General features: G+C 38.7%; 1 protein-coding gene across 2 annotated transcripts; it reads left to right on the top strand.

Annotated features, from left to right (window-relative positions):
• The first annotated feature begins 22,750 nt into the window (after positions 1–22,750).
• On the top strand, positions 22,751–123,272 carry MME (membrane metalloendopeptidase). Of its 2 annotated transcripts, none has more exons than XM_062212719.1 (23): positions 22,751–22,954; positions 27,748–27,917; positions 28,655–28,690; positions 58,379–58,540; positions 60,197–60,277; positions 60,374–60,469; positions 60,587–60,705; positions 66,535–66,600; positions 79,967–80,101; positions 82,053–82,154; positions 84,285–84,421; positions 84,531–84,624; positions 85,731–85,859; positions 86,571–86,669; positions 89,344–89,424; positions 90,695–90,798; positions 100,179–100,237; positions 106,836–106,955; positions 108,708–108,841; positions 108,928–108,993; positions 112,459–112,554; positions 112,871–112,947; positions 121,997–123,272. In XM_062212719.1, the coding sequence occupies exons 2-23, from the start codon at positions 27,758–27,760 to the stop codon at positions 122,094–122,096; spliced, it is 2,253 nt and encodes a 750-aa protein (XP_062068703.1). In that variant the 5' UTR covers positions 22,751–22,954; positions 27,748–27,757; the 3' UTR covers positions 122,097–123,272. The 2 variants fall into 2 exon arrangements, with proteins under 2 accessions (XP_062068703.1, XP_062068713.1); XM_062212729.1 differs by lacking the exon at positions 22,751–22,954 and adding an exon at positions 23,564–23,719.
• Positions 123,273–144,179: the final 20,907 nt, after the last annotated feature.

Here is a 144,179-nt window from a genome sequence, read left to right as displayed (position 1 = left end):
AAAAGGAAATCAAAGGGATACAAATTGAAAAGGAGGAAATCAAATTATCCTTACTTGCAGATAACATGATCCTATATATGGGGAAGCCATAAGACTCCATTAGGAAACTATTAAAACTCAAGAGAGTTTGACAAAGTTGCAAGATATAAAATAACACACAAAAATCCATAGCCTTTGTATACAACAATGTCAAGGCTGAGAAAGAACTTACAAGATCAGTCTCATTCACAAGAGCTACAAAAACATTAAATTCCTTGGAATAAATTTAATCAAGGAAGTGCCAAATCTCCTCAATGAAAATTACAAAATATTAAGGAAAGAAATGGTACACACACACACACACACCAGAAAAATCTTCCATATTCTTGGATTGGAATAATTAATATCATCAAATGTTCATACTGGCCAAAACAATTTACAGATACATAATCAAATTATCAAGGACATTCTCAGATCGAGAAAAACATTCTAAAATTTGTATGGAAAACACAAGACCCTGAATAGCTAAAGCAATCTTAACCAATAAAAACAAAGCTGGAGGCAACACAATACCAGATTTCAAGACGTACTATATGGCCATTATAATCAAAACAGCTTGGCATTGGCACAAAACTAGGCATGTAGACCAACTGAACAGAAACGAGCCCCATAAACTAATCTGTGTATCTGCAACCAAGTAATCTTTGACAAATGAGCTAAAATCACTCCTTGGAGAATGGATAGTCTCTTCAAAAATGGTGTTGGTAAAGTTGAATTTCTGCATGCAGAATTATGAAACAAGTTATACACAAAAATCAACTCACAGTAGATTAAGCATCTAAATCTATGAGCTGATAAAATCAAATTATCAGAGAAACACATAATATAAACACTGAAAGACATTGGCATAGGCACATGTTCTTGGATAAGGCCCACCAGCATGAGAAATTAAAGCAAAAACAGACAAATGGGATTACATCAAATTGAGACTCTTCTGCATTGCAAAAGAAATACCCAGCAAAGTGAAGAGGCAACCAACAGAATGGGAGAAATTATTTGCAAACTGCAACTGATAAAAGACTAACATCCAGAATATATAAAGAGTTCAAGAAACTCAACAACAACAGAACAAATAATCCAATTAGAAAATGGGCAAAAGACATAAACCTGCCTTTTTCAAAGGATGAAATATAAATGGCCAACAGACATATAAAAATGCTCAGGATCACTAGGCATCAGGGAAATGTAAATTAAAAACCACAATGAGGTTTCACCTCACCAAATTAGAATGGCTATCATCCAAAAATAAGGAAATAATGCTGGCAAGGATGTGGAGAAAAAAGATACCCTAACACACTGTTAGTGGGGATGTAAACTAGTACAACAGTTATGGAAGACAGCATTGAGATTCCTCAGAAATCTGAAAATAGATCTACCATATGACTCAGATACCCCACTACTGGGAATATACTCAAAAGAATTGAAATAAGTATATGAAACATTTATCTGTGTCCCTATGCTTTTATCAGCTCAACTTACAATAGCTAAGATATGGAATCAACCCTGATGTCCACCAGCTAATGAATGGATAAAGAAAATGTGGTATTTATGTAAGATGGAATACAACTTAGCCACAAAAAATAATAAAATCTTATCTGTTGCAAGAAAAATGGATGCAACTGGAAACCATTATGCTGAGTGAAATAAGCCAGATCCAAAAAGAAAAACATCGTATATTTTCTCTAATTTGTGGTAGTTAATATATAAAGTACAAAAACCCTCAAAGTATATGAGCAAAATTGGAGGAAAAGTGAGTGAATATATTTAGCTATATGAGGCACATATTTATATATTTAAAAGCATCACACATTCATAAATTTGGAAAAGCATATTTGTAAATTTTCTGAAATTTCATTGGCCTGGTAAAGTAGAAAATTAAAATGTCTCCATGATGGTGACCCCTACCTCATCCTCCAATTTGAAGTCTATAACAATGAAAATTTGCCATCACATAACCTTATGTCATGAAGTTGAATCTCACTTAAAAGATTCTCAACTTAGTGGGTAAACAAAAATCATGTAGTATCAAATTACAATTGAAAACCCATCAGGAAAGTGCTAAATTGGAAACATGCAGGAGCCATCTCAGTAATTAAACTACACCCAATGTTTTGTTTCAGATTAGAATAGACAGCATCAGATTAACACATATGGCTCATGTTTAAGAATATTACTTTTTTAACTTTATGCTTTTTCTTAAAAAGTTTTTATTTATTTTTATTTATTTGAAAGTCAGAGAGAGTATGTGAGAGAGACTAGAGCAGAGAGATATCTTTCATCTATGAGTTCACTTCCCAAATGCCTGCAAGGGCCAGGACCAGGCCAGGCCAAAGCCAGGAGTCAGAAACTCCATCTTAGTCTCCCAAAAGGGTGGCAGGAACCTACGTCCTGGAGTCGTCATCTGCTGCCTTTCAGGGTGTGCATCAGCAGGAAGCAAGATTGGAAGCAGAGATGAGGCAACTCTGGGCACTCCAATATGGGATGCACGTGTCCAAACTGGTGGCTTAACTTGCTGCACCACAATGCCTATCCCTAGGGAACAGTTTTTAAATAAGCATATTTAACAATGGTACTAACTTTCTGGTTGGTGAAATATTCAGTGATGAAAAACACATGAAAAGATGGCCATTCAGTGGCAGAGACAGAGATTGAATGATAACACTGAACAAAGCTAAGGAAATAACTATTTGTATCTCATTTCTCCTGTTTATTCTGATGTGTATACTCAGTATACTGTGGAATCATGAGAAACATCACAGACTACATGTGAGTGTGCATGTGTGTATGTACAACTCAATATATAATATACAATTCAGTATACAATATTATATTGAACTACATATATTGCTAAATTTAAAGAACTCAAATGAGTTCCCATGTACTACTCATGCCTTTGAACATACTGTTACTTTCACTCAGACAATTTTTCCCTGAAATCCTCTGGATGAGCTTCGAGGTGTCTGTATCTGTATCCTAGGGTTACTATAACAAAGGACAACATATTGGTGTCTTAAAGAGCAAAAATATATTGTCTCATAGTTTTAAAGGCTAAAAGGCTAACATTAAATATTGACAGGAAAAAAAATGCAACAAATAATTTTCCTTGACTCTACTAGTCTTTGGGGTTTTTCAGCAATCTTTGGTTGTCCTTGGCTTGTAGGTGCAGCATTAAATCTGTTTGTCTCATTGCTTGGGCATTCTCCCCAAGTGCATATTTATATGTCATATCTCCTTATCTTTTCTTTTTAAAGATTTTATTTATTTATTTGGGAGGTAGAACTACAGTCAGTGAGAGGGAGAGACAGAGAGAAAGGTCTTCCTTCCATTGGTTCACTCCCCAAGTGGCCACAATAGCCAGAGCTGCACCAGTCTGAAGCCAGGAGCCAGGTGATTCTTCTGGGTCTCCCACATGGTTGTAGGGGCCCAAGCACTTTGGACCATCCTTTACTTCTTTCCCAAGCCATAGCAGAAAGCTGGATTGGAAGAGGAGCAGACGGGACTAGAACTGGTACCCATATGCGATGCAGGAGCTGCAGGCGGAGGATTAACCTACTGTACCACGGCACCAGTTCCATCTACTTATCTTTTAAGGGTATCAGTCTTGTAGGATAAGGTCCAATCTACTCCAGTATTCTCTTCTTGATTAACTACATTTTCAACAACGTTATTTCCATATAAGAACACATGACTAGGTTCCAAGAATGTCACGTAACTTGGGGCAACACTATTCTACTCAGTAGAGTATCCTTTGGTAGTTTCCTCAAAGATTGTCTTATTATTGAAGGGTGATGTTTATTTTGTTTTGTTTTTAAATGATACTTTGGACATTCTTCCACTGTGATGCTTATACATGGATATAACTATAGCTACTGTTCCTCTCTCCTCTCCTAGGCTGATACTCAAGGAGAGTGAATAAGGGGCCAGCATTGTGCTGTAGTGAGTAAAGGTGCAGTCTGTGATGCTGGCATCCCATCAGGGTTTCAGTTTGAGTCTCATCTAGCTTCCTGCTAATGTGCCTGAGAAAGTACTGGAAGATGGCCCAAGTGTTGGGGCCCCTATACTACATGAGAGACCCTGGAGAAACTTCTGACTCCTGGCTCCAGATAGGCCCAGCTCCAGCCATTGCGGCCATTTGAAGAATGAGCCAGTGGATGGAAGATACTCTCTCTCTATCTCTCTCTCTCTCTCCCACTCTCTCTTTGTAAATTCTGCCTTTCAAATAAATAAATAAATCTTTAAAAACAAAAGGAGAGAGAACATATTCATCATATTTGTGAACTGAAATGATTGGATAATTCTTCTCTTAGGTCCTGAAGACCCTAAAATTATAAGGATCAATTGAGATGAACTCCCCCAAATCTCAAACTAAGAAAACCTGGGAGGTACATAGTCAGACACAGCTTTCAAGAAAAGCTATAATTTCCCTTACCTCTTCTTGAAATCTATATAAATAAAGGAAAATTTTGTCTAGTTATCTATTAGCACATAGCAAAAAAAGTGGTATGATAGAGTCTCACTAAATTTCAAAGTTCAGGTTTAGATTGCATAACTTAAAATATGGGCAACATGACATAAGCAAAAGCCACTTTTTAGAGCCCAGGGAGATGTGTAAATAGACAGACAGTCAGTCATACTCCAGACAAGGCAAAGCTGAAGTGAGAAGGCAGTGAGTAATTAGGAGAAGCATTCCATCCACAATAAGACATTCTGGTCACAAGCAACAGTGGTTTGAAATATGAACTCAAATTTAGAGACGTGGATTGATGTTCCAATTTGTAGTTGCTGTGCAGTGGAACTGCTTCTTTTTTTTTTCATTTATTAAACTTTTATTTAATGAATATAAATTTCCAAAGTACGGCTTATGGATTACAATGGCTTCCCCCCTCCCATAACTTCCCTCCCGCCCGCAACCCTCCCCTTTCCTGCTCCCTCTCCCCTTCCATTCACATCAAGATTCATTTTCAATTCCCTTTATATACAGAAGATCAGTTTAGTATATATTAAGTAAAGATTTCAACAGTTTGCCCCCATATAGCAACACAAAGTGAAAAAAATACTGTTTAGAGTACTAGTTATAGCATTAAATAACAGTGTACAGCACATTAAAGACAGAGATCCTACATAATTTTTTTTAAAAATTAATTAATTTTCTATGCCATTTCCAATTTAACACCAGGTTTTTTTTCATTTCCAATTATCTTTATATACAGAAGATCGATTCAGTATATAATTAGTAAAGATTTCATCAGTTTGCACCCACACAGAAACACAAAGTGTAAAAATACTGTTTCAGAACTGCTTCTTATGTGAACAGTTACATGTCATATCTTTCCAGATGAATAAGGCAGGGATTTAATTTTTAAAGCAATTCATGAGTATTTAACTGGTTCACCTAACTACATGAAGAATTGTTGGACCAGGAAGGTATTCTACATTTTATAGCCATGAAACTGAAGCTCACAACTTAGATAAATATTCTGCAGTTCAAACTCAACTTTTAAAGAGCATTCAATGACAGGAAACGAATGTTTTACAATGCTCATTTTACAAAGAAGTATAAAAGATTATTATATAATTTTAAAATAATGTATATGAACTTAGAAGGCAATTAGAAAAGGGAAAGGAAATAATGGCAGACATGAATATGGATGATTACTGTCTTCTTTACATTTCCTGAAGTTTCCCATAAACAAATGATACGATTGCTCTGAATGATTCTAGGACTGGATTCTCTAAGTTTATTTGTTTACCATTTCTTGCCTATCCATCACCTCTCCCCCAAAAAAGTAGTGGAGGCATCTCTTTGTAAACTCTTGTTTTCCACAGAGTAGGTATGATTGTAGAACAACTGGGCTAAACATTCAATAATTTTCCCAAAATTCAGTCACTTGCATATTATCTTAATAACTTTTGGCAGATCTCAATGCCAACAGAGTTTTACTTATGTAATATCTAAAAAACTTATAGTATCTTGTAATGAAATTTTATATTATTATCGCTGGTTGGTTAATTGAAAAATTATGTCACTTACTATGAAAGTAAATACAAGGAAAAATATAATCAAAAAATCCTGGCTGGGTGCTCTTACCTGCTGAAGGCTCTGAACCTGAAGACTGCTTTCTTCTTTACTGATAAATGTATTCAACACTACTTACAGAGGTGTTACACAAACGTAATTTCAAAGCTGAGAATTTTCACTTGACATAACTCAATGAATCCAAAGAGAAGCCCAAATAGAATACCATTCTCACAGTGGGATTTATCCTTGTTTAATACTTTTGTGTACAACAACCACCATCTTACCTACCATGGCAGAACTCATTGCAGATTTTAGAATTCTCTTACTTGATATTAAAGAAGCACCATGTAATAAGTCAGAATATTGGGTTAGACTCATGTATTTTGTTTTTTAAATGTAGGTAACATTGATGAAAGCTGTGTTTTCCTTAGGCTTTGCAATAGATTCTCCTAGAAACTTTACTTTCAGCTATTATTACAACTTTTATTGGGGTGAAGACAAAGATAACTGAAAAATTTTCATCAAAAATCAAAATAGAGAGATTTTCACATATTTTACAAATGTATACACCAGGTTTAGCTTTTAAATTTATTTTTTCTTTTAAAATGCTTTTGAACATTTCAACAAACAAAATATACAAATAGCAAATAAGCACATGAAAATATGCTCAACTTTATTAGTTATTAAGGAAATGCAAATTAAAACCAAAATTAGACACTACTTCATACCCATTACAATGGCTAAAATTAAAGATTGATCACCCAAAGTGTTAATAAGGGTGCAGGGAAAATGGAACTCTAATTCACTACTAATAAAAAAAATGTTATCATCACTTGGAAAACGGTTGAAAGTTTGTCGGGAAGTTCAATATAATTCCCATATGATCCAGCATTTACATGCCTAATTTTGCAAAAGGAGAAGTGAAATTATATTCTCATAAAAAGACTGGAACCTGAATTTTCAATGCACTGTTTTTTTCCTTTGTAGCAGGTCTAAGTTACACAGTATACAAGCATTCACTAACAGATATACAGGTTTTAAAAACTGTGACTCACTCATAAAATGGAATACCATTCAGCAGCAAAAAGGCATAAACTATTGATATTACATGGATTAATATGAAAATAATTGCAATGAGTGGGGAAAGGCCAGGCAAGAAAAAGAGCATATATAAAAATTATAGGACTTTCTGTTCTCCAGAACCATGAGCCAAATAAACTATTTTGTATTAATTATCCAGTCTCTGATGTTCTGTTAGAATAACACAAAATGGACTAATGCAGCAGGAAAAGTATGTTGAACTGATTAGTGTAGGTTTGGAAGTTGTCTGCTATGAGATCAAACTGTAAGATGTGAGTAGACAAAAACAATCAAGGAAGAAAGGGTAGAAAGAAGGATAAAGAAAAGAGATGTTTACAAAGCAAATGGGGAGAAGGAGGTACAGTGTTATGGAAGCTGAGGAAACTCAAGCCCTAGAAACAATGGACCAGGCACCAGAGCTGTGGTGTAGGGCACTAAGTTACTGCCTGTGGCATGGGCATCCCATATGGGTGCTGGTTCCTGTCCCATCTGCTGCATTTCTGATCCAGCTCCCTGTTAATATGCCTGGGAAAGCAGCATCAGATGACCCACTGCTTGAGCCCCTGAACCCTGTGGAAGACCTAGATGGAGCTCCTGCTTCCTGCTTTCAACCTGGACCAGCCCTGCTGTTGTGGACATTTGGGGAGTGAACCAGTGGATGAAAGATCTCTCTCTGTCTCTCCCTCTCTGTAACTCTGCCTTGCAAATAAATAAATCTTTAAAAAAAATAGCTGGACTAAAGGTTAAGAAATGTCATGGGACTAAAAATCACAGGGAGTCTACCGCCATACCACCCTGAGTGCACCCAATCTCGTCTGATCTCGGAAGGTAAGCAGGGTTGGGCCTGGTTAGTACTCGGATGGGAAAAACCACAGGAGAATTGGAAGACTTTTTTCAGTAAGGAGTTGAAAGCATTGGCCACAGTGAGACAAGAACACTTAAGTTTGTCAAGGTCCAGGATAAGACAAAGGCCATGAGTCACTGATTTGGAGGCAAGATGAGCGTCCTTACAATTGCAGAGAACTGACCTGGGCATTTTTTCTGCAGCACCTTAAAATAATGTTAATCATTCCCTGCTAGAATGTGAAATTGTACCTTAGCCATTTATTGGTAATATTATAAGAAGTAGTACTTTATCAAAAAATGCCCTTTCTATTTTTATTAACATCTACTTTTTAATGGAAAAATTAATATGACCTTGAATCTCTTTAACAGAAACTCACCAAGGTTCAGAGGAGTAAGCAGCAATGCCATCAGAATGACTAGGAAGGCTCCATTGCCTTTAGCTATTTTAATACCCTGATACTCACTCATCAGGAATGTAACTGTACCTATCTCCTATCTTGTGGTGTCAGTCAATCCTAACAGAAAGACTTCACTGAGAACTGCCTCCCAGGCAGTACCTGAAGCAACAGGAAACAGGCATCACCAGTGGGAACAGAAAGAGATATTTTTCCCTTGGAAATGAAACTGCTGCCTTTACCAACATCCATCTGGTATTGTAGGTAGACCAAGGAACCAGCAACACTTCTCTAATGATACAGTCAGCTTGAAAGAGTCTACAATCAAGAAAGCTCATGCTATTTACTGTTTTGGAAGCAATCCTTCAGTCATATTCATTGTGAACTGGCCAGTCAAATGGGTCTTAATAGAACTTTAATTTCTCTGGTCTACCAAGTTTTAAAAAAAAGTTACAAATATTGGGGGCAGTTTTTGGCCTAGTGGTGAAAGCACCACTTGAGGTGCCCACAGTCCATCCTGCAGTACCTGAATTCCTGTTCCAGCTATACTCCAGATTCCACCTCCCTGCTGCTGCCTTCCTTGGGAGGCAGCAGGTGAAGGCTGAAGTGCTTAGGCCCCTCCCTGCCACCCACATGGGGGACTTAGGTTGAGTCCCTGGCTCTTGGCTTTTCCCTGGTCCAACCCAGCTATTGTGGGCAACCGGGGAGTGAACCAGCAGATGGGCACACATTCTGTCTCTGCATCTCAAATAAATATAAAACTTATAAAAACTTACAGAGTCCTAACAGGTATTGAAAAAGCCTTTGTGAGAGCCCATGAGAGTATAGCAGGCATGGAAAGCCAAGATATCATGGGAAAAAAAAAAAAAAGACCTAAATGAATGATCTCTGTGAGATCCCAGTGGAAAGAACGGGGCCATCAAAGAAGGAGGTACCCTTCTCCGAAGGGAGGAGAGAACTTCCACTTTGACTATGACCCTATCGGAATAAGATCAAAGTCAGCAAACTCTAAAGGCTTCCATAGCCCTGGCAACTCATGACTAGAGCCTAGGGAGATTACTGACGCCATGAACAGGAGTGTCAAATTGTTAAATCAGCAACAGGAGTCACTGTGTACTTACACCCCATGTGGGATCTGTCCCTAATGTGTCGTCTAAAGCGAAGTGATGCTATAACTAGTACTGAAACAGTATTTTTATACTTTGCGTTTCTGTGTGGGCACCAACTGATGAGGTCTTTACTAATTATATACTGAAGTGATCTTCTGTATATAAAGAGAATTGGAAATGAAAAAAAACAACCTGGTGTTAAATTGGAAATGGCATAGAAAATTAATTAATTTGAAAAAAAAATATGTAGGTTCTCTGTCTTTAATGTGCTGTACATTGCTATTTAATGCTATAATTAGTAATCCAATGGTAGTTTTTTCACTTTATGTTGCTATATGGGCAAAATGTTGAAATCTTTACCTAATATATACTAAACTGATCTTCTGTATACAAAGAGAATTGAAAATGAATCTTTACATGAATGGAAGGGGAAAGGGAGCGGGAAAGGGGAGGGTTGCGGGCGGGAGGGAAGTTATGGGAGGGGGGAAGCCATTGTAACCCATAAGCTGTACTTTGGAAATTTATATTCATTAAATAAAAGTTTAATAAAAAAAAAAGCCTTTGTGAAACAGCAACCCAAATCACTATACTTGAAAAGAATTTTTACATTAAAAAGCATCTTGCAGGCCGGCGCCATAGCTTAACAGGCTAATCCTCCGCCTTGCGGCGCCGGCACACAGGGTTCTAGTCCCGGTTGGGGCGCCGGATTCTATCCCGGTTGCCCCTCTTCCAGGCCAGCTCTCTGCTATGGCCAGGGAGTGCAGTGGAGGATGGCCCAAGTGCTTGGGCCCTGCACCCGTATGGGAGACCAGGAGAAGCACCTGGCTCCTGGCTTTGGATCGGCGAGATGTGCTGGCCGCAGCGGCCATTGGAGGGTGAACCAATGGCAAAAAGGAAGACCTTTCTCTCTGTCTCTCTCTCACTATCCACTCTGCCTGTCAAAAAAAAAAAAAAAAAAAAAAAGCATCTTGCAACAATGAAGATTAGACATTAAGATATTTTAAACATTATTATACTAAAAGCCATACATACATCTGCATGAGCAGTTCAGGTGGAATATAAAAGGAGATTCTTTTTGTCTAGACTTAAGGACTAGATAAATGGAATAATCTTAACTGAAAAGAATGCTTACTGCAAAAATGATGAGGAAGATTAAAAATGATGGGGTTAAAACAAGCTTAATCTACAGAAAGATTGTTATAGTATAAGCTTAAATAAATATAATAGTTGGAAATCTAGCTATTGTTATTTCACTAGGCACTTTTCTTGGAAACTTTATAGATCCAAGTGAACTTGGAAATCAATTACATGTAGAATATGATTATTTCAAAGTAAGATGCTAACTTGCTCAGTCAGGGGCTGCTTACAAGCCATGTTACTGTATCTTGTTTGCGCTTGTTTTGACTATTTGGAGTTAGCAACTCTGCCCAAGGTTGGACTCAGAAAGAACCAGAGATTTAAAGATTACCATAGGTGCCCAGACTGATTAACTGCCCCCTGAGAAGGATCTAGGGTGTTTGGGTTGTTCCTGTGGATGCTGTTGTATAGTATTTAATTCCTTGCTCTTTCCTCCGAAGCCAAGGCTACATATGTCCACAGGAAATGCATCAGAGAGGCCTCATGGGAGTGAGTCAGCTGCACATGTTCCATGGTATGTGCTGATGGAAACGCCAGAGGCTCAGAACAGGCCTCCCTTCAGGCCAGAATTGATTCCAGTCTTGTGAGCTGAGTGCCAAATGCCCACACAAGTTGTGCTATGCAACAGCCCATCCCCTCTCGTCTCCATATACATGGCCAAAAAGGAATTTTACTGTGCTGCCCGGAGGAAAGACAAAATCATCTCATCAATGTGTAGGGCTGTGTGTATCTCGTAACGGGGTTTAGTCATGTATTCATGGAGGGCAGAGGGCAGTCTGCCCCCACCGGGACATTTCTGCCCCACATATCAAAGCACTTGGGACAGTTTAGCCAGAAACAGGCTCAGTTCTGTGTTTTCAAATGTAATGTTCAGTCACTCAGTCACAGTCCATTGAAAACTGCTTGGTGAGTAACTGTTTTCAAAATAATCTTTGGGTGATTAATAGTTATTTTGTCTTCAGTAAAACTTGAGGCTCTAATACTTCTGAGACGTGTGTCCCATCATCACATTAATCATTGCACCAAGCATGTAACAAATATTTAGATACTTTATGGGGTTGTTAGAAGCAACAAATATTCCACTGTTATGTTCTGCATGTGGCAGAAATGCTACAATTTCAACAAGATGTCCAGCATCCTAGCCACAGCTCACCAGCACCACCACCACCACCAACAATGCTCCTTATCTCTGGGAAGTGAAACATTTATCCATTTGCCTGAAACCACAGGTGTCATTCTAGCCTCCTTCTTCTTTATCTTCAATATAAAAAAAGATCACTTACATCCTGTTGATTCCACCTCAAAACTCTCTCTTCTCCTCATTTTAGTTAACTTCTTTATTTTTTATTTTTTATTTTTTCACAGGCAGAGTGGACAGTGAGAGAGAGACAGAGAGAAAGGTCTTCCTTTGCCGTTGGTTCACCCTCCAATGGCCGCTGCAGCCGGCACACCACGCTGATCCGATGGGCAGGAGCCAGGTGCCTCTCCTGGTCTCCCATGGGGTGCAGGGCCCAAGGACTTGGGCATCCTCCACTGCACTCCCTGGCCACAGCAGAGAGCTGGCCTGGAAGAGGGGCAACCGGGACAGAATCCGGCGCCCCTACCAGGACTAGAACCCAGTGTGCTGGCACCACAAGGTGGAGGATTAGCCTGTTGAGGCGCGGCGCCAGCCCCTTCTTTATTGTTAGAACAATTCTCTTAAGAATGAGTGAACCCAGGACCAGGAGATTGGTGCTGTGGTTAGGGCACTGCTTGGGACTCCTGAATCCTTTATTGTAGTGCCTGGCTTGAGTCCTGGTTTCTGTGTTTCTGATCCAATTTCCTGCTATTGTGCCTGGGAGGTTTCAAATGATGGCCCAAGCACTCTAGTTATACCTGGCAGATCTGGATGAAGTGCCCAGCTCCTGGTTTCTGTCTGGTCTTGCTCTGGGTGTTGTGATCATTTGGGGAGAGAATCAACAAATGGAAGATTGTCTCTCTCACTCACTCTCGCTCTCGCTCTCTCTCTCTTGTTGCTTTTCAAATAAATAAATAAGCAAGTTTATTTAGAAAGTAATTACTGCACTAGTCCTGTCCCCCTCCATCTATCCTTCTGATTCCCATCAACACAGCAGGGGCAAGTGCTCCTGCTCTCCTCCCTCCCCATACCTCACTTCAGCAGTGGGGAACCATCAAAATTTCCACTATATTGTATACAATATTCAACACACAGAAAACATTCTGTGTGTTTCTGTTGTCAGAAAGATATCCTTATCATCTTTCATCAAGCAGAGTTCCATGTATTCCTCAAATCAAATAAGAAATATATTAGGGGATGAAGTTTTCTGATATACCCAATGATAAAAAGTTGCTCTAGGGCTGGCATTATGGCACAGTGGGTTAAGCTACTGTCTGCAGCACTGGCATCCCATATGGGCACCAGTTCAAGTCCTGGTTGCTCTATTCTTGATCCAGCTTCCTGCTAGTGAGCATGAGAAAGCAGCAGCTGATGGCCCAAGTGCTTGGGCTCCTGTACCCAGGTGGGAGACTGGAAAAAGCTCCTGACTTCTGGCTTCAGCCTGGCCCAGCTCTGACCATTGCCACCATTTGGGGAGTGAACCACTAGATGGAAGATCTCTCTCTGTCTCTCTTTCTCTTATTCTCTCTCTCTAATTCTTTCAAATAATTAAATAAATAAATCTTTTTTTAAAAAAGGTTACCTTAACCACTCCACTTGCAATTTATGTTTTTCCCATTATGCTCATACTGTTTTATAAAATTGTCTGTTTCAGAATTTGACAGCTTCTCAAAATAATGATGACCATGCAGGGGCTACAGGCATTGGCAGCGAAGGATAAAAATTCTGACTCATGAGAGAGATACATTAGGTGAATTAAGAAAAGATCTCTGAACCCAAGATAGACAGGCACCATGCCGCTGATGAGCAGGAAACAGATACAGAAGATGGAGTCTCACATTTCAGCACCCCCTTAAGAACAGCGGTCAGAAGTCTCTGAGGGGGGCTGATATGGGATAGCCAGGTTAAGACCATGAACTGGAAACCCTAAGTCCCCGCCCTATGTAATCCTATCCAGCCACCTGTTAACCAGAACCTCCCCCTTCTCATAAGTCTCTCTCATCTAGGACCTAGGGTGGGAGGTGCCATGTAGCCACACCTCTTTCAACCTTATAAAATAAAAGAGGCCAGCAACTGGGAGCGACCCTATTATTTTTTTTAAAGATTTATTTATTTATTTGAAAGTCAGAGTTACACAGAGAGAGAAGTATAGGAAAAGAGAGAGAGAGATAGGTCTTCCATCTGCTGGTTCACTCCCCAACTGGCCCCAATGGCTGGAGCTGTGCTGATCCGAAGCCTGGAGCCAGGAGCTTCTTCCAGGTCTCCCAAGCATGCAGGGGCCCAAGGACTTGGGCCATCTTCTACTGCTTTCCCAGGCCATAGCAGAGAGCTGGATCAGAAGTGGAGCAACTGGGACTTGAACTGGCTGCCCATACAGGATGCCGGCACTGCAGGCAGTGGCTTTACCTGCTAGGCCACAGTGCTGGCCCCAATCTTATTCTTATTTGGTCAAAGACCAGGAAGACAGGAGGCACTGAAGGTGTCCTCTGTCTACTTCCCTCCCAACTGCTTTTCCCCTCCCCTGGCCCATTCCACTCTTCAACTATGCCCATAGGTGTGTGTCTGCATTCTCACCTTTTAAATAAACTATCACTTTGTGCACCATAAAAAAAAGTTGTCCTAACATTTCAAATGATCTTTGCATATGACTCAGTTATGAAAATTACCACTGCAAGTACTTGTTTGCTTTTCTCTTATCCACTAAATTATGAATTTCTTGAGTACCTGATTATTACATCTTCTGTTTTCTTTCTACAGTATCTATAATATCATGCAAAAATGTACTGGCTTTTTACTCAACATTATTTTTGTGACAGTCATACAGTTGATTTGTTTAGCTGCAGTTGGTTATTTTGCTTTCTGCATAGTGTTCTATTTTATGAGTGTAATACACTATTTTATTCATTCTCCCATTAGTGAGCTTTTTTGATGTTCCTAGTTTTTAAAAAATTATGACAGACAATGCTGCTATGAAATTTTGCACATTTCTCCAGGTGCATGTGTGTAGGGTTTTTTTTCTCCAAATTTTATGTCTAAAATAGAACTGTTGAGGTGTGTTTCTTAAACATTTCTAGATAATGTAGATGATTCCTAAAATGGTTTGCTAAAGTACAGTCATTTTTGAAACTATATTGGCCTATCAAAACAAGTATTGGCCTATAAATTATAATACAAAAAAATGTATCTTTGTATGGTTTTAAACAAGGATAATTTGCATTATTATCACTTTATAAGAGGGAAATCTTTATAGTCTTGTAAATTAGCCTGGTCAGTGCAATGTCCACCAAAGGTACAATTCCAATAGAATCGAATCTGTAGAAACTGCTAGCCAGAGATCTGCAAAGGACAGCCAAATTCATTTGTGGTCAGTGGCTTGTTTTCCAGCATCAAACTAAGAATGTTTTTTCTTTTTTTTTTTTTTCAAGATTTATTTATTCATTTGAAAGGCAGAGTAAAAGAGAGAGAAAGAGAGAGGTCTTCTAACCACTGATTCACTTTTCAAATGGCCTCAATAGCCAGAGCTGAACCAGGAGCCTGGAGCTTTTAGAGTCTCCAATATGGGTGCTGGGGCCCAAGCACTGGGGCCATCTTCAGCTCCTCAGCTGTATGGGAAGTAGACTTGGACCAGTGCTGGGATGGAATGCCTGCCCTATGGGAGGCAGCTTAAACTGCTGTGCCACAGCCCTGGCCCTTCCTATGTTTTACATTTTTAAGAGGTTGTTAAAAAAAAAAGGACACACAAGGGAGACTTCTGTGGCCTTCCAAGCCCAGTGCATTTACTCTCTGGCCCTTTACAGAGTAAGTTTCTCTACCCTGGGCTAACCAAGACACAGGATTCTACTAAGACAACCAATAATCTGTTTTGCTCTTACAAGAACAACTTCTTTTTTATCCTGGGAGATTGCATAATGACTACCCTTACAAGTGGTGAAGTCAGGTAAGTAAAATTCGGTTTTATGTGGGGGTTTTAATTAGCACTTAACTATTAATGAAATTGTGCACTTTCTCTTCGTGGTCATTTTTATTTATTTTTCATTTTAATGCCTGTTCATGTCTTTTATCCACATTTTGAGACTGTTTTATTTATTTGTAGGTTTTTATGTATTCTGGAGACAAATAACTTTACACTTTTATTTGTTGGAATATATCTTTCCTTAGTATTTGGCTTATAGGTTGAATTTCCTTAGTGTTTTTTGGCAAACAGAAGTAGAATTTTATTTCTAATTTCTTCAATTAAATAAGAATTTAATTTGTGATATATCAATGTCATTATAGTTTGAATTGAGGCTTTGAAATGTTTCCCTGTCACAATGTTATAAAAATTCTTTTATATACTTTTCATACTTCTAACATTTTTAGCATCTTAAAAAATTTTGCTTGTGTCACATTTAAATTCCTTATTTGTGTAGATCTAAAAAGTAGATTTTTTTTTTCTTTCTGAAGATCTCAGTTCTATTTAAAAGATTTTCTCCTTTTCTTATTGATGTATAATGCCCACTTTGCATATTTAGGGCTAAGAAATCCTTACCCCAAAGGATAGGCCTTAGAAGTAGCATCAGGAGCAAAGTTTCTCTCTGACCTTCTCCTGTGATCCTATCTCTCTCCCCTCAATCTCCCTGGAGGCAAGCCAGAGAAACTAGAATTTCATTTCCCCAAGGCAGGTCATAGAAACTGGAACCCTTCTCTCAGCCAGCCATAAAGCCCAAAAAGATAACTCTTAGCTTTCCCTGCATTGTAAGAGCCAGCCATAAAGAAATTAAGACCCTCATTCCAGAGGGTCCAGCCCCATGGTGGGGGGTGGGAGAGAAGAAATGTTAACAACACTGGGGCCCAGAGGAAGCTAAGCAGACTGGCCTTGCTGGATTTCCCACTCAGTTTGTCACTATTAGATCACATTGTATTTTCCAGTCATATTTCTTCATAGCTGTTCATGCTTCATCAAACCCAAGAGAAAAATGGATAGTTTGTGAGCAATGGACCTAGTTATTCATAATTGTTCTGGAAAAAACTGTTAAGGTATTTAGGCATGGACTATGATCAGGAATCTCATTCTCAAAAGAAAGCATATTATAGCAAATTTGGACTTGAAATTCAGATGCATTTTTCCTTTTAAAACTTTATTATATTCAGATCTAGCCAGGAGTTCTAGTCCATCCTCTTTCAGGAAAACGAAAACAAGGAAGTAGAAAATCGCCCCCTGTGTTATTACTTGTCATTCTGTAAAAACAACACACATCATCACACATTTCCTTCTGGTACTTCATGTTCTCATTTAGAAAATAGGAGCACACTATCATGAAAATCTACGAATAGTTTGTTTGCTAAATGTATTTATGGTTTTGATTTACCTTTCTTTAGTGTTGTTAAGGTCCAAGAATGTGCTCTTTATAACGAAAAATTCTTAGAACTTTATTGAAGCCTCTTTAATAGTCTCACCTTTAACCTAGTAAGTGTTTATAAACACTTCATGGATGCTGGGGAAAAAAGTGTGTTTTTTTTTTTTTTCAATTCTTGAGTTAAACGGTCCATATATTTCCATTAGATAAACTTTTAATATTGTTATTCAGACCTATATTACTTCTGATTTACACACTTGATTCAGCAAAAATTAAACAAGGTGTATTAAAATCATCCATCAAAATTGTGGATTATCAATTTTCTCTTTTAGTTCTTGTATCATTTTTGGCAGTACATACTTAACAATTCATGCTATAAGATATGATCAAGTTTTAAATTATATTATCCTGTTGAATTGCTTACTCAATTTTGTTTAGCAAAACTTTAGTCTGGTTTGTCCTAATATATTGCTGTAGCAGCAATCCTTTAGTTATAGATTTGACATATATTTTCCATTGTTTTGCCTTCAACTATTTTATAGTACAATTTTAGATATGTCTCTTTTAGACAGAGATAGCTGGATTTTGCTTATTTGTTTGTTTTATTCCAATCTTTGTCTTCCAACTGAAGAATTTAGTTCAATTATGTTTATTGTGATTAGTTTATATTTTAACTTATTTCCATCATCTTAATTTATACTTCTCTTAGATCCTTTTCTAATATTTTATTTTTTTCTTTCCTTATCATTTAGATAGATTCTTGGTTAAATTTTTCTTTCTGCAAGATTTGACATTATGAAGTCTATTTTTATTCATTTAGTGGTTAAAATAGTAATTTGTATTTTTTAAAGATTTATTTATTTTAAAGGCAGATTTATAGAGAGGCAAAAGGAGAGAGAGAGAGAGAGAGAGAGAGAGAGAGAGAGAGAGAGAGAGGTCTTCCATCCACTGATTTACTCCCCAAATAGCTGGAATGGCTGGAATTGCGCTGATCCAAAGCCATGAGCCAGGAGCTTCTTCCAGGTCTCTCACATGGACACAAAGGCCCAAGCACTCAGCCCATTCTCTACTGCCTTCCCAGGCCATAGCAGAGAGCTGGATCAGAAGAGCAGCAGCTGAGGCTCTAATTGGTGCCCATACGGGATGCTGGTATTGCAGGTGGCAGTCTTACCTGCTACACCACAGTGCCGGCCCCAAGTAATTCTTACATTCATAATTAACTCAATCAAACGTAAAGTCTAAAATTAATCAGTATCTTTGGCTGCTTTTCCAACAAAGATAAGTAAGAACTTCAGAGTGGCTTTTTGTTTGTTTTTGAGACACCAAGAGAGAGCTCCCATCTAAAACCCAGGTATTCTGGTATGGTACATAGGCATCTCAAAAAACAGATTAATTATCAATTTAATTAACACTCTCCCAACATATATATTATAACCATCCTGTATTTCAGTTGGTCTTCTCCCCTCCCCCCCTCATGATTCCCTAGATCTACCTATATTGTTACAATATTCTTTCCTTAATATTCTTTGTTTCATATTAAACCTTCCATTGGTTGTTATTTTGTCTCATAAATTTATTATCATGAACTTTCTCTAGTGAGAGTCAGGTGGTAGAAATTCTCTTAATTTCTATTGATACAGTCTAGCTGAGACCACTAATTGGTAGCTGTCTAATTTAGGAATAGTCAGGCCACACAATTAGTATAAGTCCTAGCCCGTTATCTGATCATGAATTCTCACAGGAAGTTTTTGCTGTACACTGAATCCTCAGTCAAGGCTGAAAAAGGCAAATATATTTGTTTCTGTGTGTAACAGCACAAGGGAGATTCCCAGTGCTTTGGGTGATGCCAGTCTTCTAAGAGGAGAAAGGCTTTATTATTAACTAGCAAGGTGCAGAAGATATGACTCAAATTTACCTCCCCTACCAACCACTTGGGTTTGAGTGGGAGTTTTATGGACTGGGTAGGAGGAGCTGATATGCAGGACACCCCTTCACACCTGGTGAGGCAAGTTCTGATTGGAGGGGCTTGGAATCAATCAGACTAACAAAGGGTCATAGTGCAGATGGAGTTGGGAGGTAGGGGAGGGAATATGGGAGGGATTTTAGTTTTGGTGTTTGTTAGTTCAGGTTTTCATTGCAAAAGTTTCTTTTCAGTGGATTGAGCTTTATGTACGAATCTTTGATCTAACTTTTCACCTTCCTCTGGACTAAACTCTGTATAAGTGTGCTGGAACCTAGAATTCCTGTTAAGGCTTCAGATCTCTGAGGTTCCATGAAGCCTCCTGAGATCAATAGGTGTCATCTTTAGCACTCACATACTTTCTAGATTTGTGGCTGTTCTTGCTTTTGACTCCCAAGGCTTTCTTTCACTTTCTCACTAGTTCAAGGATACATTTAGAGGGCCTTTTTTTCTTTTGAAATGTTTCTTGATCCTTTTACTTATTTGAAAAGCAGTGTGAGAGAGACAGAGACAGAGATCTTTCATCTACTATTTTACTCCCCGAATGACAACAACAGCCAGGGATGGGCCATGCCTACACCAGGAGCCCAGAACTCCTAGTCTCCCACATGGGTGGCAGGGACCCAGGGATTTAATTTATCATCTGCTGTCTTCTTGGTCTAACAGCAGCAAGTGGGTTCAGTATTGGAGTAGCCAGGAATGGAATTGGCACTCAGACATGGGATGTGGTGCTGCAAGTGGGATCCACTACCCACACAATAACTGCTCCTAATGATCCTTTCAAAAACAGTTGAGCAAACATTTGCAAGTGTTCCATGCAGGGTCCTTTATTTCCATATTGCCAGAATCCAGGCATTCCACTGTTAGTAAGTAAAGTTTGGCCCCTGGGAGGACTACTTTCTCCCCTATTCCTGGATTGACCAAACTGAGTGACTCTGGACAACTTTAGCTTACTGATTTACTTACTCGATGTGTCTGGGGGTTCCTTACTAGATCCCATACAAGCGAAATTATCTCAAATCCGCATAACCTCCTACTAGAAAGAGATTTCACATTCTTGATAAAAACTCTTATGTTTCTAATGAACTTTCATGAGTATTTATGGGAAGGCAGTTACCCATCCATACTCTTGACTACCACTTGAAAGAGTATAAAAATAACTGTAACTAGGCTTTATTTGCTTTAGCTTTTTTAAAAAAATTTTTTATCTATTTCCTTTTTGAAAGAGGGATCTCTTATTTGCTAGTTCATGCCCCAGATGCTCACAACAGTCCAGACCAGGAACTCATTAGAGGTCTCCCATGTGAGTGACAGGGACCAAGTGAGCCGTTACCTGCTGATTCCCAGTGTGCACACTAGCAGGAAGCTGGAGTTGGGAATGGAGTCAGAACTCAAACCCAGGCACTCTGCTGATATGAGATGGGAGCAGACGTCCCAAGTAGCATCTTAACAAATGTGCCAAATGACTGCCTGTGATGAAGCCATTTTGTCTTTTGATGTGCATCCTAACTTCCCCACCAGTAATGAATTTTGGAATTGGCTTTCTGCAGATTTTTTTTTCTCCTGAAATGAAAATATGACATGTGTTCATAATGGAATACTGTGGAAAGTTTTCATTAATGACTTAAAAAAAATAAATTACATCTTCAAGTCAAAGTTCAGAGGCTCTATAAATAAACCAGATCACCCTATTTTCTATTCCTGAACTACAAGAGAATACTTACCTTCCAACAGAATTTCATCTGTTTAAAATTTTGTGCAAATTGGAGCCAGCATTGTGGCACATCTGGTTAAGCTGTGGCCTGCGATGCCAGCATCCCATATGAGCAACTGTTCGATTCCTGGATGTTGCACTTTTCATCCAGCTCCCTGCCAATGTGCCTGGAAAAGCAGCAGAAGACACACCAAATGTTTGAGCCCTCGATATCTATGTGGGAGACCTGGATGGAATTCCAGGCTCCTGGCTTCAGCCTGTGCCCACCAAGTCCTTGCAAGCATTTGAGGAGTGAACAAGCAGATAGAAGATCTCTCTTGTATCTTTTCCTCTCTCTCTGTAAGTCTGCCTTTCAAATACATAAAATAAGTATCTAAAAAGTTAAAAATAAAATAAAATTGAATGCAAGAACTTAACTTGAAAAATTTAAATATAAAGGTTAAGGCCAAGCACATGAACTTAATTTTCTTGCATTAATCAGGTATGCTTGCAAGTTTTCATACATATGGCTATATATGAAGAAACTGAGAACCGGCTAAATGCAAAAAAAATAAGAGAAAATATTTTATAACTCATCTTAATTCATTGTTGATGATGTCAAGTTAAAATAAAATTTTGATATTTTATCTGAAAAGTAATAGTGTTTAAGAAGTGTCAGAAGATCGAGATTTCTCACCCAATGGAGTTGAGTGAATCAGTTTATGCAAAAGTAACCAGGCTTCATGGTCAGTTCAGTGGAGTGCTTCCCCAGGGCGTTAGCTAAGCTCCATGCTCCTTTGGTGGGGATGTACACCCAGATTTTAGGGTTATTATGAGGACTAAGAGTCTATAATCTGCACACAGAAGGAGGAAAGTACAGAAATACAAGTAGTACTTTTCATGTCCATCCATCATTTTTCTTTATTAACTTAATTACCTAAAGATTGGTTAACTTTTTAAGACAGTCTCCATTTTATTTCATTTAACTTATTAGCATGTATAACCACTTCTGGCTTTTCAGTTTTGTCTTCTAGAACAAATGATGTAAAATTTGTTAGTGCCAAAGGACTCTTCTCAAGCAGTAAGTAATTCTGATGTTTAAAACAGATCATTGCAAGTTTGGAAAACCCGGTAGTGTTTCAGTATGAATCCCGCAGAGTATGTGTGTTTGCAATTATATATAATTCAAAGGAAGAAAGGGATCAATGGTAAAGCTCCTTATATAGTTGGCATTTTATAATTGAATTTAAAACCTTAGAAAGAAGAAAAGGGGTGGGGCGGGGCAGCAGGAGGCTGGGTTTCTCTGAGCACCTTGCCAGTTAATGCTGCTGACGCTTTCTTTTACAAACTGCCTTTGTGCAAAAAGTATTTCCTTGTTTCTTTTTGTATTTTAAACCCCCCTTAGAAGGAAGGAGTGTCTTAAGTGAAAATGTTGTGTTGCTTGGCGGGTTGATATTGACAAGGGTCCAGACAAGGCACAGATAATTTTGGTAGGTGTAGCAGACACACCTTAGCTTTTTGTTCCCTCTCCTTGTCGCTCCCCACTGCCAACACCCCAAGTCTCCACGGTTTCAAGATTCCCCAGAGTGGAGAGGTGGGAGCGGAGAGTTTCAGGACAGATCTTACTATCCTATTGCTCTGACCAAGAAAAGAGAAGGAGAGAAGTGGTTAAAGGAAGGAAGGAAAAGGTGAAGGAGGGAAGGAAAAGAAAATACAGCAAAAGTTAGAAGGGAATGAAAGAAGAAAATTAGAGCCGAGAAAGGGAGGAAGGAAGTGTGGATGCTGGGAGAGAAAGGAGCGAAGAGAGAGAGAAGCATTGTTGTCTGCGGTGCACTCACGAGAGGCAGAGCCCTCTTCAGCGCTGCAGAATCCCGAAGAGACCCAGTATTGTTTTCCTGAAAGCCCCGAAGCTCAGCAATCCCAAGAATGTTTGGCGAGGCCCTTTTGGAAATGGTGAGGTGGGGAAACTGGGGGCGTGGGGAGACTTTCTCGCCGCCCCCTCTCCCGGGGCCCCCTCACACGGTGTGGCAGCATTTGGGAGACCCAGCGGAAACCTTCAGGTCACCCGGGGAACTGCTCCTCTCCTCGGTCCTGCCGCGGCGAGGCAGAGGGTAGGAGCGCCGAGACGCGCGGGGCGCGGAGATGTGCAAGTGGCGAGGCTTGGCCGAGCGCAGGCGGGAGCAGCCGCCCAACTCCCGGCGCGGGATCTGCTGAGCGGCCACGGTGAGTCTCTCCGTGTGCGGGTCCCAGGGATGCCTGGGGTGCCGGGCCGCCCCCCTGTCCGGGCCGTGGCGGGCGCGGAACCTCCCCGGCGTCCGGCCTCGGCTGAACTCGGCGCCGCCGCCAGCCGCCCGGATCCCTCGGCGCTCCGGGCGCGCCGGGGGACCCACGGACCGACCCGCGCTCGGCGGGGCTCCCCAACCGCCCGCCCGCCCGCCGCCCGGCCCCGCGCGCTCATTGGTCCGGATGTGCCTGCTCTGCAGCCTCCAACTTCTCCCGAATCCCACTGGTGAGTCCCGGGAGAGCAAGCCGGCACCTGGGAGCTGGGGGAGAAGGGTCCGCAGGGCGCGAGCGCCCCGGGCGTCGGGAGCCGCTGGGACTGCCGGAGGGAGAGCAGCGCCGGGCCAGGGGAGCGGCTGCCGCCGGCGCGTGGAGCAGGGTCCTCGGTCCGGGTCCCGCGCGACCTGCGCGCCCGGGACCCGCGGCCGGAGGCGGAGGAGGCGTGCCCTGGGAAGGAGCTGCGGCTGGGACCTGAGGAGGGAGGGCGGGAGCGGGGGAGGGAAGGGGCAGAGAGGGTGACCTGGAGGAGGGCTCTGCGAGTGATGTCAGGTCGACTCTTCAGGTTTATTACCAGAGCTCCCTGCAGCCTGTGACTCGGGGAGTTATGTTTGGTTACCGAGATCAGCGCTACCTAACTGCGGCGGGGCTGATCTGGGGGCTGGGGATTTGCCATTCCGCTGTACAGACACTGGTTTTGTTAACAGCAAGGTTTGTGTGCATTTTGGTTTCTGTTGGATTGTCTTCTCGTTTTGTTAACTCACTTTTCTATTTTTACTTTTCTTAACCTGAAGATCTTTCCGTGATCCCACCTACTCATCTCGCTTTGCAACCTGGATTTCCTATTATATAATTAATGCTTCAATCACCCAAGGGTGGGTTGGCGCGGGGTGGGTGGGAGTGTTCTTTTGTAGGTGTAAGTTTTTTAAAGAAGGGCTCCTTAACCGGTCTCAATCTACTTGTATTCTTTGAAAAAAAAAAAATAATAAGTGGGTGGGGTGGGGGGAATAATTGCAACGGAACATCTCTCTTCAGCCTCTTGATGGACTCCATTCCTCTTCTCTATCTTCGGGCGATTCAAACGGCAATTTTACTCAACTGAAAACTAGTTCCAGACTTCCAACGTCAACATTGGCAGCTGCTGAACAGCAAATGGGCTATCCAGGCTGGTAGCGTGGCTCCCTTACTCTGTTGCCAGGTTCCAGCAGTTTAAAAAATGGTCTGATACCTTCTCGGACTGGAAGCTGTGTGTCTGGTCGTAGAGCTACACTACACATGGGAGCAATGTGGTTGGGACTTTGTGTCCCGATCTCCGTATTTCGGACACAGGAAACGCCTAGAAATTAATGTCTGGAGGAAAAAATAAAATGATTTCTCCTGAGAACCTACCTGCTCAGCTTCTGCAAACACAGTCAATGTGGAACCTGTTCCTCCTTCCTGTGCCTCAGTTTCCATAATGCAACCTGTAATTACACAGCACATCTTCAAGGACTTGAAATAACTTAATGCTGTCATGTGCTGGGAAGATGAAAATTGCTCAGAGTCATACTTCCCTTTAACCAATCAGTTATCTTCCACATTCCAGGATTTGGCTATCTGATAAAGTCATGCTTATGTTCAGCTGCTCTAAGAATTGCTGCTTAACAGTGCTTTGAAATTTAGCTTATCCTCTAGCAAAAGAATTTATTCTTTCGGTGATGCCGTCGAGCTGTAGTTAGCAGGATTCTTGCTGGGTTAGAGCTCCTAATTCTCTAATCTTGTCTTCCATGGCAGTGTCTACTGTTCAGTTTACACATTTTAACACATTTCCAGTTGAGATGAAGCAGTTTAACAATGTAGGCACGTTTTTGCACACTCTGCCTTAAATGGGACTACAAGTATCACTGTATAGCTTTTTGGATTTTTGTTTATTTGTTTACCTGTTCCCTCCTCCCTCCTCTTACTTGTGATTGGTGTGGTTGAGTTGGATGTGCAGGTAAGGGAGTGGGAGTCCGTAATATGTTCCCTGGATTCTGACTCCTGTTTTCTTAAGAGAAAATAATGAATCATTGACAATTACCTGGAAGTCACTGACAAAGTTGGTTATGAGGTTAAACATACATTGTTGCTACTTTTGTCCAGTGCTGTTGAAAAGTGCTGCTTAGGAGCAAAAGATTACTTTGAAGAATTTGCAAAGCATTTACAAGTGGGACTATGGAAGAAAGTTTTCAGATGATTCAAAGATGATGCATGTAAAAGGACTAAACAACATCAGACACTGCCTTAATTTCCATGTCACTATTTCTGCAGTGTTAGGTGCCAAGCACTAGAACCCATCTTCCCCGGCACCCCATTTTCAAGGATAAGGGGAGAAGCCATGGAAAAGTAACCAGGAAGGGAGAAACGCTTGCCTACTAATATTTACTGGATCTGCTGCACCAGAAACTGTGGCAGTGGTAAAGAGAACTTCTGATTTTTTTTTTTTTTTGACAGGCAGAGTGGACAGTGAGAGAGAGACAGACAGAGAAAGGTCTTCCTTTTTGCCATTGGTTCACCCTCCAATGGCCGCCGCGGCCAGCGCGCGGCGGCCAGCGTGCGGCGGCCAGTGCACTGCGCCGAAGGCAGGAGCCAGGTGCTTCTCCTAGTCTCCCATGGGGTGCAGGGCCCAAGCACTTGGGCCATCCTCCACTGCACTGCCGGGCCACAGCAGAGAGCTGGCCTGGAAGAGGGGCAACCGGGGCAGAATCCGGAGCCCCGACCGGGACTAGAACCCGGTGTACTGGCGCCACAAGGCGGAGGATTAGCCTATTGAGCCGCAGCGCCGGCCCGAGAACCTCTGATTTTACCATTGGCTGCCCTGATTCCCCTGCCAATTCTAAGAAGGAAATAATAATTATAATAAAGTTTATAGCAGTAAAACATTTCTCTAGATTATCTTTCAAAATCTTATTAGAACAGGAGGAGCGATCTTTAAGAAAGGGAAATAGGTGAGCAAATGTGATTAAATGTATTCATTCTTTAAGTCAGTCTTGAAATCTGGGAGACTAGGAAAATTAGTCTTTTTTATTGTTTACCTCTCTGTAGGGTGTTCAGGTATTAAATATACTTCCATCTTCTCTTTACCCAACCATCACCCCTATTAAAGTAGGGTTATAATCAAGGCAATTCCACAGCCTATCCCCACACCCCTCCTCTGCGGCTGTGAGACTCAGCTAACATGAGTTACATTTTAACATTCAGGTACATTACATTCCACTTTTATGAAGCAGGCATGGTTTTCATTGTGTGATAAAATATTTTTATTTGATAGTCTGTCCATGCTTTTAGCCTCCTGTAATCAAGTAAACAGCATAATTAAGACTTTGTATCTAGGACTTTAACATTCTGTAGCTGTGGTTTACTTATTAGTGGTTCATTAGAGATTAAATTCTTAGTTATCTCTGGATCTTACAGACCACACTTCCAAAGCAGAATCTTCTGCTCTCCTGTCTGCCTCAGTTTATACAAAACACATACTCAAGGAACTGTGTGTATTCAACAAAGACCTATTAGAGCGTTTCTAAGCAGTCCCTTCATCTAGGAACTAAATTTTATGATGAATTTGGATTGAGTTATTAACAACTAGTCTGTTCAGTTAAGATTTCCCCTTATATTGTCACTGACAACAAAATGCAATTGTTCATTCGAAGCTGTGGTGAATGACTGGTAAACTTATAGAGTCACTAGACCTCTAAAAGATACAATGGAATTTAATATTCAGGTTAGTATGCCCTTAATTTTCCCCCTGAATTTCTGCAATAAGGTATAAAATAGCTTTTACTGCATAATGATACTTTTTTTTTTCCAAACAGCAATCAAATGTGTTTTTTTTATAAATAATGTTCACTTGTATGAGCCTGGACAAGTTACTTGACTTCTGTGCTTTTAAGGTATACAATTGGAATAGAAATATCTACTTCATGAAGCTTAAAATAATTAGGTTGTGTAAGGCACAAAGACCTGGGATTGCCACTTGAGAAGTACTCAATAAATGTCAGCCATCATTAGAAGTATTAATATTATTCTTTTAAATATAAGTTGAATTATTTTAGTGCCTGACACCCTGACTTGCAAGGTAGAATTGTTTTTTAATCATTTTCTCCTCCTTCAGTTGCACAAGGAAACACTGACATGGTTAACATCTTTCATCTCAAGTTGTAAACCGCTGACCATTTTCTAAATGTTGTCTAGCCAGTTAATAGATAAACTCATGAACAAGGAATATTAATTCTGAACTGTAAAAATAAAAGTTGTTTATGTAAACTACTTCAAGTTGCTTGTTCCTTTTGATTTTTGTTTGTATTCATATTTCAAAGTATTGCTTAGTCAACACTTCAAGGTATTAGTCATTGATTTTTGAGCTTATAAAAGAAACCACTGGAGCAAGTTATAAAATTAACCATTGATGTGAGTCCACAGTTTAGAAAGGTGAGTTTAAGACTTCCCTAATGATGGTATAACGCTTTTTGCTTATGAACTGCTGAAGTAATCCTATGTGAGTGTTTAAACTGGCCAGGTCATCCACTTTTGTTGGAATCTTCAGTGATTCAAAAAAACAAAAGATTGTGACCAAGACTTGTCATATTCATCTGGTTCTAAATTATTTACTTGTAGAATCAAAATTTTGATTTGTCAACAAAATTCCTTTACTTTTGCTTTAAAATTGTGTATTTGTTTCTTCTTTTTGTCTGTTTGTTATTAGTATTTGTATTTTTTTGCAGATTTTAGGTGATGGGAAGATCAGAAAGTCAGATGGATATAACTGATATCAACACTCCAAAGCCAAAGAAGAAACAGCGATGGACTCCTCTGGAGATCAGTCTCTCAGTCCTTGTCCTGCTCCTCACTGTCATAGCTGTGACGATGATAGCACTCTATGCAACCTATGACGGTAAGTTCCTCTTGCACCTGAGCAGTCCTAAATACAGAAGAGAATGAAATATTCATCTTGGGCTCTTACCATCCAACTAACAGGTGTCCATGATGGTATAAATATTCCTTACTAAAATGGAACAGTAGTATGTCAAAACAGTTAGTTTGGAGTAAAGCAGAGTGTCTTTTATGTTGGAGCTGAGTTATTAATTGCCAAACATATTTAGGTCACTCCTGCTTACTTTATGAGGATTCTATTATGGGTATGTTTATGAAATTAAACTAAACACAATTTTATCACCCACTTCAGTAATAGTCATTAGTCAACTTTTGTTGTATCATTGAAATGATAAAGGGCTTCAAAGGAATTTAAGACGTCTAATTTGAGTCTTGAAAGTTTTTCCACAGTAAGAATTAGTAAAGATTGGCTTCTTATTGTATAGGGGAAAAAAAAAAAAACTACCAAACAAAACTGATTATTTCAATAATAGTCCTATGACTTGGTTGGTAGGATGATATAATAGCACATTTTTTCTTGATAATCAAAACTCTAAATTTAGGACTTGTATGTTATAACCCTATATATATATATTTTTCTTTTTTTACAACCACTGACTATGATATGTAACACTCAGCTTTTAGTTTGTTCTTTAAGGAATTGTTTCTTTAATTGGCAGTTTTTAAAAGAACAAAAAATAGGCAGAAATTACTAGACATGTACTTTAAATATTTATGCATATACCCTCCTTTTTCTAGATGGTATTTGCAAGTCATCAGACTGCATAAAATCAGGTAAGAAATCATTTTTACATTTAAAGTTTTACAGTTAAGTGTATAACTTTTTGAAAAAGATTTATTTATTTATTTGAAAGTAAGTGTTACACAGAGAGAGAAGGAGAGGCAGAGAGAGAGAGAGAGAGAGAGAGGTCCTCCATCTGCTGGTTCACTCCCCATTTGGCTGCAACAACTGGAGCTTCGCCGATCTGAAGCCAGGATCCAGGAGCCTCCTCCAGGTCTCCCATGCGGGTGCAGGGGCGCAAGGTGTTGGGCCAACTTTCACTACTTTCCCAGGCCACAGAAGAGAGCTGTATCGGAAATGGAGCAGCCGGGACCTGAACTGATGCCTCTATGGGATGCCAGCACTGCAGGTGGTGGCCTTACCCGCTATGCCACAGCGCCAGTCTCAAGTGTATAACATTTAAAAATCAAATGCTGGGGATGGCATTGTGGCATAACAGTTAAGGCTGCTGCCCGGGTTGCTGGCATCCCATTTGGGTGCCCTTTATGTCCCAGATGCTCCACTTCTGACCCAGCTTCCTGCTAATGTCCTGGGAAAAGCAGCAGCAAATGGCCCAAGTGGGAGACCCAGATAAAGCTTTTGGCTCCTGGCTTTGGCCTGACCCAGCCCTGGCCATTGCAGCCATTCGGGAAGTGAAGCAGCAAATGGAAGCTCAGTCTCTCTCACTCTGTAAATCCAACTTTCAAATAAAGGAATCTTTTTTTTTTAAAAGAAGTCAGATGCCATAGGCATATGGGTTTCTCTACAGTTGCATTGTTTTTACTCTTATTTATTATAAATCACTTACCTATGTGTCTAGTAGATGAAAATCAAATATATATCTAACTAGTAGATTAATTAACATGGATATGCTTAAAAGTTAGTGTTCAACCCTGGGATATGTGGTAGGGTGATAGAGATCTCTTTCTTTTTGTGGGGTGGGGAGTGGAACTTGCCATGTAATTGGAGAAAAAAACATGAACATAGAATAGTAAGCATTATTTTTAAAAAAAATATTTTTATTTACTTGTAAGGCACAGAGACAGGGAAACAGAGGGAAACAGAGAGAGAGCTTCCATTTGCCAGTTCACTCTTCAAGTGTCCACAAAAGACAGGACTGGGCCAAACTGAAGCCAGGAGCTAGTAGCTCAGCACAAGCCTACCACATGCTTGGCAGGTACCCAGGTACTTGAGCCATTACCTGTTGTATCCCAGTGTAGATTAACAAGACGATGGAAGTGGAGCTAGGAGTTGAACCCAGGTGCTTCAGTGTGAGTTGCAGGTGTCCCAAGAGGTGTCTCAATTGCCATGCCACACATTCTGCCAAGCATTAAATGTCTTGTAAATCATTAGAGGCATGAGAACCAAGAAAAGAGTCACCTGTAGTCATGTAAGGGTAGGTAAAGAAGTCAAGATTTGGGAAGGGCCTTGATGCAAGTGCTAAGAGTTGGAAGTGGAAATATAAAAGAAGGAATTCCAAACAAAGAGAAAGTACAGCAATAGATCATTTAATGGGAAACAATAAAAATGTTGGCTTGGTATATGGGGCACATTTTAGAGAACCTTGAAAAATCTATTTTTGCCCTTGGTGTTGTACTAAAGGACAAACAGACATGTTTGTGAACATAGGAGTGATCAGGTAAAAGTTGAAAGAGGATTCAGGGAGTGCTTGGCTGCCTGGTTGGATTAGGAAGTGATAAGTCTGGGAAGGCAAGCCACTGGGGGCTGCTGCTGTGCTCAGGATGGGAGTTAGGATCTGTGGGAGGGGGTGGATGCCCTATTGAGACATCCAGAGGCAGCACTGGATGTCTGGGTGGAACTGACTCCCTATATGAAGTGAAGGATAAGAATGAAATGAAAATAATGTCATGCTTTAAAACCCAGGGATGCAGGAGGCATGATGACAACCCACACACAGAGAAACTAGGGATGTATTTGGATGTTTTGTCTGAATCAGGAGTAACAGCCAAGTGACGGTAGATGGCAGACAGAAATGGGGCATCCGGGGCTAGAATTTAAATTTAAGGTCTGTCAGTTTAGGGGTGATAGTGGAAGCCATGGGGGTAGAAGCCATGAAGATATCTGAGTCCCAAGAAGAAGAGAAGAGGCACAAGGGCTGAATTTAAGATGACATCAATTTTTAGGGTAGAAGGAAAATAAAAGCCAGAGAAGGAAACAGAGAAGCCGTATGAGTTGCATCATGTAGACTGTGGTGAGAGAAAGACAAGAGCATTTGTACTTTCTTCAAAGAGGAGAAAGATGGTGACTGCATGAGCATCAGGGGAGGTGAATACAATATTTATAAACTTTAACAAGCGATTCTTCTTTTTTTTTAAAGATTTTTTTTTAAAGGTAGAGTTACATGGGCCAGTGCTGTAGCACAGTGGGTTAATGCCCTGGCCTGAAGCACTGGCATCCCATATGGGCACTGGTTCAAGACCCAGCTGCTGCTACCTCCCAATCCAGCTCTCTGCTATGGCCTGGGAAAGCAGTGGAAGATGGCCCAAGTCCTTGGGCCCCTGCACACACGTGGGGAGACTCGAAAGAAGCTCTTGGTTCTTGGCTCCTGTCTCCTGGCTTTGGATTGACGTAGCTCCGGCCATTGCAGCCAATTGGGGAGTGAACCATCGGATGGAAGACCTCTCTCTCTGTCTCTCCTCTCTCTGTGTAACTCTGACTTTCAAATAAATAAATAAATATTTAAAAAAAGAAAAAGGTAGAGTTACAGACAGGGTGGGAGAAAGGGAGAGAGGTAGGGAGAGAGAGAGGTCTTCCATCCATTGGTTCACTCTTCAAATGGCTGTAACAGCCAGAGCTAGGCCATGCTGAAGCCAGGAGCCTGGAACTTCATACAGGACTCCTATGAAGATGATGGGGGCCTAGCTCTAGGGCCCATCTTCTACTATTTTCCCAGGCACATTAGCAGGGAGCTGGGTTAGAAGTGGAGCAGCCGGGACTCCAACCTTGCAAACACAGTGCTAACTAGGGATTCCTAAGTCTCCTTTAGGTCTGTATAAAGTATTTTAAATAATTTCCACTATTTTCTATTGGTTGTTATTTTCTGGTTATTTCTGCTTATTCGCTTAACTTTGCAAAATAATGGTGGGAAAAGATCTTGGAATTCTAAGTTATAGTCTAATGTCTTGAATATGTGTCCTTTGCTTTTCTGTACTGTCTCTTGATGGGTATTTTGCTCTGGATTTCAAGAGCAATGACTGTTTACCCTGAGAAATGATGCAAGGAGTTTGAGGGAGACCTGATTTGTTTATCAGCCATTTGCTGCTTTACATAAATATGTTCACTTTCCTATTCAAGGTGTTAAGAGGAAGGGAGGGAAGGAGGGAAAGGGAGAGAGAAATAGGAAGGTGGGTTGGTGGAGGGAGAGGGACAGAGGGAGAAAAAAATCCAATCACTGGTTCATTCCTGAAATGCTTGCAACAGCTGGGGCTGGTCCAGGGTCTGAGTTGCAAGCAGGAACACTATTCAGATCTCTTGGGAGGGTGGCAGGAACCTCATCACTGGAGCCACCACCACTGCCTCACAGAGTCTTTACTGGTAGGAAATTGGAGTCAGGTTCTGGAGCTGGGAATGAGAACAGGCACTGTGCAGTGGAACCAGGGGGTCTTAACCTGTAGGCCAAATATGCCTACTCCCAGAGAAAGACCTTTACTTCCAAGGGAAGTGGCTGTACAGGTTCCTGAATCGGGAGATTGCAAGATATTATGTGCTCAAGTTACCATTTACTCTCTCCCCAAATCCTCCCACTCCTTTCTTTCTCTACCATGTCTATGCCTGTCCTGAGAAACTTCCACTTATGTATTGACCTCTAATGGTTAATTTCTCTATCCATAATACTTTTGGCTTGTCTTTTAAGTCTCTTTATCTATAGGTTCTCTCTTTCCTCCCTCACTTTTTTTTCTATAGTCTAATGGGTTCTTTGAGTAGGTTTGCATATTTTGCAAATTTCTGAAGGTAATTTTGGGCCAGAGATCTAGGCATCATCCTCTAGTAGTATATACCTCAAGGAGCAACATGATGCTCAGAATCTGGAATCTTAAATGTGACTTAATGTTCAGGGATATAGTTTTTACATAGTGTTTGGCAAATCTCAACTTACTAAAATATATTTAACCTGTGTTCTTTAATTGTGTCTTGGAAATCCTACCAAATGTAAAGCATCTTTCAAAACTATATCTTGGCAGAGAAATGTATATGATGGAAATAGCATAGGTGGTAAATCAGATTGCTGTATAGCTGTGTGTTTGTCTTCAATCTACTGTGTTGGTTCACAAGCTGTTAGAATATATTCATATTTGTAGTTACTGCTTTTCCTGGTGGAAAAAGGGAAGATTCTGTATACCCCCAAGAATACAACCTTCATGCCCTTACGCACACTCTTAGTCCTCCTTTCTGCCACAGAAAATACAGACATTTCTTTTAGGAAAACACTAGAGAATATCTTGGGCAGAAGTAAGTAATAAAGAAGAGTGAGAAGAATGAAATAGATGAAAATAAGAAAGATGCAAATAATGTTGTTGAAAAAAAAATATTCTACCAACAATTGTACAAATGTCTTTACAAGACTAGGAGAGTTCAAATTTAAGCACAGACTTTCTTGAGAATTGGAAAAGTAGGTATTGATACCCCAGGTGCTTACTTTAATGAAAGTTGATTCTAACTTGAATATTTCTCCCAGTGGAAGGGAATGTCACTGCAAGTGTACCTCTCTCTTTGATCCTTTGAAGTCAAGGAATAGAAGTGAAGTCGTTCTATGGCAAAAATAAAATATTGCAGAAGACTGTGGATCATCTTGAAATCTGTTTGGTGTCATCCATTTAAAATCTGAGCATCTATGATTTAAATGTTTATAATGCACATAAAATTATATTTACAATACACACTTTAAGTTAATTTGCCCATGTGGCAAATGTATTAATATGGGTTACTACACCAGAGCGGAAATAAGGCAAATACAACTTAGCAAATAAAAATTTGGATAGGGTTCAAATTCTATTAACTATACTGTTCATGACTTACTTGCCACATAACATTGACAGAAACTTGGAGTTTTGGAACTTGTATAGAATTTTATAGACTTCTTGATATAAGTCTAAATCCTGAAATTGGCTGCCATTGCACTGTAACCTTCCTACCTCCGAAGATTTCAAGAAATCTTATGTTTTACATCAGGGTTTCTTAGCTTCGCTGTTAATATCTTGGGCTGGGTAATTCTTTGCTGTGGGTGCTGTCCTATGCATACTTAGCATCACCTGTGGTCTCTGCCCACTAGGTTTCCAGTAGCAGCCCCTTGCATTTGTGACAACCAAACAGTGTCTGCATATAGGACCACCTGGGAGCAGTGGAATCCCCTGTGATTGGGGACCACTTGTTTCAGTGATTTCAGGTCATAGCCAGGGCCTTTCCTTTTGTGATAGGCAGAATAATGGCCTTCCAAATATGTCCATGTCCAATCCCAGTTCCTGTGAATGTGCCACCTTACATGGTAAAGGATTAAGTGAAGGTTCTGGAAATGAGGAGAATACTTTGAATTATTTGTGTGGCTTTGTGAAATCACAAGTGTGCTTATGACAGGAGGGGAGCAGGAGAATCAGAGTCAGAGGAGGAACTGGCTGTGTGCAGAAGTGTGGTTTTGCTTTGTGAACAACCCAACCCACTTTCAGAAAGAACTCACTTCGTGATACCAACATGAGTTCCTTGTGAGGGTGATGCCCCATGACCTAACCATCTTCCAATAGGTTGTCAACACTGCCATACTGGGGACCATGCCTCCAGCACACAGGCCTTTGAGAGACAAATCATATATCTAAACCGTGGCAGAAGACAGTGTGACAACAGAAGCAGAGCAAGCAGAGGTTTGAGTGATGTAGCCACCAAGGAACGTGTGCACCTAGAAGCTAGAGTGTAAAAGAACTGCTGTCCCCATTCAGAAGAAACGCAGCTCTGCTGACTCTGTATCTGTCTTTATTTGAAATGTAGAGAGAGACAGAAACAGACAGAGAGACACAGCCAGGGCTGAGCCAGGCTGATCTCAGGAGCCTAGAACTCAATCAAGTCACCCATGTGGGTGGCAGGACCCAAGCACTTGAACCACTGCCTGCTGTCTCGCAGGTTGCACGTTAGTAGGAAGCTGGGACAGAGTGGAGGAGCTGGAACTTGAAACAGGCACTCTGCTATGGGATGTGGGCATTCCAAGTTGCATCTTAACCGCCGGGTCAAATGGTTGTCCCTGCTGACTCTTTTTTGACTTCTGACCTATAGAACTGTAAGATAATAAACTTGTGCTGTTTTAAGCCACTCAATAATTACCTTAAGTAATTTGTAATAGCAGCTATGGGGAATTCTTACACCCTTCCATCATTCCTTTATTTTAAGTCTGTTAAAGAACATACATTCATACGCTTCCCATCAACATGACTGTTTTGTTACTAAATAGTCATACAACATACAGAGATAGGGAATGTTGAATAGATGCCGTGCTTCGAATGTGTCCTTTCCAAAATTCTGCTGTTGCCAATTAAAAGGTGGCGCCTTGAGGAAGTGATTGGGCCATGGGGCCCCGCCATTGTTAGTGGAATCAAGTGCCCTTATAAAGAGGTCTGCGTGGAGGAAATTGATTCTTTTGCCCTTCCATCTTCTGCCATTTGGGGACCTAACAAGAAAGCCCTCACTGGAGGCCAGCACCTTGGTCTTGGACCTCCTACTCCTAGGACTATGAGAAAAAGAATTTCTGTTTTGTGTTTTGTAAATTACCCAGTCTCAGATAATCTGTTATAGCAACACAAAATGAGAGGAAGTAAGGAATAACTGTGATACTAAATTGCAGGAGGATAATAATAGATTAATAGAATAAAAGCAGAATAGTAATAGTTTGTACTTACTAAGTGCTTATGTGTCCAGCACTGTTGTAAGAGGTTTACATGCATTAACACATCTAATACTGGTAATGATTCTGTGAGGTGGTGTCATTATACCTTCTTTTTACAGATGAACAGGTGTGGGCTGGGGATCTAACCCAGGCAGCCTAGCTTCAGAGCCTGTGTTTATGACCACTTCTTGGTGTTGCCTCAGAGGTGACTAGGGTCTGTCAAGAAGTTAACCCTTTATGTCTATATATATAGTTTATGAGAATGAGTTCCTTCTGGGTAGAAAGTAGAGCTAAGAGGTATAAGAAGACTTTCAGGGAATTGAAATAATTAAATCCACACTGAGAAGCAGAAGATTAAATGTCTCTTAGGCCCTAGAAACCAGCTACTTTACTAAGATCAGTCAACAACTTAATCAGTGATGTTAGCACATCAACATGCAACAGGGACTTGCAGGTTTAAACTTGTGAGTTTTAGCAGTGTAGTCCTGTATTATCCAGGGGATGGAGAAACCAGGTTAGGATACATGAGCAATATAGTTCCCAAAAGAGAAAAAGACCACCTTTGTAGTTGTGCAGGTTGTACACTGCACAAGTGTCTATGGCAGCCCTGAAAAACAGATATGTGGGTGCCGGCGCCGTGGCACAGTAGGTTAATCCTTCGCCTGAGGAACCAGCATCCCAGGTGGGTGCTAGTTCTAGCCCCAGCTGCTCCTCTTCCAATTCAGCTCTCTGCTATGGCCTGGGAAAGCAGTGGAGGATGGCCCAAGTCCTTGGGCCCCTGCACCCGCATGGGAGACCAGGAAGAAGCTCCTGGCTCCTGGCTTTGGATTGGCGCAGCTCCAGCCATTGTGGCCATTTGGAGAGTGAACCAGTGGAAGGAAGACCTTTCTCTCTGTCTCTCCCTCTCACTATCTGTGGCTCTACCTCCCAAATAAATAAATAAAATCTTTAAAAAAAAATAAAAAATATATGTGGAGAATTAAGATGTGAGTAAAATACTTCTCAGAACTTTTCTACTCCTTTGCTTTAATTCTTTACATACTAAGTAAACTTATGATGAGTACTGAATTATTAACATAAGGAAAGGAGGCATTCTGTTCACTGGAAAGATATTTTCAGTATGAGGAGCTAGTGTCTTCATGTTCTGATTTAGTTACCTCTTTTGCATGGTATGAGCAGTGATCCTTGAAATGAAATGAACTGTCTAAATGCCCGGTCATTTCTGCCAGTACCAGATCATGGTATTGCTTAAGTGAAGGGGTACCCGCTGGTCTTTCCTGGCAGCAATGGGGTATCTCTGACTGTAGGCCATCATGCCCCCTTCTTGCCTGTTAACAACCTAAAGCTTCCAGTGGCACAATTAGACAAATACAGGAAAGAATACACACTGACTTTTGGGGCTGCTGACCATTTAGGAACTTTTCAAAGTTGGAAATGAGGCTACCTCATTGTTTATTAGTTTTGAAATAAACCTCCAGGCAAGAAGAATGCAGCAGGTAACTTGGTGAAAAGACCGTTGCAGCCCACCTTTGCTAATTTAAATACGACATGTGAGTTTGCTTTGGGCAGCTTCTCCAACACAGTTCTCAAGATAGTTGTGTAGTATTACTTGCCTTAAAATGTCTCCAGCTAAAATTAATATCTGCCAATCAAATTCCTTCCATGAAAGGGAGTCGATTATGTGATAAGTAGATCCATATGTAATATGTTTTTCTTACCTTCTAGGAGAATTTGAAGCAGTAGTTCACCAGATATGTATATTTTTAATGCATGGTTAAGGAATGGAAAACATAGATAAGTTGAATTGAGTAGTTATAGGGGAAGAAAATTAGCAGGGCCTGGTAAACTTATAGGAAATTCAAAAGTTTGTTTTATAGCTGCAAAAATTACCTGTATGACAAGGGGGTGCTATAAGCTGTAGTGTAAGATTTAGCATTTTAGATTGAGAGATATGGAAAGATCACTCTGTAGGTGAAGTGTTTTTGCTTTGCCCTGCTCATCTGCAAGGTGCTTTTTACCAAGACTTTGATGTAATATGAAGCTCTGGTTGATAAAAGTAACAGATTATTTTAAGGAAATTGAAAAATACAAAACTAGAAGAAACATAAGCACTTAAATCCTGAAAGTCTTCATTCTTTAAGACTATTCAGAGTTTGAGGGGGGGGGTTGGTGGGGGCTTATTTTGATTCTATTTCTGAATTGACTGAAAAGTAGAATATATTCTCTTTGTTGGAAAAAAAAAAAAAAAAAAAAAAAAAAAAACCAGGGCCGGCACCGTGGCTCAACAGGCTAATCCTCTGCCTAGCGGCGCTGGCACACCAGGTTTTAGTCCCGGTGGGGGGGCCGGATTCTGTCCCAGGTGCCCCTCTTCCAGGCCAGCTCTCTGCTATGGCCCAGGAAGGCAGTGGAGGATGGCCCAAGTCCTTGGGCCCTGCACCCCATGGGGGACCAGGAGAAGCACCTGGCTCCTGGCTTCGGATCAGCGTGGTGCACCGGCGGCGGCCATTGGAGGGTGAACCAACGGCAAAGGAAGACCTTTCTCTCTGTCTCTCTCACTGTTCACTCTGCCTGTAAAAAAAAAAAAAAAAAAAAAAAAAACACTCCCTATTGCATTCCCACTGGAAGGGCTGCATAGTAGTCAAGTTTTTCTAGAGAAACAAAATCAATGGGCTAGCTGTCTACCTATCTTCTCTACCTATCAGTCTATATGCAAGAACTTATTATGGGAATCATTCATGTGATTGTGGAGGCTAAAGGTCTCAGCATCTGCTTTCTGCAGGCTGGAGACTCAGGAGAGCAGTGATGTGATTCTCAGACTCTGTCTGAAGTCTTAGCTAGGGGAACCCATCATGTAAATCTGATATTTTAAAGATGTAAGAACCTAGAATTCTGATGTCCAAGCTCAGGAGAAAAATGGATGCCCCAGCTTCGGAAAAAAGAATCTGTCCTGCCTCCTACTTTTTGTTCCATCTTTGCTCTCAGTAGATTGGATGATACCCACCCATCGTGTGGAGGGTGATATTTATTTCTCAGACCACTGCTTCAAATGCCAGTCTCTTCCAAAAATACCCTCAGAGATAAAGCAGACATAGGACTTTATGAGCTATCTGGATATTCCTTAACCCAATCAAATAGATACTTAAAATTAATCATCCCAAGTTGTAATAAAAAGTGAGACAGTACCAACTATTCATAAGGATGCGGAGAAACTGAGCCATCATACATTGCTGGTGGAAATGTAAATATCAATACAGCCTACCTAAAAATTTGAGAACCATTTTGGAAAACAATTTGGCAGTTTTTACATGAAGTTAAACCTACTTAGCACACAGCCAAGCAGTTCAACACCTAGTTATTACGGAAGAGAAATGAAAACAATTGTCCTCACAGAGAATTTTATGTGATTGTCCATTAAAGTATTATTCATAAAAGCCAAAACATAGAAGCATCCCAAAAGTCTAAGGAAAGGTGAATAAACAGAGTGCAGTATTGCTCTAAACTGGAATACTACCCAGCAATCAAAAGGAACAAACTAGATATATACAGAACTGTAGAGGTGTTCAAAAGTATCATGCCAAGTGAAATAATCCAGACACAAAAGACTACTTGTATAATTCCAGTTATCTGCAATTTCCAGAAAAGGCAAAATTTATAGAGGAAGAAAGCAGAGCAGTGGCTGCCTAGGGTTGGAGGTGAAACAGGGATTGGCAGCAAATGGGTATGAGGAAGATTTCTGGGGTGGTGCTGGTGTTCAAAAATCAGATTATAGTGATGGTTGTCACCACTGTGAAAGTTTACCAAAAACACTGGTTGCATTTTTGGGTATGCAAATTAGTATCTCCAAAGCAGTTTAAAACAAATAAAAAAGAACCCTCATCCTTTTTCTATGTGTCCTATGTCCATTTTTCAGTAATTATATTTTCATCTTATGTTTGCTCTTAAATATTTTTATTGAATTATATTTTCACAATTAAAATATTACATGTAGTTTTCAATATCTCCTAAATCTTTGCTTAATAAATTAACTTACACTTCTCAGTTTGAATGAGCTATTGTTATTTGATTATACAATCATGTTGAATGTAACAATGTTTCAGCCAGTGATGGACCACATATGCAATGGTGGTACAGTAAGATTCTGTCTCCCAGTGACATTGTAGTTTGTGTGATTTCTGTGATGTCACACAATGAGGAAATTTCCTCATGACATATTTCTCAGAAAAGATCCTTGTTGTTAAGTGATAAATGGTTTTATAAGAATTACGTGTTGAAAACCTGTGGAAATAGTAAATTAACTAAATTAACTATGAAATTAAAATTATTTCAAGATTAGTTATTGGAATTATTATTTGCATCCCTTGCTATTTTACTTGCAGAAGAAGCCAGAGACATGTGTCCAGGTGTAGTACCTGCCTGAATCTATGCCAGAGTCCTAGATGTACCGTAGGGCAGTTTCCAGGGGTAGACCTGCTTCTTCAAAAAGGTGTGGTTTTCATACAGATGTTGTGAGATGTTTCCCTTTTCACCTTGACCAGCAGAGTCAAGAGTCAAATTTACTTTCAATTTGTAAACGTAGCACTTCTTTGTATTAACTGGATTCATTAGTATGTTTCCAGTCACGATTTTCCTTTCTTGTCTAATGTGTATGAGTTTATTTTATATACCCATTACTGTAAGGTCACTTTGAATTCTTTTAGGAACACGGTAGGTTACTAATCAGATGAATTGCTTGTAGATAGACAAATCCCAGTAAGACATATATGCAGGAGAAGAACTGTTAAATTGTGAACTTTGTTTCAAAAAGGTGCAAGTGTTATGAATAATTAAGGCACAATCTTTTGAAAGCTTTTCCACTATGCCAAATTTTTAACTCAGAGAGTTATGATGTAAGTTTTGGCCACATTCTGTGTTATTGGTATGTGATCTTAATTAAGTCAGTTTAGCCCCCTGTATTTCATTTTCCTTATCTTCAAAATTGGAATTAAAAACATATCATTTTACAGGGAAACAGCAAAGAGTTATGACAGCCCATTTCATGTTACACATCCTTCTGGGAGTTGTACTGTAGGTAAAATGCACAGTTATATTTCATTTAACACTTCAGTTTACGAAAATTTCAGATGTACTCTCTAAAGCTTTTTCATGGGAATCAAAAAACAAACTATCTGTTTTTGAAGAGGAGGATATAACCAGACAGAAAATGAGCACATTAGAGAGAAAAAGTGAAAATATAGTATGTCTTAGATATTCCCAGATACAGGTGTGCCATCCTTTATTGACATTCTCTGTGGCTGTTGTGTTCTGTCTTAGCGTAGAGGGTGGCAGTTCACACTTTGAATCAGTTAAATGAGAACAATCAGAAATGAGCAACTTCATCTTTTTCTTGTAAAGCACAACTTACCACTGGCATACCTTGATGTGAAGACTTAACCCTTACAGACCCTTGATGTCAGCCCTTCCCTTGTCACTGATTAAACCTTAGGACTAAATAAGCCAGAGGCCTGCACCAAGAGGCGAATAACAAAATCTTTGCTATTCCTGTGCAGTCAGGGGACCGGCAGTAAAACTTTCTGCTACATACCTTGAGAGCAGAGTGGAAGAGGTTGAAGATTCAGATGGAAGATGGGAAAGATCTTGTCCATGGGAAACTGAGAGAAGACCGGTAGAGAAAAAAGAAGACAGGGTTACTCTTGGACAGGGGACTGCATCCTCTGCCTCTAAGACTGGGGGAAGGAGGCGGTGAGTGCAAGATAGGTTTGGAGGCTGGCAAGGATAGGAAACTGAGTGGATCATGATCCAGTTGCTTTGGTTTACTGTGAATTAAGAGGCAAAATCTGGTCCTGGGAATGAACTGGTAGCAAAAGAAAGCAAGGAGGAGAAGGAAGACTGGAACTGGCCAATAAGAGAAGTGAGCCATTGCACCAAGACCAAGGACCATGTTGACACTGAGGCCATACTTTGAAATTGCATTAAACTCAGCAATTGTAGGTTTTTAACAGCATCACTGATGATGTCTTCAGTACGTATTTATGGTCAGGCATTGTTTTGATACTGGGGATTCAAAAGGGAACAACATAAGACTCTTATAAGGAACTTACAGTAAAATAAGAGACAGATAATAGACAAATCAATACATACATAAAACACATTATTAAACATCCTAGCCTAGAGCTGGAAGGGAAAGGAAAGGCAGCTAGATCAACTCAAGTTAAGCTGTTTCTTAGGGTACAGAGGAATTAAATCCTTTGGTGAGCTGAGAGTTTCAGTGATGGTATCACAGGATATAGGGTGGATTGAAGATAAAAGAAAGGAAAAGTAAAAATAGAGTGAGCATGGAGTGAGGGTGCTCAGAGAATCTGAAAAAAGCAGGATAGAGAGAATAAAGAAATGAAAAACTTCCAAGAATTGAAAGGTCGGAGAGGAGGTTAGTTGAGCTGACACGTTCAGAAGTAAGAGTCTTCTGGGGTGATGTGAACATCAAGATGTTGCCATGAAAATTCATGTACCAATGTGGAGTGGAGGTGAAGGTTAAGACAGCTCAAAGGTCAAGAAATTCCTTTAATTTATTTTTTATTTATTTATTTTTTAAAGATTTATTTTATTTATTCGAAAAGCAGAGTAAAAGAGACAAAAGAGGAAAAAGAGATGGAGATCTTCTATCTGTCTATTATCTGTCTATTCCTGGTTCACTCCCCAGATGGCTATAATGGCTGGAGCTGGGCCAGGTTGAAATTAGGACCAGGAACTCCATCTGGGTCTCCCATGTGGGTGGCAGGAGTCCAAGTACTTGGGCCATCTTCTGTTGCATTTCCAAGAACATTAGCAGGGACCTGGATGGGAAGTGGAGCATCTGCAACTCAAGAAGATGCTCAGAGATGTGGGATGCCAGTGTTGCAAGCACAGGTTAACCTGCTACCCATCAACACCAGCCTCAGGTCAAGAAATTTTCATGCTAGAATGTAGTAGAAGTTGTCCACATTGTCCCTGATACTACCTGGGAAGATGGTAGAACTTGTGTGGAAGAGGAGAATGTGAAGTGGGTGTCAAAGCCTTTAAAAAAGAGATGCAGTTACTGGAAAATCAATAGATGACAGGGATGAAGCAGAGTTTTTGATTCATGAGCCATCATGCGTAATTGTCACTCAAAAGGGAGAATGTCAACCAGTAAGAGGAGATGCTGGAGAGAGCGGTGGCTCCCTGTCTGACATTGCTGTGGGATTCTATTGGATAGAATTAGAATCATTAATTAATTAACTTTATTGGTCTCTCCACAAGCTTAGATAAAAATTCAAACAGTTTTTACCTAAAATATTTTGTTAGAACATTTATCAGAGATACAATCGTCCTTCAAAATTCAAAACAAAGCAAGATTGTTGTATTTCAGAAGAAAACGTCTTCAGCTCAGAGTCTGACTACAGCACTCTTGTGAAGCTAATGACAAAGAGGGTGGGGCACAGCACAGACTAAATGATAGGGAAATCAAATTGAAGTCAATTAAGGGGTAACCAACAGCCAGCAGTGGATCTGTTTTTCTGTGCTTGATCCTTAATGGAAAATGAACAAGCCAAGTATTAAATGCTAGATGTGGGCCAGGCCCTATCTTTAAGTAATTGTTGTTGTTGTTAATCAAGGCTTTCCTGAACTTCAAATCAATTCTTGTTTAAAGAACTCCTAAGTCATTAAAAAGACTTAAAATAAGACATCCAGCAGTGACTTAAAAATACTTCTAAAAAAGAAAGATTTATTTATTTCTTTGGCTTAATTTTATGGTATAATGAAATTAGCTGAATGAAATTAGGATATTTCTGATAACTCTGTCAGTGAGGAAGCTAAAATAAATTCATTATCTCTAGATCATACGTATGAAGTAGTTTTGAAAAGTTCATGAAAATTGCATATTGTGAAAAAAACTGCATGAATTCCAATTTCTTTTTGCACCAAAATGAACAATTGTTAAATTTCATTTTCTGCAACTTTTTGAAATAGCCTTGTATTTGGTGATTTCTGATTTTGCTTACTTGGCAGTCAAGGAACAAAATTGTAACCATTGTATGTGTGAAATAGCAATAATTTAATCATAGTAGAATGGATTTAGTAAAGAAGATAATATACACATAGTAATTAACTCGTGTAAATTTCCAAAAAGCAATGTGCATAATATTCTATAGAAAGGACTTGAAAAATATTGAGAAAAAAACAAGCCTTGAAAGTCACCTTCAATAAACTCATAAATGTGCAAATATGAATCTTTTAAAGGAGAATAAAAGATAGTTGCAAAAAGTGTTACGCTATGTTGATGGTACATATCAACTATAGTAATAAAATGGATACAAAGAAAAGAAGTGAGAAGATTGGAAAGTTGACAAACTCTGGTCGACTTCCAAGTGGGGCCCTTGTGCAGCTCCAGCCCCATTCCAGGCCCGGTAGTCACTGGGGCCAAGGTCAGTGGCTCATTGGCCCCACTCCTGTTGATCTGCCTGTGACCTCTGCCTTGGCAGTCAGGTTTTTGCCTCGGTCCTCAGGGATCTCCTCTAATTCTGGAAGCTAAATTTCTGCATTTCTTTCCTGGGGTTGAAATCTAGCTTAGCTTCTAACCTTATAACTTTTTACCAGACCCTGAAGAACGAAAACTTCCTTGGGTCATCACATGTTTGCTGGTTTTAGCTCCTTCCTCACAGCTTCCTGTTGGTCCTCTCCCTTTCAGTAGTTTCTTTCTGCTGTTTTTCACCAGTAAATTCCCCCGATCCCTTGTATTCTCCCTAAAACAGAATTCCCTTTCACCAAGCTGGGCAGTCCACTTACACCTGAGCTGCGTTTGTGTAAGGGACACACATTTTAAGTGAAGGAAATGTTTCGTCACTCACTGGGAAAGAGGAGGCTTCATTCAGGATGTATGCCAACATAGCCAGCTCTGTACCACACCTGGTGATTTACAAAGCAGTAGAGATTAATCTTTTTTTAGCCATGTTTTATTCAGTAAGAGAAAAATCTAATTATGTGCGACAAGTTAAAAAAATATTATCGATACTACCTATCTGGCTTTAAATGAGCAATACAAATCACTTCTAAAAATTAATGAGTAACAAAAATAAACCATAATCAAAATATTTTTCAGATTCTGCTACTGCACCTGTGTGGGATTTAGTTTAAATAGCAGATGGTGATAACTAACTAAAGGAAGACTTAATTAATTGAGAATGAAGGATCATTTGGGAGTATCCGTAATAGGACAGTCATTATTCTAAGTGTTGGGGATTAAAGTCCCTGCCCTGGGTGGGTGTTTGTTTGTTTGAGTCCTGGTCTGTTACAGTTATCATTGCTTTTAAATTTGGGTTACCTTGAAGTTTACTTTGAGTTCTCAGAAATTGTTCATCCCATACTGATTTTTTTAGAAAGTTTTTATTTATTAAATATAAATTTCATAGGTACAGCTCTTGGATTATAGTGGTTCTTCCCCCCCCATACCCGCCCTCCCACCCCAACTCCCATCCCACCTCCTACTCTCTCTCCCATCCCATACTGATTTAATAATCCGTTTCCATGTTCATGGGTTGAGGCTCCACCCCCTCACCTCACTATGTGGTCACCCTTTGTATGCCCTGATGTGTGAACCTTGAAGGCAACTGGCAGCTTCATATCTGTAGTCCACGAGAACTCTGGTTTTGTGGAAAGAACTTACCCAAGCGTGGGCTTATGAAAGCTTATGTTGACTTGGCAGGGTATGTGTTAAAGAGATGATTTAGAACTCTGTGGTCAGCCACAATGACAGCTTGGAATGGAAGCAAAGCTATGCCCGTGAGGTGCCCACGATGAAGATTTCTAGGCCAGGGCTGACTGTTCTCTGCAATCTCAGTAGGAGTGAGGCCTCTTTTTCATAATCAGACCCATCCTCTGCACTGGGTAAACTGACAAAAGCCAGATCTCTGTTTCTACCATTCAGCTTTGGGAACTTAGCTTTTCAGGTTTGTCCCTTTCTTCAGAGGATGGCCTGGTTCTCCATGCTCACCGGGAACTATTTTCCATGCCAGTCCTCTTCCAGGTTCCTTTATTTGTCAAGGTTGTCACCCATTACCTGGTGCATAGCTCAATACTAGACTCCAATATTTGTTGAATGGCCTAAGGAATGAATGAAACAATGAATAAAATATTCTCTCCACTGCCTTTGCCTTAAAACTTCTCTTTTGCTCCCATTGTACCCAGTATGCTTCACCCAAAACTCACATACTTGTTATTAGTTTTCCAGTATCTAGTTTATGCTAACTAAACTAGGTTTTTAAATTCATTTTTAAAAATTATTTATTTTGAGAGGCAGAGAGAGAGACAGAGAGGGAGAAAGATAGGGGAGAGAGACAGAGCTCCCATTTGCTTGTTTACTCACAAATGCCTGCAAAAGCTGGAGTTGGGCCAGGGCTGGGTGAGGGCCAAAGCCAGGAGCCAGGAATTCAGTCCAGGTCTCCCACATGAGTTGCAGGAGCTCAATTACTTTAGCCATCACCACTGCCTCTCAGGTTCTGCATTAGCATGAGCAAGGGCTACATATTGAACCCAAGTACTCTGTTGTCTTCACTGCTAAGTGCTAACACCTAAAATGTAGGTGTTGACTGTTTGTGTCTTATTCATCATTCTATGTCCAGTAATTAACAAGGTGCATAGCACATAATAAGTTACCAGTAAGTATTGGTTGAGTAAATGAATATATTCTCAGGTTCCTTATCTTGACGTCACAACATCACTGTTGCCTTCACAAGGTGATCTGTCAGGGCACCTGAAAGAAAAATACAAAGGTAAAAACTGTCTTCACTCTGGCTTTGTCCTGCTTATGGAAGTCAGGTTTCTCAGTTCTGTATACCTCTGTCAAGGTTCCTAGACTTAGCCCCTTTCTGTCTGATCCATCAAAAATCTTTGCTAGTGGTAAAGTTGGTTGTTTTTTCCTCAGTTGTCTAATTCACCACCTCGCTAATTCTACCTTCCTAAGCTCAAAGTAGGTCAATGAGAAAACAGGTTCTTTATGAGTATCTCTTTTCCCTCTGTTTTCCCAGTGTGGGGAGAATTTTCAGCTGATTTCCTGCATGGGTAAGCATTTCTCGATCTCTAGGACCAAAGTCTGTACCAGTCTCGTCTGTTCTCGTAAGTTTGCTCTGCATTCCTCGCTTCTCATTTCTAGGCCTCTTTTAATTAAGTGTCTGAGCTCTTCTTCTCTTGGACACTATTGTTTATCTAAATGTTGTTCTTCAATCACCATCATCCTCTCAGACTCCTCTGTCCCTGGTCAGTTTGTTCCCAACATGCCAGTCAAATTCCCAGTCAGCCCACACTTACAGGTGTAAACTCATTTATGGAAGCATGCTGCACCTGACTGGCTTACACAGACAGGAGAAACTTCACTTGGCAGCTGAACACTGGGTAAGCTTGGGAGCTGAAAATGAGATCCACGTATAACAAAAGAACCCTTTATATCTAGATACAGTTACATTATAGGAATTTAGTTTTAAAAGAAACAATCTTAAGACGAAAACCTATATGCTCAGTGAGAGCAGAGATTATGTCTTTATTTACCGTGGTATATTAGGTTCTCAAAGTTTCTGATATACAAAGGTACACAAAAATTTCTGTCAAAATGATATGAAAAGTTTCAGAGTCTTTTAATACACCGTAGCAAGAAAATCTTTTGAAGAAGGCAGATGAAGAAGGGGGAAATAGAAGGAGTTTGGACAAAGGGTACCAACAGTCAGATAGAAGCAGCAGGTTCAAGAGTTCCATATAGCACAGTGAGGCAGCTATAGTTCACAGTGATAAGTTATACACTCTAAAGACCTAGAAGACGGGAGCTGATAGGCTCCAAACACAAAGAAAAGATAAGGAAATGGAAATGCAAAGTGTCTAATTTGATCAGTTTATACTATTTGCATGTGTTAAAATATTTCACAGTACCCCCATAAAAGGTACAAGTGTTGCATATTAATTAAAATAAATAGAAAGACAAATGATTTAACAAAATCCTCTGGATTGTCTACAATAGAAAACAATGGTGTTATTCCCCCTAACTATAAACATGAGAAGCCAAATGCTGTCTTGTGTCAACTAAATGCATAATCTATTAATAGGTACTACATTTAATAGTGCTCACCGTAGAAGAGCCTTTCTACAATTTGACTTCATTTTCAGCAGCATTCTGGAAGCACACTGACCTTACGTGTCCTCTTGCTGTTGACATTTTGCACCACTCCCTAACCAAAATTGATGTAAAGGCAGAATGCATTGAGTTACTCTCGGTAATTGCGTATTATTGAGGTCTGCTGGTCACTTTTGACCAATGACATTACACAAAATGACAAAGTGTTTAAACAGGAGGAACATGGGTGTGTAGTCTCACTGCTTCCTTTTCCACCACTATCCAGGGAGCTTGGGAGCTACCAAAAGGGTGTTGCTATGGGAACTCTTTAGCTGTTTCATGACTTTCTATAGCTTTAGTTTAAAAAGGAACATTATCATTGATTGACATGACAATCAAGAGCAAATCTGATAAATTATATGAGTATTGTATTGAAATTACAGTGGAATCCCTAACAGCTTTTTGCCAACAGGCTTTTAGGATTCCAAATGCAAATTGGACTTAATCAAGAAAAAGTATTTTTAGATTTAATGGCACTTTAATTTAATGTAACACAGTTACAGTGCTTTCATTTATTAACAGAATATGTTTTGGTTGTGAATTTTGGAGGAATCCCCACTGGAAAATTATTGCCAGGCCTCCTTTGGCTGTGAGCCATTCATTGAAATGGGCTCTGAGATAAGGCTGATGAATTTCACTAATTTGGGGAGTGCCAACTAAAGATTATTATTGTGGGTCCATTAGACTTGAGAATTCTAAAACCCAGCACCAAATGAGGTGAAAAAATCCATGTAACCACGTGCAGGTTATGGAACAATTAAAATCTTAATTGGATGTCAAGAAAAACAGTGGTTGCTAAATAACTTAATTTGGATTTCTCTTTCTCTGTAGAGCTTTGGGAAATCCTTTAATGTGATTTGGAGTTATGGCAGAAGATACTGTAGAAAAAAAATTACAGCTTAACATGTACCTAAGCCGAATCTCAATTCATGTTGGTGATCTTGGGCATGTAGCCACTTTGTCTAGATTTTCTTAAAATAGGGTCAATATGTTCTAGTCTATAGAGTAGTTGTAAATAAGGAAAACAAAACAAAGAGGCGATTTGACTTAGAAGTTAAAAGACCAGACTACTTGGGTCTGGTCTTTTCAAATTTTAGTTACTTGCTTTGGGATCATGTACACAAATTAATTACCTTCAATTCTACATCTGTAAAATGTAGACATGAATATAGTTGCAATATAGGGCTAAACGAAAACAAACAATAAAGCATTCAGAAAACCGCCCAACAAGAAGCAAGTGCTTGGTGACTGACATGTCAAACATTGGTTTAATTATTATTATCATCATTATTTCATTTAATTATCTTTGGCTGAACCCAAATAAAAATAATGTAGTTTGAATCTTATATATAAATCTGATAGTGAGTTTATCTAGAAGTCTGATAGCAGATTGATTCTGGATTTACTATTACAGGCTCATGCCTGTGTGTGTACATATATGTTTGTGTTGTTTCTATAATGTTGCTGCAGTTAGCATAAATTAGTCACATGTCTACAGGCAGTCTTTGACTTAATGACAGTTCACCTTAGAATTTTTCAGCTTTATGATGGTGCAAAAGCAGTACAAATCCAGTAAAGGCTACGCTTTGAATTTCGATCTTTTTCCGGGCTAGTGATAGGAAATACAATCCTCTCTCTCGGGGTGCTGGGCAGTGGCAGTGATCCAAAGCTCTCAGTCAGCCATGGAATCATGAGGGAGAAGCAAATGATAACTACACAGTGGTGTTCGATAGGTTAGGTACGTTAAGTGCATTCTCAATTTACAGTTATCTTCAGTTTACAGTGGGTTTCTTGGGACGTAACCCAATCATAGGTCTAGGAGTATCTGTGTATGGGATGCAGTTCTAAACTATTCCTCAGGCTAGAACACCAAAAATAGGTCTCCTTACTTGAGAGTGCAGCTGTACAGGGGAAATTCACTGTGCTCAGAAACTTCTCCTAGACCTACTTGTGTAAATCCACAGGAAGTTGCTGGACAGTTTGTGGCTGTTCTTGCTGAAAATCAGGCAAGTTCAGCACTTGACCTTGACTTACCTGGAACTTAGTCATTGTCAGGAAGTGTTTGAATTATTACAGTCAGCATCTGGTTTATCCCACTCCGTACCTTTCTTCAACGAAGACATCACAAAAGCAATTTGGGGACAGATAAATTTCTTTTAAAATTGAAGAGTGGTTGTGGAAGAATCTAGAATGTTTACAATGAAAGCCATTTGATTTTTATTAGTATTAGCATCTATGTGCTTGCTAATTTTCAGTCATTTTTCTCTTCAGGAATGGTCCCCCAGCTTCTAGTTTCCACACTGCTGCTATTTGAATGGAGTCCTTTGTGAACCGTTGTGATTACATTGCATTTTCCTTGTGTTCTTTCAAAATGTTCTGAGTTTGCCTTAATTTTGATTGGAGAGTGGTGAGAGGAGGGTGGCAGCGGGGGAATGAGGGCAGCAGGACATTCAGAATGTTGTCAAACTGACATTTTCAAATTGTCAAAAATGGTCTACTAATCTCAAGCTATTATGACCTGCTAATAAAGCACTTATCTCTGACAGAAGGTTGGGTCAGAAATGGGTGTCTGAAGGTTGTCACAGAAAAGTATTTGCTCTTGTGTGCCCCAGCATTCCTTTGACCTCTTCTGGACACTTCCCCAGCAATCATAAGTCGGACTAATTATGGAATGCTGTGTGTCAGGGTTCAGGAAGCTGAGCCTTAGGCCAATTTGAAGAGAATATGCTGAAAACAGTTTTGCTTAGGTACTATTCCCTAACCTTTACTTCCATGTAGACCAATAATAGTTAATTAAGGAGTTTTATGGAGTCAGGGGTGTATATTTGGTGCATATGTTGAAAATAGAAGCCTAGCCTATTCAGTTTTTCAAACAAAAGTAATTTATTTGACAGGCAGAGAGACCTAGAGATGGAGAGGTAGAGAGAGACAGAGAGAATGCTTCCATATGCTGGTTTACTCCTCAAATGCCTGCAACCACCAGGGCTTGACAGGCCAAAGCCAGGAGCCAGGAACTCAATCTGGGTACACCCCATGTTTGGCAGGGACCCAGGTACTTCAACCACACATAGTGCTTCCCAGGGTGTTTATTAATAGGAAGCTGGAACAGAAAACAGACTCAAACCCAGACACTCTGGCACAGGGTACAGACATCCCACTTGGCAGCTTAACCACTGTGGTACACTCCTGCCCCAGATGTCTAACCCATTTAAAATGTGGCTAACATATAATGAATGAGAGTTTTTCAAATTAGAATAGTAATTGAGAAAGTCATTATCTCTATTTCATTTCAACTTAAATTTTTGTTGCCTCTCTATTACATTTTCCTACCTGTTTCAAAAATCAACAAAGTGGTTAGTATGATTAATGCAAATTATTTGTGGATACCATATTTGCTAATTTGCATATCACTGAAGTTTATCTATCACCCTCAAATCACTACTCTCAGCTCTTTAACAGCCATTTGCAGACACACAAAGATTAGTGAAAATTTTTTGAGTTTTCTTACTTGCACATGCCTAGGTGAAGACAAACAAGGAGAATGCCCACAAGGGTCCTTTTTGCAGTCATTTTAGTGGCAAATTTTCTCATTTTTGCATTTGTTACTGCTGATTTCAGTGTTTAAAATGGCCCACAAGTACAGTGTTGAAGTGTTATGCTATGGTGTCTGGGTACAAGAAGGCTGTGATGTGCCTTCCACAGAGAGTATGGATATCAGATAAACTGTGTTCAGACATGAGTTATACTGTGACTGGTGTGAACTGAATGTTAATAAACCAATAATCTGAAGGGTTTTCAAAAAGTTCATAGAAAATGCTTGTTAGGAAACAGACTGCATAGGTTTCAAAAAAAATTGCACCAAAATAAACTCTTCTTTTACTTCCATTTTCTCACAGACTTTTTTGAAGTTCCCCTTGTATATCTTATATAATATCTTTAGACAAAAACACAAAGTAAGGTTATATATTGATCAGGTGTGGTGAAGCTTACAAGAACCTATGCTTGTATTTCTCCTAGGAGCAGTGATTGAATATTCACTAATTCTGTGTTGTTGGTGACCCTGTACAAAAATAACTCCCACGAATAACAAGAATCAACCATATTTGTTTTGTAATTCCTATGAATTATTCATATGGGAAAGCATCAATGACCTACTAAGTGGGTACCAACTTAAAATTGAATCTATAAAAAAGTACCGTAACATAAGATTTTATGTGAACTAGTTTATCCATTTGCTGCTTATGGAAATCATATTTATTTCAGGTTTCTTCCCTTTTATGATAAAATTCTCAGGAATACTTGAAAAATTTCCTTTAGAACATTCACATCACCCTATTTCTCTTGGTGAGGACTGGGTGCATAGTCTCCCCATTCTGTGCAGAGACAGAGGGAAAGGGCTCAGGCCCCCAGCATCAGGTCTTCTGTGCCTTCCAGGACATAGAGAAAGAAAAAGAAGAAAATTATAATAAAAGAAACACCTACAGGATGAGAAAACTAGTGGTTAGGGAATGCACATGCATCAACATTGAAATTTGTGTTGCATATAGTACCCCAACTTTAACCTTCGGTTAGCAAATGATTGCTATTGCTGGAAAGCATGGCATTTAGACAGGAAAGGGGAGATCTTGTGGCATGGGAGCCATTGGTATTCCAAGGCAGACCAAGGATCTCTTCTCAAGATAGAATTGTAGTGGGGGTCCAGTGTAACAAGAATCCTGGGTCTACTCATGTCTGGCAGACTGATGCAGGAGGGTGCCTCAAGTCTCCTCCGAGGAAGGTCCCTTGGCCATCAGGGAAGAGGTTCTGAATATTGTAGAACTATGGCCATTACAGTCTTTCCAAAATGAGGCATGTTGGTGCTTGTTCTTGGCAAAGGAAGGCATGAAGAAGGTAAAAATTAACAGAGCAGTTACCTTGGAGGTCCACGAGCCCTGCTGGAGACTCAAGTCAGTGAAGGATGACATTTTCCCTGGGTCATGCAGTTTCAAAACCCAGAGGTTACTAGACTGCAGAGTGGAATTTGGGCAGAAGGTCGCAGAGACTAAAGGCAGGAGAGCAGAGTGGAGGCCTGGGGGGAGCTGGGTTTGTTCAGGAGACACACATGAGGTCCCCTGCATCACTTTGCCAGACACTCCTAGGAAACTGAAGTCACTGGGAGAGAAAAAATGGATCACTATGATTGCAGCCTGTTTGCAAATTGAAATAGGAATTACTCCTTTGTAAGAAATGAGACATCTTTCCTTTCAGATTTTGTATATCCTTGCCCTCACCTGTGTTTCTCAATTGTCTAATCTGGTGCTTCCCCTGCCTGGACATTAGAAAGACTTTTAAAATGCAGAGACTCACTCCAGAGATTCTGATTATTTGATCAAGAGTGGATCCTGGGCGTCTGTGTGTTTAAGAGTTCTCAGATGATTTAGTTGTTTAGCCAAGGCTGAAAAGTAAATGTATTGCTAAGATCTTTCACGCTCCATAATTCAGTGTACTCTAAAGACATGTTAGGCAGTATGAGTGGCCTCCAACCACATTCTGGTCTGCTTACCCTGCTAAGAAGAATTCATATGCGAATAATCTATCTCCTGTTACTTTCTCCTGCCTTTGGCCCAGCAGGAACTGCTGGTGATAAGACTGACATTGTGGCAACAGAGCAGCCAGAAAGAAAGGAAGTGAAGAAGAGAGCAGGACAAGAGAAGGTAGAGGGTAACTGGGAAGGAATGGAAAAGTGGACAGTACTGTGCACTACTTCCCACATGCTCCCATCCTTCGGTATCCAAAGTATGGGGGGAAGAGTGTGAGCTCAGGGCCACACATATGAAAGTGCCAGTCTCAGGGATCCATCATTTACTAGCTGCTTAGTCTTGGGGGGAACTACTTAATCTTGTCCAACTAAAAACTGGGATTCCAAACAGGTCTGTCTGCCTTAACCCAAACATTTTTCCAGCTCATATAAGTATCTCCTAATTTATACCTGCACAATAGGCCTTCAGTAATGAATGCAGTAATTAATAACTTTGCAGATGGTAGCTGAGTTTGTTTTTAAATTTCTACAGTCAAATAAGTTGGGAGAATGTTACAAGGAGATTAGGGGAAATAATGGTGTGTCATTTATTATCAGCCTGGAACACTCAGAATTGTCATTTGTAGGAAATAAGCTCATTATTAACAGAAGATTACTTTTCTTGTCTTTATGTGACTATTTTCTTAAATTAAAAATCAGCTTTTTTTCCTTGTTGAAAACCAATGTGTATTCATCTCATATGGATTTCGGAAGAAAGATGGGCAAATAATACAAAATACAGCACACTCATAACCCCTCTACCCTGGTGGGACTGCTCTGGTGCCTTAGTGTCATCCTTGTGGGCTTGCTGCACTTTTATATATGAGGAGTCCTCAAAAAATTTATAGAGGATGCATATCATGAGAAACCATGCATAGATTTCAAAATTCTTTCCACTGAAATAAGCTTATCGTCCTTTAATTCCATTGTTTCATTAACTGTATGAGTACTCTCAGATTTTTAAAGATCAGAGTATAGTTTTTTTTTTTACTCTAAACATCTGGTCAACAACATTCCATGTCACTACATTTTCATCTTTACTACGTCATTTTTACGTCTGCTTATTAAGGAGATTTTGTTTGATTTTTAAACCACATTTGTTTACTCAGAAGATAGAGACCCACAGGTAAGGAAACATCTGAAGAGCCTAGGTGTGGCTGTGTGGAGAGGTTGAGTAATTCAAAACAAAGTACAAAACAGCAAAACAATTACAGCCTGTCTGACAGTTGTGCATCTGTTTCCTGTGGCCCTTCTACCCACAAGTCTACCCCTGACTTCAAAGACAAGTCAGCGCGGAGGAGGAGGAGGTCTGGGGGATGAGGTGCAAAAGGAGAGTCTAACCCATGATAAGAGATTAAAGGAAGGTTGATCAAAGACCTAGCAACAAAGTGCTAGCCCTTGACTTGCCTTGGACTGTCCACCAACATTTTCATCAGAATAGAGAACTCACTTTGAAGTGATTGGAAACACATATGCTCAATCAAACTGCTCTGGTAAAAGAGCAGTTTACCAAGTGGCACAGGAAGGAGTTAGCAGAGTTGCCTCTTTTGCTCTCTCTGTTGGGTATTCCTCACTAATTGAACCCTGTTTCTTTGGATCCTTGTGCAGGGGTAGGTAGTGTAGCTCTACTGGGTATCAGGTGAGGAAATTCAACTAAGCAGGGAGGGCTAATCTTTGTTCCTAGTGGAAGGTGTGGGAAGTATAGCTGCATTCACTCAGGACCTGCACCCATCCTTTACAGGTGTTTAAAGGCTCAGGTGGTTTTCTCAACAGCAATAAGACTTGCACATGACTCTTCTGGTTCACTCCACTTGTTCATTGCTTGTTTGCTACTCTACGGAGTAAAAGTTGATGGCTCTGTGGTGTCGTACCATAAACCAGCAGTTTCCCCTGAGAGGGGAAGATGAGAGAAGTGCCGCCCAAATGGCAGAAGCTTTTTACAACATCCAGTTAAAAATTTTTAAGTATTTTAAAAGCCAAAAGTTATGTAAAATGGCAAAAAGTGTGTTCCTATATTGTCTTTCATTAGCACTTCTCTCAGGGTCCATTTTTTATTTTTCTGCTTTACATGAAAATCCTGTGTTTAGGGTCTTTATTTTCAGTTCCCCCTATCATATCTTTATTTCCTTCAAAATTCAAGGGAATTACTGCTTTTTCTATACCTTTATGAGATCAGCTTCCTTTAAAAAAGATTAATTTATTTGAAAGAAGAGGTCACACAGAGAGACGGAGACACAGAGAGAGTGAGACCTACTTACTATCTGCTGGTTTATTCAAGACGTGGCCACAACAGCCAGGGCTGAACCAGGAGCCTGGAATGCCATCCAGCTCTCCCACATGGGTAGTGGAGGCCCAAGTACTTGGACCATCTTTGGCTGCTTTCTCAGGTGTGTTAGCAGGGAGCTGCATGGAAAGTGGAACAAGTGCCTTGAACCAGCATTCAAATGGGATGCCAGTGTGTCAGGCAGCCCGTGCCATGATGCCACCCATGGTTTCTTAATCTTCATCTGATTGTCTTGATTGAGGAGAGTGTTAGGTTCTGTGAGAACTGGAAAATGCATTCTCTACTCTAAATGGAGCTAGACTAGGTGAGGAAGTAAATCATTTGAATGCAAAAAGCTAATATGATGCTTACAAATCTCAGAGACTTCATTAGGACGATTTCACAAAGAAGGAGGCTTGAACTGGGCTTTGGAGATCTCTGAAATTTCAGAAGGTGAAAAAAATAACAAAAGATAGACTCGTAGATGTTGGGCTGGAGTAGCCTGGGGAAAGTTACAGGATTTGAAAAACTGCAAACTGTTTCACCGAAGTTCAGTGTATTCATTTGCCTGGGACAAATGGCCCAGGTGTGACTATCAAGGGAGGGTCTTCGTTAGATAGAGTAAAGTTAGAATATGCTAAGGAAGCTGAATTGTGACTGTACTGGAGACCTTGGAGTGGTAGATGCCATGCAGAAATGTTTTAGAATGTTTGTCTACCTGTGGAGCACAGGCTGGTCTCAGAGAGGGAGAGGCTTGGGGCCATAGCATAGTCTCAAAAACAGCCTGAGGGAGAATGGGAGCAGTGAGCCTGGAGAGAAAGGAACGCACTCTGGAGTTGTTGAAATGAGAATGGATCTGGCCTGTAGGGGCAGCAGTGGGGTGTGTGAAAGAAGAGAACTAAGAAGACTGGTAGATGACTCAGGGACAAGTAAACAAAAGTGGCCTCTGTGAGTAGGTGTTGGGTGATGGGAATACAAAGATATTAATGATATCAACAGAACAATTAGGGAGACAGAGTAGGTGTCCACAGTGAAAAGCCCAAAGCAGCATCCTCTAAACATTAATGGCTGAGTAAGGCGATGAGCTTTCAGGAATTCAGATAAAGAAATGCTTGCAGTGTCAAGTCACAGAAGCTTCAGGGAAGAGAAGGGAGATGAACTGAGCCTTGAACAGTGGGTACTATTTGGACAGAATGGAGGGAGGGGCAGTTAAGACAGGGGGTGGGGGTTCGTGGGCGGATGTGAGGAGCCAGAAGCAAAGGCAGAGGACTAGGAGTATACGCGGCGTGTTTGTGGCACATTAAGATGGATCATCTTTTTGGGAACAGAAGTGTTATGAAAATGGAGGGTAAGAAGGGAAGGTAGCAGCTTAGACTTAGTCTGGTAAAGATTTCATGACCAGGTTAAGGAGTTTGTAGTTTAACCTCGGAAACGTCCAGCCGTGGGCATTTTTGAACAAAGTTGTGGACTATGAACAAAAGTCTTTTGGGAAATTTAATCTGTGAAAAATGTGCAAAATGTATAAAATGAGGGTGACTTAGAATCAAAACAGGATAAAAATGGGAACAAGGTGACCCTGGCCATGGGAAGATAAGTATGGAAAAGAGGCCAAGTAAGTACCATTAAGTCCAATGTTGGGAGGTAGGATAAGGAAAGAGATTCAACCAAAGTTTCAAGTCTGGGAGGCTGTGATGACAACTGTGCTGTATACCAGAGCATAAAATCAAGGGAGGATTGGTTTTCAAGTAACCCCCATGGTTTAGCATTAAAGACCTGGGACTTGAGATGGCCAACAAGCAAACATGTGCAAGAAGTGGTTAGAAGTGGGGGCTTAAGGCTCATCTGGAAAGCCGATTTACCATCCAAGCTGGCACATTTGCAAATTCACACAGCTCAGCAATTGTTTGAAGTTTTTAATTAATTAATTCAGAAAATGAGGTATTTTCAAAAGCTTATTTGAAAACTTATACTCTCTTTATACAGATGAATTCTCAATTGCGTTTTCTGTTTTCATTGCCAAAGAGTTCAACTTGTAAGAAAGTTGAGAAAGAAAGTGGGAAGGACAGTAGCAGGTGTAGACATTGTGGGCATTGGGCCACTCTTGTTTTCAATGATAAGGATCCATATTTGACTCATCTTTTTAGCAGTTGTAGAATGTAGCAGAGTCAGTGTCTTGCACATTATAAAAACTAAGTGTTGTTTAATTTATATTTCCATTATAGTTCTCAAAGATAAATGAGTGGACATAAGAAAAACTAACAAGCTTACAGCCAATTTTATAAGACTCTACATAAACAAATGCAAATTGGAGGTCAAATTTTAGTTGCAAAAATTTGTGAGCAAGATCCACGGAGATCTTTACCAAAATGATAGAAATTCATATCAGGCCCCCATTCCCTGCAGTCTCAGAGGCACTCACAAGACACAGCACCTTGAGAACCAGAGTCAGCAACTAAAGTTATCAGTGAACAGTGACGTAATGTGAACCCCAGGCTCACCACGGCCAAGGCAAAGTAGACCTATATTTTTTTTCTTCTGAAGAACTAGCAAGAAATTCAATTTTTCGGGGGGTGGTGGTGGTGGTTGGGAAATAGGGTGAGAGGGTGCCAGACCACTTAAGAATAAAGTGAGCCAGCTATAGTAGAGGACTATGTATGGACAATATTCATTATTCCACGTGAATTGACTGTTGCATGTAAGGAAAATGAACGTTAGTCCCATTGATGTAATCACAGAGAAGGAGCAGTATGCCTCTTTTTTAACATTCTAAACTACATGAGAAATATACCATTCATTTTATCAAGTCTTTTTTCTGGTCTTTCAGCCGCTCGACTGATCCAGAACATGGATGCCACTGCTGAGCCCTGCACAGACTTTTTCAAGTATGCCTGTGGTGGTTGGCTGAAACGCAACGTCATCCCGGAGACCAGCTCTCGTTACAGTAACTTTGACATTTTAAGAGATGAGCTAGAAGTCATTTTGAAAGGTTAGTAGAGATTGTGTCTGTGTGTCAAAGATTTCTCTCTTAATAGATTCATTTTGTAAGATACAACTGTTAGCTTTGCAGGGGTTAGCCTTGCAGCTTTTTAATCCAAAAGATTAAAGTTGATCATTTCTTCAGGATTTGTGTGTACTACCACTGGGTCAAGCTGACAGTGCTAGACACAGAAATAGATATGTTGGCATCTTAGGGCTGGCCTTGTGGAGGAACCGGTAGTGCTACTGCCTGTAGTAAAGGCACCCCATATGGGCACCAGTTCAAGTCCCAGCTGCTCTTCTTCTGATCCAGCTCTCTGCTACAGCCTGGGAAAGCAGTAGAAGATGGCCCAAGTGCTTGGGTCCCTGCACACACATGGGAGACCTGGAAGAAGCTCCTGTCTCTTGGCTTTGATTGGCTCAACTTCAGCTGCTGCAGCCATTTGGGGAATGAACCAGAAGATGCAAGACTCTCTCTCTCTCTAACTCTGTCTCTCAAATAAATAAATAAATCTTTAAAAGAAGGATATGCTGGCATCTTGTAGCATCACCTTTTCATTTATAGGTAGGCAAACCATAAAACTTTATCATTCCTTGAGATAGCATTTTATGCCATTTTACAGAAGAAAAAATTTAAATGATTACCACTAAAAACTGCTTGGATGGTTTTCTTCCCTAACCATGTTAAAGCCATTATAAAATGTTACTGAGATTTGACTTCTCAGTATGTTTGTGTGTTTGTATCTGTACACACAGCTAAGACACTCTCCAGGCAAGTTTAGAAAGTATGGACAGGGCCGGCGCCGCGGCTCACTAGGCTAATCCTCCGCCTGTGGTGCTGGCACCCTGGGTTCTAGTCCCGATCGGAGTGCAGGATTCTGTCCCGGTTGCTTCTCTTCCAGTCCAGCTCTCTGCTGTGGCCCGGGAATGCAGTGGAAGATGGCCCAGGTCCTTGGGCCCTGCACCCGCATGGGAGACCAGGAGGAAGCACCTGGCTCCTGGCTTTGGATCGGCGCAGCACATCGGCCACAACGCGCTGGCCATAGCAGCCACTTGGGTGGTGAACCAATGGAAAAAGGAAGACCTTTCTGTCTGTCTGTCTCTCTCTCACTGTCCAACTTTGCCTGTCAAAAAAAAAAGTATGGACAAATCCCTTTTATCCTCCAGCCTCTATTCTTTCCTCTTCTAGAAGCTACTTTGTAGAAGAATAATTTTTTCACTTTCTTTTAGCATCCAAACAAGAACGGTTCATTCAGCTTGTTTAGAGAATGAACAGTTCAATCACACAAAGAATTATTTTTCCAGCTGTGAAAATGTCTATCCATATCCAAGTCTAAATGCTTCTGTATGATTATTTGTGTTTATCTCAATTTCAAGAAAAGTAACATCTTTTTTATTTCAATTACAAGACAAGTACACATCACTATTCACAAAAAGAGACCACCTACTCTAAAAGACTGCACTAACTTATCTAGGGACACTTACTCCTGATTCTGCAGTAGGAATGGTGATCTGGTGAAGAGTATGAGTTTTCCTATGAGTTTGGAATGAGGATGGAATGCACATACATACTGAAAAAAACAATTTTTTTATTGAACTTACATTGAAAATGTAAATTGCAAATGAGCAATTATGTTGATGCATTTTATGAAATGTCCTCTTTCAGATGTCCTTCAGGAGCCCAAAACCGAAGATATAGTAGCAGTGCAAAAAGCAAAAACACTGTACAGGTCTTGTGTAAATGAAAGTAAGTGCTCTTGAATTGATTTGTCAGGAGTGTGCATATATTGTGCCAGAACGTGTGTAGAGTTCATCTTAAATCCATTTTCATTGCTTTCCAAAGCTGCTATTGACAGTAGAGGTGGACAACCTCTACTCAAATTGTTACCAGATGTTTATGGGTGGCCAGTAGCAACACAAAACTGGGAGCAAACATATGGTAAGGCATTTTTCTTTATTTTTAAAAAAAACTGTCACAGAAAATCTATGTTACATTACAGTTTCATATTAATTAACTAAAACTCCTCAACATGCATTTCACGTTTTGTTGCTTTAGGTACTTCTTGGTCAGCTGAGAAATCTATTGCACAACTGAATTCTAAGTATGGGAAAAAAGTCCTGATTAATTTCTTTGTTGGCACTGATGATAAGAACTCTATGAACCATATAATTCATGTAAGTTTGTATGGCTGACAGCCAAAGTTGTCTTTAAATTGAAATAAACTTCCATACACTTTGTTGTTACTGAGATTTAAAAGTAATGTGAAAGATTAATGCATATTTTCATTGGTATTTCATGATCTAGGTGGTAATAAATTCTTGCCCTGTTCCTGTTACTTGGAGTTCCAATTTTCAAAATATTTTCTTTTAGACATTAACCTCACTTCTGCTACCCTTGTTTTAAATACTTCTCCCTTTATTAATTAAATGATTGGATGCATTCAATGGCCCTCCAACTCAGAGAAGGCACTCAATAACTTTATCTGTTTCTTGAAAGGAGCATGCTTTGGTTTCTGTAAGTAATTCAATTATGGAAAACAAAAATTTCTAAAGAATATCTATACCTTTTCTCAATGAAGGAAAATACAATGCAATTCTTTTTAAATGGCTTTGTTAATGTAAACCATTTATTTATGTGTCACCTGAAATGAGATTAATCAACATGTTTGGGATGAACTAAAATTTTATAGAGCTTTTCTTTGGTCTCTTGTAAAAGAAACTATATTCAGTGTTATAAGTCATAGAGCTAAATCTGTCTCTATAGTGTAAACCTTTAATTTCATTCTTCATATTTATTAAAATTGTGAAAGGAATAAAACCCATCTCCCTCCTATGGCAGATTCCCTTTCTCCCTTCCGAAAATCTCTCCTTGAACCCTCAAATGCCTACATCCTACATGATCACCTTGAGGGTAGCAAGATGGGGAAAGAAGCAGAGTCTTTTATGTAGACACTTTCTGGCTGTTTCCATCAGTCCTTTGCATTATATTTCTTTTGAATTGGCCTGGGTATTTCACAGCTACAAGTTTCTCACTAAAATGTTCCAGCTCGCCCCTGCATCCATCTTAATGTGCAGTGAATTAGAAGCCATCTCAAAAAGCTGAGAGGGTGCACAGGTAACTTACACATGGGTAAGGAAGGGGAGCCAGACACACTGAGCAGAACTGAACTTCCTCTCTCATACAGCAAGCTGCTGTCTAGGTCTTCTGATGCGTTTTGCAGAGTGACTTTTGGGGAAATAAGGCAGAGTCTTTTTCATGTTCCTAGGATAGAGGAGGTAAAGAAAAAATTCTGGCAAGATGTACACTAGCTAAAGAGCTAATGCAGAGATCCTATGATGGTGGAATAGGGAGCTTACTGCTCTAGTCTAGGGGAAGATACTTAAGAAAAAGTAGAGAGAGTACAATCTCAGGGAAGAGTTAGGGAGAAAAATACAGAGGAAACTCAATGAAAATTAGGACACTGTAGATCTATGTGGAGGGTGTGGGCATGCACAACTCAGGACCCCAGCAGCTGAGAGCCTCAGCACCAGCTTTGGAAAGTGAGGTGAGACCAGACTGCAGCAGGCAAGCCACTGATGATAAAGCTACAGGAAGAGCCTGGCATGAGTCTGGCTTGGAGCCCTGTGAGAACAGTGTATCTGCCAACATAGAGGGGAAAACAAGGGACACATTTCTCTCTCCCTGACCACCTGGCACCAGCGTCCTATAGCTAGACGAGAGAGAACGGGTACCATTATGGACATGTGTAACAACTGCACCAGCTTGTGTCTGTGTGCCCAGCAACCAGCCTAGAGGAGACACCTGAGTCTGGCTGGGAGAATTGACAGGGGACTGGGTGCTTCTGACTGTGGGAGTCTTATATGCTGGGACTGTGAAAATACTATGGCTATGTAGAAGGATACAGGGTGTGGTTGGTCTTTGAGCAATCCCTATGAGTGGCTCCACATGCTCTGGCTCCCTGATTCCCTGGTGAGGGTGATTGCTGTGAGATCCATGCTCACATCCAGGACAGCAGGGATCCTGGGTGTGGTTCTTGTGGCAGCATGGAGGAATACTGTACCCACTGGGGCTAATGACAAAGCACTGGTCTTGGAGGAGAGGAGGTGAGTGTGAGACTGCCAATGGGGCTGATTCAACTTCCTCTCTGATAAAAAAAAAAAGAATTTACCACACCCAACTTGGATGTCTCTTTGGACATTCCCTTTACCCTGGAGCACTGAACAGAGCTCCCTGGACACACTCAACACATGTCTCTAGGTATTCACTGAAAGAGCAGACACTCCACTATGCCACAGAGGTATGGTCCAAAGATAAATATCATTACAGAGGAAAAATAAAAACAGCAAGTATCTCCACAATGCCTAAAAATAAATGCAACAATTCAAGAAACAAGAATAAGGAAGACAACAACACTTCAATACTAGAATGTGAAAATGAAGAGATTGAAGAAATGCTAGAAATGGAATTAAAAAAAATTGATCATAGGATTACTCAGAAGTAATAAGAAGTAAATCCACAAATTAAAGAAAGCCAAACATGATCTGAATGAAAAATTTCCCCATTAAATTGAGATTTTAAAATGAAATCAAAATGAAATATTGGAAATGAATAATTCAATAGATCAAATAAGAAATATGGTGGAAATCCTTAACAAAAAATTCAGTGAAGGAGCCAGCATTGTGGCATAGCAGGTAAAGCCGCTGCCTGTGCTGCCAGTTTGAGTTCTGGCTGCTCCACTGCCAATCCAGCTCTCTGCTATGGCCTGGGAAAGCAGTAGAAGATGGCTCAAGTCCTCTGCACCCATGTGGAAGACCCAGAGGAAGCTCCTGGCTCCTGGCTTCAGATTCATGTAGCTCTGGCTGTTACGGCCATCTGCAGAGTGAACCATCGAATGGAAGACCTCTCTCTCTCTCTCTACCTCTGCCTCTGTAACATTGCCTTTCAAGTAAATAAATAAACCTTAAAAAAATAAAAGCTCGGTGAGGCAGAATATAGAATATCAGAGTCAGCAAATAAATTTGGAAATTTTACATTCAGAACAATAAAAAGAAAGAAGAAATTAGAAAACTGAAAAAAACGGTGTTGGATGTTTATAGGATACTATCAAACAACCCAACATAAAGGTCTTAGGAGTTCCTAAAAGCATGGAAAGAGAGAATGGATTAGAAGGCCTTTTTAGTGAAATAATTACAGCAAACTTCCCCAGTTTGGAGAAAGAAAGGGATGTCCAAATACAGGAAGCACATAGAAATTACAATAGACATGACCAAAAAAGATCTTCACCATGACATATTGTAGTCAAATTCTTCACAATAAAACATGAACAAGATTCTAAAATGTACACAAGAGAAATGCCAGGTTACTTTCAGAGAATCTCTAATTAGACTCACAGCTGACTTCTCATCAGAAATACTTCAAGCTATGAGAGAATGGCAAGATATATTATAAGTTTTAAGAGAAAAAAGCAGTTAACCCAGAACATTGTACCCTGCAAAGCTTTCATTTATGACTGGAGGTGAAATAAAGACCTTCCATAACAAATAGAAATTGAAAGAATTTGTCACCACTCATCCAACCTTACAAAAGATGCTTAAGGATGTGCTACACACAGAAACACAGAAACATGATCATCACTATGAAAGAAGAGGAAGACCAAAAATCTCCCAGTAAGTACAAAGCAAATCCAAAGTAACCAATAGGAATATTTGTGGAAAAATGGCAGGGTAAAGTTGTTACTTAACAGTAGTCACCTTGAATGTAAATGGCCTCAACTCTCCAGTTAAAAGACACAGACTGGCTGAATGGATTAAATCAAAACCCATCTATTTGCTGCCTACAAGAAACACATCTTACCAACAAAGATGCACACAGATTGAAAGTGGAATGATGGAAAAAGATATTCCATGCTAAGAGAAACCAAAAAAAGAGCTGATGTAGCCATCCTAATATCAGACAAAATAGACTTTAACACAAAAACTGTTAAAAGAGACAAAGAAGGGCACTATGCAATGATTAAGAGATCAATTCGGGCCAGCGCCGCGGCTCACTAGGCTAATCCTCCACCTTGCGGCTCCAGCACACCGGATTCTAGTCCCGGTCGGGGCGCCAGATTCTGTCCCGGTTGCCCCTCTTCTAGGCCAGCTCTCTGCTGTGGCCAGGGAGTGCAGTGGAGGATGGCCCAAGTCCTTGGGCCCTGCACCCCATGGGAGACCAGGAGAAGCACCTGGCTCCTGCCATCGGATCAGCACGGTGTGCCGGCTGCAGCGTGCCAGCCGCAGCAGCCATTGGAGGGTGAACCAACGGCAAAGGAAGATCTTTCTCTCTGTCTCTTTCTCTCACTGTCCACTCTGCCTGTCAAAAAAAAAATTTTTTAAAAAAGAGATCAATTCAACAGGAAGATATGACTATTGTAAATATATATATAACTAGCTACAGGGCACTTGATTATTTAAAAGAAAAATAATGAGTCTAAAGGGAGACATAGACTCCAATACCATAGTAATAGGGAACTTCAGTATCCCACTTTGATCAGTGGACACATCAACCAGACAGAAAATCAGCAAGGAAACAACAGCATTGACACTATAGACCAAATAGACCTAATGGATATCTACAGAACTTTTCATCCTACAGTTTCAGCTTTCTAATTCTTCTCACCAGTTTGTGGAACTTCCTCTAGGCTAGATCACATGTAAGCCATAAAAAATGAAGTCCTGTTGTTTGCAACAAAATGGATGACACTGGAAAACATCATGCTTAGTGAAATAAGCCAGTCCCAAAGGACAAACACCATATATTATCCCTGATCTGTGGTAACTCATAGAGCACCTAAAAGGTCATCTATAGTAGTGAATTTTTATTTATTTTTTGACAGGCAGAGTTAGACAGTGAGAGAGAGACAGACAGACAGAAAGGTCTTCCTTTTTTCCGTTGGTTCACCCCCCAAGTGGCTTCTATGGCTGGTGTGTTGCAGTTGGCGTGCTGCGCTGATCTGAAGCCAGGAGCCAGGTACTTCCTCCTGGTCTCCCATGCGGGTGCAGGGCCCAAGGACCTGGGCCATCCTCCACTGCCTTCCCAGGCCACAGCAGAGAGCTGGACTGGAAGAGGAGCAACCAGGACAGAATCCGGCGCCCCAACTGGAACTAGAACCCGCCACAGGTGGAGGATTAAGCCTAGTGAGCTGCAGCACCGGCTATAGTAGTGAAATTGACACTTTGAGATGCAATGACTTTGAACAGCCTTTGTCTTGATGGTTGAGGAACAGGTTGGTTTTTTTTTTTTTTTTTCATGCAATTTGTTGGACTCTTAACACAGAGTTAATTGTGTGTATATAAAGTTAATCTTAGTAAAAAATAAGAATGGGAATAGGAAAGGGAGAAGGAAGAGGGGTGGAGCACAGGTAGGGTGGGAAGAATCACTATGTTCCTAAGGTTGTATTTATGAAATACATGAAGTTTATATCCCTTATATAAAAGTTTCTGGGGAAAAATAGATTTACACTAGCTTCAAAAGTTCTACATTTACCATAGAGGTTTTCCACTTCTCCCCCACAACCCATCCAAATAAACTTGGAGGATATGACCCACTCCCTCCAGTAAGTGAGTCACAGTGGGAGTGGATGAGAAGGTTCCCAGGGGAGCATATTAGGATCTCATTAAACTGGGAAGCCCTGTACATGTGTAATTTGTAGGCTCCCTAGTCTTGAATGCTAATGTGTTTCCACTCACCTGCACTTCTGCTCTGCATTATAATTCCCTCACAGTGTATTTTTTGTTCAAGTTTCTTTGCCTTTCCTCAATTTTTTGCAGCACAGTCCTCCAGATGATCTAATTGCTCATCAGTTTAACATTGAAACTATTGTAGAAACCATGTTTTAGTTATATATGAGCTCAGTGTTTGACTGCTACCCTTATAAACAGGGAGACTAGGATCCTGTGCATACATCGGCCAGCTGTTCTATATCAGAGGAACAATTTATTTTCTTTTATGTACTTTTGTTGTAGATCGACCAACCTCGACTTGGCCTCCCTTCTAGAGACTACTATGAATGCACTGGAATATATAAAGAGGTAAAAATTTTTTCCCTGATCTGTCATAATAAATAGAGTACCTAAAATGTAATGTATTGGAGTGAAATTGACATTTTGAGATTTGATGATTGTTTACAGCCCTTGTCTCTATTGTCTCTAGTGATAAGGAACGGTGTTTTTTTTTGTTTGTTTGTTTTTTGTTTTTCCATACTATTTGTTGAACTCTTTACCTATGGTGGGGTTAATATTATGAGTATAAAGTAAGTTGAAAATAAATCTTTGTAGAAATTAAGAGTGGGAGCAGTGGGAGTAGGGGAGAGTACAGAAAGAAGGAAGGGAGTGTGTCGGGAGGGAGGATAAGGTGGGTAGTATCACTTTGTTCCTAAATATGTATATACGATATACATGCAAATTATATACCTCAAATAAAATTTTTAAAAATACAAAAAAAAAGAAGAGAGAAACAACCAAAACAAATTACAGAGCTATCTTGTAACAACGTATAGATAATGAAAAAGACTAAAGCCCCATTTAAACTCAACCCTCTTATGTTCTTTATATAAGAAAAACACTTAAAATCATACATAATAATGAGCTACCATTGATAGGATGACCATCCTCAAGAGAATAATGAAAGCATTTCTAAGAAATAAGCAAAGTTGTTGAGATAACCACATTTATGCATTTTATATTCAGTGCTATCCTTTAGTCTTGAACAGGTTACACACTGGAAGTTTTTGCCCTGAATCTCATACAGAGACATTTTTGTTTTATCCGCAGTTAAACTTTTTAATTGTTTTGTAATATTTTACAAAACTGAGAGATCCAGATTAGTTAATAATTAGCAGAATTGCAAATTCCAAACTTGCTGCTATGGCAGCAGTTGGCTAGACCTGTTGTGGCTGCTTCCTTTAGATACAGCATTTGTGCTCCAGGTTTGAATAGCCATCTAGATGATTCATTTATTTATTTATATTGACTTTCTGGTCCCTGTAGGCCCTAGAGCTTGCATATTAGCTTGAATTTTGCAGTAATAAAGACAACTAGCAGCACAATAGCAACAGAGGAGTTTATTTCTATCTCCCATTTCCAGTCCAGAAGCAGTCAGGTGGTCTCTGTAAGGTAGGAAGCTCTGCTCCATAGAAGTTCCCAGAAACCTAGCTTTCCTTAACATAGTGCTCTACCACCAAGCTCCTTTGGCATTTCATGTTGATCTATTTGATCAGAGTTGGTTAACCAGGGCCCTGCTCATTTCAGACCACAGGAAAAAGAAAAAAATGTGGAAAATAATTTCCTTTTATGCAAGTGTTGCAGAAGTTGCACATGCTACATTGTTTAGAACATTGTGATGTGGCCACATCCAAATATAATAGGGGACTGGGAAATGCAGTCTTTTCGTTTTTTACTATTTGTTTTCCTTGTTTGAAAGGCAGAGTTACAGAGAGAGAGAGGGAGACGGAGAGAGAGAGAGAGAGAGAGAGAGATCTTCAAGTGCTGTTTCAGTCACCAAATGGTCACACCATGGGACTGTATCAGGCCAAAACCAGGAGGCTGGATCTCCGCTAGGTCTCCCAGGTGGGTGGCAGGGGCCCAAGTACCGCGGTCATCTTCTGCTGCCTTCCTAGATGCTTTAGGAGAGAGTGGATTGGAAGTGGAGCAGTCAGGACTCAGCCAGGGCTCCTATGGGATGCCAGCATGGCAGGTGGCAGCTTAACCTGCTGTTCCACAACACCAGTCCCAGGAAAATACACTCTTGAGTTGAGTGGCCATTGTATGTGCCTTAATAAAAGGTGGTTTAATTGACTTCTAAGGATTTTTTGGGGTTTCTTTTTGATCTTATTATAAATAGAATTTTCTTATTTTCTTTTTGAAGATAGTTCCTTGTTAGTACATTCAAGTGTTATTGATATTTGTATATTAATTTTATAATCTTCCACTTTACTGTATTTGTTTATTTATTATAGTAATTTTTTGTGAAGTCCTTAGAGTTTTCTGTATGTAAGATCATGCAATCATCCAACAGAAATAATTTCAGTTCAAGCCGGCACTGCGGCTCAGTAGGCTAATCCTCCGCCTTGCGGCGCCGGCACACCAGGTTCTAGTCCCGGTCGGGGCACCGATCCTGTCCCGGTTGCCCCTCTTCCAGGCCAGCTCTCTGCTGTGGCCAGGGAGTGCAGTGGAGGATGGCCCAAGTCCTTGGGCCCTGCACCCCATGGGAGACCAGGAGAAGCACCTGGCTCCTGCCATCGGATCAGCGTGGTGCGCCGGCCACAGCGCACCTACCGCGGCGACCATAGGAGGGTGAACCAACGGCAAAAGGAAGACCTTTCTCTCTGTCTCCCTCTACTGTCCACTCTGCCTGTCAAAAATTTAAAAAAAAAAAAAGAAATAATTTCAGTTCTTACTTTTCTATATGGATGTCTTTTATTTCTTCTTCTTGCCTGATTGTTTTGGCTAGGACTTCAAGTACTAAAATGAATAGAAGGGGCGAGTGAGGGCATTCTTGCCTTGTTCCTGATCTGAGAGGAAACACTTTCAACTTTTTACTGTTGGAAATGTTAAACTGCTTATCACATGTGGTGTTTATTGTGTTGAGATACATGTCTTCTATATTTTTTGAGAGTTTTTATCATGAAAGAGGATGTTGAATTTTATTAAATACTTTTGTGCATCTATTAAGTATTCATGTGGTCTTTTACCTTTCATTTTATTAATACAGTGTATCACATTTATTAACCTATGTATGTTGAACCATCTTGCATTCCTGTGATAAATCCCTCTTGGCCATAGTCAATGTCTTTTTAATGTGCTGTTAAACTCTGCTCGTGTTTTGTTGAGGATTTTTGTATCTTTAATCATCAGGGATACTGCTCAGTAGTTTTCTTTCTTATAGTGTCCTTGTCTTGGCTTTGGTGTCAGGGCAGGGCTGGCCTCACATGAATAAGTTTGAAAGAATTCCATCCTTTTCAAGTTTTGTGGATAATTTAAGGAAGACCTGGTGTTAGTTCTCCTTTAAATGTTCAATTGAATTCAACTGTGAAGTCATTAGACCCTAGGCCTTTTTTTTTTTTCCTTTTTTACAAAAAGGGTATTTTTTATTATTGATTGACTCTTACTAATTACTGGTCTGCTCATCTGTTTCATTTCTTGTCAATTCAGTCTTGGGAGGTTGCATGCTTCTAGGAATTCATCCACTTCTTCTGGTTATCCAATTTATTTGTGAATAGTTGTTCATAATAGTCTCCTAATAGCCTTTGTTTTTCTGTGCTATTAGTTATAATGTCTTCTCTTTCATTTCTGGTTTTGATTCAGTGTTCTCTCTTTTTTTCTTTGTTACTCTAGCTAATGGGTAGTTAATTGTCTTTTACTCAAACCTCTTTTAATTTCCTTGATTTTTTTAGTATTATTTTTCCAGTCTCTATCTTATTTCTTCTATGAACCTTATTATTTTCTTTCTTCCACTTTGTTTGGTCTTGCTTGTTCTTTTTTCACTTTCTTGAGGTGTAATGTTAGGTTGCTATTTGCAATCATCCCTTTTTTTTTTTTAAATGCAGACATTTATTGCTGTAGTCCTCTCTTAGTACACACTTTCTAATGGCACGAAGAATGTGAAGATAGTTCCGCTGATAAAGGAATGTTTATTTTGGGCCATGGTTCTCAGGCTGGGACATCCAAGATCAGTGAGCTGCAATTGGTAGGGGCCTTCTGCTGTTTCAACTCAAAGTAAAAACTGGTAGGGCAAATGGGTGCATTCCAAAGAGAGAGAGCGAGCATGAAGGAGAAACTACTCTATAAGAACCTACTCTTTTGGTAACTAAACTGTCACCACAAGAACAAGAATTCACTCAGGTGAGAAAGGCACTAATCCAGGAGAGCTCTGCCTTCATAACTCAAACAGCTTCCATTAGGCCCCACCTCCTAACACTGCCACATTGAGGAATTAAGCATCCAACCCATGAACTTTTACCAACTAAAACAGCAGCAACTTTCCTGTCTAGATTGCTTTCGCTGCATCCCATAAATTTTGTTAAAAATGTTTTCATTTTGTTTGTCTCAATGTATTTTCAAATTTCCCTTTTAATTTCTTCTTTGATCCATTGGTTATCTGAAGCATGGTTGCTTTATTTCCACAAGTTCATGAGTTTTTCAAGTTTCCTCCTGTTATTAGTCTCTAATTTCATGCCACTGTGGTCGGAAAAGTTACTTAAATTAATTTCAGTCTCCTTAAATTTGTTAAGACGTGTTTTGTGGCCTTACACATGATCTATCCTGGCAAAGGTTCCTGGCAAATGTTAAGAGTGCATATTCTATTGCTGTTGAATGGAACACTCTGTAAATATCTGTTAATCCATTTGTTCTAAATCATAGTGCAAGTCCAGTGCCTCCATATTGATTTTTCTATCTCAGTGATCTGTTCATTGCTGAAAGTGGGATATGGAAGTCTCTTATAATTACTCATAGTAAATTATAGTCCATGTTCTCCTTCACATCTGTTAATATTTCTTCTGCATGTGGATGCCCAGTTTTCAAAATGCCATTCATTAAAGAGTGCTCTTTCCCCTTTCTGTGATCTTGGCACGTTTGTTGAAAAGCCAATTGACCATAAATACTCAAATTTATTTCTAGGATCTTTCTCCTATTCCATTGGTTGATGTGTGTCTATTTTGATCACAACAACTTAGTATATATCTTGGTTGTTCAGGCTCTTTTCTGTTTCCATATGAATTTTAGTATTGTTTTTTCAATTTTTGTGAAAAATTATATTGGAAGTTTGGTAGGAATTGCATTAAATGTATAGATTGCTTTGGGTAGTATGGGTGCTTTAACAATATTAATTCTCCAAATCCGTAACATAAGAAATCTTTATATTTGTACCTTCATCAATTTCTTTACATCAGTGTTTTGTAGTTGTTAGTATATGTATCTAGCCTTCTTGCTTAAATTTATTTCTTAGTAATTTTTGGTAGCAACTATAAATGGAATTTACCTGAATTATCTCTGTACCTTTCTGCTCTTGTTAAATCTGTTCTTTCTGGGGGAGGTGATATTTGCTATTCTCTACCAATCACTACCATTGATAACTTCTCATTTAGTTTCCTTGGAATCTTAAGCCAGCTGTCAAATAGAAGTTTGCTCCAGTTTTTCAACTACCTTGCTATCTCTGAGAAATAAATCTCCTTAAATTGTTTTTAGGGTTTTAGTGTTTCATAGGAAAAAAAAATGATGAAAATGATATGATAGTAAAATGATAAATGGAGAAATTATATACCTGGAAGAAATCTAAATAGCATTGTATCAGGATATCATTGTGTTCACTGATTTTTCTCACAAATTTATTATGTTGTTGTTTTATATAGAATAAATATGTCACACACACATGTGGGGGTGGTTGGGAGAGAGAAAGAGAGAAACAGCTCACCTTCTACTTTTTTCTTCACCCCATAAATCTAAGTTTAAGGTCATTCCCTCACAAAAGCCTTTCCTGGAACTTTAAATTAGGTGAAGACATCTCTATTTTCCTGGCATCTCTGTTTCTGTATACCTTTTCATTTAATGTAATTTTCTTTTCTAAAGAACTGCAAGCAAATTGGAAGGAATGCTGTGTTTCGCTTAACCATTGCTCTTTTCCAGATACTTTGCTTGTTTTCTGTCCCTTAGTAATTACCAAGTAAGTGCTACTTACTTACTAAGGAAGTGCTACTATTGTGGGTGAGTGATGGGGGAGATGGCTGGGAGAGAGGAAAGAAAAGGAGAAGAATCCAAGCACTTACAGCTCCCTCCTGTTGACTCACCTTGTTTTTTGGGAAAGTATGAGCCCTAGCTTCAATACTTCCTAAGCATCTTACAAACCATTTGTCCATTTTCCCCTCCTCAATCCCCAGTTATGTCTCTTCTAGACTCAGTGTTCATGAAGTATACTTACACATTCAGTGGGTCCATACTTTTGCATTCTATATTATTTTATTGAAGAAATTGTTCTAGTGAAATATGTATATAAATTACTTTAATGCAACAAACCAAGAGGAGTTTCAGGGATTGATATGGGGTGACTAAGATTTTGGTACAAAAAGTACTCTACCAGAGAAGCCTGGCTTCTTCACCTGTCACTCTAGCCCAGGATTTTCATACTCTTGAATGCAGTATAAATTCTGCAGATACGCTCCCAGGGCTCAGGATTTGGCAGGATCACAAACCTTTTTGAGTGAAGAGAGCCATAATCACAGATCTGCTTGATCAAATTATTAGCTAAGCCCATTTGTCCAGATTCTCTCTATCTCTCCTTCATGGATACCTTTCTCAGGCAGGGACTCACCTTCCATAGTCCTAAAACCAAGTTGCTTAAGAACAGTGAAAATGGCACCTACAGTTAATAAGAAAGCCAATTTCACTTTATAGAAGCACTTTTTTCTCTTTTTTTTCCTTTGATATCCTCAGAATGTAATCTTAGTATTATAATTTATGTGTAGCTTTAAACATAGTAAAATGTTTGTGTCTTTTTACCACTAAGTAATCAAAAATTTTAAGAAATGTGTCTCACTCCCTTTCCTAAAGACAAAACCATTTTTCTTTTAGTAAAAACCTTTCTGCCTCTCAAATTTATCATGTGCTTTTCTCTTGCAGTTCTAATGTTATGTTTTGAGAAATGCGTGTATTATTTCTTGTTATCATTTCAAACCTAAATTCTTCAGTTCTTTTTCAATTTTGTACTTTCCCTTAATTAAAGTAGAAACATATCCTAGCAATTGAAACCCAAAGATAGATATATATACTTGTGCTTCTTACATAACAGAATTTTGTGTTTTCTTTAATAATTTCGACTAATCATACTCAAACTTTAAGAACTAATTGGAACATTAGCTGATATAGTCCAACCTTCAGTTTACAAAGGAGTTGGAGACTCAAGGAAGTAAAGTGATTGCAATATTTATGTATTAGTTAGAAACATTGATTGTAATAAAAGCTTTTGTCAAAATTTTAAAAATTGTTTGTCTCCCTGAGCTGAAAAGTTCTAGGGAGCAGTCAGGCATGGTTGGCTCTAGGAGTTCAATTGAGTCAGTTCTCTTTTCCATTGTCATATTTTACTTTCTTCCCCTTTGGCTTTCTTCTTGATCTCCAATGTGGCATCAAAGATGAACATTGCCATTTTCATAACTCAGAAAAAAGATTCTCTGTCCCAATGTCTTAGTAATTTTTGAGGAAGGCTCTGAATGGCTCTGCTGGAGCTGTCTACTATTGTCCTCACCAGCCACTGTGTCCAGGAAGCTGGGTTCTCTAAGTTACTGGCTAGCAATGCCCACCCATCTCATTCCAAAGCAAGAAAACCGAACAGAGGATTCTGTTATAACAAGGTAAAAACACCATGGCCACCCTACTGTAGTCCAGTCTCCCAATCTGGCTTATATGCTAGATGACATTATTTCTAATGAATAAATAAATAAAGATGAGGAAACACTATTTTTCCTTGGGGTTCATAGTCTAAAACTGATAATTCAGGGTTACCGAGGCCAGATATCAAGCTGAGAAACATAAACATCTGTGTTACTACTGAAAAATACATACATTAAAAAAATTGGTGTGTCTCGTTACTTAAGATTTATCCATGTGAAATCTTATGGAAAGCTTCACCTCTGAGGAAATCTAAATAGAACTTCACAAACATCATAGGATAAGGCCCTGTCTAGCCTCAGTGATATAAGCCTCTGTTGCAGTGAGGTTTGCTGAGAATTACTTGTGTGACTTTGAACTCTAATTTTGATTTCAAAGCATGAAATAAACCAAGCTGACATCTGGAAAGAGACATATTTCTTTGATGATCCTTGTCCCTTTGACAGGAGATAAGACATATGAATATTGCTTGTTTTAAGTAGTCCAGTATCAAAGTAGCAATTCACTGATACCTTTTACGTGTATTGTACTTTTTCCTTCTTTGAAGATCATCACTAGGCATTTTTGTGTGTTGTCATCATATGGAGATGACCATATTCTATAATAAAAGCAGAGATCTAAGTATTCCAGCCTCAGGGTATTCATTGCTGGGGCAATCTGCAGTAACTGGATAATGAGGCCAAGAACAAATCTTGTGCCCCTGACTTTTCATGACTTCAGTGTACTATTTTCCGAAGAAGTTTCTAGTAAGCAAAGATAAAGCCTGCTTACACATCCTGTGTGACTGCTGAGGCTGAACAAAGAAGGTATTGATCATGGAAGATAGTATTTTTTTCAGCAATGAAATAGCAAGCCTAGGAATATAGGAATAGCAAAAATTGGTTTTATAATATTGTGAGGGCACAGAAATACTTAGAAAAATCTAAGACAATGGAAAGTGTTTGTAAAAACTGAAAAGTCAATGCATAATGTATTGAAGGACCTGAGATATTCGTAGAGAAATTGGAGGTTGTACAGTTGTAGACCAAGAGACTTCAACAGAGAGATATGTTTACATTCAATGGACTGATTTTTCTCAACTCTTTCTAAATATGCTGCAATATGACATAATTGCAACTTATTCTAACATGTGGGGGCCAATTTCATATCATTTGTTTTGCTTTTAACAAAAGTTTACTGACATAATGACAACTCTGAAAGTGATAAGTACAAAGTTTCGCAGTAGTTACCACATGCAGTAACATGTTATTTACTTTAGGAATTCTGTTATTTTTTGTGTGTTATGTTATATATGAAGAGTTGAAATTTTTTATAAGACTTTTCTGTTTTTCCAAAATTATTTTGGTCCTCAAACCCAAGATACTTCAAACTTTTTTTGAGTTGGACCCTTTTTTTAAAAAAAAGATTTTTATTTGTTTATTTGAGAGGCAGAGTTTCAGAGAGGAGGAGAAACAGAGAGAAAGGTCTTCCATCCCCTGGTTCACTCCCCAAATTGCCACAATGGCTGGAGCTGGGCCAATCCGTGGCCAGGAGCCAGGAGTTTCCTCTGGGTCACCTACTCAGGTGTAGAGGCCTAAGCACTTGGGCCATCTTCACCACTTTCCCAGGCCATGACAAAGCGCTAGATAGGAAGAGGAGGAGATGGGACATGAACCTGTGCCCATATGGGATGCCAGCACCCCAGAAGGAAACGAGCTCACTATGCCACAGCACTGGCTCCCAATGGCCTTATAATAATACATTTATGAACATCTTGTTTTTGATCAGAGAGGTAGATGAGATTTCTTGGCACTTTTCCCTCTAGAATTGGAGGCAAGTTGTGGAATTTAGAGAACAACTACAGGAAAAAAGAGGCTGAATTACAGGTCCATTGGCCCCTTGGGAAAAGAATACTGAGGCATTTGGCTAAATGCTTAAGAGTAGTGGCATTCAAACAGAACAGGAATGTAGCAATCTTGATTCATGTATACATCTTTATGAGTGGTCTTTTACCCTCTTTTCCATTGTGAGTTTGATGGATCCCATTCCTCCTAGCACTCTAATAAATTCAACAGCCTAGAATATGTTTTTATTGGTATTTAGTGATCTCAGTAGCCTGAATAACATTCATGGGAGTACCTTGATCACCATGAGAGGTTTATCCAATTACAAAGACAATTATGATTATTCTTTGCCTTCTCTGTTTAGGGATAGAAGTCCATATTGAATACCAAAGAACTGTCTATAGATGAACTACCACTAATCAATCTAAGAAAGATAGGTGATCCAAAACAGCCCCTTCATTTCAAAAAGGACACATGTTTACCATGCCTACTTGATAAAACAATGTTGTCAAAATTGTTTAATCAGGTTGTCTCTCATGCCAAGTCTCTCTAGCTAAAGAGAAAGCCCGAGTTCTGAGGTATTCTGATGATCTGAAGAGATCTCCCAATAACATATGCAACCCCAAAAGACAGAAGAAGTGAGATTTAAAACAATTGTATACCTTACAAGGGCATATATTTCTATTCTGGAAGAACAGTATGAAAGAAACATATTACTCATAAAACATACACTCATTCCCATTCACAGAATTTTTAAATTGAACCAACCAACCACCTCCTATGAGAAAGTTCTTGTATACTAATTCCTTGAGAAGAATGATTGTGTTAATTTCCTGAAGAAATTGTCCACTTTTAGATTGGTCTCTGAATTCTGTGTGGAAGAGTGGTCTCAGAGCTTCCTTTTCTCTACATTCAGAGCCTGTCAAGGCTGCTTGTTACCTGGTCCACATTCATATGGAAATCTATGGTTAGGAATCCAAAATATTTGAGTGCTATAGATATGCTTGTGCCTGATACTGATGGCTGTGTGAGAATGTACAGCAGGTTAGGGTAGCATGATTTCCAAATCTAAGCACTGCTTTGTGTGTGTGTGTGTGTGCCAATGACAGGACTCTGTGCTGTCACATCCACAGGTGGAGATACCAATCAGAAAAGCCACATGGTTTATTTTATTTGTTTGCTTAGATATTAACTAGATAATTACATGAACAGAGAGAGCATTTGAGGGCTTAAAAGAAAGGTGAGAAAAACAATGGAGCTAGAGGATGAGATCCTGCAGAGGTGAGGTAGGAGTTGGAGATTAGAAGCTCCAGGTACACAGCAGGGCACAGCAGGAAGAGAGAGAGGGCCAGAATTACAGACATTGAAAGCACACAAACAATTCAGGGATTCGTTAACAATGGAGACATTACAGGCTTGAGGATGGAAGACTTGGAATGAGGACAGGATGAACTGAAGTCAAGCAAGGATGACCCAGGGTTTCTGTGTCTGGATTATAGAAACGGCAGCCTGCAGAATTCTCTAAGTGACACCCACCTGGGAAGGAACACTGGGATTTACAGTCCTTTAGCTGAGAAGATGTAAGCTGGATCTGACATCAGATATAGAGAGGACTTTGCTTACTTCCCCAAAATACAAGTTGAGAAGTTGCGAGAATAGATTTCTGTTGAAATAGGAGTGAGTAAAATGATGTTCTTAAAATTTAATTTTTCCATAAAATTGATAATCCTAGAGCTCCTATGACAACAGGTTCTAGGCAATAGAGATTCCAAGCAAAAAAGTTCCTTGTTCTCACAGAACTATTGTTCTAATGGGAGGAGATAGACAGTAGAGAAATGGGTAGGTAACTAAAAGAACTAGGATGAATTGAGGGAGGTGGGCATTTGCCACAGCTGTTAGAATGCCTCTTGGGATGCACACACCACATATCGGAGTACCTGTGTTTGAATCCTGATTCTTCTAATTCCAGCTTCTGGCATTCCTACCATCCATGTGAGAGAACCAGATTGAATTCTCATTGCTAGTGTATATTTTGAAACCCACCAAAGTTATTATATGGATTTTACTTAAAATCAATTATTACCTTTGAAATTACTATTATAAGTGTTAGGATTCATGTTTTTAAAAGAAGGGCTATTTAGATGTTTTAGTGGGTTTTTCACATAAAGAATCAGTGATTCACTCTCTCAGGGCTTTAGAGAAGCTGCCTGTGACTGTCAAAAATGACCGCCGACTCTGGTCCAAGTCCTAATAACTAATTGCTCTCTCAGTCACATAAAAGAAACATTAAAGTATAATTTAAAATCAATCCTAGCCAAGGTATTATTTAAATACTAAAACATATGTAGATTATTTTCTCCCAGAATCATGACAATTAGAATCATTTAGCATTTTACATATTTAGAAGTAACTTAAGAAAAATTAAAACCTTAAGGTAGAATCTTATCTTTTAAAAGGGATTTGACAGCAACAGTAAGCTTGTGTTCTTAATATCAGATAAATTAGGAAGCCAAGGAAGATAATGAAGATCACAAGACACTTGTTTTAATCAGTCACAATAGAGTAGCTACCAGGCAGTGGAACTCATAGAAGGGAGTAGTGTATTCCCTGTAGCTACATTAAATGTTCACATCCTAGAAGCCAGTGATATCATATGCTCCTGGTTTCCTAAGGAACTTTACAAATTCAGCAGTTCAGAAGCCTTGTCCAGAGTTCGTGTGTTTGCTTTGTACCAAAGTTCCACGCTCTTTAAATAAATCTAGGATAATGATTCTAAAATACAACAAGTTCGCAGAGTTAACAGAAGTGCCCAAGGGGATTCCTGTAATTGTTTTCTCACATCATTAATAAAAATCATCCCATATAATGAATAAAAATCTCAACAAACTGATATTGAAAACTTCAAATTACCATCTCTTTCATAGTCAGTGGTAATTCCCTGCTGAAGGCAGATGAATTTATATCTTTTGAAATACAGTTGATTCCAGACGCTGCATGCAAGTGCTTTGGAATGGTTAGTCCCATGAGGTATGAACTCAAGATATATTTGTTTACTTCAAAGTGAAACAAGAATCCTGGTTACATTTTAGTAAGAATGGATTTGGTAAGAAATTATATACAGTCATCTTTTCATTCCTGTGATCTTAACAATTAGTTTTTTAATGCAGTTTAACAGCTGAAAAAGAGTTTATCTACTAAGTAGCAGACCCATAACCAGGCTAAAGATAGCCCCAGCTTCACAGAATATCCCTGGGGAAAAAAAAAAAGAGAGAGAGATAGAGAGAGCCCCTCTCTCCAGGGAAGTATTTACTTAATATTGAATAAAGGTCACAAGAGCCAGTGTATAAACTTCTGGACTTTTAAATTGACTTTACATTTGATTAGATTTTTGCTTGGTAAATATTTTTTTTCGTTCCCCTGTCAGTTTTAGGTTTGATTATGTGTCATTGTACATTCAGATGTGACTTCGCACTCACAGGGAATAGAAGGGTACCTCTTTCACTTATGATCAGTTAGTAGGGATACAAAACACTCTTGAAGCTGTGAAAACTTTAAGTGCATTACCATGTATAAACAGCCTTTCACTGTAAACAAGCCTTAGACTCCATCCATCCCTAACTGGGATATATTTCAAACTAAGATGTTCTATATCAAGAGAAAGTTTGGTTACTACCAGTTTATAGCTTACTTTTACAAATTGAAGATAAAAATAGAAAGAATTTGTCTAAATCTATGGTATTTTATGGTGAAATTTCACAAAAACACAAAAGTAGCAAGGTACTTAAGTAATATGCACCAGTGTATGTTGCAGAGCTCCTGAGAATGCTGTTTCATATTAAAAATACTGCTTGACTAGAAGGGGTGGATATAAAGATTTCCTAATCATTTGATATGTTTGTGGCCATCTCTTCATGAAAAATTGAAAAAAATAATTATGATATGTATGAGTGCAGAAAAAGATTTTCTAAGAAATTTATTGCTATTTAAAGACAGAAGGAATATTTGGTATTGTTTACCAAGGGTTTTACAATTGCATTCTTACAGGACAAAATAACTGGAAGAAAATTGAAAATTCCAAAATCTCCAGAACCAAATCTCTCTAAAGTATTTATTACTTTTCAAGTGAGACTTTAAGTTGAAGTGCCATGTTGAATATTTATAACATTCTACAACAATTTACTGTTATTTATTTACAGGCTTGTACAGCATATGTGGATTTTATGATTGCTGTGGCCAAATTGATTCGTCAGGAAGAAGGATTGCCTATTGATGAAAACCAGATTTCTGTGGAAATGAATAAAGTTATGGAATTGGAAAAAGAAATAGCCAATGTAAAACACCTTTTTTTTCTGATACACTGAATAATTTTAACCACTTCCCCCCCTTTTCCATCACTATCATATTTTAAGAGTAAAAAGTACAATTGTTTAACCAGATGATAATAATGCCTAGTTCAGCAATGAATAATTGGCTTCAAGGAGATCTTTGAAACTAAGAATATTATGGAAAACTGGGCCACTGACATCCAAGAGATACACTGAATTTGAGAAATATTAAACTAATATATTTAGTTGCTTATTATAAGTGGATTACATCAGCATCCTACCATTTCAATTAAGATAGTTGATGTCCTGGAGACTCCAGGTATATGCAAAGCTGCTTTGATTTTGATATCTAGAAAGTTTCTTTATTTTAGGGTTTATGGGGTTTATGGTCAGCCTCTGTGTCACAATGTGATACCATTGGGTTCAGACTGCCTGGCTGCTGAGCTGAGAGAGATCAGACAGGGAAAATTTAACAAGAAAGTCCAAACCAGTATGTTTCTGAATTTTCTCTATTCTAGTTGAACCCTTGGAGCCTGAGCTGGCACTTTTTTCTCTGACTGTTCTCTCTCCCTGATGGGGTCCTGCAGTTTCAAGCAAGTGAACTCTGAGCCTAAGCAATATCTGGATAGGTTACTAATTGAACCCATGGTCTGATTCAGTCTGGGACCCTCGGAGTTCTCTTTGACATTGCAGTCAACAACCTACACCCCTAGCTCTCAGTCCACTCACCCTTGTAATTTGGACTCATTAGACTCGAGAGGAATGAAGATCTTTGAGAGCAATTATAGCTTTCCTGGGGCCAAATGAAATCAAAATTCTCCAGAGCTAGACTATGCCCTGAGCTGTAGCTCGATGAGTGACAGTTTGATGAGTTATATGTGGCTCTGTGTTGAAAACAGAATTCTTAGAGATCAGTTTCCTGACCTTGGTTTTTACAACTCATATTTTTCCAGATCATGCCCCCCTCCCTTTGCTCAGTCTTAGGCCTTCAGAAAGCTATCTCAGAAATAATAGTGACAGTACTGATATATTCACACCTGTCCACTGACTTGGAGATTGGCACAGGGTCTTAGTCATCTTGGAATCACCTGTGTATCTCTTGACATTGTCCAATATGGCACCCCATCCTGGAGACATTCAGTAAATCATTTTTTATTCCAGTAAATAAACATGTGCCCTAAAGGGAAAATTGGTGCCATGGTTACTGAGAAATAATTTCCATTTTAAACATGGAATTTTTGTCTCTTCTCACTTAAATTGTGTTTACTCATTTCAACCACTAGTTGGGGGCTTGCTTTCACAGTTTTCTTTATTCCTTTTTTTAGCTTCAGTGAAGACAAAATAAAGTTGGATGCTGTTGAATGTAAAGCACTAAGAAATTGGCTAGGCAGCCAGGACAGTCACAAAAGTAGATGGTGTTTCATTCTCCCTGGATAACTTGCAACCTAACTCTACTATTCACTAGGAATTTTTTGTGCTACTTGCCATAAATTCCTGTAGAAATGGTTGCACTTTTATTTTTCCTGGCCAATTTTAACAAGGACACTGAATAGTATTGGTGAGGGTGAGAGAGAAAGTATTTGAGAGACAAATTGGAGAAGATTATATCTAAGACAGTTAAAATATGAAACAGCTACAGACATAAATGAGTTGACTGTTAGCCATAGCCAGAAGTACTACTTATATGTCTCAGCAGTGATCAGAATTTAAAAAGACTTTTGAAGAATTTCAGACTTGACACCGAGCCAAATCTCAGTTACTGTCATTGAATTGCCTGAAAATCTCTGAGATTTCACTTTTCTTTCAGATATGACAAAAATAAGTGACAAAGCAAGTACTGAATAGCACTTAAACCTATTATGTTGTATTTATCTTATATAGTTTTTCCCTATATTGTAACTATACTTTTCTGAAGAATTCTTAGTTCTAAAATAATGATCAAACATTAAATCAATAGGCTACAACTAAATCTGAAGATAGAAATGATCCAATGCTTCTCTATAACAAAATGACATTGGCCCAGATCCAAAATAACTTCTCACTAGAGATCAACGGGAAGGTATGTAACCTCTTGTTGTGCAACTTCCTAAAACTATAACATTGAAATACTGTTTGTTTGCATTTGCAGATTTCTCATTTATTGAAATAAATTGAACTTCAAAATGAATTAGATACCAGCCATTTCATAACAAGATCTGAAAAAGACATTTGTAATTTTTATATATGCATAATTTGTGTGAGTGTGCATGTGTGTGCATATTATAAAGTTGATTGTATTTCAAAGGTGCAACATCTTTCAGTGGTGTAGCTATGAAATAATATTAGAGACTATCAGAAAAGGGTGTGTGGAAAACATGAAAACTGAAACACTTTCAAAGGGACCAGCACTAGATCTCTTTTTAACTCCTACAAAGGATGTTTTACTCATGAAACTTTCATGTTCTTATCAAAACCATGTATGGAGGTATTCAGAACAATAATAGAGAAACAACACAGAAATAGGAAGAAATCTCTACCATGGGTCCATTTATAAATAGCAAATGACTTATTTTTGCTTAACTAGTATCTGATAATCTGTTTGTAGGGCTTATGCATTTGTTTTTGTGTATTAGTTGATACATATGGTTGAGAAATGAAGCAACATCCATAGGTAAATCTACAAAGTATCACAATCAGCGATAAAATTCTTTCTAGCACTAATTCTAGTAAATAAGGACTTTTTAGAAGTCATAACTACTGAGTTAAGTATTTCTTACATAGAACAATTTAATATAATGAACGTTTAACCTATATGTTTTGAAAAATATTGTCTAAACTACCACGGAGAATCAAGAAAAGTATGTAGGCTAGCAATTCATACTTAGTACGTGATCGGTATGTGTGTGTGGGTATATATGGGTGAGACTCTGATATTGATAATCTTAAACATTCTCAATTCTCACTCAAACCATAACTGAAAGACAAGAGTACCATATTTTGGCAACATTGAACTTAATTTCTGAAGAATGAACCCTGCATGCCAGGGGAAGGCATTGGGCATAGCAGTTTAGACATCACTTGGGACACATGCCCCCCACATCAGTGTAACAAGGTTCAAGTCCCAGTTCCACTTCTAATTCCCGCTTCTTACTAGCATGCACCATAGGAGGCAGCAGGTTCAAGTGCTGGGGTCCCTGCCACCTATGCAGGAGACCTGGAATGGGTTCCAGGCTCCTAGCTTCAGCTTGATCCGGTTTCAACTGTTGCAGGCATTTAGGAAGTAAATTAATGGATGGAAGATCTCTGGCTATCTCTGTCTCTCTGCCTTTCAGATAAATGAGTTGTTTTTAATGTGGTCTCATAGACCCAATTTGATCATTTAAAATGCATTGTTGGCTTCATAACATCACTATACCTGTGCTGCAAGTTTTCGTTTATAGCAAGAACTCCACTGAGCTGTATTAATATCCACCTTAAAAGATAAATATTTTCATTTTTGCATAAATCAAAGACACTGTATTTTTTATAATTTTCATTGAGCTATTTTGTTTATTTAATGGGCAGAAAAATAGAGACAGGCAGAGAAGCAGAGATCTCCCATCTGCTGCTTCAGTCCCCAAATGCTATAACAGTTAGAGCTGGGCAAAGTTGAAACCAGAAGCTGTGAACTCAATCATGGTCTCCCAAGTAGGTGGCAAGAATCCAGTTGTTGAGCCATCTCTGTTGCCTCCCAGAGTGTGCATTATTGTAAAGCTGGAACTGGGAGCTGAGCCAGGCCTCACATCCAGGCACTCCAGTATGGAATGAAGGCATCCCAAGCAGCAACGTAAGTGCTGCACCCAATACCCACCCTAGAAACTGTATTTTTGAATTTAAATTTCTTTCTCTTTTTTAAATGTTGGTTGTACCAAAAAGATGTACACTGCCCAATTTCTAATTGTGTGTTCTCTAAGCTTAGTGGTTTTGCTTTTGCTCTCAAATAGTTGGTTTAATTCTGCTATCTAAATAATCATGTTGCAGAAATAAATTTTAGTTAAAAAGTTATTGGAACAGGGATAATCCCCAACAGAGAACAGCCTGATCATTGTGGTATTTATTTAGTGATTTGACACCCTTTAATGTCTGACTCTCTAACCATAAGTGAATGAATCTTGGAATGGAGAAGCAAAATCTGTAATTACTGTGTGTTTTATGCCTACTTTTTCTCTAGCCATTCAGCTGGTCAAATTTCACAAATGAAATCATGTCAACTGTGAATATTAATATTCCAAATGAGGAAGATGTGGTTGTTTATGCTCCAGAATATTTAATCAAACTTAAGCCCATTCTTACCAAATATTCTCCCAGGTAAGGGTATCAGAGTGCCCGTGTTCTAAAAGTTTGCATTTCATGTCACTCTTTAGAAGCTTTGCAGCCTCATCTTTTCTGTTGCTGGGTGGTGGGTTTTTTTATACAGAGATCTTCAAAATTTAATGTCCTGGCGGTTCATAATGGATCTTGTAAGCAGCCTCAGCCGAACCTACAAGGACTCCAGAAATGCTTTCCGCAAGGTGAAGAAAAAATCTCTTTTCTTAAGAATTAATGCATAAGGAGATACGTGATTATGAAGGCTTGCCTTGTACACTGCTAGAATGTGGTGATCTTTGCCAAGAGACACAGTGTGAAATGTTGCTTGCTGTGCACATATGTAGTAGATACTGCCTAGAAGGATACCAGTCTTCATGGGCCTTGCCATCCATTGGTAGTCTACAGTGGCACCAGAATTCCATAGCCCTGAGAGCAGTTATCTTATTTGAGCAGTTCATGAAAGAATGCCTTGATTTTTTGTTATTGTGTTAAAAGTAATTGCAGGGGTATTTATTTCAATTAACCTGATTTTCAGGTGCTCATAGCACACTGGACATAAGCACAAATGGACAATATTGGTTCAGACAATCCACTGAGTGTATAACTCCTTGGAGAGAACTTTGTAACCTTTTGTAAGACTTTACCTGCATTATCTAAACAATCATCATTTTAGTCCTGTTATGAAGGGAGTGGGCAGAGGGATTGAGGAAGAAGAGATTCTAGCAAACCTACCAGGTGGTGTAATGGAAAGAAAATTACCCTTGATTGATTGAAACGTATAATTTTTACTCTTAAATGAAAATACAGACACCTTTTTAAAATTCAAGAATGTAAGAATTATATTGTGCTAATTTTCTTTACTTAGGTTAATCCCTTTCTTGATAATAAATTTACACACAAACAGCTCTTCTAAAACAACCCAAGTTCAGCTAATATATTCAAAAGCAGGAATGTGTTTTCTTGTATGACAGATCTCTCCCCTGTTACGTTTACTGAACATTACTTCACATTTATGGTTGTGCAGTCGTTACAGTGTCATGTTTTTTTCTAAAACTTTCTAGAAGGATATTAACTTGCAATAACCAAAAGTTCTACACCTCTGAAAATACGCCTTGTTTTCAGATCATTTAAGTAAACAATCCAGGAGGATTGCATTTTATCATAGGCTAGGGATACCTGCATTGTGAGGAGACATGAGTATTGCAAGAACTTAATGGAGACATAAAGAATACTTGTGTGAAATTTGTGCTCTTGCTATCCTCCAACCCTCTCCTCCTATCAAACACCGTCTCTTCTTCGTCTTCCATAGGCCCTTTATGGCACCACATCAGAATCCGCAACTTGGAGACGTTGTGCAAACTATGTCAATGGGAATATGGAAAATGCCGTGGGAAGGCTTTATGTGGAAGCAGCATTTGCGGGAGAGAGTAAACATGTGGTAATGGCTTTAGCATAATACCTTATCCGTTATGCGGTACATTATCTGTTTGTTTACACTGATGGGAAATTACAATTGCCTATAATTTAGTTACAATTTGCTTAGTTAGGCAGAGAACCTCTGAATCATAACCTGCCTTTGTTTTCCAATAAATCTCACCCTACCTCCCCTGAGTGTCTAGTTTTGTTTTTGCTCCTACTATTGATAGAGTCACGTAGAAACTCTCCCGTTATCAAACTTGATCAAGAATTTGTGTTTTCTTACAAACCAGAAAGTAAACCAGGGTTTATATAAGGTAAAAGAAATTCATTCCATTTTTCATTTTTACTGAAATGATGACAATGGAACTTAGGCAATATGGTGAAAGAATCTGTTGAAATGCTACTTCATGCTTAATTAAACCACTAATGGCAATGACAGCTAATGTTTTATGATAGTTCTATGTGATGTTGGAAAGTATTACATCCTGGAGAAGAACTTTAAATTTATTTCATATATTAAAGTCTCTGTAATCAGAAGTGTGATAGTAGCAAAATGGCTTTAAAAATACAATGATCCCATAGATCCATTTGCTTTGGTTTGTTCATGAATTTACAGCTATTAACATAGTATTGAGTTGCATAAAAACAGGGAATATCTCTCTATTAAAAATATTGCATTATAAAGTGTGAATGAATTACTCAAATCTGCCTTCTGTAATTCTGACTTGAGGTTGAGGATTTGATTGCACAGATCCGGGAAGTTTTCATTCAGACTTTAGATGACCTCACCTGGATGGATGCCGAAACAAAAAAGAAAGCTGAAGAAAAGGTAAGGAGGATGCAGGGAAAATTTTTTAAATCTTTTTAGTAAAATATTAACTTTAAAAATGTCTAGGGAAAAATATAATGGAAGGTTGCATAAAAAACCTTGTTAGCTCCTTTAAGATATAATGTATCCAGTTTTCATGAATAAAGATTTTTTCTAAAGTTTTCATCTTTTATCCCTCTAACCAACACCTTCCATTTTCAATTGACAATTTGAAAGTAATATTTTCCTTTTAATGAAGATTTGGAAAATAAAAGAAAAATCTTGTATGAACAAAGAGTTACAATATACCATATCAATGGTTCATATTTTTTCTCCTATAAAACATACCTAAAAGTCTGTGCAATGGCTAAAAATTTCCCCTCAACTAGTATTAGTTGAAAGGCAGAGAAACAGAGAGAGTGAAGTCTTTCATCTACCACTTACTCCCCAAATGCCTACCACAGCTGTTGGCTGGGCCAGGCCAAAGCCAGGAGTCCAGAGCTCAATCTAGTTACAGAGGTTGAAGGCACCCAAGTACTTGAGCCACACCTGCTGCCTCCCAGGGTACACATTAGCAAGAAGCTGGAGTCAGAGCAGAGCCAAGATTCAAACCCAGGAACTCCAATATGGGATATAGGAATCCCAAGTTGCATCTAACTCCTGTGCCAAATATCTGCTCCCTTATTTAGTTTTTTTTACAATGCCTAGGGAGCAAAAAAATAAATAAATAAATCGCTGTTCAAGAAAATATAATGTGGTATATTATTTGTGTATTATAAGATTATGGTTAAAGGGAAGTTGAGGAAACCTATCTAGCATTACTGTAGAGCTTTCATTGGAACTTTTTATTTTTCCTTTAAATTAGCATGTAATAATTGTACATATTTACAGGGTACAGTGTGATATTTTCATATATGTATGTAGTGTGGAACAATCAAATCAGAGTAATTAGCTTTCCTTGTGTTTAGCATTTCCTTATACTGGGAGCCTTTCAGCTCCTTTCTTCCAGTTCTTCCTAAAATATATAATAGGTTGTAAACTGTAGTCACCTTCTGTGATGTAAAACAATAGGATTATTTCTCCCATCTAACTGTATTTTTATTATTTATTTTTTTATTTTTTTATTATCTCCTCCCTCCTGCCTCCCTTTCATGGCCTCTGGAAATCACTGTTCTGCTTCCCTCTTACTTTGAGGTTAACTTTTTAAGCTTCTACATATGAGAACATGCAGTATTTGTCTTCCTGTTCCCCACGTATTTCACAAATTTAGGATTCCTAAGGATTTAAATCTACTGCGACCATTTGTCTTTATAATTCAATAGAAACTAAGGGGAATATGTCCCGTGAAAACTGTGGCTATGCTGCTATGGACAAGATCACGTGTATCCTGACTATTCCTCTGTGGTTAGGGTGGAAAAAAGAACAGACCGTTCTTTGGATTGATATAGAAGGGGTCTGCAACAAACCTATTGTAATAATATAATCATCTTCTGGTCCAGTTTTCATTCAGAACTAAACCTACCTATATACAACTGTCATCTGAATTTGAGGGGTGAACTAGCAGATGGAAGATCTTTCGGTTTCCCTCTGTCTCTCTCTGAGACTTTAAAGTAGATCAAATTAAATGAAAAGTTTTAAAAATTACTGATTTTCAATTCCAAGTCCTGCAAGAAAGAGACTGACTAATGTTTTATGCCACAGTATTTAACATATTTACAAATATGCAAATATTAACAATGAATACTTTTTCTGTAGCTTTGGGGGAAATATGTCCTAGGAAATAAAGTGCCATTGAAAAGAGACTAATTTGTCATGAACCAGTGGAGAAAGTGGGCTTGGTCTAAATGACTTTAGTGACTTATGTACAGTCTAATCCCTTGAGGAAATCCTGGACTTATTCAACAGATTTGTAACAAAACCAATCCAAGTAACTCAGAGATACAAGCTTCTTTCCCTATGAAAAATTTCAAATTAATTAGATTATTTAAGAGCAATATGATATAATAGAATCAGAAGTCAAATATTTTTGAGAAAACAAAAAATACAAATAGTAAGTAGTAAACAAGTGGTGATAATTAAATAATAATAGATATAAATGATGTTCAAATAATAAAAATTAAAATTAGAAATTATAGCAAATAGGTGGTAAATATAAACTACATAACAAGGAAAACTCTTTTCCACTCATTTACTTCGTGTCATTCATTTAACTTGAGAAGATAGATGAACTTACACTGGAGAAAATTAACCTCCAGGAACTAATATTCAGGATGAATATTAGCATGAACCCTGCAAACCCATCTGTTTTACATCCAAATCAATGAAGTGGAAAGATAATTATAACCTGTTGGAATGGAAGCTCTAAATATTAGTCCTTCTGTAAAATTAAACAAAAATTCTTTCAGAGAAAAATTTCATAAAAGCACAATACATGTGATACAATGACTTTTGCGCTTTTCATTGTACTTTTCTTGAAAAAGCTTCAGTCTATAAGCACAGGATATTAGCTAAATTTCAGGCTTTTATTTTGAATTCTAAGAAGGAGCTATTGCAAAGATCTATTTAAGTATTGTCAGATATTCTTTTTGCAAATAGTATGGGTCAGGTTATTCAATTGCTAGTCATGGGCAAATTATAGCGTTTGTATTTGAAAGTTACATAATCATTCTCACATTCAGTATTATAATTTTCATAGGCCTTAGCAATTAAGGAAAGGATTGGCTATCCTGATGACATTGTTTCAAATGATAACAAACTGAATAATGAATACCTGGAGGTAAGTGTGTCTTACCAAGATGCTGGGCCAGTGAAACCTGGGGCTAGTGGCAATGTCATTGGTGGCTGTGGTGTGTCAGAGGTTATTTGAAGTAGCCTCAACACATAGGTCATATGACATACAGTCTTGAACACTAATGCCAGGGCTGTGTTTGTTTTAGCCTTTTGTTTCATTAGCTTGGATTATATTTGGTTTGTGTTATTTAGATTTCCACATATTCCATTTTAAGACTAATCAAAATAATCTGGTGTCCTTTAAAGAGCATGGGGGTGGACATCAAGGGGATGGACAGCAGGCTCCTTATCACAACTTACACAGCCGGAAAGTCGAAGTGGCAGATTTCCTTCCACTGCCTAATTATTCCCCTGCTGGATAAATGAGGTCCTGCCTCCTCCATTAAAAAAACAAATCTAATATTTGAGAACCAGAAACTGATTTTATTCTCCCCTGGCAATGTAACAACTAGAAGAGAGTTAACTGGAGTCCCTGCAGTACTGATTTCAGTCTCAGCTGAGAGTCTGTTGCTTACCTTGCGGTCACCACAAGCACTTAACACCTTGTGTTGACAGGGTGCTCCTTGCCGAGCTTCAAGGAAGAAGGTGATTCCTAGTCCTTTGATTACCAGCCGGTCATGGGGTTTTGTAAACCATAATGCCCTCTTCTCCATTTCTATTTTCTGAAAACTTTGGTTTTCCCTTTTGCATGAGCTGGCCGCAGCTTGCAAGTCCAGGGAACTCTTACTGTGGAAGTGTGGTGGCTAAAAGAAAAGACTCCAATAGCAGATTCTTTGGATTCATATCCCAGTTCCACTACTTATTTAAACTTGGTCAAGTGACTAAAATGTCTGTACCTCAGGTTTCTCAGCTTAGAAATGGACATAGCAGCCCTTGGTTCATAGCATTATTAGAAAGATTAAATGAATAATGTGCATTTGAAGTACTTCCATCAGTGCTTGGCTGTTAAGAATATACTGTTATCCTCATCTGTTATGTGTGGCTGAATATCAACACGATGAGACTGACCCAACCCTTGGTTTCATTTGATTGATTACAAGAAAATAGACTGGAGTCATGATTCAGCTAGGGCAGTACTGAACCGTAATATGGAACTAGGCTACTTGGAACTAAATCCTCCTTTGTATAAGTGTTTTAATGTCCTTGGTTAACTTTGTGAACTGATAGAATGTAAGAAGACTAATACATAAATTAAGTGGGTATGTGTTTTTTACCTAAAATTTTCAGTATCTCACCAATTCTTTTGTATAATACAGCTGAACTACAAAGAAGATGAATACTTTGAGAACATAATTCAAAATTTGAAATTCAGCCAGAGCAAACAACTAAAGAAGCTTCGAGAAAAGGTGGACAAGGATGAGTATGTATATCCAAGTCCTTAATATGCCTATTCCAAAAAGGGGCTCTCTCTCCCTTACTTGGAGTGAAAAAAGAGCTTGATATAGAAAAAAATGCTATAAATTACAGAATTCTCCTTCTATTTAGAATGTCTAAGAGCTGGAATTATAGTGTACTGAAGATTCAGGTCAGCAATTTAACAAAAGTTAAGGTTTTTTCATTAAAGTGTCCTCAGATTTCTCTTAGTTCTCTGTAGTTTTTTCTCCCTCCTATTATTGCCTATTCCCTCTCATTTGTTTGTGGGCAAGGTTCTCAAAAATCCTAGAGCTTCAGTAACCCATAGCTGCCTCTCTCAGTCCTTACTCTGTATCCAGACTTTTCTTCCACTGCCAGCCCCACCTTTTCTCTATGAGTTAAGGCTCCAACCACTACCTTCTCTGATTGATTCATGTAAGACTCCTCTAACCCAGTAATAGCCAAAAAAGAGATTCCAGGAATGACTCTCATAGGTAGCCTTCAGATGTTCTTAATCTCTGCTTCTTAATGGCATCAACACTTCATGTTAACTACTATTTTATTGTTTATTTTTCACTTACGTGTTGATCAGTTTGTGTGTTTGTGCACCTAAGTCCCTAGAACTGCTTATGTTGACTTTCTGTCCCAAAGCTGTTAGCCCTGATAGGAAAGGGGTCATTCTCAGTACCCAGCACTTGGAAAGTTCTCATTTAAAACTGAATGAATGAATGGGCAAGTGAAAAATAAATGTGCTAACTTGATTTATATAGTAACTAACACAAAAACATGCCAAAGAGATGATTGATTCATTCCTGCACCCACTTATTCTTTCATTCATTTAACCAATAGTTTGAAACACTATGTCCAGGTGTCACTGGGTACTGGGAGGGTCAAAGATAATCTTTGATTATAGCCACAGATGGCAGACAACACATGATGTAATAAACAACCACAGGAGAGAAATACTCCCATTGTCCTGAGGAGGGTACAAAGTGCAGTGGGACTGTTTGATGACAAGACTGTTCTGTTCTCAGTAAACCAAGTTCAGGTACAGCAGAATTACTACTGAAAATGCTGGTACATTTCAATCCTTACTCAGCATTTTGAACTCTTGCAACACAGACATGCCTTCAAAGAGACTCTTGCTGACTCCTGAGTTTATACTAGAGAAAATGTTGTGTTGTCTGCTATTAAAAATGGGGCTGCAGATATCAGAAATTGTTTAATTTCCCATTTGGAAAAGAAGGAAAGAAAGTGGATAGATACAGTTGATTTTATAATCAAGTTATCCAATCCTGTCTCTAGAAACTCACAAAAAGTTATTAAAAATACTCCTGGTAATGTTATGATCCAAGAAGTTTCATGTAAGTCTGAATATTTTTATCTCTTTAAAAATATATACCCTAGACTGTTTCATAATAGCACCATAAAGTATCTACAGACAAATGTCAAATATTCTTTTTGAAATGGCTTAAATATCTTAGTACCCATAGGACACCAGAAGATTTCTTCATAACTTTAAAAATAGTTGCTGAATTACAGCTTGACATTTTCTCTTGAAGTTAATATGTCTCAGTTTCATAACTGTTTTGTAATACAGTTTACACTATTCATTTCCCTTCCTTACATGGATTGATTTTCTCTGAATCCTTTTCTTTAAGATAGGCAATCAAAAGCCAGAATTGCATGTTATATTTTAATGTTTGGTCAATAGCATGCAGACTTGAGTAGTGCTTTTGAGATCCTTCCCATAAGCTTTGGATAGTTACAGGTGCAATGTGACGTCCGAGATCTCCTTCCACATACAGTGCTAGCTTTTCTTCCTTCCCCATCTTCTTCCTATATACTGAATACAAAGGTTCAAAACTCCAGCTGCACATTAGAATCACCTGAGAATACAGAAAAAAAAATTACTGATTCCCAAGCTCCATCACCTTAGATTGCAATGTAATTACAGTTCTGTGGCTGGGAACACAGATTCAGGTATTCCATTTAAGTACAGCACCCAAAGTGAGAACCTCTGAGTTAGTGTTCATTCCTTTTTATATTAAATCATCCTTGTTCATGTTTAATTCTAAGTAATTTTTCCAAGATTATTCCTTTAATTTGGCTATTTACGTTTGAAATTTATTTTTAATTTCCAAAATAATTACAAACACTCTGGCATAATGACATCAAATCACCCAGACCAAGCCTTATAGGATATAACAAAATAAAAGTTCTTCTTAATTCTACTGCAATAAAGCAGTGAAAGCTTTTGACTTCGTTTGCACTGGCTTAATTGTAATAAAGTCACTACCCTTTTGCTTTCCTTATTTCTTTAGCATGAAGTCCTCATTGTGTGTGTTCACACAGATAATATCTATTATTTCTACTTTGTTCACACAGCCTGTAGTTAGTTATGTCTTTCAGTACTGGTTTTTCAAATGCTGAAAGTTCTCACTCTAGTTTGTGTGGTTTCTGAGTGTCGAGTGTGTGTTTATACAATTATCTCAGGCATTTTGTGTTTCCAGAAATTTTATTACAGTTTGTAAGAAGATTTAATCATGTCATGGTATAGGCTAGAAATAGTGCTCAATTGAGAAATGATATCTGTTGGCAAAATCATTTAGTAATGTATCTAAAATTATTTACTTCTAGTTACATGATTATTTACTTAGAGTTCCTAGAACAAGCATAAATCTCTAAAGAAAAAAAACACATAACAACAACATAAAATGAGTCTCTTTAGATCTGCTGCGGCTAGCTCTCAGGACAGAGCCTTCTGTGCTACAATAGAGGTGGTGCCAGCACTTGTGAATAATGACTGCTGACCCCTGGAGTTACTTTTCCTACCCTACAAAGATTTAGTTCATTGCTTCATCTCTCCTGTTGTTCTATATCACAATAAACACACACCGATGTTGACACAAGCCAATTCCAATTCGATAAATGTTTGTTGAGCAACAACCGTGTGCAAAACACTGCCAAAGACAGTCAAGGGACAGACATTAATAAGATGTTGTCTTTCACTCCAGTGCCTGCAGTCTACTTACAGAAATTCAGTCTGATGAAAGGCAGAGTTTGGTTAGTATTATTTTAAGGAGAAAAGCACTTAAAAAAAAAAGCAACAACAGCAAGAAAAGCACTTTAAAAAAACAGTGAAACCTGTACTTATTAGTAAAACATTCTCTGAAAAACAACATGTCAGCATTGAAATTAGTATTGAGAGAAGAGGTTTCACTAAAAGCAAAGCCAAACAAAAATGGTTGATTCATTTCTGTCTTCCTCTTGGTCACTCCAAGCCTGCTGGTTTTTGGGTTTTTTTTTTATATTTTTTTTTTCTCTAACTGGGGCTAATGGGGTAAAACAAGTAGGACCCCGGAGGCTGACAGTCCGCAGCTGTGGTTCTTCCTGAAGCCAGCACCACCCAAACTGGCTAGGAGGTTGGCACTCTCTGGGGTAACCTCTTGGTTCTGCCATTGCCGTTGAGTCACTAAGACACTTTTAGTGTCACAGTTCTGCCAGTTACTACCTGTGGCATTTAAAGGCCATGTGGTTTCTTTATTTATAAGATGAGCAGGCTGCCCTAGACAGTCTGATGTGTCCAGGGTTCTTCCAAGCACTAAAACTCCATGGCCGTCACTGTGAAGTTTTGTGAGAGCCAGGATATTTTCCTCCTTGGCTTTTCCATATTGGATGACCCACAAGAAAAAGAATATTTTCTTGAGAGGTCAGAAAATGGCTCACCTCTTTCTGAAATGCCCCTTCTGATTTTTCCCCTTCACTGATGTTTCTGGAACAAGTCTTCTCTCTAAGTCTTGTAGCATTCGACTTGGTTATCAGAAGAAAAACAGTCATGCAGGACAGAAAGAGGTCCATGTGATGGCACAGAGAGCTGATAGACTCTATTCTGGGTAGGATGGGAGAATCTGTACAGTCCTGGAACTGGAGACTCAGCAGCATCTCGATAAGTTCAGATAGAGAAGATTTGTTTTAAGAAAAGATGGTTATTCGACTTAACAAACATTACTCAGCCAGAAAGACTGAATAAGTAGCTACACTAAACTTGAACAAATCAGTAACTTCCCAGGGCAGTCACTGTCATGGTACGCTCATGTTCTGCACACATTGTAATAGATGGAGATTTTAGATTTCCAACTTTTATAGTACCATTAAGCCAACAAAGTCTTTGCAGTATGTTTTTTGAGTTGTAAGCAAAATCGACTTTGTCAACAAAAACATGCCTGCTTTTTAATTAGCACCCAAAAGGGGTTTTGTTTAGTTTTCTTTTTCAGATAAGGAAAGGAAGTGGGGAGGGAAAATGAAGAATTGAAAGGATGAAATTTTAGGAAGTTTTGAAATTTTTTAAAATAACTGTTTTAACCTCAAAGCAGTAAAAAGGTCCTAAAAGTTCATTTAAGCTGGGAGATCTTTAAAAGAAATCAGATATGTATTTTTTTATTTAGCCATGATTGAGAGAGTATTTATTTTATTTGAAAGGCAGACACATACACACACACACAGACATCTCCTGTTCACTGGTTCACTCCCTAAATGCTCACAACAGGCAGAGCTGAACCTGGCTGAAGCCAGGAGCTGGGAACTCATTTGGATCTCCCACGTGGGTGGTGGAGACCCAACTATTGCATCATCACTGCTGCCTCCCAAGGAACTCATTAGCAATAATCTGGAATCTAGCGTGGAGCTACGACTCAAATACAGCGCTCAAGACGGGACATGGCCATTCCCAGGCAGCATCTCAACCCCTCTACCAAACGCCCACCTTGGGCAGTTTAGTAGGGATGTGATTATAAGAGGAGCAGATTCTCTTTCTCCTTAAATATTCTTTTCCCATTTATGTCACTGAGATTTTCTATGTGTAGGCAAATGACTTTAATAACCAAGCTCTGCCTCAGTTTCCACACCTGAAAGTTAGGGGAGTCATCTTTATTATATAAATGGTTTGAAAAATGAATGAAAGTATATAACAACTTTGAGGTCCTCATGAAAGAACATTAATACTTGTAAAGGGTTACAGTGGTTGTTACAAGACAAGAATTCTCCTTTCCACCTAGGAATCCTTGAGGAAGACACAGAAAAACTATTGTGTTGCACCACTGGTTTCAAAGGACCTGCTTTGAGACCACTGGATACTTAGAACCTGAACACTTGTAGGGGGAAAGGCATTAACGATTTTATGGCTTTAAGTTTTGAAGTTACACAAGAGTGGGTTAAAAGAGAAATTTGATTCCAACTGTTTTTGCAATCCAGTGACTTTATTTTATCCCAAAGGCTATGGGAACAGGCGGTCAGTTTCTGCTTTTCTTCCCTGCTATAAAAATGATGTCCATGTGCTTTCATTTCTTCACCACTTAACTTCTTCAGGGTAATAAGAGATAGAGAAGAAACACCTGGTTCCGCTCTCAAGTGTATTGCAGTTATGTTTCCCACCCACAATGTTAGTTCAGCTTTGAGGGCCTTGTTGCTTACAAAGGTTGTTCTTTGTTGTACCATTAAATTCCCCCAAAGAAGAAAAAAACTACCTGACAAAATTATGTCTCATGAATTAAAAATAAAGTAGCTCACTCCCTGGTTTCTTACTGTTAACTTTATAGCACCCACTCACTCACACTCATACACACACAGACCCAGGAGACTGGAAGAGAATGCAAGAACAGAATACTCTGTCAGAAAGATCCACTACTGCTGTGTGGAGGCTGGGTGTTTGGCCCATAAAAGTGTCTTCAGGTAACCTACATGTACATTATTTCAGGACAAGAGTCACCACCATTTGATATTCTCTTCTGTGTATGCATTTTCAGAGCCAAACAAATGGAGAAATTTCAATTTATGGAGATTACAACCAAAGCAAAAGAACTGTAGCTTTTCCTTACACTTACCTCACTGAGTATTTTGGAAAATATTTTCTTTGCCTCAGTAAATTTAGCCTTTACATTAACATACTGAGATATCACATAGCTGACTACAAATATTGGACACTGAATCTGTAGCAATTGCTGTTGCCTTATTTAAGAGGTAATGATCTAATCACAGTATTTGAGGTTCTGGTCATTACCAGGGGCAAGATACCCTGTGCTTCTGGATAATTCTCCAGCATGGCCTGAGGACACAGTATGAGAGAGCTCAGGAAAGAAAAGCACTATAGAAGAGCTCTGAAAACTCAACCACTATAATTCTTGTTTTATTTAAGTGTGCTGTGGTCATAAATAGTTACCTAGAAGGTATAATTCACAGTGGACATTTTAATATGTAAAACTCTCCCTACTGTAAAGTTACAAACATTAATCAAAGTGCAATCTTAAACCCCTCAAAGTATAATGTGACATATTGACAGAAAAACACTGAAACAAAAGGTTTAACATTTATTTATACAAAATCAATAAATTCAAGATGGATAATATATAAACTGCGTCCTGTATTTGAGACCTATTGCATGAAACATTAGTGTCATGTGTTTCCTTCCTCTTCTCTACAACACTACATTTAAGAATAATTTGAATTGGCATCTTTTCTATTTCATTATTAAGATTTTTGACAGTGCAGAGCCATGCGATTTGCAAGTCTTATTTGTAATTACCCATAAAATCAATGCAGAGCTTGCCATCACTAAATTAGAAGTTCATAATTGAAAAATTTAACCCTGAAACCTAACAATGAAAATTTTGCCCATTAGAAACTATTTACATATAAAATGTTCTGCCATTTTTGCTATTAACTTCTTGAGGACTCATCAGAAATGCTTTTTGTGAGCCATGCAAGGAACAGCCTTTTCTCCCAAGTGTAGTATTTGCCATTTTGACCCTTTTGTCAGGGAACTTGGAGCTGTATCTGACCCTGTAAGAGCAAGGATATGGAGGACAATTTTATGGAGGAGAAGAGTACTTCTGTCCACACCACCTGGATTTGGATACCATGAGGATAACCTGGGAGCACCATAGAGGAGGACTGGCCTGTATGGTTCTGAGAGGCATGACCCACTGTGAGAAAATACACCAAATAGCCTAACACAGAACTTCAGTCAGAAAACTTACTTGAGAGTCATCTTTGTTCACAGACAAGTTGGTTTATGCCACTCAAGTGTCTGGAGAGATGGCAAGAGCTTGCAGCAAATTGTTTTCAAGTTGTCTAATTCTGTTAGTCTTATTCCAGCCCTCTGTATTCTGACATGCTGCCAGAGCATTGTTGAATTACAGAAACTTGGTCTTTTATTCTGTTTTAACTTTATTTTGCTTTCATTTAGTGTTGGATAAATGGTTTTCTTTAAGTGTGTCAGAATTTCATTTATATAGGACACAGGTCCATGTGTCTTTTTGGCAATTTAATTATCATGGGACTAAAACTTTGAGTTCAAAAATTCTTTACACCAATGTAAATTTATCTTCTAATTCTGTTTTTCCACAAACTTTAGATTACTCTCATATTTTCTTTTACATTTCCTAGTCACATTTACTTGATCTTATAGAGCCCACTCTCAATCTTAGTCTGTTCCATCCTGTGAGTGTGAAAATGCATGTTTTTCTTGTGAGTCATCACAGATTATGTGGGAAGCAAGTGGTGTTTAATTAAAATAAATAAGATCGTATTCTTGTAATCCTCAACCTGTAAGAAATATTAAAATATTGATGACTCAGCTGTGATGAAATTTGGGAGTACTGATAAATCAGTCTCCCTATCTTATTTAAAAATATTTTTCTCTATTTAAAACAACAGCAGTAACAAACCAAAGAAGAAACAGATTGGTCAGCCCATGTCCAGGCATACTTTCTTCTTAAAGAAAATTTACAAAAATATTAACTGGATTTTAAAAAATGCCCCAAATCTTTTACATGAAAAAAATTTTAATTATAAGACACATATCCCATATTATCTCAGAATTTATCAGTTGCTATATGTGGCTCCCTGCCACCTATTTTTTAAAAGATCAGAATGTTTTTATCTATTTTGAAAAGATCACATCTGACATCCCATAATAGTTACTGACATTGTAACTAAAATGCTGATTTGAGCAACTGATTTTGTTCTGCTTACCTGGCAAAGTAGGGTATAGGAAGGTTCTGATTTAACCTCCTGTACTAATTACTGTAAACTCCTTCTGTGAATGGGATGGTAACTGTCACAGTAACTGTTGCTCTCGAAGTGGGGTGACTACAGTGAAGCTATTAGATAATAATAGGTGATGGTCCTAAGTGTTTGCATGTGTGCTGGTTTTATGCGGTTCTGTCTTAAGTGTTTGCATGTGTGCTGGTTTCAAGACGTTCTCTGAAGTCAAGCAGTGTTCCTTTTTCATCGGATACTTAATGATATGTATAGTAATCTGTTAGGGCAAGAATCTCACTCCTGTTGAACAAAAGCACTTACCACATAATCACTGACATTCATAACAATTGAGCAGAAAGACATGGGGACATGGGCTCCTGTTCTTCAGTCCCAAATGATCATTCAGGAGCTACTTTTTCCATTTTCTCATTCAGTCTTTTCTCATCCATCTTTCTCATCTCAAAAACTCGATGAGACTAGATTTTATATAATCTCTGGTTTCTATTTGGAGCCTAAGCTATGGCATAGACAGATAGCTCTGTAGAAACACCTGGAGATAATTTTAGAATCATCAAAAATACACATTTGATTAACTTGCTGGTTTGTTGTATTTTTTAAAATAAGCCAGTCCCAAAAAGACAAATATCATATTTCTCTTATCTGTGGTAACTAATAGAGTAAAAACAGATGGAATATATATGAGCAAAATGGACATTTTGAGATTTGATTATTGTCCACAGCCCTTGTTTCTACTATTGAAGTGTTCATAGCCCTTGTTTCTACTATTTGTTGAATACTTAGTGGAGGGTTAAGTTTATTATTATAAAATAAACTGAAACTATGTCATTGTAAAAATAAAAATAAAATTAGTATTCAATGATAATCATTAGAAGCCCCCTAATCTTTGCTGAGATGTCTTAGCTCTCAAAAGACTCTCGGTAAACCAGGAATTAAAAACTTAAATATGTTTGAATCTGTAGTTTTAAAACCTATAATTCAGTATTCTCTGAAATGTTCACAGTTGCTTACATTGAATCACGAATGTAAAGCTAAGTACATTTCAGAACCTTAACCCATTGTGATTTCTGAGAAGATATATTTTACTAGGTTTTCACTGTCGGATTCCTCTACATAAATTCATGCAGACCTGGGTAATACATTGATTTTCAAGAGATAAAAATACTTTCAAATAAGCTGTCATAAAGTGAGATAACTTTAATTTGTTGATCATATTTCTAACAGAAAGTTAAGGTTCATCTATGAACCATAATAACGCTTTTATTTCGGTATACTGATTGAATCAGATAATAAAGCATCATTTGTGATGAGCTCTTATGTTTTCTGTAGGTGGATAACCGGAGCAGCTATAGTCAATGCATTTTATTCTTCAGGCAGAAACCAAATAGGTAAGATATATTCCTACGTAGTTCTTTAGTATTTATATAGTATATTATGTGACCAATTTGCAGTACCCAAAAAAGCACAGCTAAGGCTGAGTTATTAATTTATGGAATACAGTTATTGATAGTGAATGCACCTATTTACTTTTGTTTTTACTGTACTGGGAAAATTTTAATTGGTATAAATCAGGTCAAGTAATTTTGTTTCTTTTCTAATACTCTCATTTGTAGCTAAAATGGTTTATTTTCTAAGAACTTTTTTAAGTTCCTTAAATAGCGTTAGAAAGTTGTATTGACTTTCAGACTTACTAAGCATCAGCATATTCAAGCTGTTTAAGGTTTCAAGAGCCAGCCCTTCAGTTCTAAGAGTGTCCAGAATCAAGAGTGAAGATAATCTCAGCATTATTACAAACTATTCTTTTTTTCAACTTTTATTTAATAAATATACATTTCCAAAGTACAATTTTTGAATTATGGCGGCTTTTCCCCCCATAACCTCCCTCCCACTTGCAACCATCCCATCTCCTACTCCCTCTCCCATCCCATTCTTCATCAAGATTCATTTTCAATTATCTTTATATACAGAAGATCAACTTAGTATATACTAAGTAAAGATTTCAACAGACTGCACCCAAAAAGACACACAAAGTATAGAGTACCGTTTTGAGTAGTAGTTTTACCGTTAATTCGCATAGTACAACATATTAAGGACAGAGATATTACATGGGGAGTAGGTGCACAGTGACTCTCGTTGTTGGTTTAGCATTTGACACTCTTATTTATGACATCAATAATCACCCAAGGTTCTGAAGGAGGTACCTTTCTCTGAAGCGAAGAGAGAACTTCCACTTTGACTATGGCCTTGTCTAAATAAGATCGGAGTTGGTGAACTCAAGAGGCTCCCATAGCCTTGGCAGCTCATGACAAAATATTCTTTATATCTGAGTCTGTCATCTGTCTCACTTTTCTTGAATTTGGTTACCAATTTGATTAGCAGTTATGAAACATCTTGCAAGATACTTATCGTTGAGTAAAACAGAAGCCTTAAAAACATTATGTCCTTTAATTATCAAGTTTGATTTTGCCTTCCTTCATTGCTTTTAAATCTCAGAAGAGTTAGGTTAGGAAATTATCTACATTTTCTTCTAGTATTTCAATGGTTTCTAATTTTGGAGTAAAACTTTACTCCATCTGGGATTTACTTTGGTACATGACATGAAAATGAATTTTCCAAAGTAATCAGAAAAGGTTGTCTTTATATAACATATAGATAATAAGTAAGACATGTGCACCCAAGTTAAAATCAGTTAGCTCAAAGTCTAGGCTAAGATGTTTTTCAGTACAGGAAATGATTACCTAAAGCCAGACCAGAACCTGCTTAATGATCAACTCCTCAGAACCCTTGTACTCAGTCCTTTCTAATGTATTCCTAAAAACCACTCAAACATTTTCTTGGAAATGCCTTTATCTCTGAAAGTTCTTCCCTTTAAAGACCTCTTTTTAATAGGAGTTCGTTTCTCAAAGATCTAAATCATTCCACACTGAGATATAGTCAGAATAATTAACTTTCAGTGCACTCCCAAAGCAAATTGAGGCATCTAGACTAGGGATGGGGCAGAGTAAAAGCTGAAGCTTCATTTAACTCTAGCTCAGGGCAGATCCTGGATCCTATGAGACATGGTGATGATATATACTCAGTAAGAGTTGTCAGACAGATACTCTAGGATGACTCGCATGTGTACCCCTCTGCCTTCTCCAGAGCAGGTTCAGGCATATATGCTGGCCTGCCTTGTTTAGCTCAAAATTGGTTCACTTTAAAGTTTCCCTGATCAGAAAAGAGCTGAGACTGTTCTCATTTGAGTTTAAGGTCCTCAAAACAAACAGGCATATAGAAAAATGAAAAAGAAAGCAAAGTGGCCTAATATTTCACAAAGAACACAATCATTCTTGAAATAATAAAGAATTGCTATCATGACTCTTCCTAAGGTATAAGAAAGACCTTTTTAAAAATTCTCTACATAAATTCATGTGATGGAAATATGAAGTAAGAAAACCTATTAACCTATTTTCATATGCTTGTCTGCTAATAATAGCAGTTCAGAGAAGAGGAAAGTGTCTTGCAGGAGGAGAAATCTTTGAAATATGCAGTTTTTCTCCTTGACAGTTCATTTAAATCTTCAAAGTGAAGATTGCCATAACGAAAAATAATGGAAGATTCAGACCTCCATCTTTCATCTTGATGGAAACATACAGATAATATGTATCTTCTGCAACACTGTCTTAATGGATTTGTGTGATGTCCATTACAAAATTAGAGTTTGAATATTCCAGCACTTGCCACATGAATAATTCCACTCAACATAGACATAAACATATTCCAAATTATCAGAGATTTACTGATGTCAATAATTTCTGCCTCCTGACTTAAATCCCTACCATTTTTGTCAGACTTCATGCCTTTTAGTTTGTATACACCCACCACCCTTTCATGTGAACAAAAAAACCAACCTCTAGGGCAAGGAAGATACTGAAAGTATCTAATTCATTGTTGCTCTTCCCTGCACATTAGCTTTATAGAGTTCTAGAAGCCCTCTACGTCATACTGTTTGGAAAGCTGCACTTAAATGTCTCTCTGTAAATTCTAAGCAGGATTTAGTCATCCTACTAAACCATCAACTCCTGTCCTAGTAAATTATGAAGCCAGATGTAACCTTAGGTAATGTTGTACTCTTTTTTCATTAAAATTGCACTAGAAGAAACCTTACAGATCTTTTTTCTGATTTCAGAAATGTTTAAGTTATTTAATGTATTTAATCTGTGGGTTCTATGAATACTTGAGATAGTTACATTTTCTTTAAAAAAAAAAAGATTTATTTTATTTATTTGAAATACAGAGCTACAGAGAGAGGTAGAGACAGAGAGAGAGGTCCTTCATCTGCTGGTTCACTCCCCAGATGGCCACAATGGCCAGAGCTGCGCCGATCCAAAGCCAGGAGCCAGGAGCCTCCTCTGGGTCTCCCACGCGGGTGCAGGGGCCCAAGGACTCGGGCCATCTTCTATTGCTTTCTCAGGCCATAGCACAGAGCTGGATCAGAAGAGGAGCAGCCGGGACTAGAACAGCATATCGGATGCTGGCGCCTCAGGCCAGGGCTTTAACCTGCTGTGCCAAAGCGCCAGCCCCAATAGTTATATTTTCTAAAGTAGTTCATTCATGGGATTCATAGGAATATTATTTTGAGACTTGGAAATTAAGAGTAAATGTTTCCAAACATATTGCCACTCCATTTAATTAAAAAAAAGTTGATTTCCCACCAAAAAATTATCTGGTTGCAAACTTGAGTTTTATAAGGAATATTATAAAAATGAATCACTTGCAACCTTAAAAAATAGACGAGGGATGTAGGATGAGTGGAGAGTTCAGAGAAAGGGGAAGGTAAGGCACAATCTTTTGTTTCATGGGCTAATATTTTTTAATTGCTTGTTGACGATCATAAACATAAAAAAAATGTTCAACTAAGGAGTTGGTTATAAACAACACTTGTGAAGTTTACTAGTAACAGCAGTAAGGCTAATGTGTGAAATCCTCATTATAGAGAAGTGGCTGACAAAATAAAAGGGGAAATCATAATTTGCAAAGTTGAACTTGAAGACTACTACTTAATATGAGCCATTAAGAATCTTATCACTTGCCTGAGGAAAAGCATATTGGGTTATAATTATATCAGCCGGATCTTTATAGTTAATGGTTAGCCTTAATAACACATTTCATAAGAGCATTTTATATAATGGGTGGATTTTAATCAAAGTACATAGTGTGGGAGATAGTGTTCACTTTAAGTTAATAAAGTGCTGCACTTAATTTTTGTACTTTAGGCTAAAAATAATTTCTTGGCACTGTTTAGTTCAGGCAGCTACATGTGAGGTATAACTTTCATCAAAATTCTCCAAGGACACAAGTACATCTTTTATTATTTGGTCGTTTGAATGTCATGGCAACTTTTCAGTTTTTTTAAAGGTCTGGAGAGCAATTAAATTTCTCAGGGTATCTTCAAAATCTCCTTTGTAAATAAATAATAGTTATCCCCCAAAACCCATGCAAAGTTATGTTAATATTGAGCCCACCTGAAAGACAAACATTTGCTATGGAGTGTTAGCTAGATCTTAAATGTCTTAAGGTCAGGGCCCTTGTCTTATATTGTTGGTATCCCACATAGTGATGGCCTAAAACTTTTTAACATATAATAGGTGTTAGTATGAAAATATTCTTTTATTACAGAACATAATGTTTCATTTCTTCATTGGATACTGATATACTCCTTTTAAAACATGAAGGCTAAAATTAGTGATCTATTAACATCAATTTTAATTTCTTTCTTTTTAAAAGATTTATTTATTTATTTGAGAGACAAAGAGCAATAGAGGGAGAGACGCAGAGAGAACGAGATCTTCCGTCTGCTGGTTTACTTCCCAAATGGACTCCATGTCTGGGGCTGGGCCAGGCTGAAGCCAGGAGACTGGAACTTCATCTTGGTCTCTCATGTGGGTTCAGGGACCCAAGGACTTGGGCCATCTCCTGCTGCTTTCCCAAGTGCATTAGCATGGAGCTGGGTAGGAAGTGGAGCAATCAGAACTCAAACTGGTGCTCAAATGGGATTCTGGTGTCACTGCAAGTGGCAGCTAAACCTGCTGAGCCACAATACCAGTCCCACAATTTCTTTCTTTCTTTTCTTTCTTTTTTTTTTTTTTTTTTTTTTTTTTTTTTTTTTTTTTTTTTTTTTAAGATTTATCTATTTATTTGGAAGGTAGAGTCACAGAGAGAGGGGTGTGGAGAGAAAGAGAAAGAGTGATCTTCCATCTGCTGGTTCACTACTACAATGGCTACAGCTGAGCCTCACTGAAGCAGGAGCTAGGAGCTTCTTCCAGGTCTTCCATGTGGGTACAGAGCCTCAAGCATTTGGGCCATCTTCCACTGCCTTAGCAGGCGTATTAGCAGGGAGCTGGATAGGAAAAGGAACAGCAAGGACTTGAACTGGTGCCCATATGGGAAGCCGGTGCTGCAGGTGGCAGCTTTATCCACCACATCACAGCACCGAACCCCTTCCCATAATTTCTTTCCAAGTTATCCCCCAAAATCAACCACCTCTGAATAACGTGGCTCCAAAACGATGATCTTCTTTTTTCTACTATCATTTAACAGGAGAAATACATCCCAAGAGAAGAGAATGAAAGCACATTATGAGTACATTTCCATAGCTGAAGGATATATTATAAGTGATAATGGGTGTGGCAAGAGAGTGGAGGGCATGAGAGAGGTGAAGTAGACAAGGAGGGTGCAATCAAGGACTTTAGGCAGATGTTATGTTTAGCTGGAGGGCAATGATAAGGCATCCAAAGTTCTTTATCAGGAAAAGGATAATGATCAGCATTGCATTGTAATCTGGCTGCAGCATAGATTAGATTTAGGATAGATTATAATTGGATGAGACAGTAAGAGGGAAGACAGACTAGGAAATCAAGTAATTCTTGAGACAGTGGGTGAGAGTGTGAACTAGGGTAGGGGCAGACAGGAGATAAGAGAAGCTATTGGGGGGAAGGTACATCACTTGGCCTTTGCCATCAGTAGGCTGTAAAACACTTTGTAAAGAAAGGAGGTATCTAAAATAAATAGAAAATGTTCACTGTTGATGACCAAGACACTTTAGGTGCCATTAGCAGAAATAACAAAGTAAGGACAGTTACGGCTTAGTGGGGAAAATGAGTTTGCTGTTTGACACTTAAATTTAAAATGTTTTGTGAGACCTCTAAATGGAGAAAGTTATCAAGTTAATGCAGGTGTAAGAGTACACATTAAAAACTATAATTCATGTATTGACGAACCTATTTAGAGCACTTTAATAAATTAAGGTAAACATTTATTCATTGATCATTGATTGTTCACTCACTCGTCACATTTTCTGAGCACTGATTGTGTTCCAGGCAGTGTTTGGGTTTTAGATTCTGGAGATAGTGACTGAACAAGGAGCCAGATTGGTCGAAAAACAGACAAATAAATATAATTACAGACACTGAGATCTCTGCTCCCAAAGGGCCAATATTTGAGGTGCTGGGGTGGGAGTTGGGCAGAATAGTAAGGAAGGACTCCAGCCATAAGGTAGCCATAGGTACCCAGATGAAAATAAAATAAGATTACGTGCCTCCAATTGAGTGGCTCTGTTTCTTTAAGATGCTATCGTAGATGACACAGTCTTTTAGAGAAAATATTAAAATTTATGGTAGTATTATTGAATACCTGTTTTTTCCAAATATTTATAGGGGGAAAATGGCCTTTTAAATTAAGATTATAAATTTCCCTTGTTTTAAACACCTGACAACAAGAAAACAATCTTAAAACCGATTGTAAAGTGATTTTGATGAATAAATCATAGATAATGATGCTACTCAGGATCACCTGTTTGTTGTCATCAATAATAAAAGACCCGCATTTGTTTCTATTTTGGGATATGCCCAAGTGAAAATGACAGCTTAGCAAGCAAGAAGGCAACACCAGAACTGTCCTCATGAAATCATGCCACAAATAATCTTTGACTGTCTTCTCTCCTTGTAGTCTTCCCGGCTGGCATTCTGCAGCCCCCGTTCTTTAGTGCCCAACAGTCCAACTCATTGAACTATGGGGGCATCGGCATGGTCATAGGACATGAAATCACTCACGGCTTCGATGATAACGGTAAAATGCACTTGACATTATCCTTTGATTGAAATATATCTTCATAACTTTCATGAGTTATTATAATTTATTAATAAAAATTTCATTTTTAATGTATCATCAATCTAATGTTCAGACTTTATGTATTTCCTGGTTTTTTAAAAAATGTATTTATTTATTTGAGTGACAGACCTCCCATCTGCTGTTTCACTCCCTAAGTGCCCACAATGGCTGGGGCTGGGCTGAGGCCACAGCCAGGAGCCAGGAACACAATCCAGGTTTTCCATGTAGGTGAAAGAACCCCGATTACCTGAGCTATCACCACTGTTTGCCAGGGTCTGCATTATCAGGAAGCTGTAGTCAGGAACTAGAAGCAGAAATCAAACCCTCACACTCTGATGTGGGATGCAGACATCTTAACTGTTAAACACCCACCCTCTCAGTGTTCTCTTCAAACTGTGTTTAACAAGATTTCTAAGAATCAGGTAAGCTATCTGTTTTATATTCATACATAAAGCCAATATTCACACTGAAAAAAAATACTGTGACATTTGTCAACATCAGAAATAATGCTTGGCCGTATTTCATGATTGTATATGTGTTATCTCACCGGACTCATAGAGGGCAGGGGCTATGTCTTAAAATTAGAAGAAAAATCAGTAGTAGTACTTATCTAAGTACCTATAAGACTCATGAGATGGTTGAAGTCAGGAACTTCTGTTTTTCCATCTTAACTTAATATACACCATTGCAAACAGTAGGCAATTAAATGTTTATATATGTCCCTAACTGTCAAAGTGAATTTTGAGTTTCAATGGAAGTTGAGAGAAACAGATAAGATGCAGAAAGAGGTGATAATGGAAGTCATGACAAAGATTAATGCATATGGACAAGTAAAGAAGGAAGAGAGCAACAGTGAGAAAATAGTTTAGTTGAGTATTAACCAGAACCAATTTTAGGGAGTGAGAGAAAGAAAAAGAATCAGGAAGGGTACACTATTTAAGAAGATTGAGTGTCTATTAAACTATTAAACTATGCAACAGTGTTAACATATAGGTATTCATACTATTTGAATTTTCCAAATTGGAAATAAAAAAACAAAAAAATAACTTGAAGTTACAAAACTAGGAATTTGTGCAGCTAGTATGTAAGTCCAAGTAAGTTGACTTCATAGCCTTTTCTATTCACTACATCATAGATAAGTATGATGAAAAAAGTATCAGCACCTATGACATTTGTTAATGTGGTTAGAGCTTAAAAAGAGGAGAGCTCCATGTTGGTTAGAATTTGTTGGAAAGCCAAGAGAAAAAAAAAATTTTTTTGTACTTGAAGTAAAGGAAAATTACTGCAGTATTTCCTGAAGAGCCTGGGAATATGAATATCAAGACATTTGATATCAGGAATATCAAGATAAAAATGGATAAACTGTTTGAAATCACAAAAAAATATCAAATGAACACACTTGGTTCAGGTGAAAACCATCCAATAGAACAAGACATTATTTTATGAGTGTTTTATCTGATGTCCTCATCTGAAACATCAAAAACCAAGTGAGTAATCTGGATCAATACTAAGGTGTATCAGCAAAGAAATCTCTGGCAGCCCAGCCTATGGTTTACTAACTCTGTGGATGAGGAAGGATAAGAGATTCTGTTATAATCTGTTCAATTGAATGTTCCCACTCACATCAATTTCAGTTCTTGCCTTGAATAAAATATATATTATTGTAGTTCTTATAGTAGTGAGTATTCATCTTACTTAAATATTTTACAGGCAGAAATTTTAATAAAGATGGAGACCTTGTTGACTGGTGGACTCAACAGTCTGCAAATAATTTTAAAGAACAGTCCCAGTGCATGGTGTACCAGTATGGAAACTTCTCCTGGGATCTAGCAGGTGGACAACACGTATGTCATTAGCATTTTCTTGAAAAGTTTAAAGTATGTTCAATCTTAGGTGAATTATGCTAATAAAAAGGTCTTATTTTAAACAGCTCAATGGAATTAACACACTGGGAGAAAACATTGCTGATAATGGAGGCATTGGCCAAGCATACAGAGTAGGTGATATTTTCTTCCCATTTTTGTGGTTGGGTTGTGTATTATATTTTGTAAAAGATACATTTATTATAAATAATAAATGATGAATAGAAAATGAAAAATATGTGATGAAAAAGAAGGTTGTAAATATAATAGTGGGTGTGATGGACCAGAACATCAGTCTCTTAAGTTTCAAAAAACTAGAGAAGAAGAAACCTGGAATTATTTTTCTAATAGAAGCAACATTTTTCTAAGAAATAATCTCAGAAATGGCTTTTCTAGAAACGATGTCCCATTTTGAGATTCAATGATTATTTCTAGCCCTTGTCTTTTCTATTGAGGAACGGTGTTTTTTTCTTCATATTATTTGTTGAATTCTTTACTTAGTGTAGGGCTAATCTTATGAGTATTAAGTAAACTGAAAATAGATCTTTGAAAAATTAAGAGTTGGGATAGAAGAAGGAGGAAGAAGGGTTGGAGCATAGGCAGGAGGGCAGATAGGATGGGATGTACCATTATGTTCCTAATTCTGTATTTATGGAACACATGAAACTTGTATAACTTAAAAAAATAGAAAAGTTGTCACATGAGAAGGATTACTTCTGGGTCATCGATCAATATGATGAATAGGAAAACTCTTAGTTTTGCAGCAAACAAAGCAGCATATGGGACCAATAGTAACATACAGCTTGGGCATGATATTGAACCCCAGTCCATGTTCAGTGATTTAGTGAGACACTGAAGATATGGTCCAGCATATGCATTGTAGTCAACCAAACTGTTATACCCCCAGGAGTTATCAGTGGAGCATCCCTTAGAATGTCATTTAACTTCCCATTCATTCTTGCCTTCAACAGAGGGGTTTACACTGTATTTTTGCACCATTCTTACGTGCTAACATTGCAGCAATGAGCCTTCTATAAAAGAGCTCATTATTTGATTTTGTGAGCAAGGAGTAAAGATCGGGTATGTTACATACCCAAGAAAAAGTAGAGATTCTTACATAGGGTTGGAGGAATAATAATCTTGCAAGCAATAAGGAGTGAGGATGATTTTGAATACTTTCAATCCTGAAGTAGCTCACATGCAGGAAAATGAGCAGAGTGTCCTTGAAAATGATACAAAGGAGGGATGCCCTGGGAGGAACGAGGCTTCTGTAAGACAAGGATGGCTAGATGTTTGTGGAGATGATGATGCAGGGTTATCTGTTGACCACAGAAATGTCTGGGTTAGAGAGGAGAAGGAGAACATCAGTATTTGGACCAGGAAGAGGAAGCACCAGAGCAAGATCAGGAGAGGTAATTGGCAGGGCCTGCAATTTGGTGGACTAAGGATGATCTTTATGCAAGGCTTGGGAGATTAAGCCAGCTACAAGGTTTCTGAAAGAGTGAATCCTAACCCAGTCCAGGGGATGGTAGATTGTGGATACTTTGCTGGATAACTTCCTTTATTGTATGCTTTTTACCTCTTTGCATGATGGTATTATTTTATTTTAAAATTTTATTTGTTTATTTGAGAGACACACAGTCAGAGAAATCTCCCATCTATTAGTTCACTCCCCAAATGCCTCCAACAGTCAAGGCTGTGCCAGGTCAAAGTCAGGAACCAGGTACTCAATCCGGGTCTGCCATTTGGTTGTAGGTACCTAATTGTTTGACCTAATTATCTGCTGTCTCCCAGAATCTCCCTCAGTAGAAAGCTGGAATTGGGAGCCACAGCCAGGAATCAAACTCAGGCACTCTGATATAAAATGCAGTGTATTCCCAGCAAATTAATCAGTAGGCCAAATGTCTACCACTGGACATTCTTTGTTTTCCTAAAAATACTCTCGATCTTTATTCTAAAATACTGGTAAATTCCTTAGAAACAGTTTGATATTCTTTTGGTCTTTGCTTTTGCAACTTGCTATATGGGACTGGGACAGTGCAGTCTCTGCAAGATTAGTCCCCCACAGCTGGAGCAAGACTCTGCTGTAGCAAGACTCTGCTGTATGAATCTGGAAGTTTTCCAGTCTTGTCCTGTGTGAGTCCTGGGCATTTTTATCTGTCGCTTAGGGTGTGGCTTGCTCACACACACATCACACACTTAAGATCCATACTAAGCTGAATACTTGAGAGTACCATCACTGACCTCTGAAGTTCTCCTTTTGAGCAGATTTTTTTCCTGTACAGTACCCTGTCCTTGGATCCCTGAATGCTTCTTGTCCTCAACTCAGGGGGGTCCAACTGGGTTTCTACTTCCCACATTGTAGCATGAAACTCAGGGTGATAAGCAGGGGCAATCATAGGACTGTCTTTGTTGATGGTCTTCCAGGAATCATTCTCCTTTTTGTCTGGATGTTCTGTGTAATGTGAATCATTGCTTGGTATATTTTGCCCATTGGTTGGTTGTTTCAGTAGGAGGTTAAATACAGTCCCTGCCATTCTATTTTAGCTGGGAGTTGAAGGCATTGACACTTTTAATATTCTCAAGATGATTCTATTATACAGCCAGATTGAGAATCACTCCTGTAAAAATCCAGCCTAAAAAATGTGGGTTGATGCTATTTCCATGGAGATCTTCACCTAGGGCAAGTAAAGCATGGAAATAATACAAATTGCAATTGTAGAAATATTTCATTGCACCTTGAAAATATGTGAATTCTGAGCATGTAATGCCTTGCCCTCCTGCTAGTTTATGAGTTCCCGAAGATGGAGCAGACACACGCCTTCATTTTTACAAAGTAGAGGCTCGGTACATCTATGTTGATGGTGACTAGAAAGAAAGAAAATATTTCTTCTGCTTATCTAATTGATCATCTTATGCTGTATTAAATTGGAAATGAAACACTGCAAAAGTTTTGTGAATCCCTTTTTTAATGTAGTTAGGTGAAGAAAAGTATATTTTTTTCAATCATGTCCATAAGTCTTTCAAGATTATCTTCTGATATTCAATTTACTTAAATTCCTACATTTTAGTGTAATTGGGGTTCAATCTACTTTGTCCTGTCTTCAAGAGACCAAAATAGTTTCTTACCCTTATCCTTAGGCTCTTGGGATACTAGCCCTGTAAGGAATCTCAAGAGAATCCCTTGACTTTTGGCAAGGATCACTCAAACCTTAAGTCTGGTGTGAGTTTATTTTGCTAAGAGTAGTAATCAAGCTAAATATAGCAACTTCTAATTCTCCCAGCAATCCATTTGTCCAACTGGCTGAACTTCTCTTGCTATCTGTAGAAAACCGTTAGATAAGTTTTTGTCACTTATTTAAGTCATTAATTCATTCAACTAATATTTATGTGTCAGTCTCTTGACATCTGCTGGGCAGTGTCTTGTTCCTTTCAGAGCACTTGTAAATAATCTGTGATAGTAGTAGGTTGCCATGAATATATTGGTATAATTAGTTTGATATAAAAGATTAATTACTTGGTTATATGGTCTTTTACATAGGTTTATATTTAAATTTAGAAATCTTAAACATTATGTTTCTATTTCATTTACTGCCTAGGCCTATCAGAATTATGTTAAAAAGAATGGAGAAGAAAAGTTACTTCCTGGAATTGACCTCAATCACAAACAACTATTCTTCTTGAACTTTGCCCAGGTATCACATCTTTCTTCACAGATAACTATGGAAATCATTTTGAGTTATAATTTCACAGTAAGTTAGAGATTGCATGCTGAGTTTTCTTGTCTTAATCAAATATGGCAGAGCATTTGACTTGACTGACTTTCATTGTTAATAATAGATTGTCAGTTCATATTAATGATAAGCAATTATGTTTCTGGTTGCCCATTATTGAGCATTATTTGAAGAGTCCACGGTCAATGTGTACAGAATTCCAGGTTTTTCCCCTACTCTTCCCAAATAATCTTTGAATCTGAGCACAGTGCTTTGCTTTTTCTCGCCCTACCCCTAGGTATGGTGTGGGACCTACAGGCCAGAGTATGCAGTCAATTCCATTAAAACAGATGTGCACAGTCCAGGCAATTTCAGGTACGTGAGTATGAATAGCAGCTGGGGTGCTCCAACATTGGCTTCATTGCTTTACCATTTGAGATTGGCCTTTTTTGACTCTGACTCTGCAACATTGGGAGATGCAGTATTTTTGTTTGTTTGTTTGTTTGTTTGTTTAGTTTTTGAGGGTCACAGATAGGATCACTGAAGCACATCAGGATGTTTGTTGAAGCGGCCTTGGCTACTCTTTTCCCCACAATACATGCGTCTCAGGCTCAGTGCTTAATGGACTCCCAATAAAGACGTTGCTTCAGAACAGTGGCTCTATTTAAAGTTGACATGAGACATGTCTACGAGGCTATGAATGGTTTAGACCTAGACCCAGGAGTTTCAAATTGCCAACAAAGATTTCCATTCAATATGAAGGGAAACCTATTAATTAGAGGTTCTGCAAGATCGAATAGCATTATCCACAAAGCTCTAGCAGAGAGTACAATGAAGAAGATATTGGAAAACAGCTTGTCAAAGAACCCAGAGAAAAATGTTCTAGAGAGTGAAAGATAGAGTTAGAAAATACCTGACATGGTACTCAACAGAGAAAATCTGATAACAGTGGGTTGAAAACTAATCACTTTAACCAACCTCTGAATGTTAAGTCCTAAATCTATGTGTATCTGCGTGTTTTAGAACTGAATTCCTAATATCTTTTCTCCATGTACTGTAACACTTAGTCACTCATTGATTGGAAACACCTCTCAGGTAAGAATATCTGGAAAAAAAAAATGTAGGGTGATTGGAAAATGGAGTTTGAGATCCAGAGACAACTAATGGGCTAAATTTGAAAGCTCGACCTAAAATGGATGTGAGCTCACTGCCTAGATCATTCATTCCTAGAGAAAATCATTCGATTATGAAATAAAAATGTAGTACATTTATAAACTGAAGAATGTGCTGTTTGTTCTAGTGTCCTTATTGTCATTGTTATCATCGCCACCTAGAATTTCCCTTAACAGTTCTTTCAAAATTGATTCCCTTAACCACTGATTATTTTATGCCTGTTATCTGTGTAATCCAAGCTAAATTAAGTCCTGCTAAGATTATCCAACTTAATTGCTTTTCACAAAATGAGCAACAAAAGCCACTGGATCAATTCCCCTTATGATTTATTGAAGAAACTTTCAGTTTTAACCTTTAAAACTTGTCTTTTTCCTCACTGAAGTTACAAAGTTAAAGTATAAGAATTAAATTCTGGGGATAATAGAAAGCATCTACAAACTCACACAAACCACCATAAACTCTAATTTGTCAAAAAGCTTTGCCTTTTATATCCATATGAACTGAAATATGTATTCATAAAACCTAGCTGAATTTAAGTAATATTATTGTAATAACTTATACAACTCGATCCTTGGAGAATGAGGGGTTGCAAAATTGTTTGATAGGTAAAGTTTGTCTGTTTTTGAGTACTAGCTTTTTTATTTTAACCGCTGGATTAAAACTTCTCTGTTTGCCCTCCTCCCTTAACCCAATATTCTTAAATAAAACCTAGCCCCTTTTTTCTGATCATACAGACTATTGTTAAGGTCATTACTTATGGTTTTGCCATTTATTTTTCATTGAAATCACTAAAAGCTACAATGTGTAGAATTATTTATTCCCTCATCAGTGGTAATACGTTTTGACTTCTCACTCTGACTTTTCATTCAGGTTTTTCTATATGTTTGTCTCTACCATATTTCTCTTTCCTTTTACTGTATTGCCTGCTGGAAGCTAACTCATTCCTCCATTTGGATCAGCTCAGAAAACATATTGTTACCCTTATATGATAAAAGACACTTTGAAGTTAGAAACACTTAAGTTCCAACCACGGCTCCACCACTAGCTATGGCTTAACCTCTATGACTCAGTTTCTTGATATGTAAAATGAGAATAAAGTTATAAGAGTTGCTGGAGGGTTAATGTTAAGGCAAATGGAGTGCAAAATTTCCAAAAAAAAAGTTAGTAGAAAAATTTAATTAAAAGGTAACTTATTTTAGTGCAGATAATTTTTGAAATCTATGTACAGTTTTTATAACACACATTTCCTTGAACTTTTTGAAGACCCCTCATAGTATGATCTCAAATTTTTTTTGCACTAAAATAATCCCAACTTTCTGTTTTTTAAGATTTTACTTATTTATATGAGAGACAGAATTACCGGCAGAGAGAGGGAGAGACAGAGTAAAGGTTTTTCATCTGTTGGTTCACTCTCCAAATGGCTGCAATGGCTGGAGCTGGACTGATCCGAAGCCAGGAACCAGGAACTTCCTCCAGGTCTCCCACGTGGGTGCAGGGTCCCAAGAACTTGGGCCATCCTCCACTGCTTTCCTAGGCCATAAACAGAGAGCTGGATAACAAGAGGACAGTCGGGACACGAAACAGCACCCATATGGGATACCAGGGCCACAGGCGGAATCTTAGCCAACTGCTCCACAGCACTTGCCCCAATAATCCCAACTTTAAAAAAATTCGTTTACTTATTTAATTTTTTTATCTTTTTGAGAGACAGACATACAGAGCTCTCAGCCTCTGGTTTACTTCCTAAGTGCTCTCAACACCAGGGATGGACCAAGCTGAAGCTGTGAGCCAGGAACTCAATCCAGGTCTCCCACATGGGTGTCAGGGAATCAACTACTTGAACCATCACTTCCAACTACTTGAACCAGCTACTTCTCAGAGTGTGCGTTAGCCATGAACCTGGAATCAGGATCCCAGCATGAATACTAGTCCAGGAAGTCTATTATGGGATGTGGGTGTCACAATGTCATCTTGAATGCTAAACCAAATGCCTACCACAAACTTAACTTTTAGTTCTATTTTCAGTAAACCTTTTGAAATGCCCTGTATATGTGTTTGGAAATCAGTACTAGTTTTTTTTTTTTTTTAATATAATATGTATGAACAGAATAAGAATTCCTGTGAAAAAGGTTTATGTACTTTGCCACATTTCCCTGTTACCTACTAACCATAGGCTTTTTATTGTTCATTTCTTTTATTCTGCATAGTCCAGAATATTAATAAATGACTTCTAGTTGCCAGATATGTAGGATTGGGCTGGTGTTCTGGGGCAGAAGATTTAACTATTGCCCCCAACACCAACATTTCATGTCAGAGCACTCATTCAACTTCCAGCTGATCCACTTCCAAACCAACTCCTTGCTAATGTGCCTGGGAGAGCAATGGGAGATAGCTTAAGCACTTGGACCCTTGCCACTCATGTGGGAGACAGAGATCTGGTTCCTGCCTTCATCCTGGCCCATCCCTGGCCATTGTAGCCATTTAGGGAGTGATATAGGGATAGGAAATCTCTTTTTCTATGTATATTTCCCTCTCTATGTCACCGTGCCTTTCAAGTAAATAAAATAAATCTGTTTAAAAAGCCAGAGCTATTAATGTATTCCTTTGCTACCCACAATTTTAAACCAAAACAATATTTTACATAAATACAATTGTTTACATAAATACAAATGTAAAATTATTTGTATCAATTTTCTTTTGTCCTGGTTCTAAAGATGCCTCTTGACTATTTTTCATTCATAATAAGAAAAGTTATGAATGTTTTTTAAGGGTAAATGGAATGTCAACCTTTTGTCAAGGAAATTACTATTTTCTCTGGAGGTAAAGGGATTTCCTTGGCAAAAGGTTGAAGTTACATTTAGTTTTGGAAACAGGCTGCTTCCTGGCTGTACAAAATAAAACATAAAAGGAGCTTTAAAAACTAATAGACATTGAGTTACTGTTGAAAAATTGGGCTTGATGTTTTGTGTAGAAATATTTCTGAAATCAAAGAAAATTTATAACCTATACTTAGCCACAGTATTTTTTTAAGATTTATTTATTTACTTGAAAGTCAGAGTTACACCGAAAAAGGAGAGGCAGAGAGAGAAAGAGAGAGAGAGGTCTTCCATCTGCTGGTTCACTCCCCAGTTGGCTGCAATGGCTAGAGCTGAGCCAATCTGAAGCCAGGAACCAGGAGCTTCTTCTGGGTCTCCCACATGGGTGCAAGTGTCCAAGGACTTGGGCCGTCTTCTACTGCTTTCCCAGGCCATAGCAGAGAGCTGGATCGGAAGTGGAGAAGCCGGGAATCGAACCGACACCCATATGGGATGCCAGCACTGCAGGCAACAGTTTTACCCACTATGCCACAGTGGCAACCCATTAGCCACAATATTTTTTTTTTCTTTCTTTCTTTTTTTTTTTTGACAGGCAGAGTGGATAGTGAGAGAGAGAGACAGAGAGAAAGGTCTTCCTTTTTGCCATTGGTTCACCCTCCAATGGCCGCTGCGGCTGGCGCATCTCGCTGATCCGAAGCCAGGAGCCAGGTGCTTCTCCTGCTTTCCCATGCGGGTGCAGGGCCCAAGGACTTGGGCCATCCTCCACTGCCTTCCCGGGCCATAGCAGAGAGCTGGCCTGGAAGAGGGGCCACTGGGATAGAATCCGGCGCCCCAACCAGGACTAGAATCCGGTGTGCCGGTGCCGCAAGGCGGAGGATTAGCCTGTTAAGCCACGGCGCCGGCCCATTAGCCACAATATTAAAACAAGGCAATATATACTTGACATAAAGCTAGATCTGTAAAACCATATTTATATCTAACTGATAGTTCTTTTATTCTTCATAACTAAAATTTCATGTACTTTAAAATGAATTTTTGAAATCTGTACTACACAAAACAAACAAAAATTGCCTATGGAATATTCTAGAAATTGGACCCATAATTTAAATGTTAACTTCTTTTATAGAAATCCAGTTTTGGCCAACCATCCACAGCCACTATGATATATAAAGGTTTGATACATTTTTAAAGCAAGTTATAAAAAAAACCAAATTATTTTGATCTTCTGAGAAGTAGAGGGGGCATTTTATAGAACTACTGCCATTATCATGGCAAGAGATGTTTCTCATGGCTAAATTTGCAATACATTTGAAAGAATATTCTTTGTGGTATTATGTAGGCATTTTCAACTAAATGACTATTTGGTTCCCTTTTATTGTGTAAGTTAGCATGCTTAGGCTAAACCCTGGAAATACTAATATTTCTTCCATTTACCTTAAATGTGAACATTGTCTCCTGATAACTTTATATGAATACCAGATGGGGGTTTGGTGAGCTTTGTACATTCCCTGTTAATACCTATTAATCTTTAATGCATACCTGGAAATTTAATCAAGCATTTATTTCTTTATGAGTGGATAGTGGGACATTCACTTATCAATGTGACTTTGCTTTGAAAGAGCATAAAAAGTAGTTCATAATAAAGATTGGAGGAGGGTTTCATGACAAAGACAGTTAACCTTATATCCAAGCCATTAATTCAAAAGAAATAATAAAATGTTGTCAGATGGCTCCATCATTGAAAAAAGCTCCTTAAATAGCTCAAAAATACAGTAAATTGCAAACAGGTATAGTAAGGTATATTATAGGGTATAAAATCAATTCTTGGCCAAATGATATTCAGCTTCATGTCTCTCAGGAGTCTTTAATATAAGTGGTTATTTGCTAAGAGAATAAATAGCAGCAGCCCAAAAAAGTTTTTTGTGTAGTGCAGTTCAAAATTCATGTAAATAAGCTTGATAAATAATCAATGGAAGTCTGTTATTCCCTATTATTAGATGTGCAAACACAAGAACTACACCATTTTCATATGGCTTGGAATTCATGTAAGTGTTCTGTTCTATTAGTGAAATATGATCTCACTCAGGGAAGGGATTAATTTTATTAAAATAAATTCACTTTTCAAAATAGATGATTCATATCGTTCATCCAAAGATTTGATGTTATAAACATGAGACATTAATCAGAGCTTTAGGAAAGTAAGTGAAGCCCTGGTGTGTAGTTGACCTAATTATTCAGAATCAAATTATCTCCATGAAGTCTTTGGATGGAAAGAGAGGAGATGGGATGGAGTGCTCAGTGCACATTAGGTGGAGTGTTTTCGCATTGCTAACTCCCAGAGGTGTTTTGTATAGACTTTTCTTTCTTTAAGGTGGTTAGCTTTTGGGGGAAATGGGAATGGGGAGGATTTGAGTAATGTTTGTTTGTTTTTAATTGCATTAATGTTTTTAGAGAAATACAAAGATTTTATTGAAGCACATATTTCTATAAAATTAAATTTAAGAAACAATCCTTTGAAAAATTTAATAAAGTAAAAACAAAAAAGTGCAATTGTTTCAGTCAGTGACTTTCAAATGCTTATCCCGTCAAGGAGGGAGCTGAATGTGTAGGCCACCATGACAGCTAACCCTTCCTGAATTGGGACGAGGATTGGATCAAATGCAGCTTTATGATTCCTCCAGGAGTCCTAAAAATCAAACAACTGAGAGCATTTACACCCTCCCCAAAGGCTAGAGGAGTTGTGGTGTAGGAGGATGGAGGGCTAGTTGATGTGTTGACGAGTGTCATAATAGAAAGTCACACTTTCAGAAAGTCCACATGGATCTGTCTTTCCTGAAATGAGGAGAGGACAAGGAAATGCTTCCTTTCATGTCTAGTTAGTCCATGGCAGCAAATAAAAAACAAATTACTAAACAGTGCCTTGTTACTCCAATATAGGTTATCACCATGACCAGGTTATAAGTCCATTCATTCAATAGACGCTGTGATGCAAACCACTGTCATAGGCTTTGGGGTTGCTACAGGGAGCGAGGTAATCACCATACCTTGCCTGGTAGCAATTACACTTTAGTGGGTGTGTCAGGGAGGAAAGAAGGCAAAAAAAAATATCACAAATTATAGTAAGTGCTTTTTTTTTAAGGATTTTATTTATTTATTTACTTGAGAGGTAGAGTTCCAGAGGGAGAGACAGAGAGAAAGGACTTCCATCTGCTGGTTCATTCCCCAAATGGCCGCAATGGCTGGAGCTGAGCCAATCCAAAACCAGGAGCCAGGAGCTTCTTCTGAATCTCCCTTGTGGGTGCAGGGGCCCAAACACTTGGGCTGTCTTCCACTGCTTTCCCAGACCATGAGCAGAGAGAGAAACTGGAAGAAGAGCAGCTGGGACATGAACCGGTGCCTATATGGGATGCCAGTGCCATAGGCAGAGTCTTAGCATTTTACTCCACAGCACTGGCCCCCGTAATAAGTGCTTTGATAGGGATAGTTCGAGTGGGAGCAATAAGTTTAGGTAGTGTCAAAGAAAGCTGAAAAGGAGGTGTTTTTTTAAGACTCATTCCTTCCTTCATTCATTTATTTGTAAAGCAGAAGAGAGAGATCTTTCATCCGCTGGTTCACTCCCCCATTTGGCTACAATAGCCAGGTCTGGGCCAGGCCAAACACAGGAACTTCATGTGGATCTCTCATGTGAGTAGCAGAGGACCAAGCACTTAGGCCATCATCCAGCACTTCCTAGGCACATTAGCTGGAAGTTGAATGAGAAGCAAAGTGGCTGGGACTTGAACATGCATGCTTAGCACTTTGATATGGGATGCCTACATGGCAAGCAATGGCTTAACCAGAGCACCACATGCTGGCCTTGGATGATGTTTAAGCAGAGACATGAAGGATGAAAAGGGGTTGACCACATAGCACCTGGGGAATAACTTTCCAGGGAGTAAAATCTGAAGGAGCAGCAGACCGTAAAGAGGAAAGAGCTTGGACAGGTTGAGAAATGAAAAGCAAGTCAGTGGACTTTGAGCCCAAGAAGTAATGGAAGCAAATGTGTCCTGAGGAGGCTGGGACAATAAGCTGGGGCCACCAGGGTGCTTAAGACCGTGGAGGAGAGTTTGAATTTCTTTCCAGCCCCTGCATAGGTGTATAGAATCTGATTTAAGTGTCTAAAAATTGGCCGGCACCGCGGCTGAATAGGCTAATCCTCCGCCTTGTGGTGCCGGTACACCGGGTTCTAGTCCCGATTGGGGCACCGGATTCTGTCCCGGTTGCCCCTCTTCCAGGCCAGCTCTCTGCTGTGGCCCGGGAAGGCAGTGGAGGATGGCCCAAGTCCTTGGGCCCTGCACCCGCATGGGAAACCAGGAGAAGCACCTGGCTCCTGGCTTCGGATCAGCGAGATGCACCGGCCGCAGCAGCCATTGGAGGGTGAACCAATGGCAAAGGAAGACCTTTCTCTCTGTCTCTCTCTCTCACTGTCCACTCTGCCTGTCAAAAAAATTTTTTAAAAAATCACTCTGTTGCCTAGAGATTGGTCAGCGGAAGAGGAGTGGTAACTGAATTCAGGGCAGTGTACCTGCTGTTTATGGAGATACCCATGAGTCAGGACGACCTCTCCTGTCACTTGCTCCTATTCTTCCCTCCACTCCTGGCCACTTGCCTCTGGGCCCCTGTTCACCAGCTTTGGTGACTGCGGTGCCTGGTTTCAGGAGAAGGGAAGGTGCTGGTCAGGGCTGGTGTGGAAACACCACTGCTTCATCCTTTGCTGACCTATCTCCCTTGAAAATCATGTTTGGTGCTGATAGTGGGCTGGGCAATGTTGTTTTTACCCATTGGAGTCAGAGATAAGAAGAAATTGGCATTTTACCAGCCCATTCCAGTTAATCAGGCTGAATCCCATTTCTGATATTGAAGGAATCCTTTTGGAAGAAAATAATAATTTTCTATCTTCTCTACTGAATCAAATCAAATATCGGTTTAATTATTTTGTGAGCCCTTTCTAAATGTAGTGCAAAATCATGATTTATTCTTAGAATAACTGTAACTCCACGTGTGAATTATTCTTTGACTTTATGAACATGTGCCGAGTGTTTATAAATTATCAGCCCTCCAAGACAACCATAGATGCAGGTTTAATCTTATTTACATTTTTCAGATGAATAAACTGAGACACAAAAAGGCCTCATAACCTGGATTCAAACCAAGCAGCTGTCTCCAAAATCTGTCTTCTTGCTTTATACACTTTTTTAGCATTTCATTTTAAAATGATGTTAACAAGAAAGAGCTGACTCATTGGATTAGTTGTGGGTATTTCTTTTCCTTTAAAATTTAAATTCCAAATTCACTCACTTGACCTGAATAGAGAAATTCTACCAGGCTGCCACGTGATATGGACACGGTATCAAATGCTGATGGTGACTGCGCTTTTTTTTTTATCTATTTCAAAGGATTATTGGATCTTTGCAGAACTCCGTTGAGTTTTCAGAAGCCTTTCAGTGCCCGAAGAACTCATACATGAATCCAGAAAAGAAATGCCGGGTTTGGTGATCTACAGAAGAAGCCGTGCAGCCCCTGGCTAAACCTGCAACATCTCAGAAATGGGGGACTGCTAGCCTGGAGAAGTGGGCCCTGGGGGTCACCATAGTTACTTAGGGGTAATTCACAAAGATGAGGGCATCGGAGTACAAATGAAATTAGGTTATTGCGAAAAGGATGTGGAGGGAGGAGAGGGCCTAAGTTCTGTCAAGTCAATCACTTCTCAACTTCTCAAAAGGGGTAATTAATGTTTAATTTCTAAAGATAATATTACCATTCATTTCCATTTCTCATGTTACCTGCCAGTTTGATGTTGTCCCTAGAAAGCAATGTTAACCACTTGAAGGAGACAAAAATTTCTAATCAAAGGGAAAAAGGATATATTGAATAATATAGTTGGGTACCAAAGTGACATGACAGTTTAAAATACATTGCCTACATACTTGTTTTCACTTTCATTTGCAACATTTATGCTCCCTCAAAACTCTTCCAAAGATTTCTTATACATATGAGGCCTTGGGGCTTAGGTAGTTGTAAATCCACTTTCCATACATCAGTTATTCATTCTGCAATCATAGCATTTTTTAAGCACTCTGAGCAAAAGTGGACATCTGAAATGATTGCTATCCTGATCAGATACTGAAGTTTTTGAAAGCCCCTGCAGATTTCTAAGCAATTTTTCCCTCTCCCTCTCTCTCTCTCTCTCTCTCTCTCTTTCACATACACACACACACACGCAAACACACACAACTTGGTCTTTTTAAGAGATTTGTAGTAATGTATAAATAGCTTTTATATTTAATTGTTAACTACATTTATGACTAAGTCATTGTTATTATAGGTAATCATTGAATATTAAAGTTTCAGTCCAATATAAACAGTTTTGAATAATCAACAGTTATAAAGAACTGTAAAATGATGTACAGATAAACATTTGAGACTTTTTAAACTTATAAATCATATTGGTGAAAAGCTTTAATGACAAATGTTGGGGTAAAAAATTGTCATTGAATGGTTGTCTGGAGATACATAATACTTGTGGTTTACAAGCAAAATTTTCAGAATTAAATCTATCCCTGGGGGTGACTGTGATCAAAGTGTGAAACTGCATCTATGTAGCGCCACATCTCCTACCTTTTCAGGTTTGTCATCTGATGGAAATATTTTGATAATAAACAGAAATTTTGAACCTGTTACTCTCTAAGCCTCAGTGCCATTCTTGTAGCTTTGGAAAGTGCATTTCTAAATAGAAGGGAGGAGCCTGCCCTAGAATGCTAAGTTACATGGCATTATAGATGGGAACTGTCTAGTCCCTGATGGCAATTCATTTGTTGAGGCTTTGATATTCTTGTCTTTCCCTGTCCTCTTCGCTAAGTCGGTTCTTTCTATTATCTGAATAAGATTTTACAAGAGATGCACTTCCAAAATCTTTGCTTTTCCTAACAGAACATGGATTTCTATCCACAGTGCAATGTTGGCTTTCTTTCCTCCTTGAAAATTCCCCATCTTCCTTTGTAAGAATGATATCAGAATATAACATACTGTAGGTGTACTCTCACTAACACAACCCTGCAGCCAGCACCTGTAAGAAACAGAACACTACCAAACCTGAGAAGCAACTCCCCTTTGTGACTTCATTCCTCCAAGGACAATTCCTGTCCTGACTTCTAACATGAAACACTAGTTTTGTCTGTTACTCTCTTATATAAATAGAATCAATCAGTACATATTCTTTCACATCTGGCATCTTTCTCTCATTTGTACATTTGTGAGATTCACCCTTATTGTTGAGTTGATTGTAGATCTTTCATTCTCATGGCTGAATGTATTCTGTTGTGTGACTATACTGTGATTCATCCATCCAGGTCGAAGCTCTTTGCAATACTCATTGGTGAGGAGTCTGCCTTCATACTACAATGTCCACGAGGATCCTAGGTGCAAGGTGGAAAGGAGGCTATCCATGTTCTGATCCTCTTCCACCATACAAAAAGGGTGACCTTTAGCATTTGCTATATTTTTCTGGACTTTTGCTTATCTCACTTAACTAAAATAGATTTAAATTCCAATAGTTCTCAGAAAGAAAATGGTTATGTATGCAGTGCTCTCTTACTGAATCCGTTCCGCAGTGAAGAACTAGGTAATACAACGTCAGAACTTCCATTTGAATTCTATGCTGTTGTTGATAGTAGGTGGTCAGATAGGGCAAAATCTTGCTAATTTTCTCAAAAGTATTTATAATTCCTGTCCCCACAGTTGAATTCTCATATTAGAAGACATCTGTTAATTTGGGAGGAAAATAAAATTCCACTCTCTCAATGAAAAATAATTAGAAACCTTTCTTGGGTTTCAGTTTCAAAAATACAAAATAAAATCAATCAGACGTTTTTCATATCATTTCTTCTAAGCCTAATCAATTCTGTACCAGGCTGGAAAGACCAAGGTATGTCTACCTCCCATTTATGTCTTGGAAAGTTTTAAGATTAAATGAAATCATTGTCCTTATATGATCTGACACTTCCTGACAGCCTCAAATTAAAGTGTTTGATTTATTGGATTGATCTACATTGATGATTTTCTTCACAATCCTTGTTACCTTGCTTTCTATCTCCATATTGATCTGTCCATCTTCTAAAATGTATTTAAATGTAGATATGGGATGAGTGATAGAAACTATTTCTCTAGTGTGTTCTTGTTTTCACCACCTTCCCTTTTTCCAAAGATTACCAGAGTTTTCTGACTGGCTTTGTTTTAGAAAGTTAAGTTGTAAGATTCTTAGGAAGTCACAAAATTTAGGGAGTCAGGTCAAAACTTTTGTGCACTATCCTACGACTGAGGGAACTGGCTGGCCAGGGGAAGAAGAGAGTCTGGTGTTGGAATGTCACGTTTGTTTTTTTTCATTCTTGCCTCTAAATGTCTCCTTAGTTTTAATGCCTCAATATTTTGCTCTTCTAGAACAATGAGAAATGCTACTCTTATTGTCAACCCAATACACAAAGTACTGGACTTCTATTTTGTTTGATAAAATGGATCCCAGCTGTGCAAGAGAAGCCCCATGGAAAAAGAGACTCCTGACAGAAATGTTGATGAACCCTCAGCTTGGGAAGTGTAGAAGCACTGGAAATCTTAGTTTTTATTCCTGACTTCCTTTATACTCAGAAACTAATGATTTTTTACAAGCATTGGCATGCTAACATCTTAATGCACTTTTAAATTCTTTTGACACCATCACCAATCTCATCATCTCATGTTATGATATGTTCTAAAATTGTACGCAGTATCCATGAAGACACACGTGAGGATCAGGTACCTGAATTATCATTTACCTTGGTGTAAATCCTTCACATGTGCCATGAATGCTCTATGTCATTTGAAATATGGCATCAAAAGTTTAATGCTAGGGAGTTCATAGCAGCTACAAAATACCAAAGAAATAGGGATAAAGAAAACTAAATAGCGGAAAATATTTAGATTTGTCAAATGAAAATACAAAATTGATGCAATGTTGGATATGCATTATTGTTTCAACTATATTAAAATATTGTTGCACAGGAAAAGAGTTGGAAAAACATATGTCAAAAATTAAGCATGAGGGAGCAAATACTTGGCCTCGTAGTGAAGACATCTATGATGATGCTGATGTGCTGTATCACAGTGTTTAGATTTGATTGCCAGCTCTGGCTCCTGATGAGCTGGCTTCTTGCTAATGCAAACTCTGGAAGGTGGCAATGATAGCTCAAGTAAGTGGGTTCCTTTCATGACCGTGAAAGACCTTGTTTGATTTTCTTACTCCCAGCTGAAGCTGGTCCAGCCCCAGCTGTTAGAGACATTTTCGGAGTGAATGCTCTCCACCCCAACCCCACCATAACCCCCGCCCATCCCCTACCTCCCTCTGGTTCTCTACCTCTGGAATAATCTTTTTCCTTTTTAATTAAGTAGGACTATCTCTAGAGTCAGTATTCTAAGTGATTGTTATTGTGTTTTAGGGGGCAGGGAGGTGGTCTGTATTTTAACTTTTGCTATAGTGGGAAAACATTACTCTTTTAAAGTTATTTTTAAAATGTTATTTCAGTGGAAGAAGGCAGGGAATATGAAAGGACAATGAAAGAGGAAATTGATCAGAAAGAGAAGCATAATTTCCTTGAATTTAAGCTTTGCTAATTCGTTTAAGTCACCATGCAGTTTACTGTCTCAGGCAACTTAGAGATAAGGGATCCACCCAATGCACTAGATTTTGCTCAGGAGACCCTGGTCCCAGAACAGGCCAGATCTAACACTGGACTTTGACAGACTGCTTAACACAGAGTAGGGGCAGTTGGTGGACCCTCTCCTGATGGTGCTTAAAGTGATTCTGTGAGAACAAAGCTTGAGATCTACAGGGGTTTTGCGATTTTTTTCCCCCCTGAAAATGCTAAAGGATTGTCTGACCCAGCCAATGCTCCCTCTTGGTACTCCTCCCAGTAAAAACTCTAGCATTTTCCAAACCCTGACCAAGATGCAGGATATAGGATGAGCCTGTGAAACTGAAGCAAGATCATTTGGTGATTAGACCTTCATGCGTCACCTGGTAAGTGTCACAATTCAACTGGTGATCAGAACTAAAATTTAAATATCAAATTGGGAGGAGACAGCAGGATACAGCTAAACCCAGTCCACTCAGTGATTTCATAGGCTTATTTTTGTATATTTTGCATATTTTGAAAAACTCATGCTAGTTTAGTTAAAATTGGAGATTTTGTTGAAATATATTACCAAATGTGGGGTGGACACGAGTAATTGGGCCTTCTCTCGATGTGTTTATTGTCACGACTGGCTTTCTCCAAACTAAACCATCAGCCATAGCCAGGCTCAAAGATTCTCCACACAACTCTCCTCCAAAAGCCTCCTGGGCCTGGGGAAGGCCAGACTTCTAACTGCCATGCTCATTAGACAAATCTTAGGGAAAAACTGACCCCTTTGAAACCATGCCCATCCCTGTGGATAAGGCCTGGACAGTGAAAAGGTTGTAGAAATGATCTTTGATTCCCTGTAGAGCCGAGCATCATTCCTGAAAGAAAGAGATGTCAAAAACCTCAGAACTGTGTATTTCTCAAATGTTTGAAAAACACCTCACTGTGGATTATATCATACATGTAAATTTTAATAAATGTTATCTCAATTGTAATTATGTTAAGACACTATGCATTTTAGTTAGAATTAATATTTAAGAAATTTAAGTCATTAGTAAAGGAGGGTAGGAAGGAAGAGTACTAACAGTACTTCTTGTGAACTGGACATAAAATTTAGATTGCTTATGTATAGTTTTCATTTAATACAACTAATCTGTGAGATAAATGTTGATTTTGCAATTTTATAGATGGTAACTTTAGACTTCAGAATGGTTAACTGATTTGCCCAAATTCATACAGTTAGTAAAAGGCAAGACCAGGGACCAAACCCAAGTTATGGTGAAGTCCAAAATCTATGAATATTTGCTATCAAAGCTCTCTACAGCACTAGAAAATGCAAATTTCCATTTCAAAATCAACTCATTCATTAACAATTGCTAAAACATGTACCTTTTCAGAAAAATTAATGAAAAACAATAATATTTGCCAGTGTCCGTATTACTTTATATTATCCTTTGTTATTTTTAAAAGAACACTGGATATTTTAAGTAATTATATTAAAAACTTATTTGATATCTGCTATGTTCAAAATGCTAACTCCACATTCATTTTCAACTCTTTAACACGAAATTATTCAATCTTGGGGCCAGAGCTTTGGTGCTGTAGGTTAATCCTCTGCTGTGGCACTAGCATCCCATATAAGCGCTGGTTTTAGTCCTGGCTCCTCTTCCCATCCAGCTCTCTGCTATGGCCTGGGAAAGCAGTGAAAGATGGCCCAAGTACTGGGGCCCCTGCACCCGCGCAAAAGACCTGGAAGAAGCTCCTGGCTCCTTGCTTCGGATTGGTGCAGCTCCAGCTGTTGCCACCATTTAGGGGTGAACCAGCGGAAGGAAGACCTTTCTTTCTTTCTCTCCCTCTCATTGTCTCTGTAATTCTACCTCTCAAATAAATAAATAAAATATTTTTTAAAAAAATCACTCAATCTTTTAACACATTGTTACTTTAATATATGCTTAAAGAAGTATTACCATTTGTAAGAGTGCTGTTTGCTTTTTTTTTTTTTTTTTTTTTTTTTGACAGGCAGAGTGGATAGTGAGAGAGAGAGACAGAGAGAAAGGTCTTCCTTTTTGCCATTGGTTCACCCTCCAATGGCCGCTGTGGCCGGCGAATCGTGCTGATCCAAAGCCAGGAGACAGGCGCTTCTCCCGGTCTCCCATGCGGGTGCAGGGCCCAAGGACTTGGGCCATCCTCCACTGCCTTCCCGGGCCACAGCAGAGAGCTGGCCTGGAAGAGGGGCAACCGGGATAGAATCCGGTGCCCCAACTGGGACTAGAACCCAGTGTGCTGGCACCGCAAGGCGGAGGATTAGCCTATTAAGCCACGGCGCCGGCCGCTGTTTGCTTTTTTTAAAAATTGCTTGTCATGTAAGCATTTTCTATACATTGTTCCAACAGGCTAGAATATTAATTTAATCCATGTGAAAACTGTATTAACTTCTTTTGATTTAAAGTATCTGGGAAATAATTTATTTACAGACATTTCCCCACTCCCTTGTTTTTTGTAACCTTTATGCACAGCACAGAATCAACCAAATTGTTTGCCTGGATCAAATTTGAATCCTGATTATTGACAAAAATTTAAACTTTTTTGGCAAATCCCATCTTAAAAGTATTTGTATTAATTTACAATTTAATTTCTAAATCGACCACATGAATTTATAATTTAGTGTCTTAATCATGAAGTTCTAATAAAAATAGCAAAATTAGTATGAATTATAACTTGAAAACAATGTTACTATATATTAAAGCAAAAATAAAAGTAATTAGAAAACAAAAGCAAGATTAAGTAATGTTCTTTGGCACCACACTGTCCACTACATTTGTTCATTTATTCAGTGATCAAACACTGGGCGCCATTTTTGTGTGATAAAGTATACTACATTCATTATAAAGTGAAAAAAAATGAAAACAATTGACCTTTAAATTGACCTTTAATATATAGTAAGGCTACCATAAATGAATGTAAGTAAACTTATTACACAATAAATGTGTACAATCTAGAGAAAGTAAAATTGGAAAATTAGCAGGAATTTCCTAGCATGCCAAATTTATCCTAGGAGAAGTAACACTTATGTTGCATTTGACATATGGATGAGATTTTGATAATTAAAGGTTATATGGAGGTATTTTGATTTAACAGTACCTCCTAAACAAAGCTAAGCAACAAATAAATAGGAAGAGCTCCACAATTACTCTGTAGCAATGCTAACAGGAAGACCACAGCAAAAAGGGGGGGGGGGGGGTACTGAATTATTGACACAGTTATTTCACTATTAACAGTTGCCTGTTTTAATGTGCTGTACAAACAAAAGCCTTTCTTATTTGTTTAAGTACCTTATGCTATTCTTAAAGTTTATTCTTTATTATATTACTTTCAAAGATGTCCTGTGCATTTCTCAACATTTATTAGAAGTTACATAATATGCAGAACAGTTCAACCCTTTCCTGGGAATTTAGAATCCTGCTCTTATTCCAGTCCTGTTGCTAATTCACTGCTCTGAGCAAATAGCTTATTTCTCTGCATGCCCATGGTCTCAGAATTAAAATCAGAGCTACGAAAGATCAAGGCCTTCTCAAAAACCAGAAGGCAGGAAAATGGAATGTTTTGCAAACCAACCACTTTGAGAATGGCGAAATATATCAGTGAAGAGAAACTAGGGCACAGTGTTGTGGAAAAATCTGAATCCAGAGAGAGCCAGATAGAACCAGGGACATCTAGGGTCAAAGCAAAGACCAGCCAAATAGCTACACAGGAAGCGTTTGGCTCCTCTAAGCCTCGATTTCCTTCTCTACAAAATGGCCATAATTACCTGCACCTCTCTGGAAAGGATAGTGTACAAGTTGCCAACAAGTTATATTTTCAATTGCAATGAGATTTAGTACTTTGATTGTTACCTCTGATTTTTCTCTGGCATTAATTAAGCTCTGTGGATCTTTTAAAAACATGATCTCTTTTGGCTGAAAGACTAGAATTTTGTTTTTTTCTTTTTACCATATTGGCTTTCATGTTGCTGTAAATGTGTCACTTTCTTGATCCCTTTTGAATTATTTTTCTCACTAGATACTCTTGATACAGAAAAGGCACAAAAAGTACAATCCTTTAACTAGTAAGAGGTTTGTTCAAAAGTAAAAAGCGAAAACAAGAACACTCTCCAAACAAAATTGAAGTTTTGAGCAAGATGATAATTTGGAAGAAAACAGTTTGCATTACAATGCAAGGATCTTCACTTTGGCTCAGAGATCTTAGGAAAGCTACTTTTCACCTTTAGAATCTAGTTTGCTCAGAAATAAAGTTTGCAAATCTCATGCATTTTTGTCATCCACATATATAGTTCTTTGAGAACTGTAAGTAATAAAATTGCATAGTTTAAAGCCACTAAGTTTATAGTAATTTATTACAACAGCTATAGAAAAACACCCAGTAAAAATAAATGTTTGGTAGATAATGCTTAAGAATTCTCTTAACCTTCTAAAAATCTGCTAAGCTCAGATCTTATATTCTAATGGTGAAATACATGCAATTATATAAACTCAGGCAAAGGTAGTTGCTATTCTCCACTTATCTCGTAATAAATAGTGCTCATATGGATACAGCATCATTTTGAGACAACTACATATGAGTTGGTATTATTTTAAACTAAAATAAGTAGCCATAATTGGTTCACTCACACAAAGACTAACACATTGGCCTTTATAAAATAAACATAATTCATCACACAGAGATGAGGTATCTGGCAATTAGCAAGTCTTGCCTGTCACCCACCTTTCATCTCAGCATGCAAACTCATTAGCCACTGAGAGGACTTTCCTTGTACAAGCCTCAATATGTCAAAAAATATTTATGGCTTTATCTACTAAAGTAGCTAAAACATAAATTTTTTAGGAAAAGCTATAAGGAAATAGAAACCCAGGCTTGTAGAAATACTGATCATAAAGCGGCCTTGGAATTGTTCTGTGTTTGGCACATTGCATTTTCCTGAAAGGTTATTTATAGGAAATATTTTTTACCTTAGGCAAGCTGATAATGAATTGCTATGTTCTCAAGAACTGCTGCACTAGAGCTTTAAGGAGTGTGTAATAAAAAAGACATATTGCCCAAATCCCTCAATATTAAAAATGAAAATGGGATGGTCACACTGCAAGTGTGTGCTGTCCTTGATAGCGACACAAGGACTGTTGCTGATTTCTTAATGGAATATACCTTTAAGTTCTGTACTTTAGTGCTCAGGGATTTTTCCATATTTATTGAGTTCTGTAAAGAGCAAAATGAGTGAATAAACCCAGTCAATAGCATGCTGGCACTAGCTGCCAACTGCTCATCAGAGCTGATTGTTGAATTTGCTGGAATTTTGTGAGCTAGTTGATGTCATATTAATAGCTTGAAATCAGCCGACACTGAAAATCAGGGATGGTTGGTTGATTTTTCCCAGAGAATCAGTGTTCAGCAATTACCAATACATCTAAGGCAATTCATTGTTTTGGAAGTGAAACCAGGATCACCATAAAATACACAATCTAGGGAACTTATGTGTGACTTAGACAAGTAGATTTGCATATTTATAACTTTTCCCACAAAGGTAGCTTTTTTCATATTCTAACACAATCAGTAGTTTACAGTTTCCCAACAGATGAAAGTATCTTGAGGAAGGGGTGCTTATTTCTAGTTAAACCAATGGGTCATGGGTGTATTGATGCTAACTTGAGTGGGTTGACCTAAGCCACTGAATGTTTGTGCCCCTTCCACATTCATATATTGAAACTTAACCCCTAATGAGATTGTGTTAGGAGGTGGGGATTTTGAGAGGTGATTAAGTCATGATGGAAGAGCCCCCATGACTGAGATTAGTGCCCTCATAAAAGACACACAGAGAGATATCTCACTCCTTCTGCAATGTGAGAGGATACAGTGAGAAGGTAGACAATGATGAAGCAGGAAGCTGGCCCTCACCAGATGGTGTATCTGCTGATGCCATGATCATGAACTTCGACTTCTCCAGAACTGAGAAATTTTGTTGTTTATATGCCACCCAGCCTATGCCATTTTTCAATAGCAGCCTGTATTGTCTTCTAAGGATAATTCAGAACGTATGTAGAAAAACTGAGTTAAAAGATAGGTTTATTGAGCTACAGAGGATATTTGAAAGCCATGCATAGTTTTAATAAAATGGACATTTTTGTGGACTTTTTGAAGCACCCCTCATGGAACAGGGTAACTAGAATGTGATACAGGACTTCATGATGAAGTGATGAAGAAGCTCAAGATTACATCCACTTGTGCATATTCGCAAAAGCTCATGGAAGATGTTTCACTGAAGCAATTTTAAAGAAAAACATATTTTGCCAAGGAAAAGTTGTAGAATGAGAATTTACTAGGTGTTGTGACAGTTCTTTAAAGAACCAGTTGGCTTGTTTCAAACAAATCAGAAGAAAATTCACTTTTCAAGATAGTTTGGGACCAAGTCGTGGGGGTTTTAGAATTCTAATCCAAAAAGGTTTAATTTTAGAACTGCATTTGAAATTTTAAAGCTTGATTTTCTACTACGAGGGTTATGCTAACATGAAACCAAAGGTCTAATAAACAACAAAGAGCAGAGATCACATCTCTTCAGCAGTGTACTTTCCAAGGCTTGATATAGCACCCAGGACCTCGTAGCACTCACAAGTTTTTTTCTGTTTATTGAGTTTAAGTCATCATCCTTAATCCTTCAACCACAAAATATACCTGTTAAAATAGTTTAAATATATTCCAACTAAACCAGCCTCCAAACCGTTTCTTTTATAAAATGACTTACATCTTTTCCTCTGGTAAAATATATTGCCAGATTAAAAATGTTAAGAGGTAAGATTAATGATAAGCAGAGCAACACTAAAACAGAAAATTCATTTGCTTGCTATTGACAGAAGGCTGGAACAGGGAGACTTGCATAATAGTGTGGTTTTCATTCTTCATGCAATTAGTAAACGGTACTCAAAAGTGAGGCCAGGGGAGCACCAAAAAAGGGGGGCGAGGGAGGAAGTTGAATTAAATGATATCCTTCATTAAAGGATATTTTAATGAAGAGGCCCATTTCACTTCATCCCCAGGGTTATCTATTGCTGGATAAAAAGAATGTTATAAGAGTGGAAAAAGAGAGGGAGGAGATGAACAGTTTGGAACATGCTCAATCGGTCTGGCCGCAAATGGTGGAGTTAGAAATGTGCCAGGGGATTCCAACACAATTCCATCAAGATGGCATGTACCAATGCCATCGCACTAGTCCAAGTGATCAATTTCAGCTCACAATTGATAGCTCTGATAGGTCTAAGAGTCAAAGAGATCACACAAACAAGACAAGTATCTGCTAATACTAACTGATAGAATCAAAAAGGGAGAGAAAGATCCAACATGGGAAGTGGGATACACAGCAGACTCATAGGATGGCAGATGTCCTAAACAACACTCTGGCCTCAGAATCAGCCCTCAAGGCATTCAGATCTGGCTGAAGAGCCCATGAGAGTATAGCAGGCATGGAAAGCCAAGATATCATGGAAAAAAAAAAAAAAAGACCTAAATGAATGATCTCTGTGAGTGAGATCCCAGTGGAAAGAACGGGGCCATCAAAGAAGGAGGTACCCTTCTCCGAAGGGGGGAGAGAACCTCCACTTTGACTATGACCCTATCGGAATAAGATCAAAGTCAGCGAACTCTAAAGGCTTCCATAGCCCTGGCAACTCATGACTAGAGCCTAGGGAGATTACTGACGCCATGAACAGGAGTGTCAAATTGTTAAGTCAGCAACAGGAGTCACTGTGTACTTACACCCCATGTGGGATCTGTCCCTAATGTGTCGTCTAAAGCCAAGTGATGCTATGACTGGTACTGAAACAGTATTTTTATACTTTGCATTTCTGTGTGGGCGCAGACTGATGAGGTCTTTGCTAATTATATACTGAAGTGATCTTTTGTATAGAAAGAGAATTGGAAATGAAAAAAAAAAAAAACAACCTGGTGTTAAAATGGAAATGGCATAGAAAATTAATTAATTTGAAAAAAAATTATGTAGGATCTCTGTCTTTAATGTGCTGTACATTGCTATTTAATGCTATAATTAGTAATCCAATGGTAGTTTTTTCACTTGATGTTGCTATATGGGCAAAATGTTGAAATCTTTACCTAATATACACTAAACTGATCTTCTGTATACAAAGAGAATTGAAAATGAATCTTTACATGAATGGAAGGGGAAAAGGAGCGGGAAAGGGGAGGGTTGCGGGCGGGAGGGAAGTTATGGGAGGGGGGAAGCCATTGTAACCCATAAGCTATACTTTGGAAATTTATATTCATTAAATAAAAGTTTAAAAAAAAAAAAAAGAATGTTACCCTGGACTCTTCCTTCATCTGGGAATCGTGGCAAATCAATGACAGTTCAAGGGTAAAGGGATAGCAAAGGTTACTGGCTTGGTGCCCCAAAAAGAAGGCCTTCAGCACTAGATGAAATACATCAAGAGTGTTAACTGTGAGGTCCTTATTTATGAAATAAGCAATAAAAGGTAGAAGAGGCAGGGAGAGATAGCAGAGAAAGTGTTGCCATAGATATGATTGAACAGTCTCTGTACAAGCCTCTAACCTCAATGTAGGAGCATGGAGGACCACTCAATACCTTCCCGAGTATTTCTGTAACTCCTGCAGGGCCCACCCACAGAGGGTGTTAGTGCCTCTAGCCCTACCAAGAGACAGCCTCTGTTACCTGTCCCTAGTGATACTCTGAACATGCTGGTGCCAGACATTGAGGGCATTGTCATCTGACCCAAGGGCTGTGTCTCTCATTACTGCCAAAGATTCCAGCACAGAATCTTTCCATTGCATCAACTACTCTGTTATTGAACTCTTGCATTCCTACATTCCACAGAGATTTTTATGGGGGAGGAGAAATGTATCTCTATATATCATGTTTATTTGTCTTGTTGTTGAAAATCCCTTGACCTAGAACTCAAATGTGAACTTACTATGACTTTCTGAGTGACAGACAGACATTGCATGGATCTCAACACAATCTTCCTTCATTCAATGAAACCATTGAAAGTATTTTTCAAAACTGTGTTTATTTATTCATTCCTTTTATTTGTGAGTTAGAGAAAGAGTGAGTGTATGTGTGTGTGTGCAGTGCTCCCATTTCCTGGTTCAAATGCCCATAACAACAATGTTCCTGATCAAAGCCAAGAGTTAGGAACTCATTCAGGCCTCCCATGTGGGTGGCAGAGTGTTGCCTCCCAGGGCATTAGTACGAAGCTAGAATAAGGAGTGTAGTCAGGATCTGAATCCAGACACTCTTACAGGTGATGTGGGCGTTTCAAGTGACATCATAACAATTTCTCCAAATGCTTGTCCTCTTCCCTTTAACCCCCCACCAACTCTTGCAAACAAACCTCTCACCTCCCTTAGGAGAAATTACTTCCCATTTCACTCTAAAATCCCTGCCAAGTATGCTCTCCCTTCTAGATAGGCAAGACACTCAGTTGGTACATGCCTACATGGGTATGCAATGTGCTTACAAGTGACACACAATATGATTGACTAGTGTTAACTATTTTGGCTAGTCCCCTGCTTGCAGGCCTGTCTAAATCTATGTGTAAACAGAGTGGAGGTGATTGAATGGCACTTTAAAAAATTTCACAAGCAAGCATATTATCCATGATCAGTTCCTTAGTAATGGAAAAAACATAGATGACTACTTCATAATGAAGGTATTGACAATTATTTTAGGAGATGTCAATGCTACTCACTGAAAGTAAATAGGATAGGATAGGATACAACAAGACTAATCCTTCCAATACTGACATGTGCCCAAAAGATCCCAATGAAATTCACTGGGTGAAAACTGTCAGTGGTACCCCAATGTCCATTCTTCTTTTCTTCCTTTTGTAACAGAATCCTGAGTTTTGTCTGAGCACATGACCATCTGAGTAGAGACCACACTTTCCAGCCAGGAGTGGACTGTGGTTTATCCAAGAGAATCTGAAAAGAAACTGTATATACAGCTCTGTGTCACATCCTTTAGGAAGCATATTACTTGCACTCCGTGAAGTAGGTAGGAACTTACAACTGGCATGCTGATGAACTTGCTTCAAGTTTGATGGTAAAGGGGCAAGAAAGCCCCTGTGCCCCTGGCCCATCTCACCCCTGTTTGAGTCTGAGTTGCTGCTTTTGGTTTTTGTGGGAGTGGGGCATATTCTGTGTTACAGCATTTTAGTCTGCTAACAAACACAAGTAGCCAGTACAAAGTTATCAGTCTCCAGAAGGAAGGAACAAAGGTTTAAAAATATGACTACATATCAGAGAAAACATGATATTTGTCTTTCTGGGACTGGCTTATTGAAGACAAATGTTGTATAGGGATGAAACAGATATCTTGTGATTTGGTTGTGGTTCTTGGCCCTTGTTTACCCTCCTGTGGAACTGTGGTTGTTCTACTTTCTATGTGTTGAATATCATGGTTAATGGTACATTAACCCTGTGATTTTGGAGTGATTATAATCATGTTTTTGCAAAATTTGGTGATAAAAAAGAAGGGAAGGAAGGAAGAAGGGAGGGGAGGAGAGAAGTATGATTATCTTCTAAGAATTGTACCTATGAAATCTGTTCTCTTTGTATTAATAAAAATTTTAAAAATATATTTGACCAGAGAATCATGAGCAGTTGATGTGGGAAAAGTATCCGCTGGAAAGAAAAACTTTGGGAGTAAACTTCAAATATTATACATTACACCCTATATGACCATTTGAAAATCAGCACCACTCAGAATTCAACATGACAATTGGCAACTATGTAAAAATAAATTACCTAATGATGTCTTCTGTGGCCAGTTCTCACATACTAAAATTAATAAGTAAATAACATTTAGAAAGCAATTATATAAAGAGAATTGAAAATGAATCTTGATGCAAATGGAAGGGGAGAGGGAGCGGGAGAGGGGAGGGTTGCGGATGGGAGGGAAGTTATGGGAGGGGGAAGCCATTGTAATCCATAAGCTGTACACTGGAAATTTATATTCATTAAATAAAAGTTAAAAAAAAAGAAAGCAATTATAAATTTGTCAGAATAATTAATACCAACTGTTGCAACAAACACTCCCACAATTTGAGAACCGAGTAAATTTTTTGTTCTTCCTCAAAATCTGATGCAGGCCGGGCAAGTTTCCTGGATGCTTCTTTTCCAACCTGTGAATCTACTACCTGAGCTTCTAGTATTTTTACCACGTTAGAATTCTTTACCTCCGACCACATGTTTGGGGCCAGAAAGGAAGACTGGGGAGCACCCACATTTCCTTGATCAAAACTGGGCACATGCAAGGCCAAAATGCAGGAAGTCTCATGAATATTCATGAGTAATTGCCAACTCTTACACACAGGCATTGCGACTGTTCTGGCACGCAACAGCCCAAAACATACCAACTATAATTCATTGTCCCTTAAATTCCTGAGTCTCTGCAACTTTGTGTGCCTGAAGTGTAGTCTGTAATAAAGGTCAGAGAGAGCAAGATCCACAATAGTCCTCATTCTGTAACACTGGCCCTAATTTTATGAGAGCTACAGATCAAAATTTATTTTTCTCGCTTTATTTAAAATCATTGCTGAAAAATTTATGTAAAACTTAAGCTCCAATGGAGAATTGAGCGGACCTTTCCAAGATACACCCATGAACTATTGTGTGTCAGGATGAGCCCCCTTCACAGAGAGCCAACCAGGAAGCAGGAGGCCATGCTCTCAGTCAGGCAATGTTCCTCCCTGGCCCCATTTCCTCACCTCGGAGTAAATAAGCAGGCAAATCACCAAATGCTGGAGAAGGGAGCTCACCTGATGACTTCTGAGGTGTCTGCCACATCTAATATTTAATGGATTTCCAATTTCAAATTGTGTGTCTTCAGTGATATCGACATGCCTGGAAACCAGGGTGCTTCAAAAGCTTATGAGGCCTGGGGCCAGCACTGTGGCATAACAGGCAAAGCTGCCACCTGCAGTGCCAGCATCCCAGAAGGGCATTGGTTTGAGTCCCAGCTGCTCCATTTCCAATCCAGCTCTCTTCTATGACCTGGGAAAGCACTGGAAGATGGCCCAGGTGCTTGGCCCCCTGTAGCCTCGTGGGAGACCCAGAACAAACTTGTGGTTCCTGGCTTCAGATCAACACAACTCCAGCCATTGAGACCATTTGAGGAGTGAACCAGCGGATGGAAGACCTCTCTCCCTCTCTTGGCCTCTGCCTCTCTGTAACCCTGCCTTTCAAATAAATAAAAAATAAAACATTAAAAAAAAAAGCTTAGGAGACCTGATAGATTCTTACTTTTAGAAGCTTCACCCTACTTTACATTAAACATTTTGAAATGTACTCAAAATCTATGTGAAATACAGTGTGTGTCTAACTATATAAAAGCTTTCATATTTTTGTTTCAATAACTTTCATCCAGTCTAAAATATTTCACTGATCTTCATATTGTGTCACAAGGACCCAGTGAGACACTGATCCTCCAAAGAACCAATCTTAATATTCACACAAAATGGATTTTTTTGCAGAGTTAAGTGTATTTCACTATTCAGAGCTCCTACAAAGTGGAACATACGTTAAAACATTTTTAAAAGACAAATTTATTTTCAGTTCCACTTCCATAAACTTTAATTTTTTTTTATTTGCTTATTTGAAAGGCATAGAGACATACACAGGAAGATTTTTTTTTTCCAGCCACTGATTGATCCCCAGATGTCTGCAACAGCTGAAGTGGAGCCAGGCTGGAGCCAGGAGCCAGAAACTCCAGGGCTCTCAGATGGGTGGCAAAGGCCTAGGTTCTTGAGTCATCACCTACGAACTCCCAGGGTGTGCATTAGCAGAAAGCTGGAAGTGGAAGTGGAGCTGGGACTCAGGCACTCCGATACTCAATACAGTGTCTTAATCATCCCTATGGTAACATTTTATCCTTAAAATGAATGAAGGCACATGTCATGGCTCTCACTCACAAAAAAGGAGTTGGAATAAGGATGGCAGAAAAGGTAGCCCGACATGATGAGGAGGTCTCAGCTATTCAAGTAATGGGAGTCAACACCCTTGAGAGCTCTTAGGTACTCCCAGAACATGACTGTGGGAGGAGAAAGTTGGATATGTTTTAAACGGTTTAAATATCTGAAAGAGAATTTGATTTTATGTGTAAACATTATATGGTACAGTTAAGCTGCTAGAAAATGGGAAGTAGAAACCTTAAACTTATTATTCATTCTAATAAGAATTACTAGAATAAATGGTCCCTTGTCAGAAGAAATTTAGTAGATCGAACCTCTCCTACAAAAGTTTAGACAAGTTGCTCAATGAGTATTCCAGACTGCCATCCATGAACTTCCCAGAGAGAATTGTTGCTGAAATGTGGATCTGTGATCCATCTAGAGACACTACTGAGGGATTTGAGGAAAGAACAACACTTCTTCAAAAGCACTTTCATCCAGGAATCTTTTGACTGACCTTGAGCAAAAAGCAGGAAAATCATGGCTGGTAAACCTGAACTCAGCCCAGCCAGGCAAGTTAGGTTCTTAGGATTCCAGGTCATCTTAGGTTGAGCGCAGTGAATCTGAACTGATGAAGATTTTGGCAACCAAAGAAAATCTTGTTAATAGGCTTACTGATGTGCTATATAACTGTCAACATAAAATCACATGCATTGCCATATAGACTTCCAGAATGTCCGTCACTACCAGTTGACTTGGTAGTTAAAAAGTTTATTTATCTCTTGGATCTTAAAAGGAAAGATAGAAACTTCTTCTTTCTTGACACTAATTAAACAAGGTATTTATCCAACAAATGCCTGCAAGAAATCAGCTTTATTAAGAAATGCAAAGCTAACACAATAATCCCTTTGTTTGAATGCCTGTGGCTTATGAACCATGAAGAACAAACTTAGAATTACTTGACATTCCCAGTCTTGAACATCAAGATAACTATTTTTTCTTTTTAATCCAAGATTACAAATACAGTTGTCATGTAAGCCCAGTATTAAAAATTAGTGAAAACAGTGAAAAACCATGACTCATTCTGAAATCAACTGGATTTGGCAAGCATCTAACTAATTACAAACCTATTTTGTAATTTGGAACTAAGCCAAGCCATTCAGATAGTCTATACAAAACAGAGGCTAATAAAAGAGGAACCCCAAAATTAGAATGAACCCAAATGAGGAGTCCAGATGCTTAGCACCTGGTAGTTAATAAAATCTGAAATTAAATAGTAAGAATAGCTAGAGGAATGGCTGAGGTATAGACTAATAAATCATGTCAAGCTAACTATTTACAGAAGAAGGACCCTGCAATGGGAAAGAAAGTAGAAGTTTCACAAGGTAACGAATTCCACTTCAAAGAATCCAAGCTTGAATCACCAAGGGTCTCAATACCAGCATTTACCTTGAGAGAGTAAGAAAATATAAGTAGACAGAAATTGACTGTTGAAAATCTAAGTGATCTTATGGCTGCTTCTTATTAACTCCCAAAAGAAAGCTAGTAGGATTGGAAGTAAGGAGTCCTCTCCAGAACAATGCTATGACCTTGAGCCAAATTGTTTAACCTCTCCATGCTTTGATTTCTCCTCAGATTGAAGATCTTGAACTGGGTGGCTTTAGAATCAGAATGCAGCTCCAACAATGTATTTCTTGTCTTTTTTTTTTTTAAGATTTTATTAATTTATTTGAGAGATAGAGTTACACACAGTGAGAGGGAAAGGCAGAGAGAAAGGTCTTCCATCCATTGATTCACTCCCCAGGTGGCCACAACGGCCAGAGCTGAGCAGATCAGAAGCCAGGAGCCAGGTGACTCTTCCTGGTCTCCCCATATGGGTGCAGGGCTCAAGAACTTGGACCATCTTCTACTGCTTTCCCAGGCCACAGCAGAGAGCTGGATTGGAAGAAGAGCAGCCAGGACTAGAAACGGCGCCCATATGGGATGCTGGCACCAGGGGCGGAGGATTAACCTACTGTACAATGGCATCAGCCCCCAACAGTGCACGTGTTAAGTCTCAGCAAGACTAAGGGGCATGGTTTGTTACAGCAAACACTAAGAATGAAAGCCTAGACCGGCACCACGCCTCAACAGGCTAATCCTCCTCCTGCAGCCCCCGCACCCTGGGTTCTAGTCCTGGTCGGGGTGCCGGATTCTGTTCCAGTCGCTCCTCTTCTTGTCCAGCTCTCTGCTGTGGCCTGGGAGTGCAGTGGAGGATGGCCCAGGTCCTTGGGCCCTGCACCTCATGGGAGACCAAGAGAAGCACCTGGCTCCTGCCTTCGGATCAGCGTGGTGCCCCGGCCACAGTGCGCCGGCTGCGGCAGCCATTGGAGGGTGAACCAACGGAAAAGGAAGACTTTTCTCTCTGTCTCTTTCTCTCACTGTCCACTCTGCCTGTCAAAAAAAAAAAAAAAAAGCCTAAGGGGAGCCCATGCTCTCTTTTTTTCTAATCATTGGACTAGGCACATAGTGCCTGAAATTAAAGTTCTTTCTTAATTCCCTTAACAGGACATGGCTACTTATACCTGGTAGGCAATGTGGCTGCCTTCATGTGATATTTTACAAACTTCCCTAATAATTTTTCAATGTGATCTGCATTTTGGATTCTTTTTTCCATTTTTAAAAGATTCATTTACTTATTTATTCAATAGAGAGAGTCACAGAGAGAGAGAGGGAGAGATCTTCCACTCACTGGTTCATTCTTCAAATGGCCACAACATCTAGGACCAGAGCAGATCACAGTCAGGAGCCAGGATATTGAACCTGGACTCCCACATGCATGGTAGGGACCTAAGTTCTTGAGCTATCATCTACTGCCTTTCCAGGGGCATCAGCAGAAACTCAAACCAGTGCTCTGATGTGGGTTGGATGCATCAAAAGCAGCAGCATAATCCACTATGCCACAATGCTGGTTTCCAAGGTATATTCTCAATAGTAGATTTTTTTAATTATTTTAAAAAATCATTCTTTTATCACAACAAACACCATTTAAGAAGTATAATTTATTTTTTCTCTATCCATAAAAACCAATGATAAGACATAAGTGGGAGGGGTCCTAGGAACCTTCCACACCTCTCTCATAGCTTTAGTAGCATCCTTTCTTCAGTTCCCCTGAAGTCATCCAGTTGTCAGAAAAGTGACCATGGTGGCCACTCCCCCTACACAGAAGCACAGGCTTCCCCTGCGAGGACAAACAAAGTTTTCAAAGGCAAACACTGCACCAACCACAATGCCTGGCAGAGCAGAAGCTTAATAAATATTAGGAGGATGATGCAAAGCATTTTATTTTTTCCCATAAGACTTTTATTTAAGGTATACAAACTTAGTGTATTTCATAAATACTGCTCTAGGAACATAGTGATTCTTCCCACCATACCCACCCTCCCACCCACAATCCCACCCCTCTTTCTCCTCCCTCTCCTATTGCCATACTTATTTCTCACTAAGACCTATTTTTAATTAACTTCATACACAAACAATTAACTCTATACTAAGAGTTCAACAAATAACATGAAAAAAAACCTTTCCTCAAAAGTCAAGATAAGGGCTGTTCAGAGTCATTGAATTTCAAAGTGTCAATCTTAGTTCTATAGATTACTTTTTAGGTGTTCTATTAGTTATAGATCAGGGAGAACATATGCTATTTGTCCTTTTGGGACTGGATTATTTCACTAAATATTATGATTTCCAGTTTCATTTATCTTGTTGCAAACAACAGGATCATTTTTATTGCCATGTAGTATTACAAGGTGTACATACCATAATTTCTTTATCCAGTATTCTGTTGATGGACATTTGGGTTGATTCCATATCTTAGTTATTGTGAACTGAGTTGGGGATACAGATAACTCTTTTGTATGCTGGTTTCATTTCTCTTGGGTAAATTCCCAGGAGTGGGATGGCTGGGTCATATGGTAGGTCTATATTCAGATTTCTGTAGTAGCTCCATACTGTATTTCATACTGGCTTTACAAGTTTACATTCCCACCAAGAGGATTAGGGTACTTTTCCCCCATGTCCTCACCAGCATTTATTGTTTGTTGATTTCTTCATGAAAGCCCTTCTAACTGGGGTGAAGTGAAACCTCATTGTGGTTTTCATTTGCATTTCGCTTATAGCTAGTGGTCCTGAACATTTTTCCATGTGTCTGTTGGTCATTTGGATTTCCTCTTTCAAAAAATTCCTGTTTAAGTCCTTTGCCCATTTCTTAACTGGGTTGTTTGTTTTGCTATTGTTTAGTTTATTGATCTCTTTATACATTCTGGTTATGAATCCTTTATCAGTTGCATAGTTTGCAAACAATTTCTCCCATTCTGTGAGCTTCCTCTTCACATACCTGAGTCTTTCTTTTGTAGTGCAGAAGCTTCTCAATTTGATTTAATCCCATTTGTCACTTTTGGCATTGATTTCTTGTGCCTTTTGGGTCTTTTCCAAGAACTCTTTGCCTATGGTAATGTCCTGCGGGGTTTCTCCAATGTTCTGCAATGATTTGATGGTATCGGGTCATAGATTTAGGTCTTTGATCCATTTTGAGCGGATTTTTGTGTAAGGTGTAAGGTAGAGGTTTTGCTTCATACTTCTGCATGTGGAAATCCAGTTTTCCCCAGCACCATTTGTTGAAGAGACTGTACTTCAGGGATTGAGTTTAGATCCTTTGTGAAAGATAAGTTTGTTGTAGATGTGTGGGTTGATTTTGGGTGTTTCTATTCTGTTCCATTGGTCTATCCATCTGCTTTTATACTAGACCAAGCTGTTTTAATTACAATTGCCCTGTAATGTGTCTTGAAATCTGGTATTGTAATACCTCCAGCTTTCTTTTTTTTCAATATTTATTTATTTTTTTCAGAGGCAGTGTTATAGTCAAAGGGAGACACAGAGGGAGAGAGAGGTCTTCCATCCACTGGTTCATTCCCCATATATTCTCAATG

This window comes from Lepus europaeus, chromosome 2 (genome assembly GCF_033115175.1).
Source record: "Lepus europaeus isolate LE1 chromosome 2, mLepTim1.pri, whole genome shotgun sequence".
Taxonomy (NCBI): domain Eukaryota; kingdom Metazoa; phylum Chordata; class Mammalia; order Lagomorpha; family Leporidae; genus Lepus; species Lepus europaeus.
Note: the sequence above shows the minus strand (reverse complement) of the source record. Positions and strands in the feature narration are given on the sequence as shown.

Bases quoted from the DNA above. Each gene is read 5' to 3' on its own strand.
- MME (XM_062212719.1), top strand. From the start codon at position 27,758: ATGGGAAGATCAGAAAGTCAGATGGATATAACTGATATCAACACTCCA. The intron at 60,706-66,534 runs GTAAGTTTGTAT...CTTTTGTTGTAG, and splicing joins CTATGAACCATATAATTCAT to ATCGACCAACCTCGACTTGG. The intron at 108,994-112,458 runs GTAGGTGATATT...TTTACTGCCTAG, and splicing joins GCATTGGCCAAGCATACAGA to GCCTATCAGAATTATGTTAA.